At 33.1% G+C, this 144,179-nt stretch overlaps 12 protein-coding genes across 21 annotated transcripts; 7 read left to right on the top strand and 5 right to left on the bottom strand.

Moving 5' to 3' along the window:
* The first annotated feature begins 20,813 nt into the window (after positions 1–20,813).
* LOC140836075 (alkane hydroxylase MAH1-like) lies at positions 20,814–22,385 on the top strand. The gene has a single exon (XM_073201486.1). It carries the CDS (start codon positions 20,845–20,847, stop codon positions 22,375–22,377), a length of 1,533 nt encoding a protein of 510 aa, XP_073057587.1. The 5' UTR covers positions 20,814–20,844; the 3' UTR covers positions 22,378–22,385.
* Positions 22,386–25,154: 2,769 nt separating this feature from the next.
* Positions 25,155–29,962, top strand: LOC140837023 (uncharacterized). Of its 5 annotated transcripts, none has more exons than XR_012119192.1 (9): positions 25,155–25,329; positions 27,010–27,112; positions 27,200–27,283; positions 27,364–27,455; positions 27,549–27,859; positions 28,042–28,276; positions 28,578–28,782; positions 29,081–29,247; positions 29,657–29,961. XR_012119192.1 is itself a non-coding variant. In XM_073202991.1 (8 exons), exons 2-8 carry the CDS (start codon positions 27,020–27,022, stop codon positions 29,159–29,161), a joined length of 1,101 nt encoding a protein of 366 aa, XP_073059092.1. In that variant the 5' UTR covers positions 25,155–25,329; positions 27,010–27,019; the 3' UTR covers positions 29,162–29,625. The 5 variants fall into 5 exon arrangements, 1 of the variants encoding a protein (XP_073059092.1); XR_012119193.1 differs by lacking the exon at positions 29,657–29,961 and adding an exon at positions 29,515–29,625 and having other exon boundaries at positions 29,081–29,399; XR_012119194.1 differs by lacking the exon at positions 29,657–29,961 and adding an exon at positions 29,547–29,625 and having other exon boundaries at positions 29,081–29,443.
* Positions 29,963–39,480: 9,518 nt separating this feature from the next.
* Positions 39,481–42,461, top strand: LOC140837022 (uncharacterized). Its single transcript, XM_073202990.1, has 3 exons — positions 39,481–39,775; positions 41,292–41,519; positions 42,147–42,461. Exons 1-3 carry the CDS (start codon positions 39,758–39,760, stop codon positions 42,192–42,194), a joined length of 294 nt encoding a protein of 97 aa, XP_073059091.1. The 5' UTR covers positions 39,481–39,757; the 3' UTR covers positions 42,195–42,461.
* Positions 42,462–46,695: 4,234 nt separating this feature from the next.
* Positions 46,696–47,239, top strand: LOC140836074 (monothiol glutaredoxin-S1-like). The gene has a single exon (XM_073201485.1). It carries the CDS (start codon positions 46,755–46,757, stop codon positions 47,064–47,066), a length of 312 nt encoding a protein of 103 aa, XP_073057586.1. The 5' UTR covers positions 46,696–46,754; the 3' UTR covers positions 47,067–47,239.
* A 9,950-nt stretch (positions 47,240–57,189) lies between these two features.
* On the bottom strand, positions 57,190–65,372 carry LOC140837021 (4-alpha-glucanotransferase, chloroplastic/amyloplastic). Its single transcript, XM_073202989.1, has 17 exons — positions 65,005–65,372; positions 64,158–64,208; positions 63,835–63,923; positions 63,685–63,745; positions 62,696–62,774; positions 61,780–61,916; positions 61,531–61,689; positions 61,369–61,445; positions 60,347–60,486; positions 60,239–60,270; positions 60,084–60,158; positions 59,574–59,646; positions 59,385–59,473; positions 59,088–59,132; positions 58,824–58,976; positions 58,201–58,322; positions 57,190–57,537 (listed from the first exon to the last, which is right to left on the bottom strand). Exons 1-16 carry the CDS (start codon positions 65,320–65,322, stop codon positions 58,218–58,220), a joined length of 1,683 nt encoding a protein of 560 aa, XP_073059090.1. The 5' UTR covers positions 65,323–65,372; the 3' UTR covers positions 57,190–57,537; positions 58,201–58,217.
* A 1,396-nt stretch (positions 65,373–66,768) lies between these two features.
* On the bottom strand, positions 66,769–67,966 carry LOC140836073 (stress enhanced protein 2, chloroplastic). The gene is made up of 2 exons (XM_073201484.1): positions 67,571–67,966; positions 66,769–67,266 (listed from the first exon to the last, which is right to left on the bottom strand). The coding sequence occupies exons 1-2, from the start codon at positions 67,868–67,870 to the stop codon at positions 67,006–67,008; spliced, it is 561 nt and encodes a 186-aa protein (XP_073057585.1). The 5' UTR covers positions 67,871–67,966; the 3' UTR covers positions 66,769–67,005.
* Positions 67,967–75,842: 7,876 nt separating this feature from the next.
* On the bottom strand, positions 75,843–81,809 carry LOC140837020 (uncharacterized). 6 transcript variants are annotated; one of them, XR_012119191.1, is made up of 8 exons: positions 81,657–81,809; positions 79,794–81,283; positions 78,906–79,090; positions 78,632–78,802; positions 77,406–77,858; positions 76,299–77,299; positions 76,018–76,192; positions 75,843–75,875 (listed from the first exon to the last, which is right to left on the bottom strand). XR_012119191.1 is itself a non-coding variant. In XM_073202988.1 (7 exons), exons 2-6 carry the CDS (start codon positions 81,277–81,279, stop codon positions 76,853–76,855), a joined length of 2,742 nt encoding a protein of 913 aa, XP_073059089.1. In that variant the 5' UTR covers positions 81,280–81,283; positions 81,657–81,809; the 3' UTR covers positions 75,843–76,192; positions 76,824–76,852. The 6 variants fall into 6 exon arrangements, 3 of the variants coding, with proteins under 3 accessions (XP_073059089.1, XP_073059088.1, XP_073059086.1); XR_012119190.1 differs by having other exon boundaries at positions 75,843–76,192; positions 76,299–76,408; positions 76,824–77,299; XR_012119189.1 differs by having other exon boundaries at positions 75,843–76,192; positions 76,299–76,349; positions 76,824–77,299.
* Positions 81,810–85,811: 4,002 nt separating this feature from the next.
* LOC140837018 (uncharacterized) lies at positions 85,812–88,513 on the top strand. Its single transcript, XM_073202983.1, has 3 exons — positions 85,812–86,182; positions 87,834–88,065; positions 88,294–88,513. The coding sequence occupies exons 1-2, from the start codon at positions 85,946–85,948 to the stop codon at positions 88,062–88,064; spliced, it is 468 nt and encodes a 155-aa protein (XP_073059084.1). The 5' UTR covers positions 85,812–85,945; the 3' UTR covers position 88,065; positions 88,294–88,513.
* Positions 88,514–89,580: 1,067 nt separating this feature from the next.
* Positions 89,581–98,401, bottom strand: LOC140837019 (E3 ubiquitin-protein ligase RKP). Its single transcript, XM_073202984.1, has 11 exons — positions 98,051–98,401; positions 95,924–97,579; positions 94,856–95,686; positions 93,637–93,797; positions 92,981–93,119; positions 92,514–92,597; positions 91,928–92,209; positions 91,686–91,817; positions 91,361–91,560; positions 90,934–91,138; positions 89,581–90,207 (listed from the first exon to the last, which is right to left on the bottom strand). Exons 2-11 carry the CDS (start codon positions 97,424–97,426, stop codon positions 89,905–89,907), a joined length of 3,840 nt encoding a protein of 1,279 aa, XP_073059085.1. The 5' UTR covers positions 97,427–97,579; positions 98,051–98,401; the 3' UTR covers positions 89,581–89,904.
* A 12,576-nt stretch (positions 98,402–110,977) lies between these two features.
* Positions 110,978–116,274, bottom strand: LOC140837015 (cytochrome P450 71AU50-like). The gene is made up of 3 exons (XM_073202982.1): positions 115,400–116,274; positions 111,989–112,043; positions 110,978–111,683 (listed from the first exon to the last, which is right to left on the bottom strand). The coding sequence occupies exons 1-3, from the start codon at positions 116,218–116,220 to the stop codon at positions 111,069–111,071; spliced, it is 1,491 nt and encodes a 496-aa protein (XP_073059083.1). The 5' UTR covers positions 116,221–116,274; the 3' UTR covers positions 110,978–111,068.
* A 7,320-nt stretch (positions 116,275–123,594) lies between these two features.
* On the top strand, positions 123,595–125,553 carry LOC140837014 (cytochrome P450 71AU50-like). Its single transcript, XM_073202981.1, has 2 exons — positions 123,595–124,501; positions 124,835–125,553. Exons 1-2 carry the CDS (start codon positions 123,623–123,625, stop codon positions 125,447–125,449), a joined length of 1,494 nt encoding a protein of 497 aa, XP_073059082.1. The 5' UTR covers positions 123,595–123,622; the 3' UTR covers positions 125,450–125,553.
* A 9,959-nt stretch (positions 125,554–135,512) lies between these two features.
* Positions 135,513–137,794, top strand: LOC140837013 (cytochrome P450 71AU50-like). The gene is made up of 2 exons (XM_073202980.1): positions 135,513–136,459; positions 136,977–137,794. Exons 1-2 carry the CDS (start codon positions 135,584–135,586, stop codon positions 137,589–137,591), a joined length of 1,491 nt encoding a protein of 496 aa, XP_073059081.1. The 5' UTR covers positions 135,513–135,583; the 3' UTR covers positions 137,592–137,794.
* Positions 137,795–144,179: the final 6,385 nt, after the last annotated feature.

Raw genomic sequence — 144,179 nt, 5'->3', positions numbered from 1 at the left:
ATTTATGTAAGATTTTTTCTATTTATTGGTTTGAGATAATTACAATTCCATTAAAGATAAAAAACGCTTTTTTACGCTTAAGCATGTGCTACTCTCGCTTAAACTTGAAAAGCTTGGAGTTGTAGTCATTAAAAATGCATTTCATGATTGTCAAGTATTGCGCAACCACATTTCAAAAGTATTATAACAATCCTAAGATCTTTATCAATGCGTAAGCATGTATATAAAGATAAAAAGTGTCATTATAATACTAATTTTCAAAATAAGAAATGTTTATAATAGATTATAAATTAAGACAGAAGTTGGTTTGCAGGACATTATAAAATAAGCCAAAGGTTGACTTGCCGAAGACCTATTCGAATTCTCATGGAAAATGAGTAAAATTACAAAATAAAAGACATTGCTAAAAGATGAAATATATATGAATAAAATTCAGTTTTTGTTATAGATAATTTCCTGTTGTAGATGGTTATTCATATTTAGTTAGATTTGAAATATAGTAATCAAAATAAATATGTGAAAATAATATCTTTAAATATTTGTGTTTGTAATTTTCTGCAATAAATAGAGAAACAGTAAAATTATGTCTAAGTATTCAGTCTTAAAAATTGTTTTTATCCATTCACTTTTATCAATACAATTATAACCAACTGAGAATAAAAATAAATATCGTTTTGTTGATAGGGGAATACGCCTGAAAAGTACAACACGTTATCAATAATCAATTTTTAAATATATTCATTATTGTTGGAGAAATAGCACAAGTATTATTATTCATAAATTGGTGTCTATAAAAAAACCATGATTTTTATAACTTAATTTGCATATCGCAATTTTGAGGAAAATTTTCCCTTATGAGCACATGGAAATAGAGAATTTAATAATCTTTACACGTTCAAAGCTATTTTTATCCAAGAAAGAAACGAATCGCGACTTAAATTCTATTTGAAAATGATTTAATTAATTACGTTCACAATTTGAAGTTTGCTTTTGCAATATAGATGATGGGCAACTTCGAGATTTTTGTCGCTTCTAATATAAAAATCAAAGAAAGAATGAACAAATGACACTGAAAAATCAATGCCTTGACATCTCGCCATAACTAATCAAATATCAAATTGTGAGAAATACTTTTATTATCTCAAATTCAAATAATAACAGTACGGACCTTCAAATAATTTCAAATATGATTTCAAATGTAAGGAATATATCGAAGCGAATAGAATCAAAACAATCACATATTGTAATGAATAAATATATCATGTCGATCGAGTTTTCAAATACATATCTAAATTTTAAAATCATAACGCCACTTACATAAAAAACATTCAAAACGTGAACAAATACTTTGGTGAAATTCGAACAAAACTCATTCGAACTTGCAACAAACTTTTCTTGGATTTGGATGGAACTTTGGACAGAACGTTGGTGCTAAAAAATACTACTACAAACCTTCAAAATCTGGATGGTAGTGCTCGAAAATGTGGAGAGGTTTCAGCAGATTTGGTGTGCCTCCATTCAGCATCGAGAGACCTATATATAAAGGTTGTACGTAGAGGCAGGGCCGGTCTTAGACTTTGAAGGGTCCGGTGCAAAAAGAAAAAAAAACTCTTTGAAAGGTAAGGGCTTTTTTAAATGTAAGGGTGAAATTTGAAGTGTCAAATTAATAAGCCCATTATCCACTATTAAATTTTAGAAAATTTGAAAATAAAATCCAAAGCTCATATATCCAACTCCATATACCTTTGACCTCATTTTAATTGGGGCCTTATCCAATTGGGGGCCTTGTGCGGTGGCCCCATGTTGACCACCCCAGGGCCGCCTCTGCGTAGAGGTAACTAAATTAGGAAACCGGTGTCAAGGCTAGCATCAAGGGCTGAATTTGTTCAAATCTGTTGCTGCATTCAGCTGCTCCAATTCCTGAATATTAGCTTGATTGACGTGGAATTTGGCAGCCAAAATGTGGAATTTTCGTTTCTCACATCAATTCAATTGATACACACACTCTAAAAATATATGTATTTATCCTCTAGATCCTAAGTTTGAGTGTTGAGTGAGGCAAATGAAATCACTTTCCAAGGTGAGATAATATTATGAGTAATGAAGTATGACTGTGAGGAAGAAGACCCCAGAAAATATTGGGTAATCATTTTTTTCGTGTCCAAATCGCAGCATAAGTTTTAAAATTTTATTTTTGACTTTCAAAATATTCTTTGGATACTCGTATGGTTTAAAGTGAAAGAACATACATAGGATATTTAGTAATATACCTTTAATAAATAATTTCACTTGGCACCAAATACTCCGTTATTAGCGGTATGTTCTTCAAATCTCCTTCTTTAATATTTGAATCAGGTTCACGACCGGATTTCTAGTTTCTCTTCTAATTTGCACTAAAAAGTATAGAAGGTATTTTGAGTAGAGATAGAACACGAAACAAAAATCGACTCAATACCTATTAATTAGGGTGGCCGGAGACTTCAAACATAAGAGCTGAAATTTTGTTGCGTAAAATTTCTGCCGAATGCATGCTCTTTTAACAAGAATAAGAAATCCTTGTTTTAATATTAGTCATTCCTTTACTTAATTAATTGTATTAGTTATGTCACGCTCCGAGACCGAGGCGTCGGTGACATCCTGCATTGTTAATGAAATAACAATAAACCTCGTAGTAAATAGCCAAATACCAGTCTATTTCATAAAATTCCATTGTCTTTACATGAAAGGAAAAATATAGAGGTTGCGAAACCGAAAATTATAAACATTATTAAGAAAGACAACGGAATACTAATGGGCTTGAACATCCAGAACTTGAATTCCTTCCTTCTAATTCTTTACCAGCCCCAGAACTGCTCATGCACCTTTTATTCTACATGTTCTTCATTCTCATCTGGAGAAGGACCCTAAGGGGGGATGAGCGTTTTGGGAAACACTCAGGGGGCTGATCAAATACCAGAAAACATTTGATACATAATACTTTTAAAACCTTATTCTTTTACATAGCATATTATATTAGAGTTGGATGAACATAAGTTAATCAGTTGAACAAATCAGAACTTCAGAGTTGGATGAATAGAAATCAGGCTTAGAGCAAATCAGAACTTCGAAACAGAACATTTCAGAACAGAACTTATCAGACAAAAATATTATAATGATCATGGGCTATCCTTGATCTTGGCCTCCCTCTGGGGCTTTCTTCTATAAATGAGCTCCCTTTGGGACCTTTTCCCGCATTCGTGCTCCCTCTGAGGCCTTCTTTCATAGACAGGCTCCCTCTGGGGCCTTTTCACTTGTAAGCTTTCCTGATGCACCTATTATCAGATTAAACAAATAACTTATCATTCGGAGACAAATTGGTTCTAACAGAATGACACCAATATAGAACGAAACGGAGAAGCATAAACGAACAAACAGATGGAACAAAACGAAACGATTTGAAGTAACTTAGTGATTTTCGAAATCCACACTTATTCACATCATGCAGTAGACAATCGAATTTTAAAACATACAAAATCTTTAAAACATATAAATCCACTTACCTGAAAGATTGTTCCAAAAATCTTGGAATGAAGAAGTTGGAGTTTGACACTGAAAAATCAGTCACCTTGAAAATTTTTTTGCGCCTAATTGAACCGTTGGATTAGGTCTGAATTTTGGATATGTTGCTCCAAACACGTGTAGGTATATCCTAAACGGTTAAGATCGGATTGGACATGTAAAACAATGAGCAAAACATTCTGAAATTGGGCAGAATTTTTGTACTCGAAAATTACAACTTTTGGAGAGAACTTTTGATGTTGTTTGGATGTGATTTCACTCATTCCTTTGCCACTATTTATAGGCACCAATGTACTTTGCATGGTTTATGACATTAATCACTAATGTGACTCTTGGCCTTCCCGTTCCATATCAAATGTTGCATGGTTTATGGATTAATTTGACTTTAGGCCTTCTCCCTCCATACCAAATGTTGCATGTAATTTTATTCTCCTCCATGACATAATTGATCTTCAATTCAAAACTAAAATCAACTTGGTACTTTATCTCTTTGTAAAAAAAAATGGGTCTTCACAAATTAAGTTAATGAAAGATTCTTAGTGCATGTCAATCATGGTCAATCTCGAATTAATATATATATTTTTGAGAATATTATGCATCAATATTATTTTCTATGTGTGTAAGTTTATAAAATTATGATATCATGAATATTCTCATATTACATAAATCAATCTATATTTAATAAAATTTAATCGGCTATATTTTAATTCATTAAAATTCAATTTAATTATTAAAGCTCCTTTGAACTTTAATAAATAAGAATGATAGACTTATACTCTAGTCAAAAACTTGTGTGACACAGTCTTACGGATCGTATTTTGTGAGACGGATCTCTTATTTGGATCATCCATGAAAACGTATTATTTTTTATGCTAAGAGTATTACTTATTATTGTGAATATTGGTAGGGTTGACTCGTCTCATAGATAAAGATTCGTGAGACCGTCTCACAAGAGACCTACTCTATACTCTTACAAGCCCAAGATCCATGCTCCCATTACATTAATCTCATCATAATCCTGATCGGAGATCAAATATCATCGATGTGACAATTTCAATTTATTCCTTATTATGGTGTTCTATTTAATTTCGATTGGTTGAAATGTTTGATGATTATTGATATGTAATTATTATTGGGTTTGTTTTGTAATTTTTCTATTTATAATAACAAAAAAATGAATAAGTATGAAATTTAAAAAATAAATCTTTGTTGTAAAATTTTGGGAATATGAATTTTTCTAGTTAAGTAACTCAAGGAATAAAGAAAATAAAAATTGTTAAGTTATTTTTAAACCAAAATAGCATATATCAACAAATAACGGAAAAACGGCGATTACAATCAACGAGTGAACAAAATATCAGTTTCAACCAAAATAACAGACCGAAATAAATTAATTTGAAAATTCGGTTTGGTGTTGAGGTGCAATAATTGTCCCTACTAGGTAGAGCGATCGGACCATAATACTTGGGCTGCTGTGTTATTTAAATAACTTGAGTTGCATAATTATCACCGGCTATAACTTTTGATAAAGCGGCAAACGTTTGGTCTTACATTCGTTTTATTCAGAAGTTCGGTTTAAATTTTTAAAATAAGTTAGTTGGTTCGATTTCAGTTTTTAATATAAACTTCGGTTAACCTAATAAACCAAATTTTAAAAAAATAAAAGTAATATCATTAAATTTTCTAACAAAGTTTATAAGGATATAAATATGACAATTTTCATAAAATTTATTAGACAATAGTACATAATTAAAAAATATTTTTTAATAAATAAATTTATTAGACAATAGTACGATAATTTAAAATAATTTTTAATAATAAAATTTAACTTTATTTAATCCAATTATTATATTGCAATTTTTATTTAAACATGATTATTTAAAATAAATTCCAAAACTTCGGTTAATTGTGTTTACTGACCGAAATACTTATTTTTCGATTGGTTTTTTAGATTTTCGTAGCAAAATTTAGTTAATAATCCAATTTTATATTGCACTTTTTATTAAAAGGCTGACTCTGTCCTGATCGGAATAGTTCACTATCATTACATTTTATATTACAAATAAGGGAGAGATATATATATGTCTCGTACTCGAAACGTCTCAATATATTGTGATACAATTACTGCCAACTGAGCCAAGTTTAATGGCATCTAATAACATCTTAGTAACACGATTTTATTATTAATTGTTACAAACTATATATATATATATATATATATATATATATATATATATATATATATAATATATATATATATATATACAGTTTACGGTCTTCAAAAATTTGACGTGAAACCACGCACGAGCTATTTAATATGGTAGTTTCTCGGTGCACCTCCGGGAAGGGGTGTAGGATCGCACGAGCTATTTAAATATGGTAGTTTCTCGGTGCACCTCCGGGAAGGGGTGTAGGAAACTTCGATATGAGTACAAAATATTAGTGGAAATTTTTTTTATATATATTATAAAATGCTTAAGTACTCGTGGGATCGATCGTATTCCACAAATTGCAACTCTATAGGGCCATGCTCCTCTTCAACTCCTCCACAAATACTAGTTTTGGATGTCAAAAATACCCAGATCCTTACCCTAATGATCATCAAGTCACATACAATACTGAAAAAATCATCAACGATTCGATGGATTTCGACATTTCCGACTATCTCATATCCGAGGGAGGATCGGGGGGAAACTTTTTGTTGCAGAATAGCATCGTACCCGAAGATGAAAATATCAAGGATCAGTTCGATGGATCTTTATGCAAAATTCCATTGTCTAGTAACATGCAAGTTCTACCTAGCTAGCCCAATATATCTTTTTTCTTTCCTTTTCTAATTTATTGTATTTAATATTTGTATATGCTCATTAATTAAGTTGTTTCTTTTCTTTTTTAGAAATTGCAGACGAGAAATGAAGAAAATAGACAAAGCACGAGACGAGTTTACCTTCATTTTTAGAACAAAATCAAATGTTGAAATTATGGATGATGGGTACCACTGGAGAAAATATGGAAAAAAGACTATCAAGAACAGCCCTAATCCAAGGTACTAAAAATTTAAGCTGTTGTTATTTTTTATTGCGGGAGAACTATACTTTTTTTTTCTCCTATAATTTGTTTTTTTTTTCTTCATTTTAATCTTATTAAATATGAATTAGGATTTTGTAATGTAATTTGCATTTTTTTATTCTGTGAATTTTCATTTTTAGGTGTGTACTTTATATGTTGTTTTAATTTTTTGTCCCTTTTTTTATGCGTAGTCTATAATGTTTGTCAGTAAAAAAAAAAAGATCGAAAATGAAAACAAATAAAAGTTAAAAGATCAAAAATGAAAATATTACTAAAAATGAAAATTCACCTGAAATTTCACATAATAGGATAAAAAATGAAAGAAATACAAATTAAAAAACTAAAAATACAAATTCACGGTTAAAATATCAAGATATCCCGTTTTTTAATTCTCTTTGGCTTTACTAAGTCTTAAAGTTTTCATAATAATTGCCACTTATATTGTGTGTGTATGTATATATAAAATAATTTCCTATAAATGCTCACACCATTTACTATAATATATACATGTTATATATTTATTTTTAAATTTTTATGATGTTTATTTTTTTATATTCAAAATTTCAATTTTCTCGCTTTTTATAATGTTATGATTTTTTTATTTTTTAAATTAAAATTTAATTTTTAACACATTTAGTGTTAAAAAAAAAAAGTAAATGTAATTTTTTTTTAAAAAAAATAATAAAAATCTATTTTTTTTAAGTGACTAGTATATATCAATGAATGACCACATGTGCTTGACTCGATGACTTTCTGCTGTTGTAGTAATGATACATGTGCTTGACTCGATGACTTTCTGCTGTTGTAGTAATGATAGAATTCCTTGAATATTTTCAGTGCCATTTGTTTACACGTACCATACGAGAAGCTTAATTCCATACGCAACTCACAAGCCTCACTAGTCACTACCACACAACCGTAGCAGACATTATTTGATTTTATTTAATTGAAAGTATTAAATGGTAGGGGGAATTGTGATTTTGGTTTTGTATTTTTTTCTCTTTACATTATCAAATTTCGATTTTAATTTAATTATATTTATATTTATTTATTTATTTTACAATTTTTGTCATTTTTTAACAAGGTATTGACGTGATATCAACGTTAATGTGTGTAATGTTACGTCAAGATTCTTGATAACAAATGATTAAAATGTTCAAAAATTGAAAGATACATGTTACTAGCTATCCATGAAAGATTAAAAATTATTAATGCATCTGACTGAAAATATAACATAATAATATCATTCTGAAAAAAACGTGGAACTTGCAGTTAAGTAACGATTAAATTGGTAAATCGATGTATATTTATTGATATATGTTGCGAATTGAAAAAATAAATTTATGTAATAATTATATATATAAATAAATGCAGGAACTATTTCAAGTGTTCGATAGGGAATTGCAGAGTGAAGAAAAGAGTAGAAAGGGAAAAGGATGATCCAAATTATGTGATAACAACTTACCATGGAGTACACAACCATGCATGAATACTTCAACCCTAACTTTTCTATGTACAATATGTAATTTTCCTACAAACCAAATATCTAGATTTTAGTGTCATTTTATAAGTTGGTCATTGTAACCAATATAAAAAATTATACATATATGAAATGATGTTTACTATATAAATATTTATTTATGTAAAATTCAAGAAAAGTCAACTTTTTCTAAAAAAATTCCTCGGCTAAAATCTTTAAAATATTTTATGAAATGTGGCTTAGAATTTCTTTACAGTATAGTCATTTGGTAAAACATAAAATAACATCGATCTAAGTTCGATGCTCGTAATTAGTCAAGTTGGTAGAGACACAACAAATCGAAGGTCACGCCCCGAGACCGGGGTTAGTCGACACCGACGTTGTTCAACAATCACATAATCGCCAAACAACAAGCCTCGTAGTTCAGTATAAACCAAAACCAGTCTATTTCATAATTAACTCAAAATAATCTTGTCTTACAGAGATAAATTCCAAAACGAAATAGAATGTGCGGAAGCGATATACAACTTGAATCGAAACTTAGGAAGAACATAAGTGAGAAATCTTCATATCTCGAAACTTCATCTCCGACTCCAAAACACGTCTTATTCATCCTTGTCTACTTGATCTTCATTCTCATCTGGGGAGAATTGTAAGGGGTGAGTGTTTGGGAAACACTCAGCAAGTGGGGGCCGATCGATTACCACAAATACATATAAATATAATTTAAAACCCATATTGCAACTGATTTTTCAAAACGTAGTATCTCATATCAGATCAGAATCGGAATTGAAACGCGAAACAGAGATTATCAGACAATTCAGAACAGAGCGAATCAGAACAAACGAAAACACTGTTACTCATCTCGTTTTCCATGGTCAAATTGTCCCCAATATGTTAGTCCTCTAAGGGGTGAGGCCAAAACACAGTTTTATACCCACTGATGGGGGCCGAAACACAGTTTTATACCCACTGCCGAAACACAGTTTTATACCCACTGATGAGGGCCGAAACACAGTTTTATACCCACTGATGGGGGCCATATAAATTTACAATCGTCGTTCCATATCCCACTCGAATCATAACAGTGCACCACAGAATCAGATGTATCAAACAACACTTATCGGAATTTTTGAATGAACTCAGCAGAATCAAAGAACATTGGAAATAGAAGAACATATCGTACATCGATCGAGATTTTATAAAATATATAATAGCATTTTCGAAAATGGTTTGACACACATAGACGTATGTCATGAAATACTTATACATTAAGTTACAAAGAAATACATAGCAAAAGCCCACTTACCGTATTCTGACTGCTCAAGGAAACGTGAATGGTGAGATTGCGGCAGAGCTTCGCTACTTGAGGATGAAAGCTTCGAAAATACGGTGATGCTAGAGAGGATTTCGAGATTTGGGAGTGCAAGTTCTGAATGAAGAGTCCTCCTATTTATAGGCACGGAAAATCAGCTTACAAGGTAAGCTCTGAAGTCGCTCCACGAATGACGCTGATGGCTAATCAAATGGGTGATTGCACTAATCTCTCTCGGATGAACGTAGACTGCTTTCTTGTACAGGTTCGTGACATATCTGGACTGTATTGCAAATTTGCTAGCTTCCTTATTGAGAAAACTTCCTTATATACAATATAATATTTCCAATTAGGTGGATATCCAGCATTAATTTACTGTGTATCTTGCACTGGATTTCGATTTCCATGTATTATTTATATTTTCAAATTTATTATAACTCGAAAATAAATTCTTATACATGTCTATATTTAATTAATTATGTGCCCAAAAATTTGGGTTCTCACATCCCTCCCTTCTTATTAGAAGTTTCGTCCTCGAAACTTGAGTCGGTTTGACTTTCAAAAAGGTAAGGATATTGCTTGCGCATTTTCTCTTCAAACTCCCAAGTAGTTTTCTCGTTCTGTGTGTTTTGATTATTGCACCTTGACGTAGGGAATGATACGTCGTCTTAGTACTTGGTCCTTGGTGTCCACAATATGAATAGAGACATCTTCATATTTCAGCTCTTCCCCCATGTTACCTTTGATCATTAGCGGTTCAATTTCAATAACATGGCTTTGGTTCGAGGTGTATTTCCTTAATTTGGACTTGTGAAATATATTGTGGATTCTAGATATATCTGATGGCAATGCTATTCTGTAAGACAATGTGCCAATCTCTCCAGAATTTTGAATAGTCCTGCGTACCGAGGTTTCACTTTTTCAGCTTTACTGAATCTAATGATTCCCTTATATAAGCTTTTTCACCCAATGTGAATTCCATTGGTCTCCTTTTAAGACCAGACTAACTCTTTTGCTGGTCTTATGCAACCTTGTGTCTATCTTTGCTGATGACCATTTTTTCATTGTCTCTTGGATTAGTTCTAGCCTAGTTATGACTGTCTCCTCTATTTCTTCCATGCACAGTGATGAACGACACTTTACTTGTTGGCATACTTGTCACTTAGATATAAACTCGGTGACATCTCTTTTCATTATGCTTCACTAGAAACTTACTTTCAAATCCCTGTACATCTTTGTACTACCTGGGTGGGTCGGGAATATTGACTTATGTGTCTCTTACATCACTTCTGATCGAAGATTGTTGATATCTGGCACACATAATCGTCCTCTCATCCCTAGGATTCCGTCTGGGTCCACTTGAAAATCTGATGACTTTATTTTCTGGGCTTGTTCTTTGAACTTCTCTAGTGTCGTGTCTCAACTCTGATTTAACTTGACTGCTTCCCGAAGGCATGGTTGCGCGGAGAATGATGTTATGTTATCTTACCCATGTTTGAATCAAAGGATCGGCTACCTTATTTGCTTTGTTGGCGTGGTAGCTTATTGTCAATTCACAGTCCTTGAGTAACTCTATCAACCGTCTTTGTCTCATTTTTAATTCTTTTTGAATGAACAAATATTTGAGACTTGGTGGTCAGTGAGTGAATATTTCACACTTGGCATCGTAGAGATAGTGTCTCCAAATTTTCAAAGCAAAGATCACTGCTGCCAACACGAGATCGTGAGTATGGTAGTTTTGCTCCTGTGGCTTTAGTTGACTAGCCTCTCTTCCATGAGTACGCCTCTGATATCTTCCTTTGATCCTTGTCCTCAGTAGATAATACCAACATTGGTGTAGATGCTAGTTTCTCCTTTAATGTTTGAAAGCTCTTTAACATCTCTCTCTTCAGTTGAATTCATAGTTCTTTTGTGCGAGTCTCGTCAGTGATACGACTACTGAAGAGAAGCCCTCGACGAATTTCCGCTAATAGCCTGGTAATCTAAAGAAGCCTCTAATTTCGGTTCCATTCTTATGTTTCGGCTAATCTAGATTTGCCTCTAATTTCTTAGTTCCACTGATATTCCTGATTTCGATCTCACACGACCTTATTCTGAATACTGACATTGGGGTGTCTTCTGCTCTGACCTTTAGCTGATGATAGCATGTCCTCAGGTCAAGCTTAGAGAAGATTGTAACTCCTTTACGTTGATCGACAAGACCGTATATTATTGGAAAAAGATACTTATTCCTGATTGCGATCTTATAGAGTTCTCTATAATCTATACACAATCTCATACTTTCATCTTTCTTCCATACAAATAGGACTGCAGCTCCTCAATGAGATGCACTTGACATAATATGCTTTTTGTCTAACAACTCTCAGACTTGTTCTTTTAGCTCCTTGAGTTCATCTGGAGCCATTCGGTACAGTGCATTGGAGATTGGTGCATCTTCAAGTACCGAATTTACTCGAAATCTACTTCACCATCCAAGACCATTCCAAGAAGCCTTTCTGGAAAAACGCCCGAAAATTTTCGTATTACTAGAATATCTTCCAACTTCAGCTCATCTACTCTTGCACTTTGTTTACCATTGCTAGGTAAATTTCTTCGCCCGATATTATGGCTTTCCAAGTCTGGGAAACAGAAAAAATTTATTTTTGTTCCTTGGCATCGCCATGGTACATGATTTCTTCTTGGTTTGGGGTTCAGGGTTTGACATTCTTACTCTGGCCATCTACTATCGAACGGCTCTTAGCTAATCAGTTCATCCTTAGGATGGCGCCGAATCTACCGAAGTGATTTGAATCAAGGCGGCACTGAATATATACGAATTGATACTAATTTTATCTTATCTTGAAATTATCTCGATTACTATCTCAAAACTTAAAACCCATATAGAATATTGAAACTTAACTCAGTATCGATCTATAGCTTAAATCCCGAAAATTATAACCTAGTTGTTACCTCAAATAATTATTTTTTTGCTAAATCTTACTTTCATCAAGATCATGAGCCTATCACGCTCTAATACAAAGGAAGTCATTGAATGTCAATCTCTTTGAATCATTCTTAGTACCATAAAAGTCAAAACTTATCGTACAATACTTTCCTTGATACCCATCAATATCTCATAACTTATTTTATTTAGGTAAGGTCGTAGCCTACTTGTTATCCCAAAATATTATAAATTCATTAACCTAATAATATTGTCTCACAAAATATTCCAAGGTCCTAAATATTTAAAGTTAGCAGTTAACATTCTTAATAACCCAAACTTAATGCTCGCACAGTAAACTGTTAACACAAAATCAATTTCTCTATTGGAATACCCAAAACTTATAATATAATTCTTATATCAACTTTTCTTATATTAGTTTTCGTAAATAACCTATCATCCTCGAGTCAAATTTTTCTTCTTAATTCAAAAGCTTAAGTCAACTTATCTCTGATAGGTATATTCCTAACAATATAGACAAATACTAATTGTCCCCATAACACAATTCCATAAGAATTCTACAAGTAATCCCAAAAACGCATTGAACGTGAATTTTCCAGAATTTTTCCAAAAATAGAAATTTTGGACATTGACCCATGGTTAGAAAGAATTCGTCGAGAGAATTCCAGAACAGTCGACGGAATTAAATTATGAATTTCCTACGAAAAGTTATGAGTTCTACGAAACTTTCCTAAAATAACAAAAACGCAATTTCGAATATCTAAATAAAGGAATTTCGTGTTTTCAGACTATGCCTCGCAACAAGTTGTGATATTACTCGTTGGTCGTTCCAATGGGACTGCATTGGCCGATTTTTAAAATTCCATCGATTTTTTTTTCCCGAATAATTTTCTTCCCCAACCGGATTATGAACCTGGCGGCTCTGATACCACTTAAATGTCACGCCCCGAGACCGGGGTTAGTCGACACCGGCGTTGTTCAACAATCACATAATCGCCAAACAACAAGCCTCGTAGTTCAGTATAAACCAAAACCATTCTATTTCATAATTAACTCAAAATAATCTTGTCTTACAGTGATAAATTCCAAAACGAAATAGAATGTGCGGAAGCGATATACAACTTGAATCGAAACTTAGGAAGAACATAAGTGAGAAATCTTTATATCTCGAAACTTCATCTCCGACTCCAAAACACGTCTTATTCATCCTTGTCTACTTGATCTTCATTCTCATCTGGGGAGAAATGTAAGGGGTGAGTGTTTGGGAAACACTCAGCAAGTGGGGGCCGATCGATTACCACAAATACATATAAATATAATTTAAAACCCATATTGCAACTGATTTTTCAAAACGTAGTATCTCATATCAGATCAGAATCGGAATTGAAACGCGAAACAGAGATTATCAGACAATTCAGAACAGAGCGAATCAGAACAAACGAAAACACTGTTACTCATCTCGTTTTCCATGGTCAAATTGTCCCCAATATGTTAGTCCTCTAAGGGGTGAGGCCAAAACACAGTTTTATACCCACTGATGGGGGCCGAAACACAGTTTTATACCCACTGCCGAAACACAGTTTTATACCCACTGATGAGGGCCGAAACACAGTTTTATACCCACTGATGGGGGTCATATAAATTTACAATCGTCGTTCCATATCCCACTCGAATCATAACAGTGCACCACAGAATCAGATGTATCAAACAACACTTATCGGAATTTTTGAATGAACTCAGCAGAATCAAAGAACATTGGAAATAGAAGAACATATCGTACATCGATCGAGATTTTATAAAATATATAATAGCATTTTCGAAAATGGTTTGACACACATAGACGTATGTCATGAAATACTTATACAAAGTTTAAGTTACAAAGAAATACATAGCAAAAGCCCACTTACCGTATTCTGACTGCTCAAGGAAACGTGAATGGTGAGATTGCGGCAGAGCTTCGCTACTTGAGGATGAAAGCTTCGAAAATACGGTGATGCTAGAGAGGATTTCGAGATTTGGGAGTGCAAGTTCTGAATGAAGAGTCCTCCTATTTATAGGCACGGAAAATCAGCTTACAAGGTAAGCTCTGAAGTCGCTCCACGAATGACGCTGATGGCTAATCAAATGGGTGATTGCACTAATCTCTCTCGGATGAGCGTAGACAGCTTTCTTGTACAGGTTCGTGACGTATCTGGACTGTATTGCAAATTTGCTAGCTTCCTTATTGAGAAAACTTCCTTATATACAATATAATATTTCCAATTAGGTGGATATCCAGCATTAATTTACTGTGTAACTTGCACTGGATTTCGATTTCCATGTATTATTTATATTTTCAAATTTATTATAACTCGAAAATAAATTCTTATACATGTCTATATTTAATTAATTATGTGCCCAAAAATTTGGGTTCTCACATCGAAGGTCAACATCCAAAGCCCGTGATCGGTCAAGTTAATAGAGACATCTCGAATTAAGGCCAATATCCAAAAACCTAGAGAGTCAAGTTGGCAAAGGCACTTCAAACGTAAGGGCATCTGCATTTGTTACCGTTATAACACCCACCACCTCAGCAAAAATCGTATGGTCCACATGTCATATACACATTATATTAACACATCTATTCTACCACATTCATTTTAACATTAACGTTCATTATTTGTAGGTTCCGTTGTCCACTCATTCATCTTATTCTTATTTTACATCACATAAATTCAATTTCAAATTATTTACAAAATTTAAATTATTATTATTTTATATAAATAATAATATGTTTTTATGATAATATGTTTTTATTAATATTTTTAAAATTACATAATCTTTATTTAATTATTAAAATACATTATTAAATTAAATAATATACATATATATAAAATATTAATATATGTAATTAATGCTTGGCCCACCCCATTAACTCTCATTAAAAAAGTAATAATAAAATTATATATATATACATATATATATATATATATATATATATATATATATATATATATATTAAAAAAGTAGAAGTAATGTGGGCGTTCAAACATTTGAATGCCCACATTACATGGCTGTTTGAACGCCCACATTACATGGCACAAGTGGGTGCAATGTTAAACATAACACGCACACTGGTATCAACACCACCTTGGTGTTGGGTTTGAACACCAATGTGGATGCCCTATGGCCGACATCTAATGCCGTGAACAGTTATAATTTTACACAAATCATTAAATTTTTTTAAAAAATTAATAGCTCGTTCATGCATATATGAAGCCCTAAAACTCCATTTTTTGAAAACAAACTAAGGAAATTATTTTTCCAAAAATTATACATCATTGCTTCCTTAAAATTTAATGTATGGTGTCTCATGAATACGAATACATCGAGCAACGAGCAGAGCTGATTGGCTCAAGACCAAGCCACCACGCACAGCAGTGTGCACACAACAAACGAAATAAAATTGCCTTTAAATTGAGAGAATATATGTTAGGATCAAGCACTTACCACTAGATCAAAAGCTATAGCTGTTAGCCAAGGCGTAACTTTATTTTATTATACTTATGGTAGCGCAGAGTGCACCTACTTAGATGCTAATGGGTTGGGCTGTTAAGCCCATGAGTTCGGGAAGGTTCGTGTCTATCTTTTGGTGACATCTCATATCCCTTAGAGAATATAGTCTTACCCTTTCTCTACCGTCGACATCTCCAGCAGAGTACAGTATTACCCGTTAAGATTTGGTATCACTATTTTACGGCCCACTTAGACAACCAGATCAAGCGACGGAACGTCAACGACTTGATGCATGAGAACTTCTCAGGATGTCACACATCACAGTACTACTTTCATTCATACAAGCTTAACCCAACATTCCCCTCGCCCACAAAGAAGTATAGAAATATGCTTCTTGGGAAACTTGAAACCATGACCTCGCTCTGATACCAATTATAAGCGCTTTACCAAAATCTATAGCTGGTAGTAATGGTGCAACTCAAATCTTTTGAACCTCACAATAGTTCAAACACAACGGACAATTATTGTACCCAACAATATGGTTCGGAGGTGATCCCGACATTTGAAAGACACCACAAACGATCAAAATCTCCCAATAAATCAACAATTTTTTCGGCCCCTGTTGGAAAACCCTAGCCGACATCTCTCCTCTCTTTTTTATGAAATTCCAACATGAATAGACCTTGGGGAAAGGTTTGGAACTCTCTTTTTATTCACTAATTAATTTATTTTACAGAATAAAATAATTATCATGCAACCTATGTGGTTATTTGAATTTATTGGGAATTATCTGTTGTGCATGTTTGACTCTCGGTTCCCCAAGTCGTCTCCTCCTCAGTATGGTTCCTCCACTACATTTGACTATGGGAATAGTCCTACTCCGAAGTTTGCGCTCCTCCCTCTCCAATATTCTCATTGGTCATTCCTCATGTCATATTTCATAGCCAATTGAAATAGCTCATAATTTAGTACATGTGATGAGTTCAACAGGTACATGTGGAGTGTAGACACATGAAAAACATTGTGCACTACTGCTATCACAACCCAGAATCGAGGCACTTCTCACACCGGCATTTCTCTCAAATATAAATTCGAAAACAACAAGACTCAAACGTTACAGATTTTAGAAACTCAAAGGCCACTCTTTCATTCATAATATTGAAATTACGTTGTCTTTACAAATTCAAACTAATAAAATAAGTATAACTCTTTGGAATAACATAATAAAAACTAAATAGCAGGAATCATTGAGTTCTTCTTCACTAGCCTCAGAACTGGTTTTGCTCATCGTCTTCTATCATTTGTTTGTTCTTATCTGAGAGGGCTTTGAGTGGGTTAATGATTCGTCTGTCACTCAATAAATAGGACAAATCATCCTGCTTTAATTTTTTTAGAAAAAACAGAAATCTCATATACATAAATCAGAATAGAATTACATATTTTTCAGAAGTAAACAGTCTTCATTTTATGTCATGAACATATTATGAAATTACTAGCTAACTGATATTAGTATCTTAGGTTTTAATCCTTTAAAGGATGAGGCATGAATTAGGAATAACATGAATTAGAAATATTCCTAATATATACTCTCACCGTTTATTCATAAATTTCAATGCTTCAAACATATAGATTTTGAAATCAACTTTAAACACATATATTACATGTTGGTCGGTTTTAAATCAGATATCACGAGTTAAAACAGAAAGTCCACTTACAGTAATTTGCTAAAATAATTTCGGTTGATACTTGGAAAAGGTCTATTTTTTCACTATTGTACTGCTGCTTCAATTTTTGCATTTCCTGAATTTTTTCTGCTGAATAATGACTAGCTGCTGAATTTAGTAGCTGATGAAATTGTTAGTTCTGCTGAATTTCGGGTTCTCACAGCTGCGAGATGGGGTGGCAGTGCCAGTCTGTAGGCCAATATATCTACTCTATCTAAGATTTCAAAGATCCGATTCCCTCAGACTCAGCTTCCCACTTCGTACGAACCTAATTACACCCTTGATCGGCATTACCTTATGAAACATGTGACCCCCAACTGTAAACTTCAAATCTGTATGATGCTTATCTGCATAACTATTTTTTAGCTCTGAGCCTCCTCATCATGTCTTGAATTTTGTTCACTGTCTCTATTGTATGTCTAACAATTTCCAGTCCCAAATGAGCTCGTTCACTCACATCATCCCAATGAATTAGTTATCTATACTTCCGCCCATATAAGGCTTCATAAAGAGTCATCTCTATCTAATATTTGGACATAAATAACAAATTTTAAGTTGTATAATTAAATATCATGGTCATTAAGTATTGAGAATAAATCTGGCAAACAACATGTCTTTCTTTGGATCGACATATTGCATACATGGATAACTACAATATCATCACATATTTAATATCACATTTTGTTTTACAATTTAGCCAAAAAGTTATCTTAATTTGAGCCGAATATTTTTCTCATAAATTAACACAATTTAGACTATAGAATTGATGTGTCTACAATCTTGATAGGGGCCGATTAGTTTCTACAAACATATAAACAACTTTTAAAAAATTATTGTATTTACAATCTGACCAAACCTTCTTTTAAGTGGATTATTTTCGCGTAGATTTAAACACGCTCATCGGCCGATAGACATCGGTCAAAGTCCCCATCGCCACTTAAACTACCGCCATCACACCCTGACCATTACCCTACGAAAATCTTCCTTTTTCAATGATACATCTAAACGCGAAAAAGCAATTTCATGTCAAAAAACCAGCCATACGAATGTCGATCCCCGCCATCATAACATGGGCTTAATCTTGGTTGGCATCTAACGTCAAGCCCATGATCTAATTGACCGGAAAACAAACAAAATCGACTTACGACCAGAGGAAATTGTGCAACAACACGATCATGATTTAAGCTTTTTTGCGGCGGTTTCCAACGTACGGAGGCTTTGAGGTTGTCGTCTCGACGGGATGGTTCGGAAAGTATCTCCAATTGCGGCAGATGAAATCCTTATCGACCAATTGTTTAATAATTTCAAAACTATGGTTTTCAATTCAAAATTGGTATTCATTTGATTGGGATTTTGAATTGCAAAATTATTTTCAGTTTGCTTTTTGATACCGATTTGAAGTATTCCAAAACAAAATAAATATTTCAAAATTTATAACCTTCAAATATTACTATATATCAATAATCATATTTTTGATAATCATATATGAACATGACCTTAATACCACTTATTAGGAATTTAACAAATCACGTTATTCAACCAAATAGCACAACAAATAAGGAATTCATGTCGAATTAAAAATAAATAAATAAATAAATAACAGTAATCACATACCTTACTTCCTTGATTGATCCAGCGTGAAATTTATGGATTTTCTAAGACAACATAGAATCGACCAATTCCTTATTCTTATCTTACATGAGAGCATGAGAGATGTCTAAAATATGTATTGTATATAGGCAAAAACTTGTGTGAGACGGCCTAACGGATCGTATTTTGTGAGACAGATCTCTTATTTGGGTCATCGGTAAGATTGAGAGACATATTTTTTATTTTGTGAGACGTATATTTTATTTGGGTCATCGGAATGAGAGATGTCTAAAATATGTATTGTATATAGGCAACATAGAATTACTTTTTATGCTAAAAGTATACTTTTTATTGTGAATATCGGTAGGGCTGACCAGTCTCATATATAAAGATTCGTAAGACCGTCTCGCAAGCTAAAAGACCTTATTAGAAAACAGATACATGTACAATTATTTAATTATGTAAACCTACACAATATTTCCAACAATTAATTCAATTGTGTAGTTAATGTTCACCAAAACAACATGATTTCACGTCCAACGCACTAGTATTTTCTTAGTTTATTGAAATACGCTGAATAAAAAATTTGAGAAAAGCTTACGTTAAAAAGGTTCGAAGAATGAAGTCAATTTTTTGGTAAATATATAGAGACGAAAGGATGATGCAATAATTCAGAGTCACGAGACTTTTGCCACAATTCCCAATTATATGACGCATCCATCTTTTAACTTCTTATCGAGAAAATACAAGCTTTTCAACTATGTAATTTAATTATCTTGTTAAAATTAAGGGAGCATGCAAATGCAAACTACTCTAAGAATACAACATTTGATACCAATTTTACGAGCCCGTCGATGAAGCTAGTATGCACTAGGAAAAAGTATGTATGTATGTAACTTATAATATATATATATATATATATATATATATATACACGCCACGTACGTGCATGGGCATACTCGTCGGCAAAGGCTTCATCTCTCTTACTAAAGCAACGTTAAAGGTGGGTAGGTTTTACGAATGCGTACAAATTTGAATGCAAGTCGGAATTTTCTCACCAGTCACCTACCACCAAAAAACCATTAGGATTATAAGGCCAAGAACTACCGGCTGAAAGCTAGTTTGGTGGTTGTTGCCGATCGAATATCGTATTCGATGCCAATTTCCAGTCATAAACCTAAACACATTTGCGATCTAATTGTGCGAGGAGGTCACAATTTGACCCCTCAGCTTTAAAAAAAACTAGGCCATTTCAGGTTAGATATATCGATAAATTTAAGGGAGTGATCAACTTGGCATGATAATATCAAAATTCACATGTTTGAAAGAATTGCATATATTAGTTCATAGATATATTATAGTTAAATTATAAAATAAAAAATAATGTTATTGCTTATCTAGTATACGAATTATACTTCTATGAAAAATTTATTATGTGCTATGCATGTATAATTATTATCTAGATGATTTAACTAGCTCCGAGCTATGATTATCTATAAGAAATCCAAGGCTTAAATGAACTAATCATTTTCCAGATATAATGAAATTTTTTTCATTAAAATAAAACCGTTGGCGTGGGTCGAGTTGAATATATACGTGATACTCGATACCTCAGCTTTGTATGAAGCTAGTTACATTACATACGTTCAACTTCCTAGAGAGAGCCGAAAGAATGCATCTGGAAATTCTCTTGGCTTTTCTATGGTTTCTTGGTTTGTGGGCATGGCGGAATTACAAGACTTTGGCCTGGAATTGGCCACTGTTTGGAATGTTACCGTCTCTTCTTCTTAACATTGGGCATATTCACGAAATTTGCACTGAGATCCTTGGAAAATCAAGGCGAATGACTTTTCGTTTCAAAGGGCCCTGGTTTGCGAGCATGGAGATGCTTGGAACTGTGGATCCAGCCAATGTGCACTATATCATGAGCGCAAGCTTTCAGAATTTCCCGAAAGGCCCGAAATTCAAAGAAATATTTGATGTTTTAGGAGAAGGGATTTTCAATTCCGATTCAGATTCCTGGAAGTATCAGCGGAAAATCGCGAGAGCCCTGATTAGTCACCGGCGGTTCTATAAATATTTGGTGAAGATAAGCATAGAAAAGGTGGAAAGAGGGCTGATTCCGGTTCTTGAGATGGTGTCTGGGGAAAATAAAGTGGTAGATTTGCAAGATTTGTTCCAGAGATTTACTTTCGACACTACTTGTGCTTTGGTAACAGGATACGATCCAGGGTGCTTATCTTTGGATTTGCCCGATGTCCCGTTTTCTAAAGCAATGGACGAAGCAGAAGAAGCAATTTTTCTTCGCCATGTTTTACCTGAATGGTTGTGGAAACTGCAGAGATGGCTCGGCATTGGATCGGAGAAGAAAATGAGTCGAGCTTGGAGCGTCTTGGACAGCGTCATAGGCAAGTACATAGCCATGAAACACGAAGAAATCATAAAAGGAGGGCATTCGGAGGAGGACGAGAATGATGCAGATCGTGCAGATTTATTGACATTTTATATAAATGGAGTCGACGAAACTCGAAACCAAGACTTCAAATGTGATGATAAGTTCTTGAGGGATACCATATTGAATTTAATGATCGCGGGGCGTGACACCACGAGCTCCGCTCTGACGTGGTTTATGTGGCTTGTTTCAACACATCCAAAAGTGGAAGATAGAATTAGGAATGAACTAAGTTCGATTATTTCACCCCCAGAAGAAGGCGAAAAACGGCGAGATTTCAAGGTTGAAGAAATAAACAAATTGGTTTACATGCATGGAGCATTATGTGAAGCCCTAAGGCTATATCCACCGGTTCCATTCCAACACAAGGAGCCTCTGCAGAAAGATATCCTTCCAAGTGGGCATTATGTGCATCCAAAGATGAAAGTTCTTTTTTCTTTGTATGCAATGGGGAGGATGGAATCCATATGGGGCAAAGATTGCCTCGAATTCAAGCCCGAGAGATGGATCACAGAACGTGGAACTATCAAGCACGAGCCATCTTACAAGTTCTTGGCTTTCAATGCCGGTCCGAGGACTTGTATAGGAAAAGAGGTCGCTTTCACTCAAATGAAGGCCGTGGCTGCTACCGTGATACATAATTATGAGGTTCGGGTGGCGAAGGGACACAACGTGTCTCCTAATTGCTCTATCATTCTCTACATGAGGGATGGATTGAAGGTTAGGGTTTGCAAAAGAAGGTCTAGTATGTAATAATTATGGGAAGTGCTTGTTATGCATGCACAGGGATATTGGAATTTCAAAACTAACGTTGTTAATTCTTGTTTTTTAATATTTCTTCTCTTGGTAAGTTTGTTTTCGATCTCTAAGGAAAAAATAAAGCAAGAACCATAACTTCTGTTTTGCTCGATTAGAACCACTTTGTTAACTGACCAAGTACCAAACAAAATTTCACATAGCCAAGATCACAATTAACAAGTATAGCTGATGTAACAGTTAATTCGCGCATCGATTTTTGAGAGATGTTAGACGTGTGTAGTATTATATAAGTACTCTCGATGAAAAAAGACTAAAATTGTCAGAAATCGAAGACAAAACTAACACTGAAATTTAATAATATATAAGATCAAAATTGAAAAAAGACAAATATAAAATCAATTTTTCCTTATTTATTTCATTGCTAGCTATTATTGTTATTAATTTGACACAAAATACTAGCAGCATTTTGTGCCTTGATTTCGGAAAAGTTGTTTCAGATGTAGGATGATGTTATTGACAAGATTGAAATTAAAGAGTTCTCACTATTTTCCCTTGGGTAAATAACTTTCGTTTCCACTAACTTGTCCCATTTGAATGAGACCCTGAGTATTCAAAGTTTAGTTTTGGTTTAATAATTTTGATTATTTAATTATTATTAATTTGTCATATTTTATCACATGACACCAAAAAATACTAACGTATTAATACTGAAAAATGGTTATGTGTTAATAAGAATTGGTGACTTGGCACTGTAAATTTCTAACTTGTCAAGCATCACGTTAGTAATCAGGCCAAAATAGTTGAAAGTTAAACATTAGTATACCAAGACCAAATTTTTACGAGTTACTGAACTAAAACTGAAAATATGACAAGTTAATGCAGAAAATAGTTATTGTAAAGTATTTTCCAAGTTTAATATTTGTTAGGAATGTGACACCAATACTCATCTATTGATCGCCATTTTCAGTCTCAAACTTGCACAAACTTTCTTTACCCAAAAAGAAATGGAAAACGGAACATTATAACATAACACGTGAGATGAAATTTGGGACTTTGGGAAGAAGAGAACGGTAAATTAGGATTCATCTGTTATCTATTTTTTTTTATGTAAAATTTCTACGACTAAAAAAATTAAAAAATTGAGGGGGTGCCCACCCCCAATTTATTCTATTTTATCATATTATTATAAATAGGAGATGAAACTGCACACGCGTTGTATGTATATCATAATACACAAATATTATGTATGACATGAACATAATATATGTATATTTTAAAATTAATTTGATAGAAATGATGTTTAATATTAAAGAGCAGATATCCCAAAACATTATATTTTTTCCACATATTGTTTGACATTATATCAGAATCAAAGTATTAATTTCATTTCATATTAGTGAAAAAGAGGTGTTCGTTTATATAATTAATTAAATACATTGCATTAAATGATATTTTAAGCAAGTCCAAAATTATACTATGAGCTCAAGCGATTATTTTAGGGTGTTGAGCTATTATAATATATAATAATAATAATAATATAGTAAAGATTAATAATAATAATTAATACTTAATAAAAAAAATTGTGTGGGAAGTAAGTTTACCAAATTAAATACACTAGGCAAGCTCGTCCTGTAAAATGCTCACTTGAGCCCTCAAAAAAGCAAGCTCGGTTGCGTTTGATGGGGTGATTAGGTGGGTTTATTTTTTTTAACCCACCTAATCACATGTTTGGTACGTTTTTTATTTAACCAAGTCAATCCCTTATATGAATGATTATGTTATATTAGGTGTGATAAAATAATCACTCCTCGCTTCCAAGGATTATTTATCTCACTCTTAATACATCATATTTTTCCAATTTTACCCTTCTCCTAAATCCAAACTCACCACCAACGACCAACGGACGACCAACCCCGCCGCTGGCCGACCGCGGTCGACCGCCGCCGACGCTGCCGCCGACCACCCCTCCTCCTGTCGACCGATAGGCGGACCGCCATCGCCGCCACAAAACTGGAAGGGTAATTTTGTCAATTCATCACAAGATTATTATTTATCTCATTCTTAACCATCATATCAAATATAATATTATTTTATCATTATCTAGTTCAATCATTCTTTTTATCATTTTTCTCTTCATCATTTTCTTATTTTATCCTCCAACCAAAAGTAGGTAAGTCGTTTTAATTATTGCTCTCCCTTAACATTGAAATTAACGATATTTGCATTTTATATATACTAGCGTCGTGGAATTCAACGTCCATGAAATCTTTGACCTAGATTATCACTTTCCCAAAAAACCATCAGTTGTGTTCTTTTCCAACCGTTACAAAACAACGTTATTCCCCCTTCGGAAATTGAATCTCTGAAGAATTTTGCTCGAGTGATTTCTTCGTTCCTCTACCTTATTTCTTCTTCCTCAAGCCTTATATATACTATATTATTAAGTATGATACCGTTAGAGTAAATACCTTATAAAACACCAAAATATTTAATTTTTTTAATTACTGACCTACTAAAAACCTCATAAGTTATTCTATATTTTACATAAAAAAAATCTAAACAAAACTTTTCTTTTAAATCGAACAACTCTTTTAAATTGAAAATAATTTCATGTTAATCGTTCAGTATTATTTGATCAAATTAATAATAATAATAACACATACAACACGTGTGCATATTTTATAACATGTATAAAAAATATGGAAGGAAGGCATGGTAAACAAATTCAAACTATAGCTACAAAACAAAAGTTCCCTAATGCTTGGGTTGGGCTTTTGTTGTGGCCCATTGCTCGTAAGAAAATCTGTGACCCACTGTTCACTCTTCGCTCAAATGTTTGACAAATGCCCTAGTCTGTTTTTCAAAGCCAACGGCGAATCCTTCCTTCGTCCATAGCCTTTGAATCCTTCTCGTTTATCTGTCTGTAGCTGCAACGACTTACAAAAGGTGAGAAATCGACGCATTATTTCTGAAGAGAGATTAATTTTCTCTGGCCTTTAATTCTATATTTTGCAGTATCCAATTTTTTTTGGGATTTTATTTTCTAATTTTATGTTAAGTGGACTGTAATAGCACATAATATAGTCAGTGTTCTTATTTTTTAAATTTTTTCCATAAGGAATCAGTTAATTCGGTTACGGCTTGAAACAATCGATTTTAAACTTGTTCGTCTTAAAAAATCACGGCTTGCTTTGGTCGGAAAGAATTCAGTTTATTCAATTTTGTAGTTTGGTTCTAAACTGGGTTCGTTTTTTTGGCTTTGACAAAAAATTCAGTTAAAAATTTGGTTTAGTCGGAAAAAAATTATGTTTATTCAATTTTAATAATTTGGTCCGACCAACCCAATGCTATCCCCTATGCAGCATAGTCATAGCTAAGAGCGTAGCTATGGTCAGTCAAGCATACTCATTTTTTAGTTTTTTTTTTAAAATAAGCTTCCAAATTCCAAAATCTCCATGTTGGGGCTCTTATACTAAAATCATGTACACGATAGTTGAAACAATGTTAAACTCTGGATTATTCAAATATAAAACCATGTTCAATACATATTATGTTATAGAAATAGTAGATGGTATCTATGTTAATTTCTATCAAAATTTTCATTTATGCAAAATTGTTCAGCTAAAATATCAATATTAATTTAGGTTAATTGCATACACTAACTTGCCCGTACGTGTTTCAGTGTGTGTGTTCAAAATTTTAAAATATGTATAGTTGATAATCATGGAGTTTTCAGCAATCTCGGGATTTCAGGAGTAGCCTATTAGTTTCTATCAAAATTTTCATTTATGTAAAATTGTTCAGTTGCCAAACTTCACACAGTATGAGTGGGCTTATGGATTTTAAAAACATAATTCATTAATCACAAGTAAAATGAATCGAATTTTTATTTGAACCATACATCAAAATCATAACAATATCAACTGTAATGTTTAGCGTTTGTTACAATCCAGTAATTGTTGTGACCGAAAATCTACCTTGATAAATAGTTACAGTTGGTTTAGCTTTTGGAATTGAAAACATAATCCATTTTTCTAGATATTGTTCTAGTTTTGATCTATGGTTCAAAGGAAAATTTGGTTCAGTATACTTGTGATAAACAAATTGTGTTTTAAAATCCATCGAACTCATATTGTTTGGCTGCTGACGAACAATTTTGCACCAATGAAAGTTTTGACAAAAATTAATGCTGATATTTTATCTTGAACATGATAGATCATGAAAATAGCATGTACAATATCATTCTTTCTATCAGATGAATTCTTACTCATATTGAACGTGGTTTTATTTCTGGATAATCAAGAGTTTAAACTTAAGTTTTTTTTTCCAATCTATATTTTGACTCACATATCGTGTACTTGATTTTAGTATTAGATCCCCAAAAATGGAGATTTTAGAAATAATGAATTTTTGAATGATTCGAGAGCATGGAAAAGGCTTGGGATAAATGCTTAAATTTGACCTCGCGTGTGTAGTTTGAAATATGTATTGCTTAACATTATTTGAAGCAACTTTCCTCTCTCTTATATTTGGTAGCTTCCAATTTCTTTTGTACAAATTTACTACCATGGCTTCCAAATTTTACCTAATGTTATATACCACATGAGCTAATTTTTCCTTTCACAGGAAAGCAAAGATGGTTGGAGTCACTTTAGGCCTGCCAGGTTCTTGGGCTGATAGTAATTATGAACCAGCTGATCATTACTCTACGAAAATTGGAGGACTTCCTGTATGCAGTTTTATTTTACCTGGTAATACTTGGTGTTGGAATATTTTTGTTACCTCAAAATTTAGGTTTCTCCTTTTCGTTTAACAGGATTGGCCTTTTCCAATAAATACTGCAATACAAGCTCTGCTTCTGTGCAATACATGTGGAAGAAATCTTAGTCTCATTTCGCAGGTCTAATCTCAGCTTCTTTTTATCATACTCAACAAATGTAAGAAAGTAATTTCCGCTTCACTTTTTTCACAATCTTCCAGGTTTATGCTCCAATTTCTAGTAAAGATTTAAATGTAGAAGAGCGAATAATCTATATTTTTGGCTGTATGGTTCCACAATGTGATAGCCATCTGTAAGGTTTTTTTTTTTAACCTTTTTATGAATTCTGCACTGAATTTGTCGTTGGACAAATTTACTACCGTCTCATTCACATTTACTGGTGAAGGTGGCGAGCTCTTCGAGTTCAGAAGATTTATAGCATAGAGGATTCATTACCTTCATTTGATGACGTGGACCACACAACAGTATCTTCTCTTTCTATTACAGAAACTAATTGGCATGATGATCTATGGTCACTCCAACCTAGAGAAGAGCATGGTGATGAAATTGATGATGACATAGATCTGGAGGAGTTGGGCAGGGCACTTTCCGAAGCTGCACATGATGCTTCTACCAGTAAAAGGCAGAGCAACGATAACGAGTCCAGTAGAAAGTCTCAACACACAGATCAACAAGCTATTGATTCCAAAATACTAGGTAAGGTTTGCATTCTAGTGAATTTGTGAGACACCGTAAGTGAAGATACCCAGGTTTAGTGCATGAAAATAATTATGCAGTCATCATTTATTGTTTTAGTTTTTGACGCCAATGTGTATCAAATATGATGATCAGCACTTTTCACTGACTTGGAGTTCATGTTTATGTTTATTCAATTGCAGTTATGCCTTGCTTTTATATATACACCCAGGAAGAGAAATTTGTGAGAAAAGTTGCTTCTGAAAATTCAAATTATCCTTCACCATCCGTCAAAGTGTATGAAGATAACTCTGAAGATCATTCAAATGATGAAACATATGAAGAAGAGAATTATGAATATGATAGAGCCTTGCATGCTGATAGGACTTACCTTAAGTTTAAGAAACGAGTGGATGAATACCCAGAGCAGTGCTTCAGGTAATTTTTTTAAACTCGTTGTATACCCATCTTTTTCATTTGATAGTGTGTACGCCTTTCAGCCCTGAAATTTTTCTTTTTATCTTGAGATGAAAAAAATTTGTAATCAAATTATGTAGCTTCTTCAGATCACTCTGCCATTACCTGTCGTTACATGGTTAAATGTTATGTCATTGAATGATTGATTTTGAAGCATCTGGTAGTTCTTTCTTTTCACAGTGCTATCTTGAGCTTCGTGGGTGTGATTCTATATCTTTTTTCATACATATTTATATAAATGCCCTTGTGCTCCCACACCCAGATATTCATATGGAGGGAAGCCCTTGTTGGCTTCTGGAGAGGCTGTCGATCCTGGGCTCTGCAGATTCTGTGGTGAACTGAGACACTATGAAATGCAGCTGATGCCCCCATTGATATACTTCTTGCAGGAAGCGACTGATAATCCAGAAAGAACATCGTTGGAAAAATTCGATTGGATGACTTTGGTAGTCTTTACATGTTCCAAGGCAAGTGTCCTTTTGTGTTTTACGAAGCTGTGATATTTGGATGCTACATATAGAAGGTGGCAATTTGCATGCCAGAATTAAGCATGTGTTACCTTTATTCTCAGGCTTAAAAAAATTGGACGTATGACCAATTCCTTGTCAAGTATTCCCTGACTGATTCTGTTATTTCACAAATTTTAGTTTACTTCTGCTGCACGGTTACTGTTAATATCGATGTTATGGTCACCGTGTTTTAGCTTTTCATGCATTTCTCAGCATTTTAAAGTTTATTACACATTGCATCTCTTTACTATTTTAGAGCTGCTTGCTGTCTTCATGCTCTGGTGGCTGTGAGGATTGGACAATAGCTGAAGAGGAAGTTGTTGTTCAATTCGAGTAGCATTGTATACATGATGACTGACCATCTAATGCCGACCAATTGGAAGTCAGTATAGTTTCGTAAAAGTTGCATATAATTTCCTGAAGGTAATTTTTCTTCCAGGAGACTTGAAATTTTAGTACATCAAATTGCTTTCGTCGGTCCCAAGATGTGAAGAGATATGCATAGAATGTTGTTTTTTAGGAGTTGAACTAATTCAACTAGTATTTTTTCTACGAAGAGATATGCATAGAATGTTGTTTTTTAGGAGTTGAACTAATTCAACTAGTATTTTTTCTACGAGTCCGCTTATCTCGAACTCATGAACTAAGAGAATTGAATATTTATTTGTTTCTAAAAAAAAAAGAAAAGAGAATTGAATATTTATTAATCAAATAATTCAAAGAAAAGACTGATTCTCCCTTCAAACGGTGGAAAATTTTCAGTTTTCATTCATAATTCTATAAATTGTTGTATTGAGGATACATTAAGTCGTTCTGTGACTGATATTTGTAGGATGACATCTTCTGGAGGCTAGGTTTCTGAGGGTCCACAAACAATGTGAAGACACAACGGCTTTGAATCTATCGGGCCGAAGTATATTCTTTAATGATGATACATGCGAAAATGAGTCGGTTATCGAACTAATTAAGTTTACACAAAACATCATATGAGATTGTTGTACGGGTAAATTTTGTTAGATAGGTCTTATATTTAACTCGATCTTTGAAAAAATATTATTTTTTATGTCAAAAATATTACTTATCATTGCAGATATGAACTGATTGATCCGTGTAATGGATATATGTATTTGAGTGGAGACTACTAGTAAACTTATTTATTTGCTAATAGTGTTATTCCTTTTTCGTTTGAACTTGTTTTATTTAAATAAAGTTTAATTAGATAAATTAAGTTCTAATATGGATGGAGTGAATATATGTAATATTCTTGAAAAATTTGTCAGTTTTAGTAGGGAAATAAACTAACCAAACCGTTTGTGAGTTATTCGAAGCTCGATTCGATAAAAGCTCGTTTAATGAAGCTCGTTAAGATAAATAAATCAAATTAAAGCTTTACAGTATTCGGCTCGTTAGCTCGTAAACATGTTCGTTGGTAAGTTCATGAGTAATCTTTTAGTGGGGTGTATTCAAGTCAGAGTTTTGATAACTTTTAATGATTTTTTTAAATGATAGATTTTTATGGGTTTGATAGATTTTTATTGACTTTTACAGAATCTCACAGATTTATAAAAAAAATTATGTGGATTTATGTAAATTTTTTCGCAAGATTTTTATAGACTTTTATGGATTTTTTTTTTATAGAATTTTATAAATTCTGTACTTAATTAAAATATATTATTTTTTTTATTAATTTCTTTGAACCAATAATTAATTGATATATATAACATATTCAGTTTGAAATTATTTTCAATATTTATATTAAGAAATAAATTTACTTATTTAAAAGTTAAATCATTAATCATTATCTGTGTGTAGGGGTGAGCATTCGGTCGGTTCAGTTATCGACCGAATCGAATTAACCATAACCGAACCGAACCGAAATATTTAGCCATAACCGAACCGACGGAATTATTTTTCATAACCGATAAAAATTGAACCGAATTAAAATCGGTTAATTCGGTCGGTTGCCGAATTAACCGACTTGTTTTTTTAAAAAAATTGTTATTAACTTTAATTATATATGCAATTTTTCTTGAATACTACAATCTACACAAATGCATAAAAATATAAAATCACACACATAAAAAATGTATAAGTTTTGATTGAACACAATTAATATATATTATATTGATTTTAAAATTAAAAATTAAAATATATATAAAATTTTGATAAATAATAAAAATTTATTAGATTCTGTTAATTCGGTTAACCGATTTCAAAATTTTGAAAACCGTAAGTCCGTAACCGAACTGAATTAACCGATATAACCGAATTTACATTAATTTGTCTAAATTATAAATTAAAAATCACAAAATCAATTCAAGAATTCAAAATTTATTGTGATATTAAAATAAAAAATTATTAAATAAACAATCAGCCAAAAAATGAAAAATTTGAAAAGAAAAGATGAAAATATATATAGAGATACACTTCGAAAATTTGAGAGAGTGATAGAAATAGATGAGAGGAGAGAAGATAGGAAGAAAGGTGATGTGAAGCGCCAGAGAAAAAAATAAATAGCTTGTGTATGAGTTAGAAGTTTTAAAAATCCATCCAAATATTTGGGTTGAACCAAATACAATTTTTACAATTTATAGTTGTACCTTATGCTTTAATGTTTGTATGTTAATGAATTCCATGTAGTTATTAAAAGTCTATGAAAAATTTGAATACCTATAGACTTTGATAGAGTTTTTAAAAGTCAACGTTGAATAACACTCGACTTTTTAAAACTCTATGAAAGTCTATTTTGAATACCACTAGACTTCTATAGAGTATGTAAAAGTCTTCATTGAATACATCTAGACTTTTAAAATCTACAAAAATAATTAAAAGTCAATAAATCTCCAATATTGAATGCACCCCTTTAGATGAAAAAATAATAGTTTTGATATTTGATTTATTGATTTTCCATATTATTTATGAAATATATAGAAAAAATTATTAAATTTATTTATTATAATAAATTTACAAATTTTAATTTTTTTAAATATATAATTTACTTTTTAATTAATTTAATGAAAATTTAAATGTATAATTCATATTTATTAAATTTGTTTAGGCTCGATAAAAGTTTGAATGAGCTCGTGAGCCATGCATATATTCATTAAATAAAGCTCGAGCTCGATTCGATTATAAACGAACCAAGCTCAAACATTCAAAAGTTCGGCTCGGCTCGACTCGATTACATCCTTAAGTTTTAGTCATGTAATTTTAAAGTATGATATTTTTAGTATTTGTATATTTTGTTGAATTTATTATAATTAATAAATTAAGATTCATTACATTGATCATTACAAGAACAAAAAAAATCCAACTGAATGTAAAAATAATAACAATCAACAATAATCCTGTTAAAATTTTGACTTCTTTTACATATCTTTGCGCCCATTAAACAATTTAATACGAACATTTTTTTTTCAAATATTTATATAACATTCAAATTTATATTTTTATTAACAAAAAAATTATTACAACTTGACCAAAACATATTTGATGGTAAATTTCAATGTTTTCAGAATTATTTTTAGAAGTTTAATAACTATTTAGATTGAATATATATTTGATAAACTTGAAATTACTGTCAAATTTGAATGCATTTTAATTAATTTTATTTGGTGATAACAATGTCTATTAAATTAGATATAATAAAATTATAAATAGAAAAATCCAATATATTTTTGTTATTTTGTCTATTTTCAAATTTTTAATATTTTTTATATATTGAATAATAAAAAAATCAAATAATAGGTTAAACATAATTTAGACCTTTTCATTTGTTATTAGTTTTTATGAAATTTTTTGAGGATATGATAGTTTGTTATATTTTGTACATTTTTACAAAGTTATGGCGAGCGTAATTTTTAAAATTAATTTGATTTTTTTTATGATAATAAAAACTTCAAAAGGTATACATACCTAATCTTTATAATTATGTTATTTTTTAATCATAGCTTAGATATCGAGCCAATCAAAATAGTCCGATGCATCAATTCTTGTTAAAAGTTTTTTCATATAAGAAAATAAACATTGTAATTAACATTTTTAATTAAAATTTTATTGTAATATTCTCCATAATAAATATTAGTCTATATATAAGATTAGTTTAGAATTTGATATCCCTATTCATCTATTGAATTTTTACACAAAATGTATGCTCCAAAAGTATCACTTTTTGGTCATTTTCAATGAAATGATTTGAAACACATGGATATAAAATGTATTTCATTTTTTAGATAACTTATACAAAAAATTTCAAATCTATCTCCCTATTTATTTATACTTTAGATTGTAATTCTTAATTTTAATGATAACAAATACTGTAACTATTATAAGATCTGGCTAGGGATGTAAAGGAGTCGAGCCGAGCCGAACAGTATCAGGCTCGGGCTCGGCTCGTTCAACAATTTTCTCGGCTCGGGCTCGTTACGAGCTTTTGGTTTCGAGCTCGGGCTCGGCTCGTTCGGAAGTTATGAAGCTCGGGCTCGGTTTGAGCTCGGCTCGAACATTTAGCGACAGATTTTTGAAAGACCGTCGCTGATTAAATCAGCGACGGTTTTTAAGCGACACACCGTCGCGGATTAAATCGGCGACGATTTTTAAGCTACACACCGTCGCTATCAGCGACGGTTTTTAATGACAAACCGTCGCTAAATGTTCAGCATAGTTTAGTTTCCTTTGTTAATCTGCGCGGTTCATCTTATTACTTCAGCATGAAATTATTTTTCTTATTTTTTTACTTCGTCAACATTGATATACCGAAGTAAAATATAATAAAAAAATATAGTGAAGCCCGTGTTTTTAAACATCCGAAGTAAAATATATTATTTTACTTCGCTTGTGTTATTACTGAAGTTATTGGTAATGTATTACTTCGTAATTTATTATTGCCGAAGTAAAGCCTGCCGAAATAAAATCCGATTTTTCTACTAGTGATTATTGCCATAACATTCACATTTTTAATATAACTAGGTAAAGATACGTGCGACGCACGTGAAAATACATTTCTATTATCAATAATTGTTCTTAAAGAAATGAGATCAGAAGAGATTAATTTACAAAAAATTATATATTAATGATTTCATGCTATATTAGTCGATAGAAATGAGTAATGCTATGTGCAACCAAATTTGTACAATAATTTTTACAATTCAAAAAAATCAATAGAAATTTCATTTATCAAAATCTCATGATAAATTAAATATAAAATCTCATTAGATAATAACAAAATCTCAAGATATAATTGTTGTAAATATCGCAGTACTATATATTAGTTGTACCTTTAGCATTATCCGTAGGAAATTCAATGTAATATAATTTATACTATATGTATTATAAAATGATTGCAAAAGATATTTGTTTAAAAAATTTATGTGTTATAAATCTAAGGTTATTCTTGATTGGAAGGATTTCAAATCCATGGATTTCAATACATTCAAATGTATTTTTGTTATTTAGAGATGTAACATCATAAACTTCAAATCCACTCATTTCATGTTTATATAGTAGTATTTCATGTTAGTTATGATATTGTTCAAGTCCATCAAATAATAATGTTATTTGAAATTTATTCTACTTTATATAAATAATAATATGTAAATAAGTAATGTGTAGATTTAAGATTTGATATATTGTTTCATTGTTAACAATAAAATTATAATTCTAATCCATAAATTTGAAATCAATTTATCCAAGCACAATCTAAATAAATTAATAATTGTTGAAAAACATATTAGTAATAAATATTATAATTTTGTATAAATTAGACATTGGAGAAAATATAATATAAAATTGATATCACAATAGGTATTAAAATTAAATTTGAGAGAAGAAAAAAGTATAATACATAACGTTGACCACTTATTTTATCACGTGTTATTGATTTATGAAAAATAAAAATATAATATACATAATATATTCTAAACCTTAAATTAAATTATTGCGTCAAATTTTTTCTTCTTTTATATTTTCAATTTATATTGCTTTCACGATATTTTTTGTCATCAATTTTTTCTTCTCTTTGAAAAACAATATTCTCGCCATCTTCATTAGCAAATCTTATGAGAAGAAATGTATATTCTTCTCTATTTGATGCCTCTACAAATCTCCACACAATTAAGTGTTTTGTAGAAAAAAATTTGTTTCATCAAACAAATAAAATCAAAGAATTTTGTTATTTCAGTATTCTACAAATTATATTTATTTTTTGTAAATATTTTAACTTAATCTACAAGCAAATAAAATAAATGAATTTTGGTTATTCTATCTTCTAGACAACTGACAAAATATGATTTAATTAATATTTTATTATATTTATCAAAAAGTGTTCAACTCTTTAATGATATAACATATTTATGCAATATGTTATTTAAATACAAAAATTCAAAATTAAGATAACATAATTTTTTTTTATATTTCATACTATATTATTGGAAGTATTAAATTTTTATATATTAATTTTTTTCTGAGAAACTTCTTGCATATATAACTCATTCAAAAGATTATAGATTTACAAAATAAAACAAATCATATTCAATTTAATATTTTGTGAAAAATATATGTTCACTTCATCTACAAGCAAATAAAACAAATAACTTTGACCTTAATTCACACTTTTATAATATGTATAGATTTTTAATTTTTAATTTATTATTATTTATCATACATAATTATTTTAATATTATAACTCTTTAATTATCTCAAATTCGAGCTCACGATCTACCTAAACGAGCCGAGCTCGAACTCGAGCTCGTGAACCACTTAAACGAGCCGAGTTCGAGCTCACGAGCCAGCTAAACGAGCCGAGCTCAATTTTGAGCTCACGAACCTATTATCGAACATGTTCACGAGCTAACGAGCCGTCTGAGCCAGGATCAAACTCTTCTTTTGACTATGATTGGGCCCTGCAGTGGTAGAACCTGGTGAACCGGGCGTACTATTTCCCAACTTTCTGTGGACCTTGCTTCTATTATGATATGGAAAGCTGCCAGAATCTTTAGGTAATCTGTCATACTTGACTTATTTGGATCTTCATGGAAACATGTTTGAGGGAGACATTCCAGCAGAACCAAAAGAAAGGCTAACAGGGGATTCGAATGTCAAACCTGCCTCAAAAAAGAAAGAACCCGGACGCTGCTAAAGTAAAGGCAGCTGATATCATTAATCTCAAGCTCGGCTCAACAAAATTGTCGAGCCCAAAATAAGGCTCGAGCTCGGCTCGATAAGCTTAACGAACGAGCCCGAACGAGCTTTTTAACGAGCCGAGATCCAAAAAACTCGCGAACAGCTCGGCTCATTTACATCCCTAGATCTGGCCGTCATTTATTATATTTACATATGTTGAGCCGAAGTTCAACAAGATTAGTTGCATTGTTTCCTCGCACTAGATTCATTAAGCTGGATAATATGAGTGTCTAATCATATTTTATATCTAGCGGAACTCTCTAACCGCTACAGTCTATGAAGTGATTCTTCGAGCTAGATGATGTAATAAAAAAAAAAAACTGGACATTCTTACAGCTCACCATACTCTACAAGGTTTAGTGCAATTGGTGTTCAAGTTAGATTTCACAATATTCAAAGCAATCCTACTAACGAGTTCGTTAGTACCAGAAGATCTATGTGATCAATTATGCACATGAAATAAGGCTATCAAAAGATCAAAATATCTTTCAATAAGACAATGAATTGTTGTAATGTTCTCTGTCTTCATATCAATTTTTCAAAGCTGTTAGTTTTCATGTTTGGCAACACGCCAACAATCATTTAATGCAGTATACGATGAATCAAGAAAGAGCAAAGATGAATTTGTTTTTGCATCAGAAAAAGCAACGTTGTCAATGATTTGAACGTTAGAGTTTAGTTCAACTATAAAAAGAGAGTGCTCTCGGCCTTCTGAAGGTGACAACGATGAACAGAACTTAAAACAAGTCTACAAGCACACTCTTCCAAGATCTCGAGAACTCTTAGGCATAGTTTGGTACACATGATAGGATAAACATGTGATATATAATATAAGGATAAGTTAAGGATAAATAAGATGTAGGATATTATATTTAATGTTTGGTATGATTTTAATAAGAGTGATTAAATTTATATATTAGATTGTAATGACAAAATTAACCTTATCATAATAAATTTTATAATTTCAAAGTTATTGCTTGAGTTCATATTTTTTATTTGGTCATGTGCCGATAGTACTTGCATGATTTATTTATTTTTACCTAATTTTATATATTATATAATATTATAATTGAGCTCTTGATTTTTTTATTCAAGTCAAATATCAATTTTTAAGGTTAATCGAGTGATACTAATAATTTTATGGAGATTTATAAAAATTATTTATATAATTATCTCGAATTCATTTATATAATATATAAAAATAAATAAAATATTTATTTGATTTTAATTTCTGCCTACTAGCATAGATTTATAAAAAATCATTTATAAATTGAGGGTAATTAAGTCATTTGTAGTGTATTTTATCATTAAATTAAAATTATCACACCTTCTATTAGGGATATTTTATCCTTCTAAAAAATTATTTATCAAGGGCCCATGATATTATCATGAGCTTTTTAAAAAGCTACCAAACATGGGATAAGGATGATTATTTATCAATCTCTCTCTTATCACATGTACCAAACTATGCCTTACTTGACTAATTCTCAAACCGTCCACTAGCCCTCGCTTTCAAGTCTATACATATTATTGAGGATCAATTAGAGCTTCTAACACCTTCTCAAGTCATTCTCTGAATACTAACTTCCATGAGTTTTTAATCGTTGAATCTAAGGATTCACAAATTTTTATAGTTGATGTATTTGTTTGAAATGTACTAGGAATTTCAATTTAAACAATATATAAGTCCTAAATTGAAGTAAGTTTGTACAAAATATGAAAAAACTAAAATGTTCTAGTGAATTCTTTCCTAAGTAGAAGAAAAGGAAACACATGAAGATTAAGTTTTTGAAATTCCATAAATTGTTTCATACTTTTATGCTTTCATTACTTTCTGGTTAGTGTCATTAAAATGTCAGTCACTTGATTATATACTTCTCCGGATCCAGACGAACCTTGAAAAAACCTTTTAAATTTAAAATTCCTTCAATAAATTAAATTTAAAATTATTATGCAATCCATGATATCATGATAATACACAAATCATCACATAACAAAAAAAAAAATGAAAGAAATTTTAAAGGTAAACTAAATTTTAAAACCTAGGTTTAAAAGATGGAATAAATAAAATCATAAAAAATTATTGTTTTTTAAAAAAGTAAAATAGATAAAATTGACTTTGAAGACGGATTTAATCGATGGAAGAATTGAAAGAAGTGGAGAAACCACAGTTTTTTTTAATGATATTCTCCAAATTCTTTGAAATATTTAATAGGTACTTAAAAACACACTTAAATCCCAATCAAACATATGAATATTGTAAATTTATAGTGGAACTGGTTTTTTTTTTTTTTTTTTTGTAGAAAAAATTCGATCGGAAATGCCTCGTTGGGGTTTTAACAATCGGGTCATTGGTTCATAAAAAACTGCCAATTTATTGGGGATATTTCATGGGTCGATATAACACATGTTCAATTGTTATTTCTTCTGATTTTTAAATTTATTCCCGTATTTTGTCATTGAGCAGGTTTTTTGTGAGACGATCTCACGAATCTTTATCTGTGAGATGGTCAACCCTATTGATATTCACAATAAAAAGTAATACTCTTAGCATAAAAAGTAATATTTTTTTATGAATAACCCAAATAAAATATCTGTTTCACACAATACGACCCATGAGACCGTCTCACGTAAATTTTTACCTTATCATTATGCCCAAAATTATATATGTCAGTCATTTATTTATTTATATTTCTGGTAATGTACTTACTTGAATGACAATGAATTTGGCTGTTAGAACCCTGTTCCAAATAAATAAAATAATTTGTAATTAATATAAAATTTTACCAAAATAAATGTAAAAATTATGCTTAAAAATATTTAGTTTTACAGTGGAACTAAAAAAAACATCAAAGGTATTTTGTATATGTCTAATGTAAAAAGTTAAAATAGAGTGTATTAACAATTTGTGGAGTGTAAATGTCATTTTCTAAATAATAATATGTTTAGTTTGATCAATTAAAATTAAGATATAAAAAAAATCATAATTTATTCTTTCAACTATGATTTTTAGGTGGACAAAAACTTAATCAATATTATCCAATAAATTTTATTATTTTTTTTACTTCAAAATGATATAATATAGATAGAAAAAATCTGTTGGGGTAAAACCATGAATAATATTTTAAAAAAAAGTTTACTAATTTTAATTTGCTTATACAAGATAAAACAAATTTCAGGTGAAATAATATACTATTTTTAAAAAATCTATCATGGAAAAAAAAAATTTCAGTAGACAAAATATAATAATTTTTTTTATTAATTTCAAAATTTTGTCATAAAATGAAAAACCTATTAGCTAAAATTATATAATAATTTATAAAAATTATCTGCCCAGCAAGAGCCTGGCTTTGCCCACGTAGGAGGTACACCCCAGTTACGCGTGGAAAATTTCATTGGCGACTTCATATTTAAAAAATCTAAAATAAAATTCGATTTATGAATAAAATATACAAAATAAGATAGGACGACAAATGCAAGAAAACAAAAATGAGAAAAGTTGATAACCATCGACCTCTGTGATCTACAAGTAGAGAATTTTTGCCCACAAAAATCTGCTGTTATTGGACAACTTCCAAGTTTAAATATTTTCCTTCTTTTTCTCTTTTCTCGCTGTAAATATTCATCATTAAAGTTGCAAAAATTGTTTTATTTTTTCAAAAAGTTCTTTTCTGTGTAGTCTTCTTTCTCTTCCAGGAAAAGGGGAAAAGGGTATCTGTACTTTCAAGAAAACTCAATAATTCTCTGTCAAGCCATGGAAGATCGCAAAGAGGTAAAGGGTTCTCCGGCTAAGTAGTTTGTTTCTGAAGATTTATGATTTTTTGGTGTATTCTAAGGTTTTGGAGCTTTTTCTTGATCACTTGATGCATATTTGAGCTTTTATTATAAATTAAATCAAAGATCAAAATTTGTATGATCATAACACACACACACACACACACACAGATATATATATATATATATATATATATATATATATATATATATATATATATATATATATATATAAGTTTTTGGAATGTTATTCCAGTTCCAGTTATGCATAATCTTGGGGGGGTCTGTAAAGAATTTAGCTGTTGTTTTGGAGTGAGAATTAATAGTTTAGAAGTATTTTTTTAAAAAAAATCTGAAGTTTTAATGTACATGTATGTTTAATGTTTGCTTGGAGATGTGCCGTATAAATTTGGTCCTTGATTTTGTTAATTTTTTCATTTTGGGATCGCATTATTGTTATTATTATTTTTGAATCTATCAAGCAAGCCTGTTGAATTATGGTCAAATTTTGTACAGTGATTGACGAGAACAAATAGATGGAGGAAAAAAAGAAATAAAATATTTTTTTACATTAAGTTATAGGCTGAGAGATCTCAACTTGAACGTGTTTAATTTTTTAATTTTTAATTTTAACGTATTATTTGTGTTGAATATTGAAAAAGTTGCTTAAGTATTTGGTTGAAATTGTCATCTCTTTTATATATGATATCATAGTCATTATTTAGTCATGTTTTGAGGCTTGAATGTCATAATTTTCAAACAAGTAGTAATCCTCAAGCAATCATTTTCAACAGCTGTATTCCGACTTCAACTATCCTTCTTCTTCATATCTAGGGAAGCAAATAATTGATTTGAATGTGTCTGTCAATGCAACATAAAGATTTGGAAAATGGTTCTTTAGATTGGTTTGAAATATTTGAGTTGCACTCTTAACGCTTGTCTTATAATTTATATACGTCACATATTCGATTCTCATTAGTTTCAAGTCGGTGAAAGTAAATGGTTACGTTCTATGTATCTGTCTATGTAACAACTTGTTACTGAGTTAGAAATGGTGCATATGGGGGCTACTGATTCAAATTAGAATTATCGCTGAAGCCTGTGATTATGCATAAACAACTCACACGTACCACAAAGTCGAAAAGTGGGGGACTTCCTCATGTTGCTTCTGCAACCATGACAAAATGATCAAATTTGGTGAGCGGGTGGCGGTATAGTGTAAAAGGTTATGTCACGCCATTAATTAGCTGACTGATCGGGTTTCTGTATAGTTAAGAAGGTTAAGTTACACCGGTAGTTAGCTATGGCTTTGGATACACACACATACACTTGGTCCGACAATACATTTATGTTACAAGCATCACAATCTTGATTTGAAGCTGTGATATCATCTATGTATTTGTAATTGGAATAGATTATTTGCTTAAATGATGCTGGTATCGGTAAATATTAACTAAGTAGTAGAGTTTGTGATTACTTAGGTCCAACCACACACTAATTTCTTTGTTGTGTAGAAGAATGCACCATGGCTATCTGTGCCACAATTTGGAGACTGGGACCAAAAGGGAGAGTTGCCCGACTACTCAATGGATTTCACAAAAATAAGAGAAATGAGGAAGCAGAATAAGAGGGAGCCTTCAAGAGCTAGTCTTGGAAACGAGGAAGAGCTTGTCTCTTCGACCACCACAAATTCGAACAGCGCCCAACATAATCAAGATTATCATCACAATCACACTCCAACAGTATGCTCTTCGTTCACATGAACCTTTACAAGAATTTATTTTTATCACTCACTTTTACTTGTCACGTTGCGTTTAGAGATATGAGTAGTTGTTAGTTATCACCTTAAAGATCTGGATGAGTCATGAATTCATACATGACATTACACAAGTTTTTTGGTACTTTAACTTAAATGGTGAAAAAAATTGGGTGGAGTGGGGGGACCAATAAGGTTGTAATAAAGCATTCTCCTCCCCTTCTTGTTTGTTGGTTTGAACTCATGCTGGTAGGTCTAGTTACTATTATATTCTTGTAAACTAGGTGGATAAACTTATAATATACTCCTCTGTATATTTTTCGGTATTTATTACCTTGGAGTTGCTTTTCGACACTCGCAGTTATTGATCTTCGACTTACTGATCATAACAGAAAAAATGGAAGTTTATCATCATTTTTTAATTACTATGGCTCTGAAATATTGGAAAGAGTTCCAGAGAATAGAAATGTGCTACCACACACCCACAAAATTAAAATTTCTGGATCTGTCATTGAGAGTATTACTCCTTGAGTTTCACACACTGAAAACAAGTTTTGAAGTTGGCATTTCATTCTTGTAATGTGCGCGTAACCGTGTACCATCTCTTTCACAGGCAAGGAGGAGTTTCTTCAGTTGCTTCAACTGTTGTAGAAAGGCCTAAACTTGCTGTTCCTTTCGAGTTCTACATACGACTAAGCATCGTCCCCGGCGTTCCTCGTGTAACAGACACTGCTAGTTCTTGCAGAATTTTGGAAGTGAAAAGGGAGCATATTAATGCTAGAAATTTATTTTTCTTGACTTGATATCTTAAACTTTTTCTTTTTTTTTTTTATTTTTCAATGAACTCGTGACATATGAATTCATGTTTATTTATTTGTATCACATGAATGTCGATGAAATGTAATATGCCCAACTCTTGGATTATCACTCTCTAATCTCGATAAAATTATAAAAGTTCAGTTGAATCATATATGTAGTAAAAAATGCAAGATTTAGTTTATATAAAATGGAGCATGATTTAACATATGTTATTAAAATTAGTCTTTTTTAAAATCATAATGTAGTTTTATAAATTAATTTGAAGTTAATTCAACTCTAATAGCTAGCTTAACGAGACAGAATTGTATATATATACAATTTTCAAATATTTAATCAGCCAATTTTGAGATATTTAATACATTCTCATCCCGTTCGGAAATGAACAATTGAAGCATGTTATTTACAAGATATTATCAAGTGATCCGATAATTTCTAAGAATTCTTAAACCGTACACTATCTAAAAAAACTCCCAATACAATTAATTTGAAGCATTGGATGTGGTGGATCTCGTGCTCTCGGCGTGGAATAGGACTTCCCAAATGATCTTCCGTAGTATAAGATTTTAAGCAAAAACTCATGTGAGACGGTCTCACGGGTTGTATTTTGTGAGACGGATCTTTTATTTAGGTCATCCATGAAAAAATATTACTTTTTATTGTAAATATCGATAGGGTTGATCTGTCTCACATATAAAGATTCGTGAGACCATTTCACGAGAGACCTACTCAAGATTTTATATGCGACAAATTAATATTTCAATACGTCAATTAAAATAGTAAATGATATAAAGAAATTAAAATAAGAGTGAGTCTCATGTGAGACCGTCTCACGTATCTTAATCTGTGAGACGGGTCAACCCTACCCATATTCACAATAAAATGTAATACTCTTAGCATAAAACGTAATACTTATTCATGGATGATCCAAATAAGAGATCTATCTCACAAATACGACCCGTGAGACCGTCTCACACAAATTTTTGCCTTAAAATAATATCCGTCAAATAACGATGGAAGTGACATAAACATAGAGAAGTGGGTTCGAACCTACGTAAAAACGAAAGAATCGCTCAACACTCTCTCGCCCGATATTATAAATAATAACTAAAAAAACTTAAATTTGAAGGCTTATTTTAGGAAAAAGCCGAAAGTGCTCGATCTAAGATAATCTCCCGTTGTGTGTATATTGGGGTTGAGGTCAAATTTTACGGTTGAGAGATGATATGTATGGGAATCTTTATTTCTTCCTTTTTCCCTTTGTTTTTTGTTCTTTCCACATTTTGGTGTTCGCAATTTGCAGTTTAAAAAGCATAGAAAGCTCTATTAGGATGCCAAGACTCGGAAAAAGTAGAAGAGTTGAACATGATCCTCAGCATATCAAAACTTTTGCAGACTTTATTCGCCCAAAATTTACTACGATTTCTTACAAATTAAAGAAGAAAAAAAATGAACTCTTTTTAACAAAGTATTTGTTACGTCAAAATAAAACCAAATATAGATTACCGACATCAAAATACAATGTCTCAACAGTTTTTTTTTCTTTCGAAAAAGTGTCTCAAACGGTCCTTCATGATTTTTAACTTTGAGTTCTGGTTATCTAAGTGGTCAAAATAAAATCTGGATCATATAAGTTTTTCTTTTAAATTTTAGCATTACGATGAACATGTCAAAAAAAAAAAAAACTTTATTTTTCACTTCCTTCGATTTTATATGCACTTAAATAATTTTTACGACCGAAGTGAAAATTCCATTGAGTGTTTTTGAGTTTAAATTCGAAAGTTGGACTTCATCAGTTGTCCATGTACTCTTTAGTTTGATGCGACTGTCACAATCGAGATCCAAAGTTCTTGCTGAAGACCAACCAGCTAAAACACGTTGTCATTCTCTTTACTCGATGGATTTGATGTAAACTCTCATCTTGATTTTTCAAAGAGCAAAACTGGATCCATCCAAAATCGGTGGTCGAAAAGCAACGTTGACAGACAATACGTTCATTGTACTTTTACCTATTTAAAAAAAAAAAACCAGAATCACACTCATTATATCAAGAGTCAGCTCTGGTACCAAATAAAAGGATTTGTTTAACATAAAAGTACAAAAATATTAAGATTGTGTGTATCAATATTAGGGTGTTGTGTGCATGTATTGTAACACTTATACACAATATGCAACAGAATATATTAATTAAATGCACAAATAAACTTTAACGAATAAATTAAGATATAATAAATCAAGCACAAGTATAAAAACTTGTATCGTATCTCAGGACAAAATATTCACTAGAAAATTGTAATTAGTTCACAAAATCGATATTAGTAAAACTACGACAAACTAACTCCCTTAACAAGTCAAGTAAGTAAATTATATTTCAAAAACAAAAAAACACGCGTGCAACAGCTGTATTGCCGAAACCCGAAACCCGAAGCCCCAAATAACTCTTCAACCAACAATTTACACGAGTGTTGTCTTCGAGTGTCTCCAACACTTCACAGCAACAGATCAATACGTCTTGATTTGAGCACTTTATTAATTCTCCGATGTCATTCATTGCTCTTCCTACGACGTTTCATTGTTCTCCTTCAACTCCAAAAACCACATGCACACAACAACAATGATATCTTATTTATTGAATTCTTTTACCCTAGAGTTTTCCTTATAGAGTCATACACAAACATGGAAAGAAATATTTCAGTAGGAAATAAAATCTAAACCTTGTAATATCTGGCAATAAATTACACAAAAATTCATGTGAGACGGTCTCATAGATCAATTTTATGATACAGATCTTCTATTTGTGTCACTCATCGTGAGATCGTCTCATAAGAGATATAATCTTAAAACTTAGCTCTTCATTTCATATGTTACTCACCAGATTTTACCAATTGGTGATGTAAAAAAGTGCATGCATGATTTAGGTATATTATTTCTTTCTTAAAATCTTAATCTTATGATACCCGATTGAGATGTGAGATTTCATATATCAAAGATGCCTTCTTCTAGGTCGAACAATATCTCTCTTAGATCACGTAATTAATTGTAACCGTACCATGCATAAAATTCCTAAGAAATCAAATCAGGGATTCAATTGTGCTTTTTAAATTAAAAATTGAAAAACAAATTCAAATCAAAAATATTTTTTTAAAAAATAAGGATTTTTTTAAAGCAAAAACTAACAAATTTCTTGGGAAAAACTGTGTGGAACCAACCCCATTTGAACTTTAAATCAGCCACAGACAAAAAAATTAAGTCGATCAAACCGAGGCGGCTCATAGGAGTTTTTGTGAATTTTATTTGAATCTTAAACAACTAACACATGAGCCGAAAGTAGTAGGCTTTGAAAAGCTTGGTCCATTTAAATCTCCAGAAATGAAGACACATGTTCTAAATAAAAGTTTTTTAAGTTTCAAAACCATGGGTGGTCATTCCATCAAATGGAAAATTCTTTTTGTTCTATGATTAATTGATAAATAGGATCAAGTACGTAACCCAAAACTTTTAAATGTTCTAATTATTTAATCAAATCCTAATTAACCAAGGGAATCTATGATGTTATATATGCATAAAGCAGGTAGGGAATCAATTAATTACATCAGGTTAAAAAGTAGTTATCTTTCAATATATATATATATATATATATATATATATATATATATATATATATATATATATATATATATATATATATACACACACACACACAAACACACACACACACACATATACATCCACCAAAATGTAAAATTTATACCACAAAATCATTTATTCCATGGTAAATATATATTCAAAATCATGGTAAAAAATAATCTTTTAAAAAAATCACAAGCATATATATATTTTTTTTTGAAATTGTGAGAGGTAATTTTATTAGGTTGAAAACTTTGTAAAGAAAAAACCATAATCATTTTTTAATCATCTGCAAATATTACCTTAGCAATTTATGATGAGAAATCATTTTGATAGATATTTTTTCTCATAAATTCCAGAAATAAAAGCATATATTTATTTATTATTATGTCAACTAAAGTTAAAAGCAATAATAATAGTAATAAATAAATAAAGTTTCGTTCTAGAAAATTTTAGTCACATTGGTATTTCAACATTCTCAAGCCACAAAAAAATATTCCGGAACATATGTAATTCAAAGGTTTTATTCATTGAATTCCGACGCAACTTGCCACGTACTAATTAATTAATGACATATAATTCCCACAATCATCTTACGATCACAGCATATTTTGCACAATCCATCCGCATGACTTTACATGCAAAAACATGTTACTTTTTGCTCATATAAATACACCATCTTGGAAACGTTGCTTTCTCAAGTCCCCCGATTCAAATTTATCATAACACACTCTTGTTTAATATAGATTTTCGACGAATTCGATCCGAGCCGATAGAAATGGACGTGCTGATGATGTTAGGTTCTGCGAATTCGGTGGTGATATTCACCAAAACCAGTTGCTGCATGTCGTATTCTATCAACAAACTGATAAGCAGTTTCGGCGCGAACCCTACAATTTACGAGATCGATAGGCTTCCGAATGGGAAGCAGATCGAGAAGGCATTAACGACAGCATTGGGGTGCAATCCGAGTGTGCCGGCGGTGTTCATTGGCAAGGAATTTGTGGGTGGTTCTAATGAAATCATCAGCCTTAATGTTCAGGGCAAGCTCAAGCCGTTGCTCATCAAGGCCAATGCCATATGGATTTAACAAAGCTTAAAAAATTACATGCATGGTTGAGTTCTTATTTTATATCGACCCATGGTTTTTGGCATATATAACAAATATAATATATATGATGCTTATAATACATTTACTACTGCAAGTTTAAATGTTGAGTTTGTACGTTCCCGAAATATTGTGTGATTATATATGAATTTAGGCCTTTTCTTGTTGTACTACCACTATATATGTTTGAAGACGTACTATTTTAGTTTTTGAATTTTAGTTTTTTTGTTCAAAAATATTATAAAACAGTAACTAAAGATTTATCTTGATACGGCACGAGAAACAACATTGTCAAAAGCTTGACGAAAATGGAACCGAAAATAGAACATGCAATACTCCTGAAATCAAGAATAGAAAGTTTAGAGAGGGAGGTGTAACATGCAATACTCCTGAAATCAAGAATAGGAAGTTTAGAGAGGGAGGTGTGCTTTGGTGTATCTCCTCTGACGCTCAATTCAAACTCCGATGATCAAATATATATATATATATATATATATATATATATATATATATATGTGTGTGTGTGTGTGTGTGTGTGTGTGTGTGTGTGTGTGTTGAATATAAGAGTGAATGCAAGATACACAAAACTTGAAACAAACTTAGTATTTGTATGGGGAGAAAGGGTACAAGTTGTGAAGTCTAGAGGTCAACGCCCTAGATCAGGAACATTGTAATCATTGATTCAAGTAAGTCAATATGTAAAGTCCAAAAATTTTCAAACTCAGTCGAAATACTCAGAATTTTGTATTCGATAAATCTTCGAGTTTATGTATGATTGTGCTAAAGGATTTTAAATTTTAAATAGATGCATACACAAATTTTGAAATCTGTATACATAATATCAAGATGAATATTTCGAGATAAAAGTATTACAAGATAAGTAGATCATGATCGTCATCAAGATGAATATTTTAAGATAAAAGTATTACAAGATAAGCATATCATGATCATATCATCTATCAGAATCCAAAATTCAAATCATCAAGGATTCTTCTCCCGCCTCTCCGCCAACGTCCCTCGCAAGTCGCGTCGCTAATCATTTTTCGTGCGTAAAACACGCAAAAGCACGCCTTAATCTCCATTTTCTTATCCTTCACACCATATATAGTATATGTTTAATGCATGCTTGCATGAAAAATAGGTTACCCTTTGGTTTATTTCGGTTTTATGCCATGTTATGCCTAGAACTCATGTTTTTGTGATTTAAAACTCTTGATTATGATGTATAAAGAGCTGTCATATGCATCATAATAGGGCTATGGGAAAGAATGAATTTTAGAGGGTTTAAGGGCCTAGACAATGTTGCATAAGGATTGGACAAGGAGGGTAACAAGGGTGAACGAAAAATTAACTTATTTGGGGGCTAGGATTTTGGCTAAGGGTCATTGAAGGGGCATGGTCTTAGATGTTGTTAGGGCGTGACCAGGGGACTTAAGGGGGCTGTAGGATGGTCATAAGGTGGCTACACGATGGCTGGTGCGAAGGCTAGGGGTTAGTAAGCAAGCTTGACGTCGCGCATGGCTCCTAGGGTACGGCTTGAATATTTGGGCATAATGGGGTGCTAGGCCTGGTCCAGTTGGTTGTCAAGGCCTTTAATAGTGTCCTAAGGTCAATGGTTAGGGGCTGGACATGATGGTTAGGGCTTAGACTTGAAGGAACTCATGGTATGTAAAATATGTTTTTGAAAAGATAGGGACAAAAATTTAGTAGGTGTCCTAGGCTGGTCCAAGGGTTTAATGGGCTTGATTTGGGTTGTTCAAGGTACGATTAGGTGTTAATAAGCTTTGGTTCAAGTTTGGTAAGTTTTGGTTGAACTCTGAGTCCATACGAGTCAAAACCGTGATGTACGTCAAAGTTTAAAAACGAATTGGAAAATTAGTCGAAAAGCTTAAGTTTATGTCTAATAAATATTTATGGGAATATTTTAAGGTGTTATGTTAAGGTTGAAATGATTTGGGTCGTTGTTTTATAGTTTAAGGATAAATTAGGAAAGTTAAGATTTTAGGGACAAAATGGTCATTTTACACCTAAAAAATGTTAGACGTCTAGCAGTACCATGAATGCTGTAAATAATGTTAAAATGTTTATGTCAAATGTTTATGGAATTTAATGATGATAATATTGAAATATATGTTGCATGTTTGGTTTAAAAGAAAAGTGATTTATATGTACATGAATTTTTATAAGTGATGGAAATCTGAAAAGTTGAAGAAGGCAAATTGATTGTGACTAATACGATGATACGATAACAGTAAGACCAAAGCTCAGTTGACGGGTGATAGTGTCGCTGATATCCTCATCGTCCGTACCGTGGTAATACGTAGATGGGTCCATCGACTTACAGCTAATACGAAAGTCACAACTGAGGATCTGAATTCAATAAAAAGAGAAATGTATATGTATATCATGAAAGCAAATATGATATGATATGTTGAAAGGAAAATGTTAAAATTTATGTTCACAAAAAGCTATTTTATTAAAATATTTTCACTGTTGCTTGTAGAATGTATATGTATTACTTGATATCATTGTTAAGTTTTGATGAGTCGATAGACTCAATATGTGTGATCGATGGAGGTGAGCATGAGCTTGATATTGATGGAAAGGTCTTGATGGTTAAACTAGCTGGACTGAAGGTGCACACAACCCGAGGATTGTCGCTAGTTTTCAGCAAATAGAATTACGTTTATGATTTATGGTTACTTAAAGATTTTTATGATGCTTTTGAGAGGCTTTTGAGAGGATGTTAGAGTTATGTTTTCTTTTGAAATAATGTTAGTTTAGGTTGATCGACGTTTACAATTTTATGATTTGAATTACTTTCTCTTGGATTTTCAAATAATATTTAGTTGATTTATTTTAAATGATGCAAAAGTACTTTAAAACATAATTATGTATATTTCGGCCGAATGAATTAGAATGGAAAAAATTATAATATATTTTAAAGAAAAACGATTAGTGAACGTTTCAAAATATATATAATATGACCACTGAATTTGATATAGCATATATACTCTTATTTCACATGACTTCACTTGTGCAATAAGATTATAAATCAAGTAGAAATAAGGATGTAAACAAACCAAACCGTTCGCGAGCTATTCAAAACTCGGCTCGATAAAAAGCTTGTTTGAGTTCGTTTGTTAATAATATCAAACCAAGCTCAAGCTCGATTTTGAGCTCGACAACTTAATCAAACCAAGCTCAAGCCTAAGCGTATTCGACTCGTGAGCTCGCAAACATATTCGTTAATAGGCTCGCGAGCTCGAACTCGGCTCATTTAGGTGGCTCGTAAGCTCGAGCTTGACTCATTTGTTGAGTTGACAAATAAAGACATTAGTACTAATAAAAGTTAAACTTTTATGTCTACTATAAAATTAGTTCATAGATATATTTAATTTTAACAAGCTCGAATCAAGCTCAAATTCGAGCTCAATTGTATGTTTTACGAGCTCGAAAACGAGCCGAGCTCAAGCCACGCTTGTTGAATATGATAAACGAGCTATTAATAAACCAAGCTCGAGCCTAGCTTGATTAAAATGATAAACGAGCTTTTAACGAGTCGAACTCGAGCTTTTCACAAGCTTAGTAATTTCAAGACAAGTCGAATTCTAGCCTGATGATAAAAGCTCGAATAAAGCTCGAGCTTGAGCTCGAGCTCTATCAATCTTAAACGAGCTAAACTCAAGCCATATGATAAAAGCTCGAATCAAGCTCGAGCTCGAGCTTGAGCTTGAGCTTGAATAATCTTAAACGAGCAAAGCTCAAGCTTGATACTGTTCGGTTTGGTTTGAATCATTTACATTCCTAAGTAGAAACCATATATATACACCACAAAATACTGGAAATAAAATGAATTTTACCAAATTATCTTCGGTGATAAAGCGTGAAATTGACAATTTTCACACTATTTAATAATAGATACTAGTTTCCTTTTCGCACGAGATATGTGCATACATATTAAATCTTTTTAATGTAAAATTACAGTACATTTGTCTTATGTGAGAAAAATTGAAACTTTAAAATGAGTTTATGATAAAATACAATTGACTTCCATATAAATTTTAATTAATCACTTGCGTAAAACGATGACGAATGCGAAGTAATTATTATAAGAGCCAATTGTGCATACACGCTTGCGCTCGGGGAGTGGCAAAAATAACATTTATGTAAAATATTTAGAGATTATGTTATGATCATTTAAAAGCTCAAAGTACGTTTACAGCTTAAAGCAACTTTTATATGTGATGTGTTAGTTATAGATAAATTATAAATTTACTATAATAGAGTTTTATCACTACTTTTTAATTAAATGAAGATTAAATATTTTCTTAATCTCATAAGAATGGTTTATAAAACTTATACCATAGCCTCTTCTTATTTATTATAATATACTTTAAAACAATTTTTTTTAATAAAAAATAAAAATATCAAATTTCATAATAATTTTTTTTACAAAAAAATCAATTTCGTGAATATATACATCCAAATGTTTGTGTACGTGGAATGAATTTCTGCTGATGATATTGTGCTCACGTAAGCATAAGCTACGCAGATAAGCCTGATTAAGTAACTAATAATTAAGAAATTAGTGTCTGTCTTACAATTTTCCGGTTTATTTCACCCTACCTTGTGAGGCACTGCCCCATGAGGTGATCAAAGGCCCAAATTTAAACACACATACACCTCATGAAGTGATCAAAGGCCCAGATTTAATCACCATGTAAAATCAATGGCTGAGAATCCTGTGAGGACACTGTCCCACAAGTAGCATCTACTCTACCCAATTTTCCCGTGTCATTTCTGTAGACAGATGATCTAAATAATTATTATTACATTTAATTAGCTTTCGGTTACTACAAGTGACGTATGGAGAATATGCCTAAGGTTTTTTAACAGTACTTACTTTGATGTACGGCCATGTTAATAAGTCGGTAGTTCCATATTCTCGAATTTCATATCACTTGTCAGAATAAATTATGATCATTCTTCTTTTCTTTCTTTCTTTTCTTTTTTCTTTTTTCTTTTTTTTTTACCATTTTCGAATTTTTATAATTTATATTTTGCTGCACATAAACTTTTACCAATTTGATTTTCAATAATTGAATTTGGAGTCTTTTCAATGATGCTTCCTCCAAATAGTCATCCGCTTACTGCTGGCTCGGGTGTTACAGGTCGGTGACAGGCTTCTGATCGCATTCTGTCACACCCCGAGTCCCGGGCTTGTGTGACTTAGAGGTTTCCCTCGACTTTCACCGATACTTAAGTCAGATAAAATTTAGGAGAGGGAAAAATGGTGAGGAGAGTTGTTGTATTGTTTTTTTTTTAACTGGCTTATTTTTTGTGAATTTTTTTGTTTGATAAAATTAAAATATTTTAGAGTGGGTCTCATGTGAGACCGTCTCATGGTTTTAATCTATAAGACGGGTCAACCCTGCTCATATTCACAATAAAAAGTAATACCTTTAGCATAAAAAGTAATATTTTTTTATGAATGACCCAAATAAGAGATCTGTCTCACAAATACGACTCGTGAGACCGTCTCACACAAGTTTTTGCCAATATTTTATTGCACGTTTTGAAATTATTTCAGTAAAATTTAGAAGATACGAAGAAAACATTTGTTAAATTTTTTTTGTTGTTGTTGATTTTTTGATGACATGATAGGAGATATTAGAAGATATTATTTTGATCGATATTATTTTTTAAATCTTAATATATTTGATCGATATGATGAATCTATTATTGTCAAGATTTCAAAATCCAAATATAACTACATATATAGAGATATTTATGGACGAGAGATGTAATGATGTGGGAAATAATATTGCGGAAAATATCTCACAGCTGAGTTTGTCATAGATTTCATTGTAATACAATTATTTGAAAAAAAAAAAAAATCGACTCAAAAGAGGCTGTATAAATTAGTTTTTATTTATTTAGAATATTGCTGAGTGTGATCATATATGGTCAAGACTCATGGGAGATCTAATGCGTTTTTAGAGTGAGTCTCATATGATACCGTCTTACAGATCATAATCTGTGATACGGGTCAACAAAACCTATATTCACAATAAAAAGTAATACTCTTAACATAAAAAATAATACTTTTTCATTGATGACCCAAATAAGAGACTCGTCTCACAAATACGACACGTGAGACTGTATCACACAAGTTTTTGCCGCGCTTTTAATGTCAAATCTTTCGGAGTGAATATGTTGTTTTGATACATTGCATTACTTTAGGCATTTTTTGAGAGGAAAATGCGAGTTTTAGATAAAGAATCATAATTAATTCATGGAGCATGAGGTTCTTTAATTCATTTATCGGGAGAGAAATGTGAGTTCTTGAGAGATAATTGTATGTGCATTAAAGAGATTTTGAGAGTGGAGATTCAAAAGTCGAGTGATGATGATCGGATGAATTAGGTTGTAGTGTGGTGGACAATCACATTGGGTCGGGTTGTTTCTTGCCCTGAGATTTCGGATCTTAGATGAAAAGTGTCAGGGCTTTTGATGTAGTGTTAGAATATTCTCCGGTGTAACTACTCTGATACACAAGTCAGTCAAGTGTTTTATATCAAAATGCGTAGAGGGTATACGAATTTATTGCAAGAATATCTGAATGAATAAATATCAAGCCAACCTGGTATTTATAGTAGAGAAATCAATGATGACTTTGTTTTCAGTGTCCGACTACTACTCATGGAGAGATGGTCGCTCATGCTCTGTTTCCTGACAGTGTTAAATTGACTGCCAAACTTATTCAAGCATAGCCCAATAGTCCACTCGATGAACTGAAAACTGCGAATGGTTGTGATATTCACGCAAACCAGCTGCTGCGTCTCATTCCTGTGAATCAAAAACACGAGATGCCGAGTTGATAATTTTTTGCGCGAATCCTACGATATACGAGATCGATAACTTCCGAATGGAGCAATTGAGAGGTGTTAAACACAGCACTGGGTGCAACTCCGAGCGTGTCGGCGGTTCATGGCAGGAGTTGTGGTTGGTTCTAATGAAATCATGAGCCTCATATTCAGCAAGCTCAGCCGTTGCTCTCAGAGCCAAGCATATGGATCTAACCTAATTAAGCTAAAAAAGCATATATGCATATGGTTGAGTTCTATTTTTTTCCCATGTCTTTTGTCATAGCTTCCTGTTATAATTTTGTGATAATTGAATACTTGAGTTTAGTGTTTAACACTGAGGTCTTTTTATTGTACTGGTGTTGGGTTTTGGAAAACATTTTTTTTTTCCAATGTTTATCACATATATTTTAGACTTCTAGAATAGCTAATTAAGGTTTATTCCCCCTTGTGTTCTCAATGAAAATTATCAGTAAAAATTAGTAAATTTTGTTATTAGAGTTCAGAAAATACTAAATACAAGGAGTTGATCATCTTGTACATTGGAGCCATTAACAGTGTCAAACCCAACTGATTGAGAATCCTAATTTCAGTTTCCTTCTAAACATCCCATCTGTTCTAACAAGTGGTATTGAATAGAGTATTTTCAATCACTTAAAATACTTGTATCATTGATGTCATCGTTCAATAAAATCTCTAATATTCTCTAAAGAAGAATACGATAACTACGAAATTTGTATGCATGCACACCTTGTTGTACAATACGATGATATGTGGTACACAATCATAGATGGCCCATGAAGGTTAATGCTGTTGTTATTATCACCACAGAAGGTGCTCACTGGATGGTGCAGAAACCAATGATGGAATGGACAGTAGAAATAAGAAAGAAGCAAACCTAAGCAACATGCATGGAAAAGGATATATTGTACCAAAACTCAAGACAAGAACATATTCAGCAAGATCGAGATGTACTTTACTGCAAAAGAGATTTGAGATAATTTAACTCAAATGTCTGAAAGGAATTACCATACTAAGGAAAATAAGTTGACTATTGCGATGTATAAGTTCAAAAATATGATGATGAAGCCAGGAGAAACACTAAATGAATTTGATGAGTGTTTCACCAGCCTAGTCATCACGTTTAACTCACTTGGTAAAGGATAGAAATTAAATAGAATTAAAAAGTAATGAGAACCTAATCGAGGAATGTGATGCGAAAATTGTTGTTACAAGGGAATCCAAAGACTTGAACGAATTAGAGATACATGACTTGTTTACCGACTCAAAGGTTATGAGTTCGATTTGGAAAATTGATTAAATAAGAACTATCGACATCTCAGCCAACTAAAGCACTAAAATCTATAGCAGAGTCACTAGTGGAGAATATTGTCGAATAACTAAGCAATTACTCGATGTCATTGTTCGTCAAGAACTAATGGTCGTATTAGAACTCTAATCGCAAGTACAAATTCAAGAAAATGAGTCCACTAATAATAAGACCAGACCTGCTACAACTGTAGTAGGAAGAGACACTTTATAGGATCTTCAAAGAAGAAGAAGGATCGGAAGGTGTTAAATGATGCGGAAGACGAGAAAATGGACTGACTTTGACTCACAAAAAAATCTCAGAGCTGTCATCCATCGAGACTGTAGAAGAGCAAGTACAATGTTTAATGGCAGATTTAGAGTTGGACATATCTAATGATGAGGTATTTGATATAGTTATGACTTATGAATTTACACAATATAATCTCATCATTGCATTTCACGATATAGTAATAGAATACAAACTTCTTTCTAAATCGTTCGAGGAAATTAAACCAGAATACAAAAATTTATTAGACACACAAGTAACACAACTATGTTGGATTTAATGTGCATGAATAAGAGTATGATTACTTAGATGAGTGACTTCATGTGAAACTCTTAGATAAAACCATAGAGGAAGGACGTTGAATATCAAAGGGTAAGACTGTCTCTATTAGGGACATGATCAATGACAAAGAAATGATAATACTGATCTCCAAAGTGATATGAGACAATACCAATAACGAAGTACTCCCATATCTGGACTCGTGATTCTAATAGTCCGACCTATTGGCACCTAGTTATGTGCAACCCTTCATATGTTGGTGTATTGTTTTCTCGTATCTAAGAACGTAGCAAAATTTAAAAATTTTATTTTGTCATACAAAATATCTTGGATGTCATATGGATTATAAAAACTTAGGATTTTACTGAATTTACCATGAAGTGATAAATAATTTGACTCCTACTATTCTAATTTTTAAGAGAAATAATTCTTCTTGTATCTTCTTACTAACAAAATCAACTTGAATCTCCTTACCGTTCCATGACTGGATTCGTTGCTCCTCTTCAGGTGTGCACTAGAAAAAACTAGGAGAATCTTCACATGTTGAGAGAGAGAGAGATGGTGGCCGACAGCTACAAGGTGATGGTTGTAGCTGTCGGTCAAACTTTTATTTCAAGAAAGGAGAGGAGAGGGAGATGGAAAGGAGATTGTTGTATGTTTGAACATCTTTATATCTTTGCTTTACCAATAAACGTTTCATATATATTTGAACAGATTGGTAATGAAACATAGTACACAACATCACAAATATTAGTTTTGAGCTCTAGCAACATTTATCTTTGTTTTAGACGACTACATCAACTAAGAACTTGTTTACAATATATGATAAATTAAATATATGTTTCATGTTTATCATAATATGTACAACCTTATATTTATTAGATTATAGTACATTCAAGATTTTTATCTATGCAGCTAGAATGAGTATACAAATAAAATAAATATCAGAATAAATATAAACCATAAATTATATTAAAACAAAGATTGCTATATTACACGATAGTCCATAAAATCGTCAACCACAAATTGACTTGCATGACATCTATTATGACATCATGTCCATCTGTCCCTTATTATGAGGCTATAAACTGCCATAAATATAAAGAAATAAATTTACGTTTTTGCTAAAATTCTAATTTTTGCCCTAATATTTAACGTCTGTTCCAAATACTTGTTCAATGCTTTGGTAATTGAGCTTGACTTTATAAATTTGCAAAACATTTTTTTCATAACCACCTTTTTTAAACATCTGCATATTCAAAAATTTGAGCATAAAATAAACTTGCAAATACAAAAAGAATTATAGAAAAATGAAATAAGCCAAGGGATAAAACCTGAATAAAAGAGATTATGTTAGGGGTTGAACGTATTAACAGATTAAATGTTTTTAGAATGCGTTTCAAAATTATAATCCTATGCACAATCTTATCCAATGAACTGTAAAAAATCAGGGATATTACTAATGCACAGGTATGTCGAGACGAATTGATATAGGAAACAAACACACTCTCCTTTTACTGGCCGAAGCCGAACAAAAGATTTGGCCATTTGGGTATGTCAATTTGTGTAAGAAACAAAAAAAAAAAAAACATACACGCTTTTAAATTATTGCATCATTCCATACTATTTGATATCCTTTATTCCCGTCCATGATGTCGAGAGAAATGAACTGATTTGTCCCTGGTTTGTTTTATGTGTAATCCAGTACCTAGAAAACCAATACAAGACAGGAGGTGGAATCAGTTTATCTGTTACCAATATATTTTTGGGGAGTCTTTATGGCACAGCCGCCTAAAGTCATCTTCGAGAAGCTAAAGAAGTACGCATAAATGATAACAGGCATTTGTATTTCCCGGGATAAATAAGACTCGAACCTAAACGTCGTCTTGGAAAACCGACTTCATCACAACTGGGGATCCGATTACTGACTCATAATCTTTTCACATGTGATTGGAATATTATTCAAACTTATCAGAATCAGGTCAAGGTTAAACATGGTTTTTGGATTGAATTCAAGGGCGCTTACGAGTTTTAATATTTTATTTTATAAAATTAAATCAAAATAACATTCAGTAGCAAACTGAAGCTGTATTCAAGTTTTTACTCGATAGATTTCAAGATTTTATGTTCAAAGCAGACAAATCAAGCTCATACAAAATGGGGAAAAGAGTAACATTTGATTTGAGTCGATTCGTTTCCATCCATATGATTGTCGTGAAACAATTTTTTTATTCCAATTAGAATTTCTTATCATGTTTTGTTTATGAGGTCTGGTCGTGGCAAATATTTTATATACGTGTCATATGGAATTGGAGATGAGTAACATAAATGTGTAAATGATCAGTTGGACGGGAAATAAGAATTCACTTACAGGTCAGAATTTGGATGTTATGCCCGTCCATACATGACTAGCATGTCTCGTAGTCTCTTGGCTTCCGCTGTCAACATATCGAAGCTCTTGGAATTGGGTAGTCTCCAGCTCCAGTTTCCATGCTGCAAATGGTTAATTATCATCCAATTTTTTTCAAGAATGATTTTCACAATCAAATGGTAAATTGGTTTCAGTTATCAGTTTCTAAAACAGTAGCAAGAAAGAAATTGATTTTGCTGGATCAAACAAATAGGACCCTGAACTGATATAGGAGTATGTGGTATTGAAGATCATGAGCTATACCAAGACTTAGAGGACAGTGAGCTATTGAGCCAAGTATCAAGGCAATAAATAGCCAACTGACCAGCAATATAAAATGAAGGCTATCCGTAAACAAAAATAGGATCCTTTCAAGAACACATGCACTCGCATATTAGATGTATGGATAAGTGTCTCCACCCACCGCCAAGCAACAACCAAGACATAATATTATCACAAATAGAATGAGATAATTAAAGTTCATGTAATAGTTCGCAAACTTCATTCTAATCAAGGATATGTGAAGTGAGACAAGGATAGGTAGGCACAAAGGTGATTATGCATTTGGTTATGAAGTCATTTACCACAGTTGCTGGGATGTTCATTCTAGCTGAGCTTCCCAACCCCAGTATATCCTGCATGGGTATTATTGTGGTTTGAGCAACTGAAGAAAGTGCAGCCTGGATTAACCCCCATGAAACATCCTCTTCACCAATATTACAAAGATATTTTATCACCTGAGACAAATATATATTGGATAAAAATACAATATTTCAAGTTGAACAACATTTAACTTTTGCACCGGCCACATGCGCAAGCTTTCATTCGATGGAAAAAGTCACACTCACATTAGATTTCTCTTCTTGGGGCAAGACACCCCACCACCCCCGGATCTGAACAGAGTCAAAAATTTTCAAAAGTGTTAGTTTAATGGTTTCATCTAAAAACAATCCACGAGGCGCTAGAAAAGTGGAGAAACTCAAAATGTTCCTTCATGTGGAATTAAAGCTCAGTGTATGATACCATGGAAATCAAAATTGGACTAGACATCATATAATGATGTCGTGCCATCATACTTTCCACCGAGAACAAAAAGATATTTACCCAGGTAAATCATGAGAAGTTGGTGAACTAAGTGCTCATACCGTGTCATTATCATGAGTGCCGGTGTAAACCACTTGGTTATTTTCGTGATTATGAGGTAAATGTGGATTTTCAGCATCACTTCCAAATCCTGGATATGAGAACCAAAAGGAACACTAACCAGTCAATGGAAAAAACCGTTAGAAAATGCTAATAAATATAACAGAACATCAAACAGAGAAACAAGCTACCAAACTGAAGGACAGCCATTCCAGGTGCTCCAATGTATTTTCTAAGTTGCACCACATCTTCAGTGATTACACCCTGTCACATAGCATAAATAAAATGAACTTTTAAGTGAAGTAGACTGATGACGGAATACAAGAAACCGAGATGAAGGAAAAGGTATCTGCAAGGATTGTGCTAAGGCCATCTATGAACACATGTGACCAAGTAAAAGTAAAGCTGCGGAAGGATCTAAGCAAAAATTTATGTTTTACCATCTCACATTTCACTTTAGGAGTGAGGTGCGGATCAGCACCTTAAAAGGTGAATATGGAAAGGAGTAAAAATGGAAAAAGATCGAAAATTCAGAGATATTATGCCTGAAAAAATCAGACAACTAAAATCAAATTTGGGGGCTGGGGCACTGTTTCGAATTTCCAAGGATTTAGTGCACACCAAAGCATGAAAATAAAACAATCCACCACGTGTCATAAGAAAATTAACAGAACATAGAAATTTTATCTGAAATAGCATACCAAGTCTTCTGCTATGATATTAATGTCTCCCACAGCTCTGAAGATGGCATCGAACAAAGACTTTCCAGGTCCCACCTACTGTCACAAAGAAATCATTAGAGAATGTTTTATATATTAATTGTAAAACTTTCAAAGTGACAAAAGCGTAGTCTGACCTTCCAGCGTCCCACGGTTGCAACTTTTGCTTCTATAGTTAAAAGAATAAAACATCATGATTCCTTATAACAGTTGTCTTGTGTAATCTTTTTTAATTGAGGTCTCACCAGAAGGAACGGCCCAAAAACCAGCAAAGCCTCTGAAATGATCGATCCGGAATTCATCAAATAAATTCTGCGCGCGTTTTATACGTCGTATCCACCATGTAAATCCATCTCTTTCCATGGCCTTCCAGTCATACAGAGGGCTTTTCCCAAAGAGAGGCTCAGTCAGAAATAGAAAAGGTGAGCAACAAGATGTACGTCAAATATATTTAAAAGGTTTTACCCTACTAACATCAACCAAAATCAGATTTCACATCAAAGCACATAATAGAAATAAAAAAAATAAACCGCATACATCAATCATTCTTAATGTTCGTTGCTATGCATGGTAAATCTTTCAAAACCCAGCATGAGTCTGATTTTGAACAGACACGTACAAAGGAGTTTTTGCATAGAAACAAATTTAAGCAAAAAATATCAAAATAACTTCGTAGTTAAAGACGAACCGTAATAGCAAACTGTCATGTAGCATTCAGGTCTTACCATGCCTAGTAATGCCGGTGAAAAATCATTATCTGGGTCACTTTTATACGAAGATGTTATTTTGTTGCAATTATAAAGTTAACTGTATTGAAGCACAAAATCAGAAAGAAAAAAAATGCAACACAATCTGCTGAGAATTTGTTGGATGAAAGTAGTTTGAAGTAAAGCACAAAATCAGCAAGAAAAAAAAATTCAACACAATCTGCTGAGAATTTGTTGGATGAAAGTAGTTTGAAGTAAAACGATGGCAGATGAAAGCATAAAAGTGCTTGAAAGCCTACACTCAAAAATAGTTCTCAAGTAACAAGAATCACAGGACATGGCATGTTTGAGATATTACAATAACTATAGTGTGAAAATCTCTTTATATGCATCTAGCTATTTCTCTTCTTTTTCTAGATTTTTGCTCTTTCTGCCTTATCAGCAAGTTTCATTTTATCTGGCTCTAAAGCATTGTGGTGCAGAAAACTCACCGGTAATTGAGAATGAAGTATTAGATGCACAAATAATCATAAAATTTTAATCAATAGAAATGTTTATACCTGTTCCAAAGTTGACCAGTTATACTGAAGGCATCAGGAGGAACACCACTAACAAGAAGAGGGAAGCCACTACTATTCTGGAGGGCATGAAAGTGGAAAGTTAAGTAAAAATTATCTTCGGGGCATAGAAAGCACTCAAAGAGGTAATAGACGACAGCTAACCAGCAAAAATTGTTTCTTATTAGCCCACACATCTGCGCTATGGTAACCAACATATATAGCCATATCTCCCATTATGCTGATTCCTTTCATCCGAGCATAGTCACGAATTTTTTGCCATTGCCTTTGAAACAGATATTGCTGAGCAATGAATATATCTATCTGTGCAATTGAAGGAGATTTGCAAGTCAGATTTTCCAGTATCAAAGCAGGACGGAGAAAAAGAAGTTCAAAAAGTGACAGAGATTTTACAAATTCCTTTTCCCTTTGATAAATTTCTTCCAGAGCAGCAAGATGACGATTTTTCAATGATTCAGGCCAATCATACCAACTAGATGCATTCAAAGAATTGTCAATGGCAGCAAAGTAAGCAGCATCTTCGAGCCAACCTGCATGATTACGACACTTAATAGAACTTGGTAGGCACTGGCTGTGGAAAAAGGACGCAAACATCATGAAAAAGAATACGATGTTTTATTTTATAGACTCATGGATACAATTTGTCATTTCCAAGGCTTATATCCAGGTCTCATTTAAAATACTAACAGGGAGGCCAATATCACTACCACCGTTCTTCAAATAATTTTTTTCCCCAAATTTGGAAATTTTTCTGAAAATAAAGATTTTCGCTCAAAAGTCATTAAATTGATTCATTCCCCCTCCCAACTAAATTCGTAAACCCATCCTTGATAACATAAAGTTCTAGGAGGCATTCACATTTGATGAAGGGCAAGCACAGGACAACTAATATAACAGCATACACAATATCGTGACAAGTTTCCTAGAATAATCTCTAAGAGCATTTTACATGAATGCTCTGTCATACCAATTAATATGTACATTGTACTACAAGGAGAACCGTACATAAGAGAGCAGGCCACAATTGTGTTTGAACCTATAGGGAGAACAGCCATGAGAGTCCTTCCACAGAAGAGCAATTCTGAATTATCACTAAAAACGATACTTTAAACTCAACTTGTTCTTGGAGTTGTATACACAACTAAATCGCAAGCAGCATCAGCATTGAATAGATTCCTATTTGAAAATTTATTTTTAACTTTATTAAGAACGAGTGCTTATTTAAAACATTATGAAATAGAAACTGAAACTAGAGGAAATATTTTGTTTATAGTAACAGTAACTAGAGAAAAGGAAATTTGTCTATCACCTGCAAAATTTGGATCTTTACGGAACTCCTCGAGTTGATTTCGCAACTCCCCTTTGCCATAAATAAGCCTCTTTGCTGCCTAAACCAGCAGTTCAAACCAGGAATTACTTACGAGAATGGATCAAGCTTCAATTATCAAAACACGTCCCAGATGCATGTATCATTTTTATATATCTTCTGTCAATAAAGATCACTAAGAAATTTCATTGTATCTATTTTAACATCTTCCCAGACAGTCCCAGATGCATATCAGTTTTATATATTATTGGTCAATAAGGATCACTAAGAAATTTCATTGTATTTATTTTAACAACTTCATAGACAAAAGATTTGATGTCTTTATTCACTGCAATATCATGTTGAAAGGCAATGATTCTCATTAAGTGACCAACGACTTCTGGACTCCAAATGCTTTGATAAAAAATACATCTTTTATCTCGGAGTCCACTATCAAATATCATTCTCGGATGAATATTCATCTCTTGGTCATGGCGGGATGTGCTATCAAAGCACATGGATTAAGCGGGTTAAATTATCAATTCCACTAAAAGTCAAATTATTTCTCTCTCGGTCACATGAAAGTTGGAACAAATGCTTCATTAGCATATCACATTATTCCATAGCCCATATCAATTAACATGCAATAAATAATTGCTCTTTTATCATATCAAAGAAACCAAAAGCTGCTGGATGCATACAACTTTTATAGCATTATCTTAGTCATAGAATCTTTGTTTCATATGAATAGTTACAAGCTACTATAAGCTTAAATATCGATCATGGTATGTTTGATCTGAGAGTGTTGAACTAGTATATGTATTTAATTTATCTTCACAATTCTTTTCCAGAAAGCCATAAATATGATGGTCAAACTTTTCAGTTGCACATTTATAGAGTAAACCAAATTGGATTCAGATGAATATGCACGCAGAGGGCTGATTTAATAATTTTTTCATATCAGCAATTGCAAGGATCGGTTCATACTTTACCTTAACCAACAATGGTTTCTTAATGCTACCAATGGCTGAGAAGTTCACATGATCCATGTCTCTGCACATATGTAGCCACAGAAATTACAGGGAATGTAACAAAAATATGACCTCATGTAGCCTAATGCAATCAAACACAGATAATCTCACAAAGGTTTCGGGAGCTCTTCTTTTTCAAGTAAACCATCATCTACAAGTTCCTCAAGGGAAATCAAAAGGGTGTTGCAGCAATTAGCATCCTGAAATCGAAGGTCATCAAATGATATTTCAGATTATACAGATTGATGGTTTAAAATGTTAAAATGCACTTTAATTGTCAGGAATTCTAGCACTTAAGCAAAAAAGGTTTCTCGGTTCTTAAGTTGTTTGTTTCTTTTATATTCTTTTTATCTTGGAATATACAAACAATGTAACCCATCATCCAAATAAATGGAAATTTTCATGGAAAATAAAATGAAAGCGAATAATATCACCTGTCCAGAGTAAGGGGATCCCACTTCATCTGGTGGAACAAGCGGTAGCACCTGCAAAACGACAAACCATTTAGAATATATGCCAACAAGAAATAAAATAACTTTCTAAGTTTCATGAAGCATGCACAGTTGCATACAGAGACACCAAACAAAGAAAAGGAATAAGCAAAGTTCTTCGGTCAGGACAACTGGTATTACTGCTCCAATGGTTTTATGGCTTTGATCTCACATAACTAGTAGTCGGAAGCAAGTTGCTATGGATATAGCACTCGAAAGTCAAAACATTAAAAAAATAAAACACAAGAAGAAAATAAGGAGCATAGTTACTAAAGATCTAAGGTGCACTAAGGTAGATTGGAGCGATAACCTAAGCACATGAGAGGCGCACCTTATCTACTCAATGCATACTACGGCATAGTGTATTAGAACATGGATGAATGAAGAAATTTTGGTCTGATAACATCCAAAATGGCGTTTTACAGAATATTGAATACAAATGAAACAAATATTAATTAGCAAAATGGTCCGACACATATATCGCATTTCACTTTGAATCCACAATCCGAGTATTTAAAGCACGTGTTTCACTCGAGGAACTCAAAAGCAGCCATTCACGGTCAAGGCTCGAGCTTTGCTGGAAGGGTTGGCTTCGCCACAGGCATATCTCATTGGAACCAATCTAGTAGCTTTTAGTAACCATGATAGTGGTGACTTGAGCATACTAAACAAGTTCATTTGAGAAAAACAAATAACGAACATTTTCTGTCCATGATTTACATAGATTAGAACAAGAAGTTAAACAAATCTTCCAAAAAAACCTAGGAAGACAATCAGTGACTTCAATGACCTGCCAAAGTGAACAGCCAGCATCGTGAAGCCAGTCGAGGAAGCGGAAGGCTTGGTGCCCGAGATCGCCAATGCCATAAGGTCCGGGAAAAGACGTGGGATGGAGGAGGATCCCCGCCCTCCTCCTATTGTTGGGGTCTTGTTTGGGAAGCCAGGTGTCGTAGTGAAGCGGCAAATCCTCGCCGACAGAAACTGTAAATGCGCCGCCGTTTTGAAAGTGAACTTGGGACGATGGCTTCGTGTTACTGGAAATAGCGGCAGGTCTCGGAGGGGCGGAGAGAGAGGAAGCAACGACTGACAAAGAGATGCGAATGGCCATGGATCACGAGTACACACAGACTGTGAATACAGTGGAAACATACTTCTAAGTTTTATTTATGGATGGATCGATTTTCAATATATAAAAAAATCGGTTATTATTGATCGAAATAATCGGTTCTGTTTAATCGATTTTAATGGCTAATTTTTATAAAATTATTGTTGGATAATATTCTAATTTTTGAAAAATTAATATTGTACCATATATATATATATATATATATATATATATATATATATATATATATATATATAGGATGAAGAGAGCTTAAAGAACCTATCCTTTGGTACAATATTAATATATATATATATATATATATATATATTGAATAGGTCTCTTGTGAGACGCTATCATGAATCTTTATCCGTGAGACGAATCAATCCTACCGATATTCACAATAAAAGTAATATTTTTAACATAAAAAGTAATATTTTTCATGTATGACCTAAATAAGATATCTGTCTTACAAAATACGATTCGTAAAACCTCCTCACACAAGTTTTTATCATATATATTTAGTCTGAATTTTTGTTTTCGTCCATCCAAATATAATCCAGTTTTCATATCTAATAATATTTTCTTTACTTTTTTTTATCAATCCATCCCTACTTAATTTATTTTTAACTACTAATTTGTTAATGTAATGACTAAATTATGCATCAAATATTGAGTAAAATTGAAATTTTTTTTGTAAAATTTAATTTTGTACACACACAAATCTAAATATATGTGGCGGAGTATAACAAAATAAATTCCGCAATTTAATAGGGGAAAAAAAAGCCGACCTTAGTTATTTGAGTAAGTCTCATGTGAGATAGTCTCACGAATCTTTATCTGTGAGAAGAATGAACCCTACCGATATTCACAATAAAAAGTAATATTTTTAACACAAAAAATAATAATTTTTCATGGACGATTCAAATAAGAGATTTGTCTCACAAAATATATAAGACTGTCTCACACAAATTTTTACCTAACTCTTTTTTTTTTGTTTTTTTTTTAAGAAAAAAAGTCGACCTCATTAGGAATAGATTCTTTTTAAAAAATAGTATATTAACTCAACCTTCTTTCTATTACATTAAGCAACAAACTATGAGATCATTTTTCAAATTCTGACATAAGAAAAAATAACTTTGATCAAACTTCATTTTTAAAAATAACATTATCCAATATATTTGAGTTTTTTTTAAAGACAAAAACTTGTGTGAGACGGTCTCACGGATCGTATCTGTGAGACGGATCTCTTATTTGGGTCACCCATATAAAAATATTACTTTTTATGCTAAGAGTATTACTTTTTATTGTGAATATGGGTAGGGTTGACCCGTCTCACGGATTAAGATCCGTGAGACGGTCTCACATGAGACTCACTCTTTTTTAAATACATATAAAATTATAATTTTTTTAAAAATATATATATATTTAAACAAAATTATTTTGCAACAATGACCCCTCAACTAGAATACACTAATATTTGTCACACAGCCAACAGTTTATAATCCAAGCAACCTTACATGTCTTTTCACTAATAGAAAAACCAGGTATTTACAGATATTTCATCTTTAACGATAACGACCCAATTCGAGGCAGACCACCGGACACGATCGACGACCAGTCGATGGCGAGTCGTCAGATCTTTATGAAACCGTTTTCCTTTATATATATTTCCCCGTCTGTGAACGATTAAATGTCATCGGACCAATCAGATTCATAGAACAGTCCATCGATGATCTGATCAACTAGCGAGTCGATGAAGGTGTTGCAGCTCGACGTGAAGATCGGGCCGACTCTGTTCCGAGCACTTGAAAACCAAGCAAATAGAGCAGCACCCATCACAGCCGCCAAGCAAACGCCCGCCGCTTCCGAGATCCCTTGCACATCCAGCTTCCGAAATACTGAATTCCCAGTCACCACTTCTATGCTAAGTGTTGCGGCAAACACAATCTGCAAATTAATTATCCACTGGCTCTTATAATTACCGATATCTACCATCATCGTACGTACTCTATTTTAACTACTTAATAATTCGAAAGAAGTTGAATTTTACAGAAATAAATTTTCCAAATAGTTGAAGTAATTGAGTGGATCCAAAGTCAACTTCAGCACCCAACTCAAACAACAAAATATAAAGAGAGTGTAATGATTTTTTTTACCACTCTTTCTATTTTCTTACAAACAAAATGAATTTCTGAAGCGGACAAGAGAAAAGAAATATTGGGAGTAAGGAAATTAGAATATATATTCTTACCATGGCAAGACGGCCAGAGATGATTTCAAAGTCCTGGCTCTTCTTGGAGCTCTCGATATAATCCGACAACGTTTCGAAGAACCTCGAAACGTCGACGTCTTGGTTCTTGGCCTGCTTCATCACCCCACCACGCTCACCCGCAAAAGACCTCAACGTACACAGCCTGGGCTGCAGCACGATCTTCCCATAATTATCGGACAACTGCGCCGGCACCTGCGCCGGAGTCTGAGCCTCCACCACCTTCACCTCATGCTTCTCCGCCCTCGGCCGGAAGAAAGCCGGTCGCGCAGCCAGAGCCATGGTATTCCAAGTATTCCTTTTTTCCCCCCTAGTCGGGAAGTTGCTAGATTCTTGTTTTTTGTATTGATCAGCTGTGAATGAATATTCTAGCTATTTGACTCTAGTTTGGTGGACTCTGAAGGGTCCACGTCTACGAAAAGTTTGATGTCTGTTTGGCCAAAAAAAAGCCTAAACTAAACCAAATAATTAAAGATTTATGGAGCAGAAAGTATGGATCTTTCATGCATCTTCGAATCCAAATAGTTTGGCCATAAATAATTAATTTAACGCTTCTTTCGAGTCGCAGGAGAATGTCGTGGTTGAATATTGGACGTTGAGGCACCATCGTTTTAGGATGTAATCAAGTCGAGTCCGACCAAATTTTTAAATGTTTGAACTTGACTCGTTTATAATCGAACCAAACTCGAGTTTTATTTAACGAATATATTTATGGTTCTCGAACTTATTCAAATGAACCTAAACAAACTTAATAAATATGAGTTATATATTTAAATCTTCATTAAATTAATTAAAAAAATAAATTATATATTTAGAGAAAATATAAAATTCTCAATAAAATTTGTACATTTATCATAATTAATAAATTTTATAGATTTTTCTATATATTTCATAACTAATATGAAAAATCAATAAATCAAATATCAAAATTATTATTTTCATTTAAGAGATAATTCATGAATTTATCAACGAACATATTCATGAGTTAACGATCCGGATATTGTAAAGTTTGATATTTGTTCATTTAACTTAAAAAGCCTCATTAAACGAAATCAAACGAGCTTTTAATGAATCGAGTTTTAAATAGCTCACAAACAATTCGGTTCATTTACACCCTTAACCCATAAATAGATGGAGCAAGCTTTTGATGAATCGAGTTTCAAATAACTCACAAACAATTTGATTCATTTACACATAACCCATAATTAGATGGAGTTGGTGGGCTGTGATTTATATCAATTATTTTATATTATTATACATTTATTCTATATTTCAAACTACTTCATATTTTGCTAATCCCTAGTCTGCAATTTTATGTGGAAATTTATTGTCAAAATACAGCACCAGATGCTAAACTAATTTTTTTATAAATAAAAAAATACAGATACAAGATTGCAAAAATATTTCATCATTATTTCATCATAAATTTATAGTTAATTTTTAACTATCATATCTTAATAAAATAAATTTTTGTCTTATCTATATTTTTAAATATTTAAATGATTATATCACTTCTAACATAAAATATTATTATAAAAATATTATTTTCAAAAATTTTATGTTTTAGTATAAACATTTCACATAAATATTATGCACCTTCTCATGCGTGAAGGACATGGCCCAAGTGCAAAAAAGTCTTTTTCTCATACTTTCTCAATATTGATATAAATTTTCGTAATTTAGTTATTTGTAATATTTTAGCTGAACATCTTCTAGCCTTACTATACCTTTCAAAATTATACTCACAAAATGGGTTATTTATTAGGGAAAACTGTCTTTTTTGGTATTTTATGTTTGGACATTTACGATTTTGATCATCTATATTATCAAATTACAGTCATATCCCTTTATTTTTCATTTTTTGAAAAATTTAGTCATTTTTATTTGGTAGTGTTGATATGACATTACATACGTCAGAATCACATCACTTCTGCATTGGTGTGACGTAGGAAAGAAGATTAAAATTGCCATAAAAACAAATATAACGGGTTAAAACTGAAATTTGATCAAATAAATAACCGAAATCATAAAGAAACAAATATACAACACCAAAAATGTATTTATTATTGTAACTAGCATCATATTTACAGTATATAGTATAATATAATCTTAAATGCTTCATATTTTTTTATTTTTTAAATAATTGATTTAATTTTGATTTTTTACAAACTAAAAAATCTTAAATACTTGATTCAGTTAAAATTTATTGAATCTAGAATTATGGAGGTGGTTGAGAACAAAATGAGAAAAATGAGTAAAAATGATGAAATTATTACTGACTAGATGACAAAATTTATATCAAATACGAGGTTAGAAGACTTATTCCAAGTGTTGATCAGCTTGATTAACTTATGATTTTCATTCAAATTTAGTCACTTGACTTATATTTTATGTTTTCTTTTTTATGTCTTAACTTTCTATAATGATTACGAGAGTTTTTAATACTCATTTACCATGTCATATAGTGCGGTGATAAGATCATCTCATATAAATTCATCAGAATTGAAGTCAAATACCCCATCATCCACATCTTCTACTTCTGCATAATCCATCAAGTGAACAAGCATTGGATCGGCTCTTGATCACTTCACTTGATGGAGTCAACCCATTTGTTTTTGCTTTGCTCAACAACAAGCATTTTCTAGTTCATATTTTAAAGACTTCTTGTCATCGTTGGATCTTCATATCTCGTAGGGCTTGGTCTCATCTTTCTCGAGCTAGTTGCAATCTGCAATAAAATAATCATTTTTGCTACAGATAAAACATGTTTGACCATCAGCTGTGTTTGAACTTTTTATGACAATGTTGAACAAATGTAGATGTTTTCGCGCATAAATTTATCAAACTTTGAAAAGTAGTGACATGATTTCATTGTTAATCTGTTTTGCAGACTTCTTGCATGGAGGCTCTTCGTTGATTGTGGATGGTTCTTCTTTAATCTAGATGTCTAGATCGAACTCGTATATTTTGAGGTCTGAAAAAAGATTATGGACATCATCATTACATCTCATTATCTGTGCAGAGCTCACATCACCTTCAAAGAAAGCTCACGATTAATGTATTCTTTGCCAAGAGTAGCAAAGCTCAATTCATTTAAAAATTCTCCCAACGTCATCTTGGCAATGCCAAACTTCTGCATGACAACAATGATTTTGTTTTCTTTTGTTTAGTAATATCTTTCACACAACTAGTCAACTTCTCTCATACCTTTTTAGAGGTTGAGCACATCTTGATCTTTATAATAAACATGCTCTTTGTCTATAGTTTTGTGAAAGATGTCCTTGGCCACATTGTCTAGATTGACCTTCTTCTTTTCCTTAGTATTCAACTACGACCGGTGCTTCTCCTCCATCTGAGTTCCACCTTTAGTAATTGCATTGACAATGTTTTTTTTTTTGGATCTTCATGGTATGTGATAGCATACCCTTGTCATCATCTTGAGTAGAAAGATGTGTCTGCGTGAATATTTTTCGATCATCATAATCTTATTTTGAGAAAATATGAATCTTGTAAAAGAAGCCATAAATACATTTATATCAAAGTTCGAGAAAACCCTATATCTGATATCAGTTGTTGTGATCGAGTTTAGAGAGGTGAATAAACTCTTTAAAGTATTTTCGAATAAATGTGCTTGAGATGGTTCTAAAATCGGACTCAATAATTGTTAACTGTAAATGTTATTTTTTCGGCCGGACATACTCGACTATACCATTTTAAAATATTTTTCAAAGTGTGGAACAGTCCTTTGGATGGATCTGGAGAAGAATATAATCAAGTGACTAAGCATTTAATAATACAAACTAGAAAGTAATAAATGTAGAAAAATAATAAATACAATAGATTTTATTGAAGTTCGAAGACTTAATCTTTTTATGTCTTTCATTCTTCCACTTAGGAAAAAACGAACTATAAGATTTTGATTTTACAACTTGTACAAATCAACTTTAATTTAGGACTTATCACTTGCCTAAATTGAAAATTCTATTACAACTCAAACAAACAAAACAACTATAAAATATATGAATTTTTATATTCAAATTTTCGATAACTCTCAGTAGTTAACCTTCAATAACTGCTTGAGAAGTTTTAGGAAGCCTTGTTTGATCTTTATAATTTGTAAAGACTTGAAAACGAAGGATAGTGAGTGGTTTTGTCACGTCATGAGACCGCGGTTAGTCGACATAGGCGTTGTTTATCAATCACACAATCGAAAAACAACAAGTTTCGTAGCACAGTATAAACCGAAACCAGTTTATTTCATAATTTCTCAAAAAGATACTATTGTTTTTACATCTGAAAAATAAATAATGTGGAATCATTTTACAAGGAATTTAAAACATGAAAATTCGAAACATGGCTACTACTAATCTCGAGAATCACCAGCCTCAGAATTGTTCTGACTCTTCTTCCTCGACCTGTTCTTCGGTTTTATCTGGTGAAGAGAGAGTAAGTGGTGAGTATTTTGAGAAATACTCAGTAAGTGGGGGTCGTTCGAGCACAACAAACAACATGTAAGAAAATTTGAAACACACACCTTTCATAACATGACGTAAACCACATGCATACAGTCGACAAGGCACTGAGATTCCTCTGCTTTCAATAGTTTACTGATATCAGTCCCTAATTTTTACTCCTCTAAGGGGGCGAGGCCATATAGCGGTTACATCCCCACCGCGTAAGGTCATATCATAGTTGGGAGTCCTTCCTATATCAAGTTAAATCCTCACAATGCCAACATATACTCATGCAACAATCGTAACTAGAAGGAGGTAGAAGAAGAATTTGTACTCGACCGAATTTTTAAAAACCACAAAATGCACAAACCGAAAATTAAACATTTAAAATAAGTCCACTTATCTTAATTCTTGATGGAAAAAGAAACGTGAAAAGGAGGGGTCCTGCACTGGAAATTTCGAATTTCAGCTTCGGGTCTGGACTTCAGCAGCGCTTCGATACTCGGCACACTAAGAGAGCAAGCTCTTGAAATTCCTAGGGAGACTAGATAGAAACTCGAAAATCGAGTTCCAAGGCCCTCCTATTTATAGGGGTTGACTGCTATCCTGACCTTGTATTATCTTCGTGTTTGAATTTTTGAATCAAACTTAAATCTAGGATAACTATCATTCTTTTTCTTTGATCCTGGATAATATTCGAAATCTGAATATCCATCTCTTGGATATTTCGAAATTTATACCTTGTCCCAGTCTGTAAAATTTCGAATTTTGTGTCCAATTTCTAATATTCGGTAGACCTTTTTCCTATATCCACTATTTTCGAAAATACATATTCCAAGATTTCGAAATCCTTGATTGAATTATCCTCTCGCTTAAATCTTTATCCAGGTATATCAATATATATCAAATCTTAGATTTTTATTGAGCATAATATTTCCAAATTTCGAATTTATATTTCCAACTGTACCTGCTTATATCCAAAATTCCTTATTTAAATTTCTTGGATTGTGATAGACTTCTTTATTCCAAATTTCGAGTTACAATATAGATAATATCATCTTAATTTCGAACTCCATAATTCTGCTCATGATAAAATTATCTCACACCATCTTAGATAACTTGCCAAAAGTCTTAAATCTTAATAAAGGACTATATATCCACAAACAAAGATTGCATAATCCCAATACAACTTTAAATTTACAGATACTATCATAAGTTCACAAAAACCTTGGGTTTTACATGTTTGATAATTTTCAAGTAAGAGAGCTCGAGAGCTTGATAGGGAATACTTGAAAACTTGTTTCAAATTATGTTCATTGTTGTGTGTCTGTATGTGACCTTCAAAGGATCGAAGGCACTCTCTTTTTATAGTACTAGACTTCAATGTCCAAATCATTGGCAATGTTCAACTTTTACTTTTCTCATTGTAAAATCAGTTTTTCTTTTGTATTTTCTTGATTTATCGTATACTGTATTAAATTATTGTTGGTGCATCGCCAAATATGAAAATTGAGACTCTGAATAGTTTATATGAAAATAGATAAGACTGCAATAATTCACGATCTTATTGGGAGACATTATGATCTTCTGATAGCCTTGTTCATGTGCATGATTGGTCAAAAAGATTTTTTGATATTAACGACATGGTCGGTAGGATTGCTTTGAATTTAATTAAATCCAGCTCGAAGACCAAATGCACTAAATCTTGAAGAGTCCGGTTGGACCATAGGAATGCCTGGTGTGATACTAAAATAATCTAGCTCGAAGAATCTAGTCAGACACTTGAGCAGTTGGAAAGTCCGGCTAGATATAAAAATCTGGTTAGACACTCATATGATCCATCTCAAAGAATCCAGTTCTAGGACCACTATTTGTTATAATTACAATTAAGGGATTGCTTTATGCATGTCAAGCTTGAGGATATACATAATCAAGACTCATATATAATAATATATGATATTTACTATATGCGGCAACTATTCTTTGAGGACTGCTTCTCAATAGCCGAGCTATAGACAACAATTTAGTGTTTACTGGGATGCAACCCAGTTTTCACTTTCCTATCTATTTTTTTTCTTTAATTATTTTCAATTTTAATATTTTTCTTTTATATTGTAGTTGTTGAATTCTCAGCAATGACTTAGCTCGCATCTTAATGAGTTTTTTAAAGATAAAAGATGATCACTTGAGTATATTCAGCGGCTTGTGACTCTCTCCCCATGATTATTCAAGAGTGCAAAATTGTTATGGAAGTTTTTATTTACTGCTTATTTTATGCTTTGATGCATAATTTTTAAAGTGGTAATAGAACAAGGAGGATAATGTCGATCTTATAAGTTTTGGGGGTTGTTTGTGTGTCTTACGTCACAATACTTAACATGTTCTATAATATTTAATCATCGAGCACCGAAATCTCGAAAACAAATTCTGGTTGTTTTTTTAGACACTGCAATTGTGATTACTGACACACTAATTGACTTTCAAATTTTTTTTGTTTATCGAGAGATTGCATTACGTTTGGAATTGATTGAGATAAAGTGTAATTGCATTCGAGGAATTTAGGCACGAGCTAGTTTTGTATCAAATTTTGACACATTAGATGCACTTGAGATCAAACTTATATGAATTAATTGTGAATTGACGAGAGGTGAGCTCATGAAAAAAATGAAACGATCTAGATTTTTTTCTAATTATCCTTTGAGATGAAAATCCTCCCACCTTTAGTGGAGAAGGGTATGGAAGGCGAGCATATGGAGCATTTCATGAAAAAAGAACGATCATCAAACTAAAACATTTTTTAGGAGTATGAGTTTTTTTTATTTTTACACTACATATGTCTCATTATTTTGATATTTTTAGTAAATTCTTGAGTTTTGAAGTTACAACTAAAATGAATTTTATATTTCAAAGTGTGATTGTTTGATTAGGTGTGAAAAATTTTGATGGGTTGAAAAGTGTTGATTATGTCATCGGTTCGTTTTTCCTTTTCTAGTATCATTCATTAGGCAATATTTTGTATTTTCATTTTGCTGCCTCGGCTCGTTTTTCCTTTCTTCATTCATATTAGAGATCAATAACCAAAAACCTTCCTTGGGATATATCATATCATGGCCTATTTATAGTTTTTGCCCAATTTCTTCCCCAAAATGATATGTCACGCACGATAGATTAAGCTTCATCAGCTCTTAACATTGAACGACTCCTCAATTCAGTCTCTCAACTCAACTCGTATGAATATCCAGAAACTAATGCATATTGACAATGCATTGAAGGTTTAGGAGTATAAGGGACAAAGTTAATTATTTTATGATTGCTATTTTTTGTGTCATTTCTATTGCTTTTGTCAACTTAGATTAGATAGCAGCCCCTGGCTCTATTTTTCCTTGTGTAGTGCAATCTCTCGTGATTCTTCTCATCCCTTTCCTCCAGGTTCATTACCATCCTTTCGTATGTTTATAATTTTGTTTTCAATCTTGTCACCATGCTTCGTCCCTCTTCGGACAGTCTGGATGGTTCAATGTAGTTTACTATTTTTTCCAGCAACTAAAGAAAGATCATCACTACATCGGACAACATAAAGAAATACAAAAGCTATGGATTTTGGAGATAGTAAACTAATGCAAATTAATTGTAACAGCAACTTCTCTGGCCCTAGACAAGCTAGCAGTACTTTGGAAAACACTGGATTCCAAATACTCTCACGTTCTTTGATCTGTGTAAATAGTTTGAAGTTAACATGCACTGAGCTAGTTACAGTACACCAATAACTTATTCCATAACTGGAGCTTAAGCTTTCCCTCAAAACTTCTTTTGTAGCATAACTTCACAGTTCCCTGGGAAAGTCACTTGCAGATTGTGAAGGAAGGCTGTTGCTTGACCTGAAGCAACAGCTTCTATCATGACATGCCTTCAAAGGGTAGATTTGGCGAGTTCCTTTTATTAGGGGCATATCCAATTTACACTAGGCTCGCTCACCTATTAAACTTGGTGTAAGGAGTTTTCAGTGGAAGAGCGTATCTGACATAACTGAGAGTCTGAGACATCAAATAAAGCCTCCAACATCGTTGTTCTTTCCTCAACTCACCACAGTCTCGCTTATGCTGGCTTCTAGTTAACTTGGAAGCTTAGTAACTTGGCATAAATTTTAGAACTACAGAAAGTAAAATCATAGATGTCATCAAACTCAGCAATCGCCAAAAATTTAGATGTATGGAATATGAAAAGAAGCCTGGATTCATGGAAAAAATGCACATTACCGGTTTCTTTTTTTAACAACACATGCTTTGATTCGAATCCAGGTCCGTTTTCTTGGAAATGAGAACCAACATTAAGTAGGTTAATTCAGTAACTTGGCATAAATTTACAACTACGAAAAGTAAAATCATAGATGTCATCAAACTCAGCAAACGCCAAAAATTTACATATATGGAACCAGATAAGCCCAGATTCATGGAAAAATGCACATTACCGGTTTCCTTTAAATTTTAACACCACCTGCTTGTTTGGAATCCAGGTTTGTATTCTTGGAAATGAGGTGCAACAACATTAAGTAGATTGATTCAGTCATACAACGTCTATCTATTACCAAAGATTCACAAAAAAACTTGGCGATGAAAAAGTTAAGCATTCCCTTCTACTAGATTAAGGAAAATGAGAAATGCAAATTATACAACTCATCTCAATAGCGAGGAGTAAAGAAAAAATTTCCCAACAATAAGCACAGACTAAGTCTCAAATGGAAGACAGTTATCCAGCTGAAGGTTAAGCATATAATTTCATACCGAAAAGAGTGAAGAGGAAGCCCGAATAACTATGCACCTCGCTTCATCCTTTTTATTCTCTCCAAGGCACCAAGATGGGCATCATTATCTTTGCTTTCAGAAATAGTTGAATCAGGAGCTTCCACGTCTTTATCAGATTCTTCTCTTTTCCGCACCAGACCTCCAAACACAGCTGTTGGAACATCTTTCTGCGCTATCTCAACCTTCTCATCATCTTCAGAATCACTTTCTTCTGGAAGCTCTATATCCTCCCTATTTGAAACGGACTCGCCTTCATTTTGCATCCCCCCACTGACAAATCCTAATCGTCTACCACTATCTTTAACTTTGGCATCGTTGAGAGTAGGGACTAACTGCCTTTCGAGGGCAGCCATTTCATCATCATCGACACCAGCTTTCTTTAGTACGTCCTTTGCCTCATCAAGGGTCTGCATTTGATCCTTTTGCATCAAATACTCTGGAAGGATATAATGTGTCTGGAATGGGAACTAGAAGAATTAGGGATATCGCTCGAAAAAAATTCAGGAGGCGCAGAGAAACAAAAAAACTGAAAAATAATAGCCATCTTAGCATAACCTCTACCTGGCTATAGCTTGCAGAAACACTTCTTTTAACTCGGAGCATCTCTCGGAAAGTATCTTCATTTCCATGCTGCACTTCAAACTCGTGCCACTTATTCCAGAAGTCAGGGTCAGATCTAGGGTCAGCAAACTGTGAAGCGTGTTTATATAATGCACGACTGCGGTCAATTTCTCCGAGGCTTCTCTCAAGCTCCGCATACTTCGAACACATGACCTTGACATCTTTGTCAGGGAGGCCAGATTCTATTGCTTGTTCATAAATCTCTCGCGTTTTCGGTACACCAAATATTTCAGCAGCACGGGCTATGTATATTTCATACATGCCCATTTTCTCATTAGCAGGGACAGCTTTTGTTGCCTGATCGTATACTCTCATTGCTCTTTTAGCCAGACCAAAGTCTTCTTCTAGCTTTGCATATTGAAGATACAGAGGTTTCACTGCTTCTGCAGGTGCCTGGTTATGTGGAACATATTTAGCAAGTAAATTTATAAAGAAATATGCCAAACATTGATGCACTAGTAAAGAAAAACCATCATAGTAAAGGAAAATAAACAGTAAGGTTTATTTATGATTAAAAGTTTTCCTGCAAAGTAATAAACAGACACAACAACCATATATAGACGATTTAATTAGGGAAATGATCTAACATGGCTAGATACAGTAATCAGCAAGGGTAAGGACATCAATAAATATAGCCACCAACAAACTCATCAATAAATGTTGCTCCAGCACCCTCAAAATTTCATGAATTACTAGCCATTCTATCTAGTAAAAAGACACTGCAATCAGCATATGACTGAATTTCAGATCGTTCAAATAGATCTTTGCATGATACACCAGTTCTTTAATAAAATAAAACAAAATCAAATCTGCATAACTCCCCTGATAAATTTTAGCTCTGGCTAATCTCCAGCAAAGTTACAATAATACATTTACATTCCCAGGAATTTTGAAAGACTTATATTTTCAATTTGTGTCAGTTTTACTTCGCAATGTCCAATCTGGTGGCCGGATATCTCAATTGTGATGGTCACTATGGTATCAAGGTTCTAATACACATTTCAATAAAAAAATATATATATATCAAATAACCACGAAACTTCACTCTGAATCCTCTGGCTCACATTTTCGTTGATCGTAAAAATTTAGTTAAAATAAATGCAAAACACCACTCACCAATACACACAAAATTATCATAGTCGAAGTAAATAATTAAATGGACATACCATTTCAACAGCATGCTCAAATAACTCTCGTGCTCGTTCTAGCTTTGATTTCCCATATCTCTTGACAAACTTTGAAAGGTAAGTGACCCAGATATCTTTCACATGGGGGTATTTGAAAATCTTCACACCTCTCTCATAAACCTTAAAAGCATCTTCAAAGTACTTGTTATCCTGGGAAAATCTCATGTGAAAATAAATTTGTCAGACAACCATAATTTGAAGGGGAAAGGTAGAGAATAAAGGAAGCAATACCACAACAGAATTCCCAACTTACTTCTAAGAGCATTGAGTAGTTTATAATAATTTGGGGTGTGGCTATTCTCAAATCTAATATTCTTTCGTAAACTGCACGAGTTGACTCCAGACTACCCAAGCTTTCCTCCAAATCCACATAGAACGTCCAAAGCTTAAGAGACTTGTGAAGCATAATTTGCACCGGTTTGTTGCCATCAGCAGCCACTGCATAAACGAGAGAACAAATATTCAAGATTGCAATTGATAGAACAAGAAGCCAGCATAGATGGCAGCGCAAATGTGAAAAAGAATATTCTGCATACTTTGCTATTTCATTTTTTCGGTAAGAGTTGAAATTTATTAATAAAAATATTATTTAAAACTGAGATAATTCATCCTTTTGACGAATCTAACAAAACAACAGATTGATAATCCAATTTGGATACCCAGTATAGGCTTTTTCAGGTATTAGTTCAGGTATTACAAAGTGCAACCCAATACTTGGTGTTCCCATATATTTAGATGTGCCACCTCACATTCTTTACATAATCTCACATTTTCACCAGCTTCATCATTTCTAAATCCTTTCTCTTCTAAATACAAAATTGAAGTTCATAAGTGTGGTGCTTGTACACTGTAATTATTCTCTCAACTTTGCTACAAGTTGTTATGACAAGGTAATTTCCTCGTGTCCTAGTAGAAATTATCAAATGAGTGTGATACTGCGATTAACTAAAAGAACATATTGCAGCTGCTCTTGGAAGTTTGAAAAAAAATGATAGACCTATAACTTCGCAACTATATAGCATAATCTAACCACCACTTTTAAGAAAAAAATATACACCAAATCAAAATAACAGAGATAATTAACCATATTACTACACCAAACAAGCAAAACAGAAAATTGCAAACAACTGGGAGATATTACCTCTTCTCTTGACCTCAACTGATGGCTCTGCAGTAGCTCGACGCATCAAATCTAGTGCACCCTTAAAATTTTTGTGCCTGAGCTCCATCTCCGCCCATTCACACCAAATACTGGCCAGATGGTCCACAGCCTTAAAATTGACCTGTACTGCCTTGTCAAAAATCACCCGGGCATTAGCAACATCTCGGTGACTCTCGTACAACTTAGCAAATGCAACCCACAAAGTATGCGGCTTCCCAACAGCCTTCATCGGATCTACTGTCCTCACTGCCTCCGTGTAAGTCAAAATTTGCTTCGTGGGGTTCCCTTCAAAGAGCTTAACCCTCCGGTGCCACTGCTCTACATTATGAGGATTTTGCCTCAAGAGCACACTGTTAGCTAACTCTGGTCTCCTATCCATCAGATACTCCAACCTTGCCAATCTCATATCCACATCCTTGTCATCCTTCAACCAAAATGTGTCCATGCTCTTCTTCAACTTCTCAAAATCCAACCTATCATCCACCTCCTCCTCTTCCTTCTCTTCATTTTCATTCTCCACGTTATCCTCGTCATCACTAACATCCATATTTTCCATCTTAATGGACAACATACTCTCTTCAAACTGAGAATATGCATCAAATATAACACTAAAATCCCTCACCGTAATCACTGTAGTCATGCCTTCCTCAAAAATATCTCTGGCCTTCTCCAGTAATCCCCTCCTAATATAATAATCCGCCAAGGATGTCCAAAGTCTGCCAACCTCATCCGTAAATTTCTTAATTCCTCCCCGAATTATTGCATCCACATTCAACCCTGATACCTCACTAGCATGTTGTGTCAACAGGTCGCACAATTCCAACCACAACCTGTGCTTTGTCTTCCCCTTTAGAGAGTAAAATCGATCGTCATTCAAAACCCCTGCCAGCCTCTCTGAAGCTTCCTGCCACAACTCTGAATTAACCAAAAACTCAATAAAATCCTCAATATGACTCGGGTCATACTTCAAGTACCTCCTGTACACTCTCAATGAAGTTTCAACAGGTACACCCTTCTGCGAAACAAATACTAAATAATGTTCCCAAATCCTATCATGTTGGGTAACTGGGAGAGCGCACAAAGCTCTATCAAAGGAGTGCCGCGTCTTGGAAATCAACTTCTGACGAGTCAATGACTGCAAATACATTATCCAAATGCGAGGCATCTTATGCATTGTCGCCAGAGCTCGCTCAAACGTGTTGTTCAAGGTTTGGTACTGTGCGTGATTAATAGGTAGATTCCTAACTAGCTCAAGGCGTTCCCGGAGGTATGCTTGCCAAAGCTTGTAGCTTCCTGGCAATGCCTTGAGAGCGCGCTCATAAATAATGGCACGCTTTCGGAAAGGGGCTTCTCCACGGGCAATTAAATACCGCCACCAAAGTTTGACGCTATTCGGGTTGCGGAGCACTTCTTCTTCGTAAAGGTAGTCCTCTTCACTTGGATACAACTCCTGTGGTATCGCCATATCACTGAGTAACAGAAGCACGATTATCATATATTTTTCTAAAAAAAAAAACAAGAGAACTTGCAATATTCATTTCATAAAATATGTTCACTCACAATTATCAGATATTTTTTCTGACAATTGATTTTCTTGTATGCTCAGATGTAATCTGTTAACCAATCAAACCATTTCCAACCATCCAAACACACGCCACCAGAATTAAAGTTGGGTCATTTACCATTGAACTTTATGGTTGCCAATAAATTAGTAGAAAACTCAAAACTGAATAAATTTGAATAAATGGAAAACTTAAAACTGAATAAAATCTCATAGTAAATCGAGCAGTATATGAAACCTGAGAAAAAACGATAATCAAAATAATGGGAAAAAAAAATCACCTCTCACAAGAATCGAGTTCTCGTCCGTTGGTTCGAAAGTGAGGCCCTCTTAGGTTAGGGCAACAATGAAGAAAAATCAGAACGATGGAGAGTCGACAGACGAAGAGGATGAAGTTGGGTGTTGGGTCGGTTTTCTTGTTGGTTTAGGAACAAAAGGATGACAAAATCTTGCGTGAGATCGTGTCACAGATTGTATTTGCAAGACGGATCTCTTATTTGGTCATTCATGAAAAAATATTACTTATGCTAAAAGTATTAATTTTTATTATGAATATGGGTAGGTTGATCCGTCTTACATATTAAGATTCGTGAAACGGTCTCACATGAGACTCACACTAAAAAGATTGGGCGTTTTTTAAACCCATTGCCCAAACACACACACACATATTAAGAATTGAAATTTGAAAGTGAAAATAATTCCAATAATAATTATTATTATAAATATAAATAAATAAATGTATATCGATTTAACCAATTTTTAAAATTTAAAAGGGCAAAAGTGCTACATGACGGGAGCCACCTCTTGAACCTGTAGGAGCCAGCTCTAGAATATTACTTGAAGTGGGCATACAACTTTTCCAGCAAATAAAACATTGTGTATCGAAATAATCGATCGAACCAAATTAAATCAGAAATTTGATATGGTTAGAACAAGAGTTCGATTTAACCAATTTTTAAAATTTAAAACCAAAAATTGAACCGATTAAATCGATCTTTTTAAAAAAACAAAACCGAACTCTTGTTCTAACCATATCAAATTTCTGATTTAATTTGGTTCGATCGATTATTTCGATACACAAGGTTTTATTTGCTGGAAAAGTTGTATGCCCACTTCAAGTAATATTCTAGAGCTGGCTCCTACAGGTTCAAGAGGTGGCTCCCGTCATGTAGCACTTTGCCCCACAGGTTCAAGAGGTGGCTCCCATGCACGTAGCACTTTGCCCCGCATAGCACTTATTTCTCGGTGTTCCATGCCGGTGACCGGTTCTGATACCATTCTGTCACGCCTCGAGCCCGGGCACGCGACTGCGTGACTGAACAATGGGCCCCTATAGCAACTACTTCGTATTCGTCCTCGCTTTATGAAAATGATTAATCCAAGTTGCTATAGAAGTCCATTGTAAGCTATTATAAAGTCATTTTAAATCTTTGATTTTTTTCGATGTGGGACAAGGGTATCACATTTTATATTATATTATGTATGTTGGTTGTCCATCACATGTTTGGATGGATTTGTAGAGACTTTATCAAGAAAAGTGGAATTAAGACCCTAAATTCGAGGAAGCAACACTTGAGTGGGTGAACTTGACCACCCTGCACGCAAATGAAGAAAATAATGAAGAAATTCGACCACGGTGCGCTAGGACGGATGAACTTGACAGCACTAGCACGTTTGCTGAATTTAAAAAGAGAACTTTGCGCAGAGCTCGTGCTGGAGTGGATGAACTTGGCTACCCTAGCACTCTCAAGAAAAAAAATAGAACAAGAAGTCGAGCATCTCGCGCTAGGACGGATAAACTTGGCAGTCCCAGCACGACCCAATATGAAAATTATTTTGGTTGATTTGTTTCTACTTTTCTTGATGGCTACCTATATGGAAAGCCTAAAACTTGAATTTTAGGGCATTCATTCAACACTTGAGAGATTTTATCATCTTGGAGAGCAGCCGCATGCAAGAGGGACAATCCAGAGTCAAGGACCGAGCACGAAGTGAAGATTTCTTGCAACGACTCCTGGTTCTCATTCTTTTTTTTATATCTTTGGAAAGTATTTGTTTAACATAATTCTAAGATTATGTGTATCAGATATAAATGTTGTAACCAAGTGACAACATACAACAAAATAATATAACGCACAAACAAATAACTTTAATCAACACTTTATATGGGTGTTGTCTTCAAATATCTTCAACACGTCACGATAACACAGTAAAACATCGATGCTTCGTCTTTGCGACTTTCGAAAGTATAGTTTGTAATAACAAAGAGTAATATAATTCGTGGATTTAAAATTTACGTAGATATATGAAATTGAATACATGTTGATAGTAGTAGTCTAATAAATCAAAAGTTAAGAGATTCTATAAATCATGCATGTAATTCACTTTTGATAAATATTTAAATTTATTTAAGTATTTCAGCGTGTTGATTTAGTTTAGCATATTCTGATAGAGTGTGCTAATAATTTAGAGAGTTCTGTTAAAAGTATGAACAAATGTCGAGTTTAATTATATGAATTAATAATAGGTAGGTGAACCAAAATTCTCAATAAATTCATTTCCAATTGATTCTTAACATTCATTTTAATAGATTATTTCATTTATTCACTTAATTATATTTTTCTTTGAATTTAGTAGATAAATCACAATTTAAAATATCGTTGATACTCTATTAAAAATTGATTTATGAAAATAACAATTGTGTGATGCAATTCAAGCAATTTTCCAAAAACCAAGTCCAAGTCCAAGATGCTTCGTTTTCTGAATCGACAACTACTCGAACAATAAAATATTGGTGGTTGTTTATATCTTGTGTACTACCTATCGGTCAAATACTTACCATCAACTGATATCTTCTTCCTCGTATAAGTAAATCACGCGTGGTATGCGAAGCTACCGTTGTTTACCTTGGATTCACATCTTCAATCTTTTATAATTAACGATATAAATCTGATTTCCATTATATTTGGACCCTAGAAATCTGAAAATGAAATAGGAGATAAAAGAGTACATATAGATAATAGAATATTAGATATATTAAACAGTTATTTAATCAAATAAAAATCAGAATATTCCCTAAAAAAATCAGAATATTTTATTTGAAGTTCAAAATCACATGACAAGCGACATACCACAACTTCATATCGTTAATTACATATGAAGGGCAAAACAAATATAACTAATTTAAAATGCTTTACTACTCAATAAAAAAAAAATTAATGCTTTTAAAATAATTTTTTTAAAAAACTAAATATGCCTCTTCTTTGTGTTATATATATATTGGCTTAACCGAGCCGGTTCCGGACCCAAAAAGTCTTGGATCGGTTCAAAATCAGTTTCAGTTTCAGTTTCAGTTTCAGTTTCAGTTTTATAGATAAAACTATGGAACCAATCCGACCCGTGAAATCGGTTCGAATTTATGAATCGGCTCCGGTTCGATTTCGAATCTGATTTCGACTGCCTCCATAATACATTAATGAAGATTTTTTTCTCGGATCCAGACCGATTTTGGTTTCTTAATACTTATATATAGTAGGTCTTTTGTGAGATGGTCTCACGAATCTTTATCTGTGAGACGGGTCAACCCTACCGATATTCACAATAAAAAGTAATACTCTTAGCATATAAAGTAATATTTTTTCATGGATGACCCAAATAAGATATATGTCTTACAAAATACGACTCGTGAGACCGTCTCACACAAATTTTTGTCATATATTTATTAAAGTTTATGGGGCGGTTTTAAAAGTATTTGGGCCCCTCATTGGGCTAAATAAACTTATTTATAATTTAATTTAATCAATAGTATAACCTTTTGGTTTCCATTTAAATTATAATAATGGGCACTACCTTAGTTCTCAACCATACATCACAATAAATAAATGTTAGAATCGAGTAATTAAAAGGATTTATAATTATAAATACACAAATTATTTTATTTTAAACACAACTATAAAGTTTTGTAAAAATATAATTAAGATAAATTTTAAGCTTGACCAATTGATTTGAAACATACTTAATATTTAACTCAAAACACCTATGAAAATGAAATAAATATTAAATTATTATATTAAAAATGGTCTCAAAACATAAATTCAAATAGTAAAGTAATTAACTTTTAAAAATAATTTTATAATGAGTAAGTCTTTTGTGAGATGGTCTCACGAATATTTATCTGTGAGACGAGTCAATCCTACCAATATTCACGATAAAAAGTAATATTTTTTCATGGATGACCAAATAAGATATCCGTCTCACAAAATACTACATGTGATATCGTCCTACACAAATTTTTGTCTTTTATAATATTCAATGAATAGTAAAATAAATATAAAAATTCTCATGAAAAGATCATTAAAATAATAGTTCGATTTTCAAATTATAAAAAATATTAATTAAATGATAATATAACTAATCCCAGGAGGTGACCGGTCTGCTGTCAAATCCTTCTCTTCTCCGCTTCTCCCTCACACTTACCTTTTATTATTTCTTTCTTTGTTTCTTGTTTTCTTTCGATGTTTTCCCCGTTTACTTTGTAGAAATCAATTGAATTTATTGGAGTTGACGGGGAATGGAGCAGTTTGTCGATGAATTGATCATACAAAGCTTCAAAATCCCATGGCTGATATGGATCCATCTTATTGTCACAGTTCTTCTCGTTATGCTCCTCTTTTTTGGGTTCACTGTGTTCACGTCAGATGATTCTATCAGCCCGTATTCCGTCGCGGCTGCTTCGCCGTCAACTTACTCCGCCACTGCCGTACCGACCCATCTCAGTAAACCCAGTTCTTCCAATAGGAAATCCAAGGTTAGGTGATTATCCTTTTCTTTTGTTTTGGTAGTTTTATTCGATAGTTTTGGGGAAACATTCGAGCATTATGAGGTCACCATTTGTATTCTTGATTTGTGGTTAAGGAAAATATGTTACTTGATGGTAGGTTTTCTTGCTGATTATGTCCTCTTTAGCTGTGTAAAAGATTGTAATTGCGAGATCCTACAAAATTGATGAATTATCTCGAAAAGGGGGGGGGGGGGGGGGGGGGGGGGGATAATGAATTTGGGTTTGGGTTTGCTTTGCTTTTGTGATAGTCAACTCAGTGCAAGGGATGACTCGAGAAAATGTTACAATTGGGTCACATTGTGAACTGGATTGAGGCAGCAAATGAAAATCATTTAGAGTGGGCTACGGTGGTCCGAGGTTGTGATAGATTAGCTCCGCAAGTGATTAGGAGGGACCGATAAACTTGAGGGTTATCCTACCTATAACTCTAGGCTTTTGTGTTTGTGTTTGTGTTTGTGTTTGAGCTCTCCACTTGGCTAGATGGCCTAACATGGAGTCAAAATACTGAATTAATTTATTACAGTCTCCTGTTTATAATACTTCGTGGATTTTTTCTAAGAACAATTCAAGAAGCTTATTGCTACTTCGAGTGAGCAAAAACTTTTGGCTGGTTATTTATGTGTCGGGGATCTAACTTCTCAAGAATAATAATTTTTCGGAACTAATTAAAAATGAGTTTTGTCCTCTCTTCTCTATATTTGGTGGTATTTATGCATAAGAAGGATGTCTAGCGTCCCTTAAATTAAGCAGAATGAGTGAGAACTTTGAATTTCTGAGAGAAAACTGATCAAGTTTGAGTTAGAAGAAAGATAATGTTCCAAGGTTGAAAAAGATTCAGTTTTTTGTGAATATAATGCAGAGCTGGGAGGTGCTGGTCATGATGCTTAAAATACCATAGTTTTGCTAAAGCCTAAAAGTAATGCTCTAGCCAGCTGAGTAAATGCCTCGGAAGACAGCTTTGAGATTTTGATCAAACTAATCTAGCGGCCCGGTCAAGTAGCATACATTATCGAAATAGTTTGTTATTTTAAGATCATTCTGGTTATTAATTTTTTTTCCTGCAAATTAAGGAATTCCATGTGTATGTTGAATATTTAACTTTGGAGAATTAAGCTTGCGTAATTATGTTGGTGACCTGAATGTAAAGATCTGAATTTGTTCGAGTGCCCTCTTAAAGATAAATGATTAAGATGTTCGTTCTATTGTATGATCTTTATATTAGGATGTAAAGAAGTCGGATTGAGCCGAATACATGCATACTGCTATTTTCAAGCCTCATTTTATTAGGGCAGATCCTGGTTTCGACCCAGATCTAGCTAGACTTCAAATTTATTTCAGCTTGTTTTTTTAGAGCATTTGCTGATATTTTAACAAATTTTATGATATCATTGTACATGTTAAGTTTACAAGCGGCTCATGAGGCATAGGAAAAAAAACTGGAACAAATTAGTTTGAGTTTGATAACTTTGCTCATAAAGAAAACTCATTTGCACTCTTTGAGTCTATCTTGATAAGTAGATGCTAGTTAGTAGTTCTTGTAGATATTTATGTTAATTTGATTTTGATTGAATTTGATTTGATGGGATAATACACCATGCTAAAGCTGGTATCCTGGTAGGTGGATGACATGAGGGTTAGGAGGGATGCCGGAACAAGTGGAGGGACTGGTAGAGATGAAGATCAAATTGTAGAAGAACCTTCAGGGAAAGATTCAATGTTCTCGAGGATTTTCCGACATCCAAACCATCCTTGCAGCTATCTCGGTCTAGCGAAGGAAGCACTTTTCAAGTGTTTTGGCTTTGATTCCAGTTCCGACTCCCCAAGCTGTCAGCATGAAAAACAGGAATAATGTGAGTTCATGTCTTGTTTCCCTGTCTTCCAAACACACCCAAAAGGAAAAAAAATTGCAAGTCATCATCAAATGCTTGGCAATTGTTTAAGTTCACAGAACATCCCGTTTATATATGCGAGGAGCTGCAAAGAATTACAAGGATCTTATTATAATATACATTTTGCTACATTGAAAACGTGTTCATTTCTTCAGTTTGATAGGATTGGTTCGACTTCGTGTTCTGCAGGCACAAATTTTTTAAGCCTTTTGAGACAATGATGGTGGATGATGTCGAAACGGTGTTATTTCACGGAGGACGGTTTGCAAATGGCTGAACTAGGTGTCAAAGCATTTGTAGATATTGAAATTCTAGTTTGTCTTGACACGAGTTAGGAGATGTTATCTGTAATGTAATCTACTAACACTGACTGACAACCTCCTATTAATTCATTTGTAGCATTTCAGCCTATTTCCCGTATTTTCCATTTGCTGATCTCTTTGTTAATTCAAAAGCATTTCATCCAAAAACACTATCTTAAAGAGGCCGGCTTGAATTAGAGTTGTCAAAATAAGTTGGGTCTTCGGATTTGGCCCGCCCTGCAAATGGCGGGTTTCAGTTTAGCCTGGTCAGGCCTGTCTGATATAACTAAAAACCGGTTGGCCGGCTGGTCTCGTTGGCCCGTTTCGACATTTCTAACTTGAATACTAATTTGCCATCAACTCACGTACTTTATGTTGTGAAATTAAATTCATAGTATGCATATTTCATATCTAAGTTTTGAGAAAACTGAATCGTATTTTGTGTAGAAGATGTCTTCCAGATGCTATCGTTGAGCCACACTTGGTTTCGTCACAGGTCAGTATGAAATATAACAAATAAATTTACTATATAACCCGTTATTACAAACAAGACATTCGTTTTTTGGGAATTGACCATCACACATAAAAAAAAGTATTTTTTTTATGGCATCCTGGCTTTTAGATTTTTGTTGTTTTTTTCTTGAACTGGACCTTCGGAATAAAAATCTCAATCGTCTTCTTTTTAGAGATGAAAGATAAAAAAAAATTTCAAAAAAATTACACAAATGGTAGGACCAAATTCATAAAAAATCTTCCGAAAATTTATTGTTTTGTTAAAGATGTTTTTAATTTTATTGTATTATATATGGTGAAACCTACCATAGCCCGAACTTTTTCTGGATTTTATAGGTTCAAACCCCTTTCCCTTGATACATGCAACTGTTTGTCACCTCAAATCATTTTTGTGTTAACGATACTATTACACCACCCTCCACCGGCGTCCGGGCTCCCGAATGTAGTTCTCAAGTTCAAACCAGAATTTTTTATCATCTTAAGTTTCTTATGACTCGAGACGAACATGTTGAACCATCCCAGGAAAAGCAAAAGCCAGATCTTCTTCTGTTCATGGTTCATACTTGGAAGAGCACAAGGTGTCCGAAGCGTAGATACTTAATTACCATTGGATTATTCGATAGTCACAAGTATAGGCCACACAACACAACAATGAAAGATATAAAGAGACTTCAAAAGATTTCATTCCCCACAATTCAAAATTACACCTCATATTTACAAGGTATGCCCTCACCTTTGGCTACAAAATTCATCAATCCATAGGAATGAATCCTTTCAGTTTTATTAACCTTTTCAGGCCAATAAATACACTATGCACCAGCACCTATAAAATAAAATAAAATACCTTATGATTTCATTTCAAATTAGCTTCTGCAGTCTCTTTTTCCTTTGAGATGTTATTCTATATACAAGAACTACTTTTAAGTATATATAACAAACTGCTGTACCTTCTAAACCGAAACGAAATCCTACCTTTTGGAAGATTTCAAACAAGTTTAGAATCTAGCTTAACAACCTCAGCAACTGCTGCATTGCAAAAGAAGCATCTTGGGCAATTGAGGAGGTGCCTCGATATGCAACTGTAGCAAGAAACATGAGAACAAGGTACGAAACAAGCATTTGCTTCTTTAGTATAACATATGCAGCATATACGATCATCAGTTTCTGATTCTCCCCCATTCATCCTCTTCTCAAGTGCTTGCAACTCTGTCTGACAGATCAAAAGGCTTGAGAAATTCTCCAATTTTGCCAAATTATCTATATAGTCTTCCCCTTTGAACGAGCTCGCCTAAAAAATTTATAGACAAATCATTTATGAAAGCCCACATCAAAATATCAAGAAAAGAGATGATTTCTTTGGAATAGTAACTTTATAAATGTATGGGAGCCATACCACCGCCTACATATATGGGATAGCCCTCAAGCCGAAATAGATATTATATTCCAAAACATAAGAAAAATGAAGATAAAATGAGCATATAACCTACGAGATTTGTCCTAACTCTTAGAACTCTGAGATGCGCAATTACATTGAACTCCCTGAGCAATCATTGATATTTGTAGTTGTATATATAATTAACTCGTCTATCAAATGCCGTGATTTTTCAAGGAAAAAAAGATGAGAAAAGCAGATAAAAAAATAAAGTTCTCACCCCAGTCCCCGAGTATATTTTGGTTTCCCTTTTACCCTCTTTCCGCTTGAACTTTTCTTCCATCCTATTATTAACACAAAATAACAACCCCCACCATGATCTCCCAGCCATATTTTTACAACAGATTTTCTCATTTATTAACACATTCATTATTTTTATTTATTTTGATGAGAAAATATTGTGTTTACCAAGGATAAAACTACCAATATATTATTACAAGATATAGATGGAACTATGAGCATAAAAATAACACAGCTTTATATCATAATCCCCAAGTTGCTGAAGGCGTTCATGTGAATAAAATATTATGAAATTGGTGGAAAAAAAAGCCAATATACACATACAGATACCAAATTACGTACCCCATTATAATCAAGTAGACTTTGAAATCCATAGAGAATAATATCAGCACAGTCCATGCTAGCAAAGATTGCAACAATATCATTTTGATCTCTATTGTCCGCCTCTCTAATAGCATCCAACAAATTCAAAATAATGCCAGCAAGAGGTGCTAAAATCGTGCCCTTGTTGACCTTTTCAGAGGATTGGCCAGGTCTCCTAAGTGATCTGTAAATCACCATGAAACAGATGTCATATGGTTGTTCCACAAAGTAAACGAGAGAAATACATCATACATTAGCATTACAACCTAAGGTTCTCAGTTTCAGATTGAATCATTCATTGAACGTCAATAAATAAAAAATAAAAGAGAAATGGAAAACAAAATTCAGCAAAAGACTCTCTGCGCAAGAAGAAAGCAAGAGTTGATATATTCACACAAAACCTTACATGTCAAAAACTTCAGGATCAATTGCACCAATTAATTGGTTCAATATAAAGACAATCAACTCGGTTAGCCTTCGCAAATTTGTATCGATTCCTGTCAGAAAAGCTTGAGGTACTTCACGCGTACAAAATTCTAATATCCTTGCAAGGTTGCACGAAAGATCAAATATAACTCCACATTTCCTGTGCTGAAAATCCATTGCCTGGAAACATTGCATCGATCAATTTCAAATCAGACAAAAAAAAAGGAATGAGGTATCAAAAGATTAATTTCAAATCAGATTTGTAAAAAAAGAAAGCAATGAGATATAAAAAAAACAATCAATACCTTGTAATTTTCTTGCATTTCCCGTATAGAAATAGAGAATTCAGTCATCGCCCAGCTGAGAGTATTAAATAAGCGATTGAGAAAAGATGAAAATAATTTATCATCGCTGGCGCAAGCTTCCCGCAACAATTTCTAGTTCAACAGACAATTTGAACAAGAGAATGCATTTAATACAAGAGATGAGTAAATCCAGAAACAATACAGTAGGTGAGTATTATAACGAGGCATATATTCAGAATTACCTTAAATAATACAGATGAAGACGATGACTCTCCATGTTTTGAAAACCTAAAGCCAGAACCCTTACATAACCTTAAAAGTATATTAGTTACAGGGATCCAGGACCGATTATCAAATGCTGACAATAAAGCTTTTGGCATTCTCAGGGTTGCTGCTTTATTGCATTCAAAAGCAGCTAAAAATTCCTTGTGCTGTACCAATGCAGAAATAGACTGGAGAAGAAGATCCCTAAGCTCAGCGCTGGAGATCCTTGGATCATTAAAGTGGGTAACAACAAAAGTAACCTGAGAAACAGAAATTCCATCATTTAACGACAATTCGACTGAGGTACTAGCTAACTTCCAGTGGCAGGATCTGCAATCTCTTAAGTTTTAACAGTTAGCAATCTTGTGTGGCATAAGTAGTTTAAAGAAGAAACACAATTATAAGTCATCCAAGCGTGTAATGACTTTTCTTCTGAAACATTTCAAACTCCAATTTTAGGTGGAGCAAATTGGGAGAATAAGAGCAAGTTCAAAACCCCCCCTGCCCCAACCCCAACATTAAAAAAAAAAGAGAAGAGAATGGATGACGAGATGAAGTGCATACAAATGAGGCAAGCCCCTGCTTGATTAATATTGTCGCAGGAACAAATGGAGGATCACTCTTACGCAGAACATGAAAGCAATCCACCTGCAAGAAGCAAAGAAATGATTTGATTAAAAAAAGGACAATTCAATTTCCCCAGAGACACTTCAAAGTAATGTTGAATGAACATCCCAATACCCAACTTGAAAATAGAACACCAGGGGGTACACTAAATTAAGTAATATAAATAAAACTTAATGGAGGAAACTAGAAGTTCTACTTGCTTCAATATTTTAAATCTGGAAAGGTCATCAAAGATATTAAGGCACCTATCTGTTATCAAAAAACCTTCCCGAGCACAGAAAACATGTATCTTTCAGACAAACCGTGAGTAGAATGTTCAAATAATGTTTGGAAAGGAAAATACAGTATCTCAGCAACAGAAAGAAGACAAAATGTGTCAATAGACATGAAAAAGGAGACAATACCATAGTTTCCAAATAATACTCAGGAACGTATATGAAGATCGAGTCCATTTTGCTAAGAACTAGAAGCAACTGCACAATCCACATGCATACAGCATACATCCCCCTCTGCTTCCAACGCGAGAAAAGAGAAAGGCGATACCTGTCAAATGGCATTACTGGGCATATTAGGTATATTATGCATATTAATTTATCTAATTAAAATGTCTCCCACAGTAATTTGCAGAAAATTTCTCAAAGGCGATTCTTCTCCCACGAAAAAACAATCAGTTTCTGTTCCTTTCAAATTCAATTTTCCACCGGCCACGGTAATTAGCAGGTAACTTCTGTGACCAATGTCTAACTACCTCAGCCATTGATAATACTTTTTTCATTTTGTGGCATTGAATTTCAAACACATAATATCAATTATAACAGTTTTGATCGCATCATCAAATATCTCTCTTTGCTATCAATTAGTACTTCAATTTTATCTTGCGAAGAATAAAAATTTTATTTATAAATCATCTGGATAAACCCTAGTGAAGTAAGAGAGAGGACAGCTGAAGGAAACTGAAAAAATGAGTAAAAGAAATGTAGAACCTGAAGGAAGAGGAAAGTATTAGTGCAATTAACTGATTATACATACAAAAAGTATATGTCCAAACAGGTATTAGTACCAGGCACAATGTCTGACACAGTCCATAACCTCTTCCCTGTAAACACTGCGAGCTTCCTTCAACCGCTTCACCTGGTCCTCATAAATGCTCTCTTTGATTTGTCTGTCTGTCTCCTCCAAGAGTATAATCGATTGTGACTGACGAGACATGAAAGATGACACCTAGAATGCAAAGATTATCTTTTTAAAAATTGTTTCAATAAGTTTTTCCCCGAGACAGATATAAAAATACATGTGTTCTGCACGTTATCATACCTGTGACCAACCATGTTTGGCCATTGTTGTGTTTCTAAGAGTAACAGGGAGAGAGAAAAGAATTAAAAAATGTAAAATATGCCTAACACAGACCGACAGACCAGAAGCCCATGCACACAAGTTTCAAACTGATTGAATAGAGGAGCAGCGACATGGATAGTCACTGACATAATTTTCAAAGGAAGAAATGGTAAAGGAATGATGCAGAATTCCTAAGCAGTCAGCATATATAAATATCTTGTCAGCATATTACATATTAATTATAGCTCCCCCATCAGCATAGCTCCTATTCTGTTCAGAGCAATTGTTCCCGGAAAAAAAAACTTAAACCAGCAAACTAAACATGGATAGATTATTTACCATGACATTTTCCTGCACCCAAGCCGTAATTTAAAGTCAAACATTCCATGAAAAAGTGGCTGTCAACCAAGAACGTGCACAGGCATGCTACTTGAATATTCCACCACCGCCTTGATTTATAGTCCCAATTCCAATTTAGCTTTTTGTAAAATCTTTTAAATAACGGTAAACATGTAGTTTTATTATGAAAGAGCATCTCCAGTACTCAATTAAAGAGAGAAACTGATGCTGAGCCTCATTAAATATCACAGGTCCAGAGTTCAGTTTATGCCAATAGAAAAAGAACGGAAACACAAAGTAGTTACAGAATACTGAGTAGATTCAGGACATATTGATTTTGCATTCCAGAAGCGGAAGGGGGAAAAAGGTTATCAAACCATACATTCTAAAATATTTATACAGCACTATGAGCATTGGCGGAGAATGCAGTGATACTAGATTTTTCTTTGTGTTCAAAAGTTGATCTAGCATCTTCTATCTTTACATTCAAAATGAAAATTGTCTTAGCATTTTTTGCACATCACAGTACAGCAAACATATGAGGCAATATTATTGATCTAATCATATTCATGCCCAAAGAAAAAGAGGTGAACGGTTTAGCTGACCTGCTTAAAGTTTGGTTTTAGACCCAAATGATACAGCAAAAGCATAGCATCTAAAAGTTCCTCCTCCTTTAAAGTTGCTGAAGACAAAGTGTTATCCCTAGTTAACACTCTCAAGTTCTGCATAGGTCGAAAGGCAATCTCAGGATCGGAGTGGTCGCTAGTGCTTGGTTTATCAGCTATCTCATCATTAAGATTTCCTGCACTGCATTTAGCTGTAACATGAGTAGGTCTCTCTGAAATAGAGCTGCAACTTCCACGAGAACCTTTTGCTAAACATCTTATGGGATCTTTAATGTTTTTTGATAAATCAACCTCACAAGTAAAACAACAACATGGTTTCTGCACAGTAAAATGCGTTACTCTGGTTTCTTCTTCATCCGTGCACCCTTCTTCCCACCGAATAACTTCCTCTTCCTGATTATCGTTAACAGGATGATGCTTTGATATATGACTATAAGATCCTCCAAGCCTGGAAATATCAACTCGATGAGGATCATTCTTCAGAAAAAGGCCAGCTGGAAAACTTTGTTGGCCACCTCTGTGAAGGAAACCTACACCAGCTCCCGAATCAGTCCCATATCCCTTGATCCAGCCATAAATGTCATCCACATCAAAGCCTTCTGACAGAAAATGGAGAATAACAGTAAACAAGGAAACAAGAACTGAGTTGCTTGAAACTCCAGGGGGTGGTAAATTGTGATCTGCACCCCTGTTCTTCAGTAAAATATTCTGAAGAAATGTCCGAAACACCGAGCCAGGCAATTGAAGAGGTTCTACAGGTGGTATAAACTGCATAACCAAGCGACAGAGATCTCTTTGCTTCTCTTCTATCTGAATAAGGGTGCTAAACCATGTCATATAATGAAAAAAATTATTTAAGTTGCTTCAAATGAAAATTGTGAGACTAGAGACCAGCAATAATTATGATAAGTAGCCAACAATAACAGAGATTATGCAGGCTAAAGAAAAGTATGAGCTCAGCTTTCAAGGGGAAATAAAAGACCACGAATAACCTTCTATGAACACAAAGTATAGATGATGTAAATGTGAAAAGCATGTCAAGCACACCTTATTTACTGCTTCTGATATAGCATTCGTCGTCAGCACCATGCTGTCCTCGTTATATATATCCTCACTCGAGCCAGGCCACCAAACAGAAGGAATCAGAAATTGGAGATCATTTTTGTTTGGACTTTTCCTTGAAAGGAATCCCTCAAACAAGAAATGAAAATCTGAAGACTTCCACCATAGGACCATTAATTCTTCTCGTCTTAAGATGTGGCATGCCAGAGCAAGATAAGCATATGATCCGGAAAAAGGATACTCTGAAAGAACCAAGGAAGCTGTCTTACATTCAGATGAAAGTGCCTCTAGAACATGCTTTATCAATAATCTTGACTCCTCAAACTCAAGAAAGGAATCAAGCACTCTATCCAAAGTTACATAATCATGTGGTGGGTGGATTCCAAAAACTTCCATCATGAATGACAACAATGGACCATGTCCTATATATTCTGAACTCCCAATATCAGCATTGAGAGCAGAGAATAAGGCTTCGCAAATTCCTTCAGAGACAGGATGACACAATGCTTCAAATGATGCAAATCTTTTCAGTCTTCTAAGCTTCTCAACAGCATTGATTTCTGCCTTTTCTAGACGTTGAATTTGCAACAACCTTGAAAAGCAATCAAAAAGGTTAGTAACAAAAGACTGTGAGGAGGGCGGAGCTTGAATAGGATGAAAGCCTTTGATGGGATATCTGAATGGGAGGCCTCCAAAATTCAACTGGCTTCGTTCACCTTGAGAAAGGGAAATGGCAGGATAATAACCCAATCCAGGGACCATCTTTCGAATCCCACCAAATGCAACTCCAAGTGAGATGCCATTCCTATAAAACAATATCTCATCGCAATCCAAATCGATGCAACATCCAATCACATCACCAACAACCCAAGACTGACCATAAGGCTCGGATTCCTTATTCCATTTACTGACCCTTTTACCGTCATACGCATAAGAATCATCTCCATCCCCGACACCTTTATGATCAGTAAAAGGGCAAGCAGAAGAGGCCCAACCAAGCTGCTGTATGCCACACGTTTCAAGTATCACTTCATACATCCATTTTCCTTTCCATACACAGGCATTGGCCCTCGCACTACTGAAAAGAGCATGACTCTCCATCAGTAAAGATGGTTTAACAATTCGAATGTCGCCAAAAATACTATATTCGTCAAGACTAACAACATGCCCGTCCAAATTATAACGTATTGTAGATACCCCATCTCTTATTGTGTTAAAGACTACATTTAATTGTGGATGATACTTGAGAAATTCATTCTTTATTATTGAACGCACGGCAGTGCGGTCAACAGGGCCTGTCAGTTGATTAATTGTTTTCTGAGGAAGATTAAAAACATGTTCGAGAGTTCTTTCCACAGATTGATCACCAAAATTATCACAATATGAAACAACACGGGGTTTGCAATAACTGTCCCTCCTATCCTCTTCATTCAACAGAATAGCCAATCCGGAAGAAAGCCCACCGGGCCAGGGACCTTCCTCGGCCATTGAGAGCAGAAGAGAAGTATAAGACCCAAAGTCTGGAATGAAGTCAAAGAACACAAGTCACCGATTTCACTTGCTTGTTCAAGAAGATGGTTCGACCACAGAAAATTTCCCAGACGAATCCAACACGATATAAACCAGTTTCCTTTTCCGAACCTGGAAGCCCACGAAAACAATTATTATCACCATATAGCCGTTGCAGCATTCTATTAGCTTTATTTGACATCAAAATTAGAATTTAAAGCTATTCAACCCATTTGATCCTCAGAGACAAAAAAAAAAATAGACAGTCAAACGATGGATTCGTTATTAACCCTTTTGACCCCCAACAACAACTCTCAGTATCAAACAAAAATAAATAATCACTTCTCAGCATCTTTAGAGACGACCAAACCCTTTCAAAATCAATCAAATCCATTCGACATTTCTCCTTCAATCTAATTCATCCATGTTATATCCTCGATATCTCTCTCGGTAAAAGAAGAGCAACAACTTGCCAAAGATTTTCATAAGCTCTTCCCATGGTGACCATCACAGTTAACAAAACACACCTCCTCAAAGCAGAGACTTTGTCTACTAATACCAGAGCAAAACAAAAAAAAAATACCATAAATTAAAGAAACTTACAGGTGTTGAAGCCGCGAAAGATAGCTATACACACAAACGGAAGTACAAAGTAGGATGGAGCGACTTATCCGAACGGTAATTAATGGGGATAGAAAAGGCCGCTGCTGAATCACTAGGGTTCTTCACTATCGAAGAATGAGCTATAAATTAAAAAAAAAAAGTAACAGTAACAGATTTTGATTTTAGGGTTTTGTTGGCCAATTGGCGAGTGGATCATTTTCATCATCAGAAATGAAAATGGGTTTCACGGGGCCAGCCAACGCCTTCTCTCCGGTTCTGCTCCCCCAAAATAATCAAAGTTGCCACGTGGGTACCATGAGACTCAACCGGAGTCAAACGTCAGTAATGCAGTGAACCTAATGATGAATGTTCAACTTCTCAAATTTTGTGTCATAAGGTGTATGGTAATTCGGGTTATAAATTTACTATTTATGTATATATATATATATATTTTAAAAATCATTTATCGTCTCATAACAGGATATCAAAATCCGACACGATCCACCAACCCGACACGATTCAACCCGAAAAAATCAAGTTTAGGTTTCGGGTTTTCGGGTTTGGGTCAGATCGGGTTGGACCCGATAACTGACCCGAAAAAATGATCGGATTGGGTTTTACCCGAAAATTTTAATTTTTTTAAAATAGAATTAATAAATACTGCCTACATTTTTATATATCACATTTCAGAAAAAATATTTATTTTATATTTATATCATATATTTTCATAATTTAATATTTATTTTGAACAATTTTTTATTTTTTAAACAATTATTTATTTGATTTAATAAATATCTTTATTTTTTTCAATTAGACTTTCAAATTTAAATCATATATATGAGAGAGATTTTATTATTATGTGTTTAAATTAAAATAAATATATTATTTTTTGTGAATTTTATTTAATTTTATTTTAAGAAAATTATAAAAAATTCAAAATCAGGTTGATCGGGTTGCTTCGGTTCAGATTCGAGTTGAAAGTTTTCGGGTTGGCTCGGGTTCGGGTTGGACAATTTTTGAATAGTACTATTGCTCAACCTGACCCAACCTACCCGAACTGACACCCCTATCTCATAACACCCAATAAATATAAGTATATTAAAAAAAATTAATATTAAATAATGTTTATGTGAAACATTTAAACATTGTATTAAAATATTAATGTTTACAAATATTTTTTTATTTTACGATGAAACGATCATTTGAAAATTCAAATAAACAGAGAAAGATAAATGAATATTTTATGGAAATATGCTAGTTATAAATAAACTGCAAATTTTGCGGCGACGACTCGAGATAATCTCATCGATGATTAACAATTAAATCTCAAACCATATCAAATTTATAATGATTCATCTCTCTCCATATCTTATCTTTCTTTTTTGGTAAAATCTTGATAATATAACTTATTAACCAAAGAACAAATAGCATAAGGCAAAAATTATTTTGAAGTCATCCACAGAACTCAAAACAACACTAAGAATAAGAAGTTTCATTGTATCATCCAAAAATCTGTCGTTCAACTCCATCAACTGAAAATATATTATTGCATTGAATATATAAAAATTTAATGATCACACGCAGTGGTATTATTCCTTTGTTGACAAAGACGTTTTGTGTCTTTCAGATAACAACCATATAACTTAGGCAGATCAACATCATTACATTCACAATACTCCAAAGAAACTTTCTCTCTATCATCTCGCATCTCTTGAAGAACCAACTTAGCAGTAGAAACTAAATTCATAGCATTCAAAATGTCTATATTTCATTTGCAATGCTTGACACAACATAGCCGATAACCCCAAAACTTCGTGCATCAACAACAATATGAACACAAATTCAAATCATTTATATCTAAGCAGGGACGGATCCAGGAATAAGAGTTGGGGTGGGCTTGAACTCAATATGATAAATTATATATTATTAAAAAAAAGTACATTATATCGTTCAACGAAGTTGTGCCTTACGGGATTTTAAAACATAAAATTCATCAATAATAGAATTTACATCAATATGTTTAGCTAAATCTCGTTCAACATAGAGTGTCAAACAATCGGCAAGAAAGTCATCCTCCATTTTATTGCGAAGTGCCGTCTTCACATGCTTCATTGCTGAAAAAGCACGTTCAATAGTGGCAGTAGACACAGATAATGTCAAAACAAGATGAATCAATCTAGTCAACATAACATAAACACTTGACCGTCCACTCTCGGTCAATTGCTGACACAACTCAACAAGTGTAGAAACCTTTAAATTCTGCATCACATCGAGTTTATAAATGTATCAATGCATACTTCAAAACAACAATTTCTTGATCTGTGAAATCTCCAGGATAAAATTTCTTCGCAAGCTTGCAAATATCATCACTGTTAAATGAGTCAAATGAATTTTTAGGATCTAAAACTATACTAAGAGAAAGAAGTTTCACCGATGACTCATTGAACCGAGTATTTAACTCCATCAAAATGAAATTTATTGCTGCATTAAAAACATCAAAGTGGTAATGATGTTCTATTGAATAAACTGTCGCTAATTAAAACCGCCGATCCGCCTTTTTTTTATTTTTTAATACTTTAGCGACGGTTTTAGAAATAACCGTCGCTAATATTTGCGACGGTGTGTGATAAAACTGTCGCCTATCCACATCGGCGACGGGTTTACTAAAACCGTCGCAAAAGTAGCGACGGTTTTCAAAAAACCGTCGCTAAAACCGTCGCTAAATAAAAAAAAATGGGCTGGGCTACAGCCCAGTATAGCCCTAGCGTAGATCCGTCTCTGTATCTAAGCACAAACCTTTAGACTCTGCACGAATATTGCCATTTAAAACTTCATCAATAAGATCTCCAATAAGCTTACATATTGAACCAAAAAATAGTCTTTGGAAAGAGTAAAATGTGAACTCCAACGAGTAGCGCTAGCTCGTACCCAAGAACAAGCTTGGTTAGCTCCAGAACCAGTCTCAACTTCTCATGATGATATCAAATCAATAATCTAATTTTCTTGAATTGATTTCAATTTAAATGGCGTTTTGTGAAAGCCCCAACAAATTTGATAATTGAACTCGGGTTTGAAAAAAAAAACATCACACATCACGTACCTCTGTAGAAATTGTAACTAAAGCAAGCTGTAACTTATGAGCAAAACAATGAACATAACAAGCATGCGAACAATATTTAAAAAAATAAAGCTTGTAATCAATTTCATTCATCTCGCATGTTGCTACCACAATCATACCCTTGCTTTCTTAAATTTTCAGGAAGAGATTGTATTGATTCAATACATCACATATATACTTTTTCAAAGTCGATGCATTCGTATTTTCAACATTCACAACTTCAAAAAAATATTCTATTATGAACCCATCTCGATCAACATATCTCAAAATTATAGTCATTTGTTCTTTATTGGATCCATCAACTGATTCATGAAAAAAATACAAAACTATTCAAACATCAGTTCCAAAACTAAAAGATAAAGCAAGACATTCTAAGTTTGAAACCGATAGAATGATCCGTGCTTATGTCCTCACTCACACGCACCCTGATAAACTTCCCAGGAGGTCACCCATCTCAAAATTTCCCTTAGAGTTCTTATGTGATGAGCTGCCGAAAAGAAGATGCACCTTCGTGATATGAGTAGTGACAATCAAATCTTTTGAGCCCTCTTCAACTGTACAGTCCATTATATTGAACAGTCTCGGAATCCCTCTCATTCCCGTGTGGGTCGGTTCATTCATATTCTCTCCACCTAGAAGCCTGCCAGGAGCCGCTCATTATCCGCGCAACTGATGGCACCGACGATCACCCCCCGCCCTCTTCGGCCTCGGGCCTCACATGCTCACCAGCTTCCGCTTGGTTCGTCCCCGAACCACACCGTACTAAGAGAGGTCGGCTCTGATACCACTTGTAACGCCCCAGATTCGACGATTGTCCTCACTGTATCAAGACGAGTCTTTCCAGCGTGCTTATGTCCTCACTCACACGCACCCTGAGAAACTTCTCAGGAGGTCACCCATCCCAAAATTGCCCCAAGTTAAGCACGCTTAACTTTAGAGTTCTTATGTGATGAGCTCTCGAAAAGAAGATGCACCTTCGTGATATGAGTAGTACCAATCAAATCTTTTAAGCCATCTTCAACTGTACAGTCAATTACATTGAACAGTCTCGGAATCCCTCTCATTCCCGTGTGGGTCGGTTCATTCATGTTCCCTCCACCTAGAAGCCTGCCAGGAGCTGCTCATTGTCTGTGCAACTGATGGCACCGACGATCACCCCCGGCCCCTTCGGCCCCGGGCCTCACACAAACATTCAATATTACTACAGAGAAATGACAAGAAGTACGAAAAATGGAACAAAGTCTTATGGAATATCAACTATCATCATTGAAAAAGCTGATATATAGATAAAGAATTTTGAAGAACAAAGAATGTGATTTCAGAAAGTACGAGAATTGTCGATCATTATCAATTAAGGATGCGAAATTCTCTCGAGTCACCATGGATGTCCATCTTTGAATAAGAGATGCATCCATCTCTATGCTCAACTTCACAACCATATCAACTAAACTAAGGAGGGCCTTCGAGCATCCAAGAACACCTTCAACATCTACATCAGATCTTAAGGATCAATAAACTCGCCCAACAACCACCTGTTAATGTACCTCGATTCAATCTTCAGACCAGTTCAACTTTGTAGATGAAGAAGAACTGTTGTTGAAGTGAGAGTTGATCTTCAGACTTGTCGCTTGGAAGATTGGTTGTAGATCAATTGAGCTTTGTCATCTCGATTGGCTGAGAATGCTATGGATCTTAGTTGAGAGACGGACGTCATTTAGATGAGTTATACATTAAATTTGTATAAATCAAAATCTTCTAGTGAAATCTTTCAGAAAAGAAGGAAAGGAATATGTAGAGAGATTTGGTGTTCGAACTTCCAGTAACAAACTCGTGTGTTTATTTATATGTTTTCATACAATCAATTTTAACACATACAACACTTATATTCGATTTTCGTGCTTTGTATGTCAATTTGGCTAAAATATTCCATGCATCATCTCGAGTTATTTTCCCACTTTTAACTTAAAGTTATTCTATTCATCATTTTAGACCAAAAATAATTTCATCGGTTGTTATCCAATCATAAAACAATGTTATGATCAAGCGCTTACCAATAGGCTAAAACTGTTGTTATTAGCCAAGGCACAATTTTTTTTTCTTTTATACTTGTGGTTCTACGTATTGTACCTAATTAGGTGCTAATGGGTCGGGCTGTTAGACCCATGAGTCCGGGATGTGTGTGTCTATTTACCGACAATGCCTTATATGCTTAGATCAGTATTATCATTTCTCGACCATCGGTCATGTCCCTATCAGAGACAATATTACCCGTTGAGATCCGGCGTCACTATTTTACGGTCTACCTAGCCAATCAGATCAAACGGTGCTCTGTCGTCACTCTTTTATGGCCTACCTAACCAACTAGATCAAACGACACAATGTCAACAGTTTGTCGCACGAGAACTTTTCAGAAAGTCACAAATCCAGCACTATTCTCACTCATGAATGTTTAACCCAACAAACACCTTTTAAGAAGTTCCAAACCGACGCTCACAAGTATTAATAATTCCTTCTAATTCAATTGTCACATAATTGATTACGAATTTAGAATCTACAAGAATAAAAAGGTTTTTGTTTAAACTTAAAAATTTGAATTTTAACCTTGCTATTTCGTCACAATTCACTTTTTTTTATAACCTTGGCCGCGAGTGTAGGAACTTGGGAACCGATTAACAAAATGGACAACGTTACAATGCACGGAGAAACAGAAATACTAAAAGAATTCGTTAACAACTATTTAAATTTGTTTGGATGGAGTAAGTGTGCACTCAAGTCGAGTCGAGTCGAATATCACACTACTCAAGGTTGACTCGAAAAAAAATCAAATACCCAAATTCTAGCTCGATTCGAGTATTAATCTCGAGTTTGAGCTTGTCTCGATAACGTATCGAGTTACTCGAGCTCGAAAAACTATATTTCAATTTATTAATTTTAAATAAATTTATATATTGATATAAATATACATTCAATTAATATATTGTAGAGTAGCTTGCGAAACTACTCGACTAAATTTACCAATTACTCGAGCTCGACTCGATTACGAATTCGAACTTTGAATATTTCCACTCGTTTGCATGAGTACCTCGACTGAGAGGTTAAGGCGACGTTGACAACTTTAGTAATAAACATGGACTTCACGGCATTGTAGGAGGAGCAACCGGAGAGAATCGCACGAGGGACAGAGGAGGCAGCTGATTAGAGTAGGGAGAGGCGGCTTCCAGAAAGCTTGAACCGGTGGAAAAGGCAAACGGATCAACATCAACCATTCTAAATTAATTATAATAAACAATTTTGATTAAAGTTAATCATATGTAAACTACCTTGCGAAATCTCGAGATTGCCGGAAAGTTCTTTGGATTATGATATATATATATTATTTTAGTGTTCGAGATTTTAAAAAACGTGAAATTAATATATCAATTTTTTCACGCGAGTTTTAGCAATCTTCGGATTTTATAAGAGTAGTGTATGCAATTAACCTTATTACTCATCTATGAAAAATTTGTTGTTATGTACTATATATATTAAATATTAATGTAATTTATTGATTAATTAATAAGTTTTAACCAAGAGTTCAGTAATATATAGGTGCATAGTTTGTATAATTGCATCAAATGAAAAATCATTAAAATGAAAATTATCACTTATTTATTAAAGAATTTAATTTAGTAGCTCTTGTGATAAAATTTTAAAGTAGTTTTCTCATAATCAAAGGTCGGATAAGATATTCGTTTGATAAAATTGATGAGTTCTCTTCGAGAGCTGAGGTAGGCAAACAATTTCATAAAAGTTATTTGTTTTATAAAATATTTATACTTTTTAAATGTTGATATTTTTCTTCTTCTTTTATTTGGTTTGAATAAATATAAAATAATTATGGTCCAAACTAACACAGTATGTTAATTTCAATTATTGCGTGTAAATAGTAATTCTATATTTTCATTATTAAGTCAACCCAAGTCTTAATTACTTTCCTACGACTCGTCAAACATTTCCAGAAAATTAACGTAAGTCTTCCCTCTTTCATCAACCATATTTCATTTTCATACTAGTATATCACCTTGGTCCATCGATTTAATTTTTGCATCTATCTCCCATCAAGATCACATTTGTTACAGATGAGATCGAATCGAATTTGAGTTTATGTTAATTTTTTTTTTTAAAAGATAAATTTCATATTTTGGTCGAGCTTGAGTTCGAGTTCAGAAGATTTAATTTTCTCCGACATATGAGTATTATTAAAAAAAAAATCAAATATTTTTCTACTGATAAAGCAACAATATTTCAACATGTTTTGCACTCTTCACAAAATTCACCTTCTTTAAAATTCTGAAAAACATAAAGTCTCTTTAAAATATTAATAAGATAATACAACATTCTTAATTTTTTTAAAAATCAAATGCATTTCAGTCATATGTTATAAAAATCCAGACACATTACCTCATAGGATAAGGATTTATAAGCCTGATTTTTTAAAATACGATATGTAAAATGCTATTAATTTTACATAAGATCTAAAATTCAAAAAATAAAACCTACACATTACCAAATTAGTTAATTACTAAGTCGTTTGGAATATGCCAGATGTGTCTCGTATGACATATTTATTATTTACGAAAAATTGCAGTTTTAGTTTTGTAAGTAGACTTGTTTTGGATTTTATTTTTTTTCAACTTGTCAAAATTTGGTTTTTATCTATTAACTAGGATTTTTTTTGGTTTTGCTTTTCTTTTTTTTTTTTCCGAAAACTACTAAATCCACCGAATATCGCTTATTTTCTTGTCACGTAGAAAACAAAAAAGATAATTGATATATAAAAGAGCGAAATAAAGATACGATGCATTAACGAAATGATGGCAAATACCCCATCTCATATTGGAATATTTGATCAATATGAAAGAGCTCGTAAGCGTGAAAAATAAAATATTTCGATTATAATTTGAACCGATCATTTTTTTTCTATACGACATATGATATGGATACGAAATCATGTACAATCAGCCTCTATGCGACATTTGATATTTATATTATAAGAAATGTTACGGAGAAATAACAATAATACAATGATATAGATCTGAAAATTAAAAGAATCAGTGTATTTTTAGTCAAAGGATCACATAATGAGACTTCCAATAACAAGAAATCTAATATTCCATTTCGAGAGAGGTGTTTTGTTAGAGAAAGAACTAAATGTAGAGAAAAAATATATACAAAATTAATTAATTAATTAATCAAATCATGAAAATAGGTGAATTGTAGCAATTGGGCACAATTGATGGTGCCTATAAAAAGTAAAAAAAGGCAAGAATTTTGATATTCCAACGGGCCACCAAATTCTCAGCATTCACAGAAAGTGAAGGAACTGTGGTCCGGATGTGAAACCCTCATTTTTTGGAGATAAGAATTTTGATTTAAGTATATCAAGAATTTAAATATTAAGATATTAAATACTTATATATGTGATATATATTTATTAATAACCTAGAGAAATATTGTAAAACCCCGTAAATTCTAAAGTTTGTATTTATTTGTACTCAAGCTGTTATTAATTTATCAAAGATTTAGTTATTTTAAACTTCTCGATAATTTAATTAAGAAGTAATTAATATAAATAAATATATACACCTATGTATATGTATATGTATCTTGGGATTTAGATTTAGTTAAAAGGATAATATAAATACATGTATGAGATGAATAATAATTTTGGTAAATATACGTATGCAAATTTCCGGAATTTGCATTGTTCGGGGATCAAGTTTTGCGAATTTGGCGTGTTATAAAATATGGAAGAAATATCCTTAGAATTATAGAAGAAGTATCAACCCGGTTATGGTATGATTTTTATCCACACACCTATAAATAAGAGAGTCCGTGCATTCAAAATTTACACCTTCCAAGCTCAAAATTTCGCGCTCTTCTCTCTCAAATTTTCGAGAATTTCGTCCCCCAAGGTGTTGCTAAGAGATCGAAAATCTGCCCACATTCTGGAATTGCGTCCCATCACTCGAGTGCTCAGAATCCAATGTTCACCGTTCAAAACATACTATGTTTTCAACAACATATCCAAAATTCAGTCAAATCCAACGTTTAGTTTTTAAGATATAGTCATTTCAACAATACTGCTCAGTCTACGCTGGAACATCACATCTATGGTTTCTTGTCCATAATCTGGTACAAAGGAATCTCAAACGCAATCTCCACCGTTCATATTTTAAATAACATACTTGAGAACGTGTTGTACAAGTTCGAGCTTGATTCAACGGTTCATTAAATCGAAAACATGCTTGCAAGTTGGCTGATTGTTTTTGGAAGACAAATTTCATCTTGTTCGTTCAAAATTTTATTCAAACAAGATCTAAGGTGTGTGGGTTTTTGCTATACTACAATTTGCACACTTCTCCTTCGTTAGTGGGTTTTTGCTATATTATAATTTGCACACTTCTCCTTCGTATGTGGGTTTTTGCTATATTATAACTTGTACACTTATCCTTCGTAAGTGGGTTTTTTGCTATATTATAATTTGCACACTTGTTCTTCGTAAGCGGGCTTTTGTTATGCATATATTCTTACGTAAATGAGTTTTTTTTTTTACACACTTATACTTTGAAGTGGGCACATATTCTTTCGTAAATGAGTTTTTGTTTGCCACACTTGTTCTTTGAAGTGACTTACGTTTAAAAAAAATTATAATTTGTGTACGAATCTCCATTCAGTTTTTGAAAGTTCGTTCGAGAATGATTCCTTGTTCATGATATATTTTCTTCAAAATTTGTCAAATTATATGTTCAAAGCACTGTTAGGATTCAACTGGATATGTGAAAAGATTTCAGAACTATGACAGTTACATAGTGGGATAGTAACCATTGTATGACTTCGCTCCATAGAGAATTAACATATTGAACATGACCTCACTTCTAATTAGAGGATTAACATATATGAGACTGATATCGATGCTAAACGAGTATGCTATACAAGTACAATATTTGATGATATGTGAAGTATGAATATTCGTTTTGATATACTATGTAAATTTTGAATTCAAATATATTTATATGTTGCTATATGTCTCGAACGGTCCCCCACTTGTTGAGTATTTCTCAAAATATTCATCCTCTTAATCTACACTCCCAGATAAGTCAGAAGAGCAATCAGACGAGGAAGAACAAGATTAATTTTGGGGATGGTGATGATGAAGTACTGCAGAGGTTTAATTAAGTTTTACATTGAAAAAAAAAAACGCTTCCGCATATTTTTATTTAAGTTGTAAAGAAAAATGATTTTTATGGTTTATGAATAATAAACTGGTTTTGATTTATACTATACTACGAGGCTCGTGTTTGATGATTATGTGATTGTTGAACAACGTCGATATTAACTAACCCCAGTTTCAGAACGTGACATTGGATTTTAGGGTGTCGGCGGTCTTAAACTTTTTTTTGCCGGCCTTATTACTCCATATTACTATCGCATTGATTTTTTTTTTTTTTTTTTATAAAAATCAACTTCTATAAAATTATTTCCGCAATCATTAACTCACAAAACAATTTTTTGTCGGACCCCACCAATTAAATTGTTTCACAACAAACAACCATTTTTTTTAAGAAAACAAAAAATTAAAGTGGTCGACAATCACTGGTCCATGGATGCACGCATAACACGTGCATGGACAGAGGGTGGTGCATCACCCCTCTGTCCGGGAGGCCCGAAATCTTGGATGTTGTGTTTCTTCTCTTGGCTTTTCAAAAGTTAACACAACAATTTTTTGGGTTTTCAAAATCCAACGTTGTGGATACCTTAGGAGTGCGTGCATAAAGTAATGTTCTGACAGGTAAATTAAAATTTCAAATCAAAAGATTGCATGCCCAATATTTGAATCCATTCAACTTGTTAGGGATACTTTTGAAATCCAATGATAATTTGAGGCCTTGTTTTCTAATCTCATTATGAGCAAGAAATGTGATTTAAATTAATAATCAGCAGAAAACATTAATATTTTATTAATAAAAGGAAATGATCCGAAAGGACAAAAAATTTAAAAATAATAATAACTAACAGCGAGACACACGTAACTTTTTAATTTTTGATCTTAGTACAACAACTTCTGAATTTTAGCTATTTTGGTCTATCGACGACCGTAATGTTCATTTGTTTGTCAGAAAATGCTCATTAGCGGGCGTCTAAAGCTAAAGTTGCCAAGAATTTGATGATTTCTAGATTTTGAATTTGGAATCAACTTAACATAAAAATGTCGAACAAATCAAACAAACTTTACAAGCATTCCACCATAACCATTCAATGATTATGACACTAAAATGTACTTTAACGGATTATTTCATCCTACCCCTGCAGGTAGTGCCTGCAGGGGTACATCCAAAGGCCAGAATTTTTTTCTGACCCAATTTTATTTTTTTTTAAATTTTTTTTTTCCCATGAGGTGGAATCTCAACCACTCATATGAGGTGTGGGCACTGCCCACACACCCATAATCGAACTAACCTACTTTAACCATAATCTAATCAGACAATCATAAAAAGATTGTTGACTAGAGGCGCGACATATTTCCTCTGAAGTTGGTCTTGGAAACTTCTGAAAGCAACTCTTGAACGAAGTGGCTATTCTCCACAAGACCGTGGCTTCTTGCCTTGACAAGATGGTCAATTTAAAGACACATAGCAACAGTACTTCTCGACTTTCTATGTACAATTAACTCAAGCTCAGAACAACCTGGATGTCTGAATTGACAATGTCGATCCAATCAACTCTTGGTAGACATCTGCAGGAAATGATGAATTATATGCAACGTGGTGATGCTAAAAAAGAGAAAGAGATGAGAAATCTAAGAGAAAGAGATGAAAAAGGAAGATTCAAGAGCATCATCACATGCGTAGAGGTGGCGTTGGTAGTGTAGAAGGAGGAAGTTGAAGCAACAGTCGGTTCAAATATCAGTGATAGGTTTTAGTAGGTGTAACATGTTTTTATTGTTTTTTAAAAGCGTGGTAAAAACATTTCATTAACTTAATGAAATACATTATCATTTCTCATATCTTGTTCAAATTGATGTATTTAATTATTATGTTTAGGATTTAGTTTTTGTCATCACAAAAAGGAGAAACTATCACATTATAATTTCTTAATTTTGGTGATAACAAACAATATCTAATTGTTATAATATCTGGTCGTCATTCTATGTATTTATAGGTGTCGAACCGGAGTTCAAGAAGCCTAGCCGCATTGTTTTCTTGCATCGGATTCTTCGAGCTGGATCATATGAGTGTCTAACCTAACATTTCAATAGCCCAACTAGACACTACCTAGTTATTTCTAACACTCTTGATATATTCTCATGCCCCCATTTTCCCTCGCTCTCGAGTTTACTTTAGATCTTTTAGGATCAATCATGGCTTCTTACAACTACTCAAGCCGTTCTTTGAGTCCAAGTGTTGAGAGTTATTTAAACCGTTGAATTAAGAGCATTAACATGTTTATAATTTATGTTATTTGTTTGAATTGTACCGAGAGTTTCAATTTAAGCAGAGAATAAGTTTTAATATATACTTTTGCTATGATACATCAGTAATTGCTAGCAACTTATTATACTTCACTTGAGCGATATAACCCTTAAGCCCAACTAGACACTACATATTCCAATTATGATTTACAAAATCATATTCCTGAAAATATATATATTTAGAAAAATGCTGAAAATGAATCCATACATTATATAATATTTAATTCCTGAATTAACTGGTCGCAAATACGTGTATGCACAGCGAGTTCAATAAAATTAAAAACAGTACACGTGAAAGTAAAAAATAATACTTCTATACGGGTTAAGCCGGATAGATACGTTTCACAAATTTGACCATCTTTTTGTGTTATTCAACATATATGATATATTCATTTATCATCCAATCGATATGTCGGAATAACGACTAGGTGATTAGCTCTAACTGTCACCAAACCAAAGTGTTCCGTCATATCTAAACTACCAGGAGACATATCATCAGGAAGATGCCAATCAAAGCAATGCACCAATTGCGCCACGATTAGCTGAACCACCGTCAGGCCTAACTGCAATCCGGGGCATCCTCTTCGACCAGATCCGAATGGTATGAGCATAAAATGATGCCCTCGAAAATCCAAATTGTTCCCATGAAATCTTTCTGGTGAAAACATTTCAGGATCTGTCCAAACATTAGGATCCCTCCCAATAGCCCATACGTTCACCAACACTCGTGATTGTTTCGGTATGTCGAATCCATCTACAACACAATCTTCCATCGACTGATGGATTAACAACGGGCCGACAGGGTGGAGCCTAAATGCTTCCTTCACAACAGAGTCCAAGTATTTAAGTTTGTTGAGGTGTGATTCATCTACCATTTGGTCCATACCCACAACTTCTTGCAGTTCTTTCTGAAGTTCTTTCATTACTCGAGGATGCTTAATGACTTCTGAAAGTGTCCATTCTATCGCTGCAGCTGAAGTGTCCATTCCAGCTAGTAACATATCCTGTCAGGTAAAAAATGATGGAAAATCAGGTCTTAAGAGTACATGATATTCTAGCTAGTTTAAACGATTGTAATAACAAGATTACAAGCTCTGGATTTTGTAAATGATTGTACAATTTAATGAATAGTCGAAAATCGAAAAATAGTGTTCAGGCAAGCGGAAAAAATAATATTTTTTGCAATTTGTTATATATATGGTTAATTCGGAAAGTCCAATTCTGGCATATTAGTATGAAGTTGTTCAAGTTTGAGATTGGGGAGTGGAATTCAGCAGGCACATGGATTCAAAGAGAGCAAAATAATTACCAAGAGAACGGCCTTGACATGGCGACGATCGAATTCGAATCCGGCATTTCCAGCACTACAAGAAAATTGATTTATAATGACAAAAATTTAATGAGGGTATGAAAAATGGGTCACTAAAAACATAATTTTTGAAGTTTTAATGAGGGTAAAAAAAACCACTATTAAATAGTTAAATTATTAGTGACGAATTCTCAATTTCGTAGCTATAGATAACTAATCCCGTCATTATTTGATTACAAAAAAATTCCCCTCATAATTGCCTACAGATTTTAGGAGCCATGCATAAAATTATTTCCCTCCAAATTACTCCTACAGATTTTAGACGCCTACACAATGTATTTTTATTTTTCATTATTAAAAAAATTAAAAATATCTTTTACCACAAATACAATTAATTATATTTCTCACTTTCAACAATTAATTTGTGTAAACCCTTCTCTCCCCTCCCCTTCGACTTCGACGTTTTTCCTCACTGATTTTTCTCGCCTCTCACAATCGATTCTCTCAATCTCAGTTCTCTCTCATAATCGGTGCGACTGAGAGAAGAAGAATCCCAGCGGCGGCGTTTGTGGAAGACGTGTAAGGTTGCCTCTCTCAGTGAAAAGTCGATTTGCACTCCGCCATCGCGTTTCTCCGATAGAGGTTTGCGCTCATTCTGAATCTGAAATTTACTTTATTTGTTCGATTCTCCCTCGATTCTCCCTCGTTTCTCTGAAATTTACTTTATTTTTTCGATTCTCCCTCGTTTTCTCTCTTTATTACTTGAAACATTTGATTGATACTCCAGCAGACAAGGGGGCAGCTTGAAACAATTTTTAAAAACGTTGAAACAAAACTTGAAACATTTGATTGAAGAGCTGTATATAAGTTGAAACAAATATTTTAAGATTGAAGAGGGTAGCTTTTCCATATAAGTTGAGTTGAGAGCAAAGTATATGAGCTTTCCCATATATAAGCTTTTCTGTATATAAGCTTTTCCATATATAAGCGTTGTCTATGTATATAAGCTTTTCCATATATAAGAGAGCAAAGTATATAAGTTGAAACAAATATTTTAAAAGCTCTTTCGAAAAGCTGCCCTCTTCAGAGAAAAACTTACCTCCATTGAAGAGCTGCCCTCTTTGTGCTACCTTGAATTTTTACTACAGATATTTTACATTCAGGTTTATACATTATTCTACATTTATTCCTTTTTGGGAGTTTGCTAGTTGTGTGTATTAGACATCTCCCCATGATATAATGCCCCTTTAACTTGGCATATATTTCTAGTAAATTACCCAAAATCAAGGTGAGATAATAATGAAGCAGATTGTTAGGGAAAGTGGACTTGTAAGATCAATGATTATGGCTTTTTTAGTTTCTCCCCATGATATAATGCCCCTTTGTGTATCTCCCAGTTTTCTTGTAGCCATTTTGATCCATTTTAGTGAATCCAACTTCTTATGAGGCAACATCCCTTTTTTCTCTTATGTGGGTTTTTAGTTGAACTTATCTCAGTTTTGTTTCTGTTATTATCTAGTAGTCTTGGTGTTATTATCTACTTGGAATTGACTATTTTAGGTTGAACTTATCTTAGTTTTGTATGTGTCCATGCCATCAAGCATGTCAAGTGACGAGATGTATAGTTCATAATAACTATCCTATTCTTCAATTGATCTTCCATCAATAAAAACATCTGGTATATTGTATGGGATGGTAGGATGCTGAGCAGAAATGGTAGGATGGTAGGAAAGATATACTGCAAGATCTGGTATATTTTATATATGCATTGCAAAGCTGTCAAATAAAAAATGAGATATTGAACACGGGTAAGTCAGAATGCAAGCCCCGAGAGAAATAAATAGAGAAGTAGAAAATGAACAATAAGATAGCATTTACTTCATGCTTGTTGATGAACAACTCGAATCTGTCAGTTAGGCCTGGTTTTGACCTATAGAATTTTGCCAAGGGACTCATAATCTCTGGAAGATTGATAATAAAAGTGGGGTTCGTATATGTCTCCTCAAGAAAAGTCCCCACAAGCTGTACTTTATGAAAGCTTAAAACAGTTGGTGAGAGAGAAAAAGAGGTCACTAAGGCAGTGAAGGACGGGAGGAGTATATCAATGGCTATTAACAAGCACCCAACAGAACGGTCACTGTAGTTGATTAATCTGCATTAGTTAAAATTGTTAGGTCTTTTATTTTTTTGTATTGTATTAGAACTAAATCTTTGCGCCTCTGCAGACATGGATTTCAATAGTCTAGTTTTTCTTCGGTCACATATGTTAGTGGAAGATTACTCCAAATCTCAACTAGTATGATGATTGATAACAATTAATGGAACCTGTTACCTTGTTCGGAAGTGAAAATAGTTTTATGCCCTGCTTAATAGATTGTTTTGTTATGTGTGGTTGGTGGATTCATTTATTTTCCAAGTACTACAGATTTTTTTCCAAGTACTACAGATTGTTTTTATACATTAAAGAGTAAAATATGCTTCCACGCTTAATAGATTGTTTTGTTATGTGTGGTTGGTGGATTCATTTATTTTCCAAGTACTACAGATTTTTTTTCAATAACGTGACTCTGATTTTTTCTATTTATGTTTTACAGATGACACGCTCCTTAATCTGATGTCGTGCTTCAAAGAAGATTAGAAGAATTCAAGAATTGATTAGGAAATTAGTCTATGATATTTTGAAGCAACTACTACGTTATCACCATTTATGGTCCTCAAATATTTTTGTACTCCAAGGAGTAGATATTAGGAAATACTTCAAGTATCCATGTAAATGCAACTCATGTTTTGGAACAAATCGAAATTAATTCTGTAAATTTTGAATATATGAATAGACATGGATGCAGTTGTTTATATAAAATATTTTGTCCAAAAAACTTACTTGTTCCATATTTCATATTTTATTAATAATGCCATCTTTAATATAATAACAAATTCATATCAAATAATTATTATAAATTTCATCACAATTATAAATATTTTTTAATGTGGATAATTAATGATTTAATGAGAGGTAATTTCGTAGTTAAATCGATTTTTAGTGAGGGGCTAATAACTAATAATTATAGTAAATTTCATCAATAAAATAACTTATAGTGAGAGGTAAATAATGATATAATGAGGAGATGTGTTGTCATTAAAATATTATTTAATGAGAGGCAAATGGTAGTATAATGACGAAATATTTCGTCATTTATATTCATTTTAATGACGGTATAATCGCGTCGCTAAATATGTTATACCAATAATGACGGGATCTCATTACTATCATTAATTACTTTTAACTATGAGGGCAGTAATGAAGGTACACGACGGGAATTTTCCCGTCATTAAAATTAATTTATGACGGGTTTTGGACATTTAATGACGACAATTCCCGTCACTATAGATCAATTTTCTTGTAGTGCAGACTCCATAATCTCCATCATTGTGTCAACGAAATCCTTTGCTTGCTTATCCTCTTTCTTGTTCTCGACATGTTCATCGATGATCTTCTCCAAGAACTCATCAAAAATCTTGCTCAGATCCTTCAACCTACGAGCAGAACCCTGTAGATCTAGAAACCTGAGATATGGGAAGTAGTCCCCAATGTTAAAAGCTGCTGCCTCCTCCATTGTCGTCTTCATCACAGCTTTAAACCCTTTTTCGTTCAGATCTTTATCCTCGTACTTCTTCCCGAACACCATCAAACAGGTAATATCAGCGCTGAGATTCGCGATTCTCACGCTCATATCAACGGCAGCAGAACCAGCATGTTTCAGAGAGTTAACGAAAAGGTCGACTTCGGCCTTCCTCATGGGCTGAAACTGTTTGATTTTGAGATTGGTAAGCAGCTCCAGTGTACAGAGTTTACGCATGTTTCGCCAGTACGAGCCGTACTTCCCGAACACGATATTTTTCTGGCCATGGCTAAGGTAATAGGCAGCCTCATGGTGCGGCCTGTCACAGAAAACATGGTCGTATGTCTTCAGAAAGAGCTCGGCAGCGGCGGGGGAGGAGACGATTATGGTTGGAACGGAGCCGAATTTCGTATACATGATCGGGCCATGTTTTCGAGCTAAATTATATAAATCTTGGTGGGGGTTTTTACCCAACAGATGGAAATGACCTAAGATCGGAAGAGCTTTTGGTCCAGGAGGAAGCTTGTTTTTCCTCCTCCCGAAGGGAAGCAGTTCTTGAAGAAGATAGAGAAATAGGATTGTTGATATGGATATGATCCAAATCCAAGCCATTGAAGTTAGATGATTGCAGTAAAGATGGATAAAGAGATTTAATGAATAAAATCAAAACTGAAGAATTTATACTTATAATCGGAAATGAATTATTGATTCTCGGATATAGTTTTATTTTTTTATCAAAAAACTTTTACGAGAAAATCTTACAAATCAATTTTGTGAGAAAAATTTATATTAATGTACTCATAAAAAAATATTTTTTAAATATCGAAATTTTTATTTATTATTATAAATATAAATAAAATTGACGTATGGATATATTTTATAGGAGATCCCGTGAAAAAGCCGGTCTCACGACCTACGGTTTCTTTATTACAAAATTTAATGGTTTCTTGATTTCACCGGCCCTATTACTATGATATATAATTATAGCATCTCCAACCCTACGCTATTTTAGCATGAAACGCTGAAATTCTCTCCAACAGGGGCTGCGCTATTTTGACAATTTATTTGGCGCAGGCTCCCTTCTCTGCGCCTTTTACGAGAAAATCTTAAAAATCAATTTTCTGAGGCGATTTTGATTTTGATACACTCATGAAAAAATATTTTTTAAATATCAAAATTTATATTTATTATTATAAATATAAACAAAATTGATGTCCGGATATATTTAATACGAGATCCCATGAAAAAGCCGGTCTCACGACCTACTATTTCTTTATAACAATATTTAATGGTTTCTTGATTTCACCAGCCCTATTACTATTAAATATAATTGAGCATATACGACCCTACGCTAATTTAGCATGCAAAGCTGAAATAACGTAAAGATTTCTCTCCAACATAGGCTGCGCTATTTTGGCAATTTGGCGCTGCCCCCCTCCCCTTTTAAATAATTGCTCAAATATTAATACTGATTAAATTTAATTATTAATTATATAAAATAACACTAATAATAAATAAATAAAGAGTGGATAGCGAAGCATGGATTCGCCGGTCAATATTTATTTCGACTTTTAAAAATCTATCAATGAAAGACTGAGGACATGCAATTAATTTGCAGTAAACTTTATTAAATTATCTAGAAAAACTAAAGGTTCAACGACTTTTAGACGCTGACAGATGCATAAAAATAAATACCCAACTCTTCGGGGACGCTTGAGTTGACATAGTGTACATTACGACAATTTTTCTCACGAGTTTGGACTCCACGGAAAAAACCCAAAACAGAGATGATAATTTCCGATTTTTTCGGTTTTCGGTTCGGGTTCGGGGATTTTTAAAAATCCTCGATGCAGTTCGTAGTGGGTATGAGATTATTATCTCCATCTTCGAACCCGTCATGATCCCCGCTTTTTCGGGTTCGGAAAATCCCCAAACTCGAAATTTCGGGAATCAACTTCTCATTTATAAATTTAAATTTTGTTTATTTTTTGTCAAAATATCCAACAAGCTCAAGTTGCAAGTATACATGAATCATAATATATTTAGCCCATGTAGATAGTTATAATCCATAAAATTTAAATTTCGTTCATTTTTGTCAAAATATCCAATAAGTATTCATTAATTATGACCATATTATTTATTTATTCAAAGAATGAGTATTTGTTCTAACTAAATTATTTAGTTTTTTTAATAAATTGATCGAGGAGAGTTGCATGATGTAATTTAAGTATGATATATTTACATTTTTATATTATATTTTTTTCATAATTTTCGCTTTCATCTTTAAAGTTAATATGATATATTTCTTATTTTTTTATGGTTATATATATAATTCCAAAGAAATTTTGCTCCGTATAGAAAAGTTGGCTGACTACGCCCCTAAGTGTTTGCGAGTGCAAGTATTTGGTTTGAAATTTCAAATAATTTTATCAAGTAAGAATTTAAAATCCATTGTTTCGCCGAAAGAGAAGAAAGTTGAAGAATTTTAAATCAATGGATCAAAAAATCCTTAAAGTAAATTAGTTGTGTTTGAACGGATGTATCTAATATGGACAAATTTATTTCACAATAATTACTACTGAAATTGCATAACTTATTAATAAATGTGTCTCATGTGAGACCGTCTCATGGATCATAATATGTGAGACGAGTCAATCCTACCTATATTCACAATAAAAAGTAATACTCTTATCATAAAAAGTAATACTTTTTCATGGTTGATCCAAATAAGAGATCCGTCTCAAAAATACGACCCGTGAGACCGTCTCATACAAGTTTTTGTCATTAAATTAAAATCCTTAATATCAAATGAATCAATCAATTAATACAAGTCAGTATTTGCAAGATCTTATTTTAAGTATTTTCAAGCTTATTGACATGAAATGTTTGAAAATTCTACGTTAAAATCGAGAATCACTTAAAATAATTTTTTTACAAACACTACTTAAAAATTTGATATTCGAATCCACAAAATCCATCAAATCTCTCGTATCCAAACACAGCCCTCGAAGGCCGGGAGCTCAAAAAATTCCATGTCATCAATTTTTTGTTAGCAACAACAATTAAAATAGATGCATACAACGTTATAAAGCATGTATTTTTTTTAATGAAAAAAAATAGAACATTGTAAAATTTAAAACTGCGAATTTAACTTTAATAAATCAGAGAATCTAAAGATACAGGAACCCCGTCTTGAACTGCGATTCATTTAATCTTTTACTATTTATCAAGTTTAAGCATATTAGAATAACTGTTTTTGGTGTCTTTGGTCTGTTTTTTGGTTTCCCTATTTTGCCCCTATTTGATATCAAAATTACATTTTTGTTTTTTTTTTTATTTCAAAAAACATTTTTGTTTTTATTTTTTTTATTACAATTATTCAAATAGCACTTTAGTACCTCGATAATTTGTCAAATTTCATTTTAGTCCATAAATAATTATAAAAAAAAATTGTACACACACGCACCGCGTGTGCAGAGTAGCTAGTCTCTTATTATTTATTAAGGCTGAGTAGGTTAGAGTAACTTCCTTAGTCTGTTTTTTAAAATACCTAAAATACCCTTCGCCCCCACTCTCTACATTACTAATTATATATTAATAAAGTGTTAAAAAATAAAAGCAAGTTACATGTAGTTTAGTGGATAAAGCCTATGTTTCTTAATCATGAGGTTGTAGATTCAATTTTTGCTTGAGTCTTTTTTATTCTTCTTTAATTTATTTTTTAGTTCATATATCAAAATTATAATGTAGTCACTCATTATTTCTTATAAATATATTTTGATCCTCATTTAAATATAAATCAAATAAATTATAAAAACATATCGTACAAGCACGCAACGCGTGCGTCGTTGTACTAGTAACAAATAAAGAGTCATGTATCATATTGCAAATAAATAAATTCTTGGGAATAATGCCAATTGGTTTGACATGTTAATTTTTTTTAATAATAATTTACACAAAGAGGAGAGTGTTATCTACGTTTCAAAAAAACATCAATAACATTCTACTCTATCTATTTAATATAATATTAAACAAATTTATCTGTTTTATATTATAAAATTTTGATCAATATAAGAGATTTAACGAGTTTTAATGATTTTTTTAGATTTTAAAAGTTTAGAGATATATTTAATCAAAACTTTTGCATATTATGTAGAAGTCTAGTGGTATTCAAAATATACTTTCATAGAGTTTTAAAACGTCAAGTGTTATTCAAATTTGATTTTTAAAAATTCTATAAATTCTAGATGTATTCAAAGTTTCAATAGATTTTTAATAACTTTATGAAATTCATTTATATACCAACATTAAAATATTACTACTGTAAATTGTCAAAAATTATCTTGGATTCAACCCAAAGATTTAGATAATTTTAAATTGTCTAACTCATATATAATATCTTTTTTCTCTCACATCACATGACATTTCTTCTATTTCAATATTGTCTCATTTCATCTATCTCTATCACTCTCTATTAAAAATTTATCTCGATATGCATTTTCTTTTCTCTTTTCATATTTTTTTTTACTGATTGCTGATTTAATATTTTTTTCTTTTAATATCATTGTAAATTTTGAATTTCATAACGGATTTTGTGATTTTAATTTATGATTTATACAAGTCAACGTAATGTTCAATACTAACAAAAGATGATAAAAAAAAATAACGTTACTTATTTCTTAATAGTTGAATAGTCTAATAACAAGTATTATAAAAATATAAATTAAAATTAAAATTTTAATCTATAATTCATAAAGAAATTTTATGAAAAAATTTGTAAAATAATTTGTTTGCTTTGTTTTTTAAAAATTATATTTTATGACTTCTAATCTTGAAATTCTACAATGTTTAAAATTATAATTAGGATTTTTTTAATAAAATTATTACACTAGATAAAAAAAAAATCTCAAAGAATTGAAATTAATAATATTTTTTTAATAGATAAAATCTAAAAAAAATTATTAATTTTTTGACTAAAAATTGATTTTTTAATTCGTTTTAACATTTTCGTTTAATACGTAAACTATCATAATTATAATATTTATTATATTCTTTGGTCAGAATTTTCTATCATAGTTTTACTATCAAAGTTTTAACGAGTCACGCTTAAATCCTGATGAATTTCTCAAACATCCATCATACCAAATCGAGATTTTGACGAATCGGTTGTTGTGAAGACCCAACCCAAACCAAGATCAAGATCAAGATCAAGGCCAACTTAAGCTCAAGAAATACACCTCATTCTCGAAAATTTGGAAGGGCCATTATGCTAAATTACTTGGTGTTGTAATAGCCAAGTAATGGCAAGCTAGTGGCTATTAAACCTATGCATTGTGCTGAATTGAATAAGTATTGTAATAGTCAAGTAATGGCCATTGGTGGCTATTAAACCTCTTTGAACCCATGACCATTCACCTCTCCCTCCACCCAACAAATAGTGGCTCAATCCAAGAAGAAACCACACCAAAAATTCACCTCTAAAGGAGTTTATTTCATCTTATTCATGTGGGCATTGCCTCCATGATAGGATGAATGGCTAAGATTTGCCGATGCATATATAGGACACCCATTTTTTTTTTTGAAATTATATGTGTGGCGATATCTTATCCGTTGAAATGAAGTGAAAGTAATGCTCACATAGGTAGGAACCAGGGGCGGATCTAGGATTTCGACACTGGGGGCCGCTTAGTTTATTTTGCGACGGTTTTCTCAACAACCGTCGCTATATAACGACGGTTATAAGAAACCGTCGCGGATTTTGCGACGGTTTCCGTCACATCCGTCGCTAAGCCAAAAAAAAAAAAAAAAAGAAGGATCAGGTTTCGAAATCGGGTGGAGCAAACGTTATAATTGGTTTTAGTCACTGAGATACATGGACGTATCATTCATATTGGGGGACCATGTATATATATATATATATATATATATATATATATATATATATATATGTTTATATATTTAGTTTAAAAAAAATTAATATATACTAAAAAAAATTTAAATTTTTTGGGGGGCCCGTGGCCTCCGTTCACCATACACTAAATCCGCCCCTGGTAGGATCTCATTAACCCTCTAAAGGCTACAAAAATTTGAGAACCACTTACTGCAAATAAGGGCGAATTCTAATTCGTTTCTGCAAGTTTTTCAGTCAAGTTGCTGAACAAAAGCAACCCATTTTATAGTCCAAGTTTGAGAAGAGTTTTTCCTAAGTTCGTAGTATGTCATCGATGCATATTCTACCATGATTTTCTTAATATCAATATCAAATAAATGAGTTTTCGTATTAAGTTTGCATACTTATATTCTTTTTATATTCTCGTTATTTTTTAGAGAATACCTTAATTCATGTTGGATTCAATGAATTAATTGGTCGACACAATTCTTGCGTGTTTTACATTTACTGGCAAGTAAAGTAAAATATGATCGTGCAGGGGATGGATTTCTTTCATAATGATCAACCTCCATTATTCTTGATATTGAGAGAATCACTTATTCTTTAAAAGGTTTATCGGTCCATTATTCTAAATGTTTCTTCTAAATGGTTCAGTAGAACATGCTCGATTAAATAGACAAAAATTATTATTGTATTATAAATAAAAATATAATTAATCAGTTCATAAACAAAGATATATAATATTATCTCACAAAAAATTTATTATTATTATTTTATTATGTTTCAACTGCATTAATGTGTATTCGAGTTGGATAAAACACTATAAATTATTATTGAGTAGGTCTCATGTGAGACCGTCTCACGGATCTCAATCTGTGAGACGGGTCAACCCTACCCATATTCACAATAAAAAATAATACTCTTAACATAAAAAGTAATATTTTTTCATGGATTATCCAAATAAAGATCCGTCTCACAAAATACGACCCGTGAGACCGTCTCACACAAGTATTTGTCATTATTATTTTATCATTGACGTGACTGTTGACCTTTTGTCAGTCAACATTTATGTTCACACATAAATCTATTGACAGCGTAAACAATTTTAATGATGACTTAAAGATTTGTATTTTTATGTGGTTGGAGTGATTGCCGTGTTACAAACATCCTCTATTTTTCATGTTATGCCGATATTTTTTTTATATCATATCAGTGTTTTTTAAATAAAATTAAATATTAATAAAACTACAAAACTGAAACATAATTTTGAAGAATTAAAAAATCCAAAAGCAAAACCAGAAGCATATATCTTGAGGTAAAAATTTGTGTGAAACGATTTCACGGATCGTAATTTTATGAGACGGATCTTTTATTTAGGTCATCTATGAAAAAGTATTACTTTTTATGCTAAGATTATTATTTTTTATTGTGAATATCGGTAGGATTGACCCGTTTCACAGATTAAGATCCGTGAGACGGTCTCACATAAAACTCACTCATCTTAGAAGAATTTGAAGATGCCAACGCTAGACAGGAACTTCATTGTATGCGTACCGATCAAGCTTACACGTACACACACATATACGTATATATTATATGTCTGCATGTATAAAGCATATACACGGCTAGAAAGGCAATAAAAAAGATGAAATTTCTATGGATTGACTAGAGAAAAATCAAACCTTCTTTTAATATTAGAGTCCCGCACGTATCGTGTGTTTATACAATTGATAATTATTCAAACATTATAGTTTTTTTAATAATTTCAAAATTACGATTTTCATTTTTTTTAATTAAGAGTAATATAAACATTTATAATATAGATAAAAATATGGTTGAAATATTTAAAAAAGATAAAATATTTTAGTAATATAATAATAAAAAATTTCCCAATAAGAATTTGAAGGTATTTCTATAAAATTAATTAAGATTTCACCTAATTGATTGTAAATTAGTTAGTACAAGATATATATTTTTACTTAAATAGTAAGATTACTTATTATTTATAATATATTTGTGGAAGTCATTCACATCACATACTACCAAGCAGACGATAAATTTTATATATATATATATATATATATATATAACCTCACAATATCTTGAAAGAAGTGGAGGAATACAATGGATTGGATTTGGACAGCAGTGCCAGCGATTCTGTTTCTCTATCTTCTTCGACTAATCCTAAGCAAAGGAAAGAAGAAAAGACTGCCACCAGGCCCAATCGGGATTCCAATTCTAGGCCATTTTCATTTACTGGGAAAGAATCCCCACCATGATTTAAACCACCTAGCCCGTAAATATGGCCCGATCATGTATCTACGATTCGGGTACGTGCCCACCATTGTCATCTCATCGCCCGCTGGAGCGGAGCTCATACTCAAAACGCACGATCTTATTTTCGCTAGCAGGCCTCACCACGAAGCATCGCAATATGTCGGCTACGGACAGACGAATTTATCGTTCGGGCAGTATGGACCGTACTGGAGGAACATGCGTAAGCTGTGCACATTGGAGCTGATGAATAACCAAAAGATCAATCAATTTCGGGACATGAGAAAAGCGGAGATCGGGCTTCTTGTTAGTTCACTCAAACAGGCAGCTGAATCTGGCCAAACTGTGGATATCAGCGCAAAAGTTTCGGGCCTTTCTGCGGATATGATCTGCTTGATGGTTTTTGGGAGAAAACATGCCGAAAAGGACTTGAATGAGAAGGGTTTCAAAGCTGTGGTTACCGAGGCTTTGCAGCTTGGCGCGAAATTCAATCTGGGGGATTATTTTCCTTACCTCGGGGCGATTGATCTGCAGGGATTAACTCGGCAGATGAAAGATTTGAGTAAGATTTTTGATGGGTTTTTGGAGAAGATCATCGATGAACATGTTGAGAAGAAGAAGAAGGAAAACAAGGAAACAGTGGATTTCGTTGATACGATGTTGCGTATAATGGAGTCCGGAGAAGCTGAGTTTGAGTTCGATCGTCGGCATATTAAAGCGGTGCTATTGGTAAGTATGTAAATGTTTCATTTGCTTTGTTTATTTTAATATTTTGTCATAATCGTGGAATTTATAATTATATTGTCATATTATATTATCTTTTGAAAAATTTTTTTAACCAAGAAATTAAAAATATATAATAAAATTGGATATTTAATTATATTATTTTGAAGACAATGGTTAAAACTGATAAATTCAACGATATACACGCCTCCGATCGAGTATTTATTTGACTTCCATTGTCTGCATGATTCCTACAGACTCGAGAAAATATAATAACTAAAGCTACATGTCTTATCGCTTCTAATATATAGACTCGACCCATATTTTTCCGTCATGCAGGACCTGTTTGTAGCAGGAATGGACACTTCGGCAACTACGGTGGAATGGGCAATATCTGAACTCATCAGGCACCCACAAGTTATGAAGAAGCTGCAACAAGAACTTGAGTCGATTGCTGGCCTCGACCACATGATTGAAGAGTCTCACATTGACAAGTTTCAGTACTTGGATATGGTCATCAAGGAGACCCTAAGACTCCACCCTGTTATACCTCTGTTACTCCCTCACGAATCCATGGAGGATTGTACGATCGATGGGTTTCACATACCAAGAAAATCACGTGTTATTGTTAACGTATGGGCTATTGGGAGAGATCCTAATGTGTGGCCTGATCCTGAAAAATTTTCGCCAGAGAGATTTGCTGAGACAGATGTCGACATTCGAGGACGTGATTTCCGGCTCCTACCTTTTGGGTCTGGTCGAAGAAGTTGCCCGGGAATGCAGTTGGGGCTCACGGCAGTTCGATTGATGCTGTCTCAATTGGTGCATTGTTTCGATTGGGAGCTTCCAAATGGTATGGTGGCAAGTGATTTGGACATGAGTGAACACTTTGGTCTGGTTACCTCTAGAAAAGAGCATCTTTTGGCCGTTCCTATTTACAGGTTACATCACTAAATGATAAATTGCGTGGTATAAAAATTCTATATATTTTTTTGGGGGAAGAGTTCCAGGAAATGTCTTTGTGAGGACCCAAATTTTTGGACATGTAATTAATTAAATATAGACATGTATAAAAATTTATTTTCGAGTTATAATAGATTCGAAAACATTAAATAATACATGTTATTGAAATTCCAAGCCAATAAATACATTAAATTCAAAATTCAGTACAAATCATGTATTAATTTCGAAATAAGGATGAATATCAATCAAATTTGGAAAGAAATCTTACATATAAGACATCTTTTCTCAACAAAGAATCATATAAATAATTATGGAAGAAGTATCTCAATATTTATGGAAGGAGCATCTCCCAATTTTGGAAAGAATATCAATCGAATTATGGTAGGATTTTCATCTCACTCCTATAAATAGAAGAAGCTCTCATTCATAAATTCACACCTCAATTTTCAAGTTTTCTATCTATATTTCGAAACTGCCTCTCCAAAATTCTGCACGAGTCATCAAAATTCTGTCAAATTTCAGAAATTCGTTTCTCTCACTCGGGTACTCAGAATCCGATCTCCACAGTTCAGAATATGCTTTCATATGTTTTGAACAATATATCCAAGTCTCAGCAAAATCCAACGGTTAAAGTTCAATGAATTAAATTTCTTGGTGAAGTCTCAAGTTGGAAATGAAATAATTATCTCAAATTTATAAGATCTTAAATATCAAAGTTTACAACGTGGATGAAAAAATGCAATTTCTTGGAAAGCTAACTTGAATATCTACCACTTTCATTGGAAAACCAACTTCGAATAATTTGTGGAATTCTCCCAGTAATTCGAAGAACACGGCACAGGTGCACGGACCCGAATGAAACTCGATCCCAACATGCACAAGTTTAGTAAAAAATCCATATCTCATTCATTTCAAATCCAATTCGCTCATAACCGGTGCCATTTTAAAGCCAATTCAAAACTCTACAATTTTCCCTCGAATCATTTTCCTAGATTCATAGTGTATAAATCGCAGAATTCGCAAATAACAGTAGGTGATGGCACTGCCCACCAATACTAATTAAATATCTATTCTGTGAATCTTGATACAAACATTCATTAGTTGGGCCTCTCGCCCACTGCAATAGATGCTCCAACACGGAGTGGCAAATTAATTATAACAATCAAATAATTTAGTTGCGAGAAAACCGTTTTAGTATATCCGTGTAACACTTTTTGTCTCACGTGGTAAAACTTAAAAAATTAAAATGAGTTTATAACGGGTTACAACAGACTTTTATAACAACTTGAGTTAATCATTTTCGTAAAGCGATCGACGAATACGAATTAGTTGTTATAGGACACATTGGCCCGGGCTCGGACCTGACAATCCGTACAAAGAAACACATGAAAGTTGCACAAAGATGATACCAAAAGATCAAGCTTAACAATGTACAAAGATAATACCATATCTCTGTTCGCATGCTTCGAAGTAATAGGAGTTTGAGTTCCCAAATTTAGTATATCATTGTGACGCCTTTTGTCGCACATGGTAAAAATTAAAATTTAAAATGAGTTTATAATTGGTTACAGTGGACTTTTATAACATGTTGGGTGAAATAATTGTCCCTATTTGGCAGAGCGATCGAACCGTGGTTCTTGAGCTGTTGTGCGGTTTAAAAGATTTGAGTTGCACCATTACCACCAGCTATAGCTTTTTGTAAAACGCTAAAGCGGCAAGCGCTCGGTCCTATAATTGGTATCATAACCAAGGTCACGAGTGTGATTCTCATTGATTGCAATGAGTGCAATTATTGGGAGGGAGATTGTTGGGTGCAATAATTATCCCTGCTTAGTAGAGCGATCGAACTGTGGTGCTTGAGCTGTTGTGTAGTTTAAAAAATTTGAATTGTACCATTACCACCAGCTATAACTTTTAGTAAAGCGGCAAACGATCAGTCCTACATAACAGCTTGAATTAATCATTTTCGTAAAACAATATATGAATACAAATTAGTTGTTATAGGATTTATTGGCCCCAGCTCGGGACCTGACAAGGAATCCTAATGGCTCGACGGTTTAGTGGCAGAAATCAAATTATCTTCTCCACATGTAAAACCAAAACCCAGAACTGAAGCCAATCTTTTTGATGATGATGGTGAAGTCTAAGGTAGTGTTCGAAATTGTATAAAAATATGTTATGAATATTTTTTTTTACAAAGTTTTGCAAATTTTTAAATGATTTTTTTTAAAAAAATTAATGATTTGCAAATACTATCTAAATGTCTTAATAGGACAGAATAAAACGGAAATTCAAGTTTTTGAGTTAATAGCAAATAAAAATACACGTATATCGATAAATATCTTAATTGATAATTAAATTTCTTCAAGTTTCCAAATTAATACCAACTTATCCATTTTTTTGTTCCAAAACTATGTCGTTTATTTTATAAACTCTCAGATATACCTTATAAAAACAACAAGGCAAAAACTTGTGTGAGACGGTCTCACGGGTCATATTTGTGAGACGGATCTTTTATTTGGGTCATCCATGAAAAAATATTACTTTTTATGCTAAGAGTATTACTTTTTATTGTGAATATGGGTGGGTAGGGTTGACATGTCTCACGGATTAAGATCCGTGAGACGGTCTCACATGAGACTAACTCAAACAACAAACTCGATCTAATAGCATAAATCTTCATTTTTGTCTTTTAATTTTGTCATTTTAAGATTTTGTTCTTCTATGTTATCAAAATTCAGTTTTATTTCCATGTATTCTGAGTTTTGGCAAATGAAAAAAGATTAAAATTGCAAAAACGAAAAAAATACCGGACTAAAACTAAAATTTAACAATATTGAGAACTTAACACACAAAAGTATTCAAAATATATATATTTATGAAATTGATACATAAACTATTTTAAACATATCAACTGATACATAGGTAACAAAAATTGAGACGAAACCAAACTTTTCTCTCAACATAAAAACAATTTAACTTAATTAATATAATACGGTGTCTTTATAAACATCTTAATTGACGATTAAATTTCTCGAAGTCTTACAATGATACAAAATGGTCAATTTGAATTCTACAATTTTGTTAATTTTTTTAAAATATCAGAACATCTAATTAATACAAAACAAAGCTCTTATTATATTACTTTTAATTAGCTACAATAGCTCTGCTCTAATACAATGTTGTGTCCCATTTTCAAATATTATTTTAAGTCATCCATACTTAGGGTAAAATCAAATAGGATCCAACTATGAAATATGCTAAAGGTCTTTAATAAGCCAATGGTTTACTTATTACAAAATATATTTCTTTATTGTTGTATAAAACTATGAGTAGGCTCTTGTATCCGTGAGACAGCAAAAATTTGTGTGAGACGGGCTACGGTCGTATTGTGAGCCGAATCTCTTATTTGGGTCACCCATGAAAAAAATATTCCTTTTTATGCTAAGTGTATGACTTTTCATGAAAAAATATACTTTTTATGATAAGTGATTACCTTTATGCTAAGTGTAATTACTGTTTATTGTGAATATGAGTAAAGGTTGGACATGTCTCACAGATTATGATCCGTGAGACTGGTCTCACATGAGACTCACTCCCGTGAGACATGTCGACTCGATCCATATTTTAAAAACATAAAAAAAATAATATAATTTCATGGATATGATCAGATATCGTCTCACAAAATTGAATTGTGATATCATAACAATTTTTGTGTAATATTACAAAGAAAGATAGGCGTCAAAATTGATTTTATTATTGAAATTGGAATAAAAGATTTGATTGAAAACTACAATTACAACTTTAATATATATTTTGATCAGTAAGTCAACTTACCCACCTTTTGTTTATAATATTTACACACACACACAGACATATATATATATATATATATATATATATATATATATATATATATATATATATATATATAAGTAATTAATTAATTTATCAATCGTCACCTATATGAAAATTAAATTCCCGAAAGGCCCGACTTCTTGGGTATTAATTTGGAAGTCATCTATGACCTTTATTTGATGGTAAACAATCATTAATAAATAATCGTTACGCTATGGTATTGTTTGGTTGATAAAAGAACTGTCAATTACTCGATCCACAAAATCATACATCATATAATAACTATTACACTATATAAAATTACCTATTTCTAATTTAGATTATATTTACATATTATTTATTTATATAAATAATGATTTTTTTAAAAAAAAATTGATTTTAGTTTGATCTCAATCAGGTAATCAATCTCAATCTGGTTTAATCCGATTTCAATCCATCTAACTTAATATGATTTCAGTTTTGGATTGTGTGTAACTCTCAATCGGATAAGTTTGGAAACAATCCAATCCGGTATCGTACAAGATTGGTTCGGTTTCATTACTTAGCAATCTCGAACCGGGTTAATCCAGTCCAAAAACAGTTCAATCTGATAACATGCCTACATTTATTTTTTTCCCTAAATTTTAAAATATTAGATGTCGTTTTATTTTATTTTTCTCTTCATTTTTGTTTAAATTTATGTTAATATGTGTAATATATTTTTATTCTCTCTACATGAGTTACGTAAAAGAGCATAATTGTCAAATAAGTAATTTTCGATTTTTTAAAAAAAAATGAACAAAACAAATCGAAGTTATTAGATCTATTAGATGCAATAATTGTCCTTGTTTGGTAGAGCGATCGAACCGTGGTGCTTGAGCTGTTGTGCGGTTTAAAATATTTGAGTTGCACCATTACCACCAGTTATAGCTTTTGGTAAAGCGGCAAACGCTTGGTCCTAAAATTGGTATCAGAACCAAGGTCACGGGTTCGATTCTCGTTGATTGCAAAGAGTGCAATTATTGGGAGGGAGATTGTTGGGTGAAATAATTGTCCTTGCTTGGTAGAGCGATCGAACCGTGGTGCTTGAGCTGCTGTGTGGTTTAAAAGATTTGAGTTGCACCATTATCACCAGCTATAACTTTTGGTAAAGCGGCAAGAGCTCGGTCCTACAAGATCAAAAACAAATATTAATAAATTACAAGATTAAAACCCAAATTAAACATATCAATTTACTGTACTAAAATTCAATAATCTCGCATGATTCATATCCTTCGATTATCTCAGGTTAAGGTTCCGTAAATGTTAGGACGTTGAAAAGAGGGGTTGTAGATATGCAATCTTTCTTTCAACCATGGCGGGTTTTCCATTCTAATTTTAGTCACATTTTTGGTCATTTTAGCCGGCTGAAATGAGACTATACTATAGTCATTCAACCATGGCGCCTGATTATTATATTTATTTATTTGTTTGTTTATTTGTTTATTTAATTATTTACACGACTTTTGTCCATTCAACATTCTAATTAAATTTAATATTAAAACTGAAACAATGAAGGAGGTGAACATTAAGTAATTTGAGGTTTTTCCTTGCTATTTTTTTGGTGTCATATTTTAATTAGTGGCAGCCATTAAGGAAAATTGCATCAATAGGTTTTACTTTAGGAATGATTAATAGATATTAATATTTGAGTCCTATTTTACTTATATAAGACAAAAATTTATGTGAGACGGTCTAATATGTCGTATTTTGTGAGATGGATATCTTATTTGGGTCATCTATGAAAAAATATTACTTTTTATGCTAAGAGTATTACTTTTTATTGTGAATATCGGTAGGGTTGACTCGTCTCACAAATAAAGATTCGTGAGATCATCTTACAAGAGACATACTTCTTATATAAATGTCCATGCATGGGGACCATCTTTTGAAGTTTGTAAAACACAATAAAGAAGTTTTTATAATGCGTAGTACTTTCTGAAATTTGCGAAACTCCGAGATTGTAAACAAAAGAGCAGAATTAAATTGATTAAACAAATATATCTCAATATGATTTTTTTTAAATCAATTCCGAATGTGTTAACATAATCGGAAATTATTATTTTGATTGATTGCTCAACCCTTGATATCATGGGTGAATTCTTGTTTTGACATCATTTTCTTGGGAAGGTTGATTTAGAAACTAATTTGTGTAAGATAAGAAAATAAGCTAAAAGAGTATTATGTTCTATTTTTCTTTTCTTTTTTTTTTTCTTTTTTTATCAAAGCTTTGGTCATATTATTATTTTTGGTTGAAATCGACTGCTTCTATGTTATATTATTTGTACTCATGATAAATTAATAATCATCTCTCTTTTGTATTTGCATTATAATAATAAATTGTGAAGAAGTTAGAAAAAAATTGTTAGACCTAAATTTATTGTGGCGATACGAATCAAAACCAGCAGGTTGTTGGTTAAAATCAGTAGACAATATAAAAGCAGGACTAAGTTTTCAGAACTTAGATAACCAGAAGCAGAACCTAGTCTGAAATTAGGATAACTTGACATCTTCTATGCTAACGAAACTAGTCTTAAAAGTTACCGTTAATTTATCGAGTACAAGTATTTATTGCACTTTTGAAATGATGTACTAAGTCATTTAATTCACTTTACCCATTTTAGTAAGTAACAAGACTGATTGTGTTGAAAGCTTTTTGCAGGATCTATTTAAGGAATACAGTTGTTTCTTTCAGCAATCAAAAGAGCCGTTTTTTACTATGGACGTTGGATTCATGTTATCTATATATATGGATCAAAACCACTTAGAGAAAATCGCTGATCAATTTATCTATCCAACGCTACTTTGAGCAACCGCGAATCAATCACCATCTTCTAAGCTCAAACTTGCAGAAAAGAAGTACACGCTTCATATTTTACATCTGATCTTTGGAGATCATTTTGTACTGCTGTTTCATCATCTCTTCAAGCAAAACACTTTACTATATTTCGAGAAGAGTTTGTAAACTGGAAAAGAGTCTTTTCCAGAACTTCGTTATACTGAATCACTTTGTGTTTAGTTACTAAGAGTTTCAGTAAGTAAAAGATAAGTCCTGCTGAAGTGGTGTGTACAAGTGTTGTACTGTAAAATCCAAAGTCTTTTAGTGATACCTTCTGGAAACAGAAGAAGGGGAGACGTAAAAGATTTTATCTTCGAACTTCAAGAAACAACTACTGTTTTGTTGCGTACTGTTATTACTATTTTCACCGTACTCCATCGGATCTTTTCCGCACTTACATTTGTGATCTGCTGGACTTACACTCGAACAAGAACAACTACAATCTCTAACAAGATTCTAGCACCCTTTGCAAAAGCTATAGTTGGTGGTAATAGTGCAACTCAATTCTTTTAAACCGCACAGCTGCTCAAGCACCACTGTTCAATCGCTCTACCAAGCAGGGACAATTATTGCACCCAACAAAAATAAAAGTGACTAGTGTTTGAAAAAAAAAGTGAAAATATAAAATGTTTTTAATGTAGTGTTTGGTAAATAAATAATATTAATATTTGTTATAAAATACCAAAATACGCTTATTGAAGTGTTTGAAAAAAAAATAGAGTTTTATGGTGTCACATTCCGAGACTGAGACGTATCGACATCAGTGGCGCTTAACAATCACACAATCGTAAACAATAAGTCTCAAAAGTACATAATTTCCAAATCGGTCTATTTGTTGGAGTACAGTAATTGTCTCTGCTGAGAAAGTGATCGAACTGTGGCGCTTGGGCTGCTAGACGGTTTTAAAAGATTTGAGTCGCACCTTTATCAATAGCTATAACTTTTGGTAAACCGACAAGCGATCGGTCATACAGTCTTTACAACTCCAAAATAACATAATAATATAATATTTTCTAGCTGTGGATTGTAAAGCGTAATCCAACGAAAACTAAACAATGACAATAATCTTATTTTTTTAATCATCCCCAAAACTGGACATGTTATTCATCCTCAATCTTTTCAATATTCTTATCCGAGAGGGGTTTGACGTGGGTGATTGATATAGTTGGCACTCAGAAAATGACAGCGAGAATCATCTCAGTTTCTAAAACAATACATATATAATAATATATTTTGATAGCAAATGAAATAATTTTCGGATAACAATAATAAAAAATTCAGTTATTAGTAATAATTATAATCATATTTCACAATTGCACTGAAATAATTATGCTATTCATGACTAAACTGATATCAGTCCTCTATGTGTTACTCCTCTAAGAGGTTGACCGATAATCAGTAGTAAACAATAATAAGTAATGTTTAGAATTCAGTTCATATAGGCCTCAAGAGTTGGTCTTTTAATTAACAAATTATTCACTTTGTGGTCTATTATTGTGAGATTAAAGCTGGATAATGTTTTAAGATTGCAATTAAAATATATTTTAACATTTTGAGGGAGTGGAGAGGTTTGGGTCTTACATCACTCCCTTCTTATGAAAAATTTGTCCTTGAAATTGTCGTCATTCTGATATTGAAATGTTGCCACAATGTCATTTGTTATGTCAATATCTTCCTGAGTCATGGCATAGACATGAGCTTTCGCACCTGGTTTGTTATTACCTTGGTGCTTCATAGTTGTGTCCTTGTTTGCATTATTGTCCTTGTGATCTGGGTAAGGACATTGTGCGATGCGGTGTCCAGTATTCCACATCGATAGCACGCTCCAACCTCCTTGCGACATGTGCAATGTCGTTGTCACGATGACTATGGCCATTAAGTCTGCCTGGTTAAGACTAAACCCAGGTAGAGGTGGTGGTGGCGGAGGCTCATCCCCATTATTATCATTGTTGTTGTTGCAATTGAGGTTAGCATAACGCAGGTTGCAGTTCTTTGGTAAGGTCTCTCGCCTATTTCCTAGAATACGAGTGTAAATACTCAGGATACCTCAAAATGATGACAATGCAAATAATAATAAGGAAGTAGTGGAAAAATAGTAGGTCAAACACAAATTTTCGAGAAATTTTAAAAACAGAAGGTTTGGAGATTTTGATATAGATGGATAACCTACATAAGGAACATTTTACGAATCAAATTCCAAGTTTCCTATGCAAAGTTATAAACTCCACAAGAATTTCCAAAAACGAAAAAAGACTTAGGCACTTTCTGACGGCTCCTGGGCGCATCGAGATCGAATTTCTGGCATGGAGGCTCCTGTAGCACGAATTTTTGTCGATGAAGAGTTTGAGATGAGGCGCTGAGGCGCCTATAGCTCAAATTTCTCCTAGCCAAGTTATAATCTGACAGCTCCGATGTCACTTAAATGTCACACCCCAAGATCGATGCATATAAACACCAATGTGTTTAACCAGCATAAACCACAACCCTCGAGAGTACATAATTTCTAAACCAGTTTATTTATTTCATAAAACAGAATATTGTCTTTAAAACTGCAAAATAACATAATAACATAATGTTTCACAACAACGGAATGTCTAACATAATCTAACGAAAATGAAACTAAACAAAAACAATAATCTTATTTTTCTTCATTATCCCCAAAACTGGACATGTTCTTCATCTTCAATCTTTTCTTCATTCTTATTTAAGAATGGTCTGGAATGGGTAGTAATATAATCGACACTTGGAAGGTGGGAGCATAAATCAACTCAGTTTCAAAAACAGAACATATATAATATTAAATGTTGATAGCAAATGAAATAATTTTCGGATAACAGTAATAAAAAATCCAGTGATCAATAAAACAATAATCATATTTATCTAGTGCATTGAAACAACTACAGTTCTCGTGGCTAAACTGATATATGTCTTTTATATGTTATTCTTCTAAAAGGTGAAACCAGTAATCAGTGTAAACCTTAATCAGTATTATGTAGTGTTAAGAATACGTATCCCTACCATTCACTTCATACTTGAGCTCGAATTTTGGCCAAGCTTGAGTCGAGCTTCGTTGTCACCCTTAATCTCAACATTCATTCCTTTCCGCAAACCTCCAAGTTTTGGCAAGAGATAAAGACAAAATGTATATACATTTTTTTTCCCAGAAGCCAATGTATATACAATTTTTGGTTATTGTTGTGTTTTTTGTTTCAACGTTGTAATTTAATATCCGTAGTAATGTATTTTTTAATATGTTTTTATGTGTACGAACAGTTTTTTAATTAATTAATAAATTAAATTATTTTTTTATTTCTATAAATATATTTAGAACCAGATAAGCCCCCAACTTCTGTTTCGCCTATAAAACGGCAAAGTCCAGGCCCCAAAAGGCAAGAAAACGAAAAGGAGCTATGGCCTGGATTTGGACAGCACTATCAGTGATACTGTTCTTGTATCTCCTTCGGGAGCTGCTCAATCAGTTCAAGAAGAAGAAACAGCCTCCTGGTCCAAAAGAGCTTCCAATTCTTGGCCATCTCCACTTATTAGGAAAGAATCCCCACCAAGATTTAAACCGGTTATCCCAAAAACATGGCCCCATCATGTACATACGATTCGGGTTCGTACCCACCTACGTGCTCTCATCCCCCGCCGGAGCTGAACTCATCCTCAAAACGCACGATGTGGTTTTCTCAAGCAGGCCTCCACACGAGGCCTCCAAGTACATTTGCCATGAGCAGAGGAACATAACCTTCGGGCGCTACGGCCCATACTGGAGAGACATGCGCAAGCTTTGCACTCTGGAGTTGCTGAGTAGCCACAAGATCAGCCAGTTCCAGGCCATGAGAAAGGCTGAGATCGGGCTTTTTGTTCTCTCACTCAAGGAAAATGCAGAAAAGGGGGAAACCGTGGATGTCAGCAAAAGGGTCGCCGGCCTTTCTGCTGATATGATTTGCCAGATGGTGTTCGGGAGAAAATACGAAGACAAGGATTTCGACGAGAAAGGGTTCAAAGCCGTTGTCACAGAAACATTGGAGCTCGGTGCTGTTTTGAATCTTGGCGAGTATTTTCCATATATCGGGCTTCTTGATCTGCAGGGGTTGACTCGTCGGATGAAGCGTTTGGGAAAGATTTTTGATGCGTTTTTGGAGAAGATTATTGATGATCATGTTGAGAAGAAGCAGGAGAAGAAGCAAGCTCTTGACTTTGTTGATACGATGATGGGCATTATGGACTCTGGAAAGGCTGGATTCGAGTTCGATCGACGTCACGTGAAAGCTGTTCTTGTGGTAATTTAATCTTTATGTTACATATTACCACAATTATTTGTTCCAAAACAAACCCCCTGGAATATCGTAAATACATTATCCATTCTCATAAAAATTAAACAGACGATTAAGCCTTGACTTTTTATAAAAATTACATGATTTACTCTCACCGGTGTTGTGGCAAAAAAAAAACCAAAGTGAAACCTAACATTGAGTTGAGATCGCCTACAAGTAACCATGGAATCTTCGAACAAGATTTCATGGTTTTTTGTTCGAAGATTCTATGGTTTCTTGCTTAAACTTTTTGTTCGAAGATTTCTATGGTTTTTTTTCAATATTTCACAGGAAATTTTGATGCAAATAACTCTTTATCATTTTTGGTTATCATTTTTGGATGTGCCATATAAGAAAATTCAAATGAGAAGATAGCACATCGTTTTGCACTAGAATATATGATAATTTGTTACAGTGGACCATAATTTATTGTTGTTGTTTACTACATATAGACCATTAATTTTGTATTATTATTTGAAATCAGGACATGATAGTAGCAGGAATGGATACCTCGGCTACTGTTGTCGAATGGGCAATGTCAGAACTCATCAGGCATCCACAAGTCATGAAGAAGCTTCAGAAAGAATTGGAAACGGTTGTAGGAATGGACCAAATGGTGGAAGAATCCCACCTCGAAAAACTCGGATACTTGGAGATGGTCGTCAAGGAAACAATGAGGATCCACCCTGTCGCGCCCTTGCTGCTCCCCCACGAGTCTATGGAAGATTGTGTCATCGACGGTTACCATATACCCAAAAATTCTCGAGTAATTGTTAACACGTACGCTATAGGGAGAGATCCTAAAGTTTGGCCAAATCCAGATAAATTTTCCCCGGAGAGGTTCTTGGACGACAACGTGGATATGCGGGGACGTGATTTCCGACTACTGCCATTCGGGTCGGGGAGAAGAGGGTGTCCGGGGATGCAGTTGGGGCTCATTGTGGTTCGTCTTGTGATTGCACAATTGGCGCATTGCTTTGATTGGGAGCTTCCCAATGGTATGTTGGCTAGTGACTTGGACATGGAGGATCACTTCGGCTCCGTGACTTGTAGAAATAAGCACTTACTAGCGAATCCGACTTATAGGTTGCGTAAATGAATGAAAAACAGATGAGAATAAGGATCAGGTTTATTGTATATCGGGAAAGCACATACAATCCATCTGTCGTATGTATGAATCGCATCGATCTATATATGTCATAGAGTTGATCCATAATAAGAGCTCGATAGCTGACCAAGAATTAAGAAAGTTTGTGATTTTTGATACGGTTGGGGTTGGAAGAAGCTCAAAGAGTTTGTGTATCTTTTTATTTTTACGACATTGGATGATATTAATCTTTGTAATAAAAAGGCCCGAGTTGGTCTCCCTTTCCAACTTATATTCCATTGTGTCGCGACTGCTTCTACCTCAACATCATCTGCGGCAGCGGATCCGCTCTATATAGTCATCCGGTTGCCATCAATGTGTGACACATGCCCATAAATATCATCTGTGGCAGCCCATAAACGTAGCGCTTCAGCTGTTATTATATATAATATATATATATATATATATATATATATATATATATATATATATATATATATATATATATATATATAACATTAAGAACCTAATCAGGCATTACTGATTCACGTCCATTAACAAAACCACAAAAAAGTAAGCAAATTTATTAAAGACAAAAAAATAAAAGAACATAATTATTACACACCACATGTCCCGACATTGGACAGGAACCTCAAAGTCAGTCCTCTTAGCCATAGTCGTATATGTGGTTCACAGGACATGAGGTAATATGTTAAAAAAAATTTTGTTGTGATAAATAATCGTAAAGCTCATTTTGTAAATTAAAAATAACCAAACAATAAATATAAGGAAAATATAATTCACGAGTTATATATTTATGTCTTTGCGATTTTTTTTTCTTCGTGCGTCATAACATCAACATGGCTCTAATGTAATGTAGTATCATATGAACAATTATATTGAAAAAAGATTAAAATTGACAAAAATTATAAGATATGTTGCCAAAATTAAAATTTATCAATATAAACTATCAAAATAACAAAATGATAAATATAATGGATCAATATTATAAAATATATAATTTGTTTTAAATAATAAATATAATATTTTATTCAAGAAAATAGAAAATAAAGATATATAAAATAGGTAAGTATCACAATTTTTCGTGTTTTATTTTTTGAAATGGGTCCAACTATATAAATTCAAGAAAAAAGGCCAAATAATCGACAAGTAAAGTATAAAATTTAACACATGACTTACAAGATAAAATAATAAATATATTGGATAAAAATTACTATTTTATGCATACAAATTTTTTTAAAAAATTAATTAATGAGCCGTGTAGCTTTATTGTTGGAGCTCTACATAATTTTATTAAATTCACAATGAACACAATCATCATATTTAATCATGTTTTCACTGGATCAATGTCCGATTTTTTTTAAATGTCCATTGTACATACTATTTAGGTGCAGCCTCAACAACATGAGACTTATGATTTTTTTTTTTGGGCCCTGTGAGAGCCAGGGACTGAGGCGATGGCCTCTCTCGCCTTACAGGAGGTACGACCCTGCTCTCAGCCACCAGTTCTACAAAAGACAAAAAAAAAATTATATTTTTGGAGTCTGAATATAATAATTGTATTACTCGTACAACTTGAAAATGATATTTTTACAGTGACATATATATTAATTTAGAAATATTTATTAAGGTAATTCGAGTATGAGATTGAATGGTTTGAATTTTGAGATAAATATTAATTACAGTTGATTGAGGAATAAAGATATGAAAATATGAACAAAGATTTACAACCCTCATCTTCAACATAAAATCCGATAACAATAAAAAAAAATCCTATTTGTCGAGATAATTATTTCATCAAAATTTACAAAACTTACCGAGGGACCTTGTTGCTCTGTACATTGAAGAACATAGATCCATTAAACCGTCTTACAAGAGTTTTTGTATATATAATAAAGAGACAGATGATCCTAACATCTTACTCATCTGTTTTATGAGAGTACACAAATCTTAATATCAAATCTTCGAAATGACGAGCTAGGATCCGACACGAGCAACTTAATTTCAATACCCACTCGCTCGTCGCGGTACCGATCACCGGCGATAATGTCATAATACTCTTTTTATATATATACAAATTTGTATCTAATAAAATATAAAATTTGTAAATTATGTAGAGCAGCAACATGTTACCAAAATATAATTATCCCAAAAGAAACAGATCGATATGCATTAGATAATGCGACACACATTGATGTTGTCCATATAGATGATATGCATGTACAATGTGAGTTTGTATTCGGTTTGAACATTGACTCATTTGACTTGATTTAAGTTTATGTACATACTAAGATTTATTTGAATTACTCTGAAATAAACAATGGCTTTCATTGTGGTTTAGCATTTGATTGAAAGTCTGATATTGGTCTCTTTGAGTCTTTAGGAGGACCAGTTGGAAAATGCATGTTTTATTCTTGGATCACATCTATGTATTTCCATGCTACACATCCATATTTGATCTATGTTATTGATTATTCTACTGCTTTGGTTCAATATTGGTATAATTGATAGACTAGATTGTTAAGGAATATTTTGGTTTAGATAGCAAGAATTCAATCCAGTTTTTGCATGTTCAGTATTCAGATAACTTATGTGGCCCAAGTGAAAAGATTTATGGAATTATTTGTGGGCTCACATAATTTAATTAATTGTATATTGACAAGTTATCTAATAAAGGACCCGATAAAGTGATATAATTAATTATGAGTTTTCAAAGTATTAAAAAAATTTGTATGGTCCACCTTATTTGTAGAAACTCAGACCAATTATGTCTTTTATGATAGTCGAAGACTGCTAAGGTCATATATTCTAGATATCTCTCATTCTCTCATCTAAGACAAAAATAAGGTGGTTGATTCTATGTTGCTTTGGAAGATCCATAATTTTGACGCTAGATCAATCAATGGATTCTGTTACGTGTTTACTGTTATTTATATTTTCTGATAATTCGACATTAATTCCTGACGTGTTATGATATATGGATTTAATCACTTGATTATAGATTTATTTTATTAAATCTCCAACAAACAGAACTTTCATAAGAAGATTTCCTAATAAGCCTAACTGATTATGAAGCCAGACTGATAAAACATAAGAATGATACGATAGCCAAACCGATTCAAGGTTGACTGATGAAGCTCAACTGACAGTCTATCTACCTGATCAGTCAGTACAAATCCATATATTCCCTGAAGAATCGGTATAATCAGTGATTAAGGATCAAAACCTAGCTAAAATAACGGATAAAGCTTTCTATACTAACAGCCACTCAACCTTAACAGAATGTTAGGTTTCGGTGCACTTATAAGAACATGTCAAAGACATGACAACAACGATATCTGCATTTGGAAACATATATATTTTGAAAAGATTACCGTTCCTGATTAAGCTATAAATAGATTAGATGAACAAGCTCTAAAGGTTAGACAATTACATTATCTATATTTGGATTATAAAAAACAAACTAATTTTCTCTGAAAAAGCTTTTCGTGAGCCAAATTGAAATTGCTAGCACACATTAATAAATCATTATCTGATCATTTTGAAGATCAAATATGCTTAGAATTTATCTGTGAAATCTGTGTAATTAAGAGTAAGAATTCTTACTGCTTACTGCTCAAAATATTTTGATTGAAGTTTTACTAAGAGTTTCAGTTAGGTGGTATTAAATCCTACTAAATTGAGTGATTTCAAATTACTTGTAATTACCAATGTCCTTTAGTGCAAATTTTCCGTGAGGAAGAATGAGTAACATATGAGTTTTGAAATATCTGAACATCCAGAAACAAACTTATGCTTATTTACTTTCAGCTGACTTACCTTTCTACTATTCAGCAAACCCCAACTGATTTTCTTGATAAGTCATTTGTTCAATCAGTTCTAGTAAGCATACTTCTACAAAGTTCACACTGATTGACTTGCTGAGAGCTCAACTGAAAAGAACAAAATTTTAGTGTTACTAACTCAACCAAAATATTTATTGAGATAAATTTATTCACCCCTTCTAAATTTATTTTCGAACATAACACTCTCTATATTTGTGGGGACCCGGACGCTAATCAATTCTTAATCGTCATCAGGATCAATTTGCTAATTAAGTAATTAGGGTCATAAAATTTTTTCCTTTTTAATGCGGAAAGTAGTGAGATCAAACTAATATACAACTCAATATAAAATAAAGTACAAGTCCTGTACCGTCTACGAATCAGTAAAAAAACTAAGGTTCAAAATCTAATTATCAAGTGCCAAAACCCTATATACATCCAAGTCCGAAGTCTCCACTCTATCACGATCTCTCCTCATCTCCTGGACCCTGATCATGTCCCACCTGTTGTCATGTACACATACAAACAAGACAACAGCCGGATGATTCCGGTGAGAATATAATCCCAGCATAAATCAACGAAACATGCTATCATATGATAAACATAAAAGCATGTATAGATAACATCAATATATATCAAAAGCTGAAATATAATCAATATCAAACTGTCGACAATGCTCGTGACTCCACGACTCGGACTAGACTCAATCCTAGTCTAGGGATCCCGATTTCCAGATGTGGTATTTCTATATCGACCAACAGTAATAGAAAAGACTCCAGTTCTATCTACGTCGGTATAACCAAACATCCAGTGTCCTGACCTAACCGTCATGGACTGTGGTCCTATCACCAATACACTATCTTGTGACATCGTGCAATGTGCCCGTGGCTATCCCGCCACTATCAGGTACTTCTGTCACAAGATTACTCGTCTAATGCATGCTCCTATAACTCCATAGAACAGACATTTAATAAAATCAATAATCACAATAATAAAACATAATAATAAGTATGTGATTTAGGGAAACTCAAGTACATCTTACTTGAGTCGATGTCCCAATACCACATTGACTTATACCCAGGGACGGATCCAGGAATAAGAGTTGGGGTGGGCTTGAACTCAATATGATAAGTTATATATTATTAAAAAAAAAGTACATTATATCGTTCAACGAAGTTGTGCCTTACGGGATTTTAAACTATAAAATTCATCAATAATAGAATTTACATCAATATGTTTAGCTAAATCTCGTTCAATATAGAGTGTCAAACAATCGGCAAGAAAGTCATCCTCCATTTTATTGCGAAGTGCCGTCTTCACATGCTTCATTGCTGAAAAAGCCCGTTCAATAGTGGCAGTAGACACAGATAATGTCAAAACAAGATGAATCAATCTAGTTAACATAACATAAACACTTGACCGTCCACTCTCGGTCAATTGCTGACACAACTCAACAAGTGTAGAAACCTTTAAATTCTGCATCACATCGAGTTTATAAATGTATCAATTCATACTTCAAAACAACAATTTCTTGATCTGTGAAATCTCCAGGATAAAACTTCTTCGCAAGCTTGCAAATATCATCACTGTTAAATGAGTCAAATGAATTTTTAGGATCTAAAGCTATACTAAGAGAAAGAAGTTTCACCGATGACTCATTGAACCGAGTATTTAACTCCATCAAAATGAAATCTATTGCTGCATTATAAACATCAAAGTGGTAATGATGTTCTATTGAATAAACCGTCGCTAATTAAAACCGTCGATCCACCTTTTTTTTATTTTTTAATAATGTAGCGACGGTTTTATCAATAACCGTCGCTAATAATTGCGACGGTTTTTGATAAAACTGTCGCCGATCCACATCGGCGACAGGTTTACTAAAACCGTCGCAAAAGTAGCGAGGGTTATCAAAAACCGTCGCTAAAACCGTCGCTAAATAAAAAAAATGGACTGGGCTGTAGCCCTAGCGTAGATCCGTCTCTGCTTATACCTTTCGTTTGTAGTCACGGTCTGAAGCAATCTCAGTTCTGAACTCAAGGCTGTCTCTGTAAATCTGAAACGACATATCGAAAATCATCATATCAATATTTCATTCTCAATTCAACAGTGAATCTGATTAGTCTGGATTTAATTCAAATCATCGGCATAACGGTACAACTCAGTATCCCCGTCAATACCATATCAACAGACATCAATTACAAATCCTAACTCATATCCGATATAATCTGTAGCTCATTCATAATCCAAATCTGTCCAATTTTCAACTCAATACAATCAGAAAATCATAACAATTCCATAATCAGTCAGTTTCTTAATCTGACTTCGATTCTATGATGTCTAACATGTCAAGAACATCATATATGAATTCTATTCAATTCTGACAATATCATAATTTCAAATCATATCAAAACGTAATAAAACTTACGTCCAGTTGAAGCCTGCGTCAATAGGAACACAGTACTGAAGTCGGATTCAAAATCGGACAGACGGATTTCTCACAAAAGGCGTAAGGATTTTCACTCTTTTCCCGAAACCTTTTCTCGATTTCTTGCGTATAATTCTGAAGGAAACGAATGGTTCAACATATATATATATATATATATATATATATATATATATATATATATATATATTGCATGTAATTGATACGTGTCTCCCTCAAAATTCATCCAAAGCTTCTCGCGCATATGCGCGAGACTTAATCCTCGGCGCGTACATGCACAACACCTCGCGCATATGCACGCCCCTACTC

This window comes from Primulina eburnea, chromosome 7 (assembly GCF_022965805.1).
Source record: "Primulina eburnea isolate SZY01 chromosome 7, ASM2296580v1, whole genome shotgun sequence".
In the NCBI taxonomy this organism is placed as follows: domain Eukaryota; kingdom Viridiplantae; phylum Streptophyta; class Magnoliopsida; order Lamiales; family Gesneriaceae; genus Primulina; species Primulina eburnea.
The sequence above is the reverse complement of the archived record's forward strand: the minus strand, read 5'-3'. Positions and strand labels throughout refer to the sequence as shown.

What these genes read in the sequence shown, in the direction of transcription:
- LOC140836075 (XM_073201486.1), top strand. Translation starts at nt 20,845, where the DNA reads ATGCATCTGGAAATTCTCTTGGCTTTTCTATGGTTTCTTGGTTTGTGG.
- LOC140837023 (XM_073202991.1), top strand. Translation starts at nt 27,020, where the DNA reads ATGGTTGGAGTCACTTTAGGCCTGCCAGGTTCTTGGGCTGATAGTAAT. An exon ending in CCACAATGTGATAGCCATCT is followed by an intron (nt 27,456 to 27,548) that starts GTAAGGTTTTTT and finishes TTACTGGTGAAG; the next exon opens with GTGGCGAGCTCTTCGAGTTC. An exon ending in TATTGATTCCAAAATACTAG is followed by an intron (nt 27,860 to 28,041) that starts GTAAGGTTTGCA and finishes ATTCAATTGCAG; the next exon opens with TTATGCCTTGCTTTTATATA.
- LOC140837022 (XM_073202990.1), top strand. An exon ending in ATCACAATCACACTCCAACA is followed by an intron (nt 41,520 to 42,146) that starts GTATGCTCTTCG and finishes TCTCTTTCACAG; the next exon opens with GCAAGGAGGAGTTTCTTCAG.
- LOC140836074 (XM_073201485.1), top strand. Translation starts at nt 46,755, where the DNA reads ATGGACGTGCTGATGATGTTAGGTTCTGCGAATTCGGTGGTGATATTC.
- LOC140837021 (XM_073202989.1), bottom strand. Translation starts at nt 65,322, where the DNA reads ATGGCCATTCGCATCTCTTTGTCAGTCGTTGCTTCCTCTCTCTCCGCC. An exon ending in ATAAGAAACAATTTTTGCTG is followed by an intron (nt 61,446 to 61,530) that starts GTTAGCTGTCGT and finishes CATGCCCTCCAG; the next exon opens with AATAGTAGTGGCTTCCCTCT. An exon ending in CAACCGTGGGACGCTGGAAG is followed by an intron (nt 60,159 to 60,238) that starts GTCAGACTACGC and finishes TTGTGACAGTAG; the next exon opens with GTGGGACCTGGAAAGTCTTT.
- LOC140836073 (XM_073201484.1), bottom strand. Translation starts at nt 67,870, where the DNA reads ATGGCTCTGGCTGCGCGACCGGCTTTCTTCCGGCCGAGGGCGGAGAAG. An exon ending in TCTCTGGCCGTCTTGCCATG is followed by an intron (nt 67,267 to 67,570) that starts GTAAGAATATAT and finishes ATTAATTTGCAG; the next exon opens with ATTGTGTTTGCCGCAACACT.
- LOC140837020 (XM_073202988.1), bottom strand. Translation starts at nt 81,279, where the DNA reads ATGGCGATACCACAGGAGTTGTATCCAAGTGAAGAGGACTACCTTTAC. An exon ending in AGTTGAGGTCAAGAGAAGAG is followed by an intron (nt 79,091 to 79,793) that starts GTAATATCTCCC and finishes TCGTTTATGCAG; the next exon opens with TGGCTGCTGATGGCAACAAA. An exon ending in TTTCTGCAAGCTATAGCCAG is followed by an intron (nt 77,300 to 77,405) that starts GTAGAGGTTATG and finishes TTCCCATTCCAG; the next exon opens with ACACATTATATCCTTCCAGA.
- LOC140837018 (XM_073202983.1), top strand. Translation starts at nt 85,946, where the DNA reads ATGGAGCAGTTTGTCGATGAATTGATCATACAAAGCTTCAAAATCCCA. An exon ending in CTTCCAATAGGAAATCCAAG is followed by an intron (nt 86,183 to 87,833) that starts GTTAGGTGATTA and finishes GTATCCTGGTAG; the next exon opens with GTGGATGACATGAGGGTTAG.
- LOC140837019 (XM_073202984.1), bottom strand. Translation starts at nt 97,426, where the DNA reads ATGGCCGAGGAAGGTCCCTGGCCCGGTGGGCTTTCTTCCGGATTGGCT. An exon ending in AGCAGGGGCTTGCCTCATTT is followed by an intron (nt 92,210 to 92,513) that starts GTATGCACTTCA and finishes TCTGTTTCTCAG; the next exon opens with GTTACTTTTGTTGTTACCCA. An exon ending in CTTCATCTGTATTATTTAAG is followed by an intron (nt 91,818 to 91,927) that starts GTAATTCTGAAT and finishes CTGTTGAACTAG; the next exon opens with AAATTGTTGCGGGAAGCTTG.
- LOC140837015 (XM_073202982.1), bottom strand. Translation starts at nt 116,220, where the DNA reads ATGGCTTGGATTTGGATCATATCCATATCAACAATCCTATTTCTCTAT. An exon ending in ACAATGATGGAGATTATGGA is followed by an intron (nt 112,044 to 115,399) that starts GTCTGCACTACA and finishes ATTTTCTTGTAG; the next exon opens with TGCTGGAAATGCCGGATTCG. An exon ending in ATGTCAAGGCCGTTCTCTTG is followed by an intron (nt 111,684 to 111,988) that starts GTAATTATTTTG and finishes TTTACCTGACAG; the next exon opens with GATATGTTACTAGCTGGAAT.
- LOC140837014 (XM_073202981.1), top strand. Translation starts at nt 123,623, where the DNA reads ATGGATTGGATTTGGACAGCAGTGCCAGCGATTCTGTTTCTCTATCTT. An exon ending in ATATTAAAGCGGTGCTATTG is followed by an intron (nt 124,502 to 124,834) that starts GTAAGTATGTAA and finishes TCCGTCATGCAG; the next exon opens with GACCTGTTTGTAGCAGGAAT.
- LOC140837013 (XM_073202980.1), top strand. Translation starts at nt 135,584, where the DNA reads ATGGCCTGGATTTGGACAGCACTATCAGTGATACTGTTCTTGTATCTC. An exon ending in ACGTGAAAGCTGTTCTTGTG is followed by an intron (nt 136,460 to 136,976) that starts GTAATTTAATCT and finishes ATTTGAAATCAG; the next exon opens with GACATGATAGTAGCAGGAAT.